Source organism: Leptodactylus fuscus, chromosome 3, assembly GCF_031893055.1.
Source record: "Leptodactylus fuscus isolate aLepFus1 chromosome 3, aLepFus1.hap2, whole genome shotgun sequence".
Lineage (NCBI taxonomy): Eukaryota > Metazoa > Chordata > Amphibia > Anura > Leptodactylidae > Leptodactylus > Leptodactylus fuscus.
Genome location: NC_134267.1, coordinates 239,691,986 through 239,809,663, shown reverse-complemented (window position 1 = coordinate 239,809,663; position 117,678 = coordinate 239,691,986). Strand labels below are relative to the sequence as shown.

Here is a 117,678-nt window from a genome sequence, read left to right as displayed (position 1 = left end):
GATATAAATTGGGAAGACCCCTACCACCATGACACGAGAGCTCCGTCATAGTAGAGAAGGCAATGCGAGGCCTCATTTGTTGCCAAATGAATGTGTTCATTTGTTTGTGCAGAGACTAAAAGATGGATGTGGGAATAGGAATTGATAAAGTTCTAAGAAAACGCGTGGGAGTATAAGCATTGTATAAAGGACAATTCTGCCCATCCGGGAATGCTCAAACTTGGCCAATCTGTTCAGTTCGGATTGGATGGGGAAAATTGGCTGCTACTAAGGGTTTTATCGATGGTGTTAATTCAATACTGGTGTTGAGCCGATCTTGAGATTTCAGGATTGAATTCAAAATCCGATTTCCAATCATTTTCCAGCCAATCCCGATTGTGAAATTTGCTCGATCGCCGATCGGGATCCGATCTTTTCCTATCCCCATCCACAAACCAAGTCAATCCTTCTCTATGGGAAAAGTCACTTGAGGGTTGAGCCGATCTTGAAATAATCTCCGACCTCGATCCCGTTGGAAAAAATCAGGTCGGAATTCCGATCGCGATTGTGAAATTTACTCGACCGCCGATTGGAATCCGATCTTTTCCGATCCCGATCGCTCAACCCTATTCAATACCTAAGTATGCTATCGAAGGATTGAGGTGGTCTTCCATTGAAAGGGAAAGTCTTTATTCAAGGTCAGTTGGGTCTGAGGGGAGATATGAATGCCCAAGATTTGGGATTTAGAATTATTGATCTTATAGTAAGAAATTTGACCGAAAGTATTCAGAACGTCTAAGGGCTCGTACACACGGTGGGCGGTGGGGCGGATTTTGACCATATTTTGACTCGGGGAGCCAAGTCAAAATATGGTCAAAACCCGCCTGCCACGATGTCGTGGTCGCGGCTTCCCCCACCCCGGAGTCGGCTCAAATGAATGGGCCGACCCTTGAGGCTGTGGCTGCCAGGCGGAAGCCGCAGCTCAGCGAGCCGCAGTATCCTCCTGAAGAAAGGGCAGCTCGCTTCTTTTTGAGCAATAGTGGTCTCCATAGACCACCATTGTAAAGGGGCGGATTATGACGTGGATTCCGCTGTCAAAATCCGCCCCTTTGGCCCCATGTGAACTAGCCCTAAGACTGCTGGGATTCAAGGGGCCACATCAATGTAAAAATCACATCAGCAAAGGTTCAGTTTGTGAGAGTTTTTCCCATCAAAGAGACTTTGCATCCTTTGATTTGTTCTAATACAGAGGTTCCACTAAGGGAGAAGGGGCAAACCCTGGCGAGTACCATTAGTTTTTGATACAGTCCTGAAAAGACACCAATGACCAAAATAGAAGCCAAGGGGACTGTATATAGGGCAGATATGGCTGAAAAAATGGGTCCAGAAAAACCAAACCTTTGGAGGGCCTCAAAAGCAATGCACCTGATCAGATGCCTTCTCGGCATCCAAAGATGATAGCAGAGAGGTTGTTCGCTGGGTTTCTGCAAAACACACCAGGGCACTTTTTCCCAATTCTACCCCATTCTGATTTTTTTCCAGCTTCCCATTACATTGGACAGAATGGTAACATGATGGGGAAAAACTTGTCCTGCAAATATTAAGACCTCCTAATGCTTCTAAGAGCGTAAAATTAAAAAAGTTATGGTGTTTAGGAATGGAGGGGGGAGTCAAAACCAAAAATTGAAAAATTCAAATTGAAAAATTCAAGTTCAAAAAAATTCAAAAATCCAGTAGGAAGGGGTTAACAGATAAAAAAAAAGTAGTAGTAAAGTAGTAAAATCAGAAACATTATCTGGTAAAAAAAAATAAAAAAATTACGAGAAAAACAAGAACAGAAACTAAAGCAGCAAACATGTCTTGAAAGAGGAAGTTCTCGGCCTTATAGTCGAATGTTTGTTTCCTTATTCTCCTGTTACCCCGTTCACTTTTGCTAAGGTAAGAGCGCATTCCGTAGGCTAATAATATGATACAATGTTGCAAATTTTGAAAATGTTTCTCTTTTTTTTTAGGATTCCAAGACCAAGAAACAAGAATATCATGGAAGAAACGACTTACAGTTCCGAATTAACGAGTCCGGAGTATTATACGGGACACGTCTCACCTTGTAACAAAGAAGACGTCTACGCCTTTGTCGCCCTCTTCACGACAATTCTCAATTCTTTTTTTTTCATATTCGGAATGGCCGGAAATTTCCTCGTCCTCTGGATCCTTCTCATCCACGAAGACATGGCGTCTCTTACCAACGTCTTTATATTCAATCTATCGGTCGCGGATCTGATTCTGACCGCCTGCTTGCCGTTCTTTGTCGTCTATCACAAACAAGGATGGGTTTTTGGACCGACGGCTTGCAAAATTTTTAACGTTCTTTTTTCCCTGGGATTTTACAGCGGAATCATCTTCCTGACCTGCCTGACGTATTATCGTTACGTTGCGGTCGTGAATCCGTTATCGGTTCTGAAAACCAAAAGTCATCTCATCGGAATCCTTATAACTTTGCTTTCCTGGTCACTTAGTATTTTTGCTTCGGTTCCCGTTCTGATTTTTCAAGTTCAACCTGATTCTGCCAGATGTGAATATGGCCGAGCGTACCCCGTGCTGTTTAGTCACTATCAACAAAACGTTTCTTTTTTTCTCGCCTTTTGTTTCATCGCGTTCTGTTATTTCAGGATCATCCGAACATTGAACAATTCGAGATCACACATGAATCACAAACCGGTTAAGTTCATCCTCCTTATCGTTACCTTCTACTTGGTCAGTTGGGCTCCTTACAACATTGTCATATTGTTGCAGTCGCTTCTTCACCAACAGTTTTTTATTAGCTGCGATCTAACGAAAAACCTCGAGTACGCCAAATACGTTACGGAGAAAATCGCATTCTCTCATTGTTGCTTGAATCCCGTTTTATATGTATTCGCTGGAATCAAATTTAAGAGACATTTTACAAAGATTATGAATTGTACCCAGCACAGTAACCGTAAGAAACAGAATGGGGCTAGAAATAGTTCTCAAGATCATTTTTAGGATGAGGTTATGGCTGAGGCACCACGTTGCCGAAACACAGTGTTAGGGTGCATGCACACTACGTAACGCCGGGCGGCATTACGGCAGACTGCCGAACACTTCCCATTCACTTCAATGGGAGCGCTCGTAACAGCGGCGTTTACGAGCGCTCCCATTGAAGTGAATGGGAAGTGTTCGGCAGCCCTGCTGTAACGCCGGCGTGTACGGCTCTCATACACGCCCGGCGTTACGTAGTGTGCATGCACCCTTAGACCTCCGGGCCGGAACCTCCGCTGCACCGCCTCTGCTGTGCCAGATTGACACTTCCGGTTCCTTGTGAAGGAGGGCCCGGACCTCCACATTAGTCTGTGGGGATTCCGGTCTCCTCCTGGAACTGGAACCGGAACTTCTGGGGTCGGGGGGTCAGTGGCGGGCCGGAGGCTATTTAGAGGTTTTTCAGGTTCACCTGGTGAGAGCTCCACCTGTACTTTTGTCTTGCTCCTGACCCTGAACCTCCTGTGCCTCCACTGTGTTCCCATTTTTTGACCTTGGCTTGCCTTCCAGACTACTTCTCCTTGACCTTCTGACTTGGATACCTCCTTACCTCCTGTAGATGACCTTGGCTTGTTTCCTGGCTACTCTGTGACCTCTTATGTAAGACCCGGCTCTCTTGACTACAGATTTTCTTCTCCCTCCTGCTACCTCGTAACCTCCTGTGTACCGACCCGGCTTGATTGACTTAGTCTTGGCTATCCATGAAACTTGCAAGACCTCCAGTGTACCGACTTGTGGCATTCCTCAGAACATCCCTCTCCTTGTTGACCAGCTCCTCCCGTTTCTTCATCTGCTGAGGTTAGTGTTTCTGGGTTTTCTGGGTCCTCTTATACTTGGGGTTCTCTGGGAGTGCGGCGCTCTCTGGGCAGTTGCGGTCCCAGAATTGACCAAGTCCAACTCCACCATCAGGAGCTCTGGCGAAGACCTCTGGGCCCTGGTTCCGCTCTGGTTAGGAGAGCGTTGTACACTCAGGACTGTTTTGGCCTCGGTGTTTGTGGATTCTGGTTGCCCAGTACTAACCTTATCGTTGCATCAGGTTCCTAACACACAGCTTTTTTGTTGCCGATTTTGTTGCGGTTTTTGAGCCAAATCCAAGTTTGGCTACAGAAGAAATGGGAAATATATAGGAAGCCCCTATACCTCTCCCTTCTGCTCAATCCACTCCTGGCTTTGGTTCAGAAAACCGCAGCAAAATCTGCAACAAAAAAATCTGCGTTTCCGCAACGTGGGGCTTTAGCCTATATCAATTTTTTAATCTAATTATGCTATTTAACATGGACGTAACTTCTTAGCTTGTGAAGATTAACCATATTACTGCTGGAGAATTGTTTAATTTAGATTTATTTTCCATATTATCCTTTTATTTAGGTAACAGAGGGGTGGAGCACAGGGGGGTGACTTACATATACCAATATTATCACTATAGGGTGAGTGGTAGATATCAGCTTACCAGTGATGTCTCTGATGGGGTTGAGCCGATCTTGAGATTTCAGGATCGTTTTTAAAATCCGATTTTCAATCATTTTCCAGCTGATCCCGATCGTGAAATTTGCTCGATCGCCGATCGGAATCCGATCTTTTTCGATCCCGATCGCTCAACCCTAATGTGAGCTTTTCCCATAATGATTGGTTAGTAGCCAAGCATTGTGGGAACTAACATCATACCTCAATCCCGCCTAAAAAGATCGGGATCGGAATTCCGATTGCGATCATGACATTTGCTCGATCGCTGATCGGAATCCGATCTTTTCCGATCCCGATCGCTCAACCCTAGTCTTTGACTAATCGGTCACATTTCCATTTCTCTTCTAAAAAAATTTGACACAAGTTGCTACAATTTCTGGTTGTTTGCATGTTGGATTATTCACTTTTTGCTTTGGAAAATCTGTTTATATTGATTTTTCCAAATGGCCAAATTAAAATTTTTGTGAGCCGAGTATTTTGTATAAGACTTGGTATCTTTTATTGATGTTATATTAGACTGTCCAATGCCACAGGATCTACTCCAAGTGTTTACACCTCAGTGACTTTCTCGCACGTTGTACTTACCGTTAACTTGTGTAACCTAGTCAGCCATTCATTGTTCCTGGAAGGGCAACAAAGTGTCAGAAAACGTCATCAAATATTAACATCTGGTGTAGGAGGAATGTCACAAATCTAATCTCAACGTGTGAATCCGTTCCTAATGATTCTAAATCTACTTCCTTATGGAGATTTCTGGCGTTGTGGGGAAAATTCTAGGAATATTTCTAAAATGAATTTATTTTCTCTGCGTCTTGTCCTCTCTTTTCTTGGGTGGAAATGGATTGGGATGAGGTTAAAAACCAGAGAGAGCTTCATAAGCATAAGCATAGGGAAAAAAGCCTCCCATTGATTTCAATGGGGAGCGCACGCGTGCCGGCTCCCATTCAAGTCAATGGGAGCTGCTTTTTACGCGCTCATTCTGAATGTGTTTTTACAATCAAAATGAGCGCAGCGTTACATCGTGTGAAGGCTCCCTCAATTGATAAATATAGAGAAGAGAAGAAATATAGAAGGCTCAGAGGATAGCGGACACCCTACCGCAGACCGTCACTGTCCTCTGTGCCTTCTATATCCTCAGAGTCCAATGAAAGCCCTAAGGCCAAAAATGTCATATTTTATCTGGATTAAGATTATTAAATCACCTTGCAATTTTTTGGAGTGTTGGAGTTATTTATTTATTTTTTTTAATGTAGATTGTACACAATGTACATTATTTCCTATCAGTATGTCTTTGGAATATGGGATGGAAATCCATGCAAACACGGGGAGAACATACAAACTCTTTGCAGATGGTTTTTTTGCCCTTGGCGGGATTTGAACATCAGGGCTCCAGTGCTGTGAGGTTGCTGTGCTAACCACTGAGCCACTGTGTGGCCCCTGTTGGAGTTATTTTATTCCAATATAATGGGTTGGGACTCTAAACAGCACCCAGGACTATATGTGCTATAAAAGGGAGCCACATACAATTGCTTTTACGATAAATATAGCAACCCAACAAAGCTCATAACAAATAGCACCAGAACCAAGGTCATTATATATATATATACTGCAAACAGAACTAAGATGACATAACATAAATACAGCACAAGAATGGAGCTCATGAAAGAAATGCAGAACAGGAACCAAGCTCATGAAATAAGTACACCACAAGTTCCTAGCTCATAATGAAAACATAGTAACAAAATCAGGTTCATAATATAGAGAGCACAAGAACCAAGCTCATAACATAAATGCAGCACCAGAACCAAGACAAGAACATAAATGCAGCACATGAACCAAGACAAGAACATAAATGCAGTACAAGAACCAAGCTCATAACATAAATTCAGCACCAGAACCAAGACAAGAACATAAATGCAGCACAAGAACCAAGACAAGAACATAAATGCAGTACAAGAACCATGCTCATAACATAAATGCAGCACCAGAACCAAGACAAGAACATAAATGCAGCACTAGAACCAAGACAAGAACATAAATGCAGCACAAGAACCAAGACAAGAACATAAATGCAGCACATGAACCAAGACAAGAACATAAATGCAGTACAAGAACCATGCTCATAACATAAATGCAGCACCAGAACCAAGACAAGAACATAAATGCAGCACTAGAACCAAGACAAGAACATAAATGCAGTACCAGAACCAAGCTTATAACATAAATGCAGCAACAGAACCAAGACAAGAACATAAATGCAGCACTAGAACCAAGACAAGAACATAAATGCAGTACAAGAACCATGCTCATAACATAAATGCAGCACAAGAACCATGCTCATAACATAAATGCAGCACAAGAACCATGCTCATAACATAAATGCAGCACAAGAACCATGCTCATAACATAAATGCAGCACCAGAACCAAGCTCATAACATAAATGCAGCACAAGAACCATGCTCATAACATAAATGCAGCACCAGAACCAAGACAAGAACATAAATGCAGCACCAGAACCAAGACAAGAACATAAATGCAGTACCAGAACCAAGCTTATAACATAAATGCAGCACCAGAACCAAGCTCATAACATAAATTCAGCACCAGAACCAAGCTCATAACATAAATGCAGCACAAGAACCAAGCTCATAATATATATACAGCACCAGAACCAAGACAAGAACATAGATAAGATAAATACAGCACTAGAACCCAGTTTATAACCTAATAGTAAGTAGGTTCAAGGTCTTATAATAAATATAGTACAAAAAGCAACCTCATAACATAATCCCATCCCTCTAACACCAAAACTAGGATCTTAATATAAAGACAGCACAAGAACTAAGCTCAGAACAGAACACTGCAGTTTTTTTTCCATTGATACCTCGTAAAAAAAAAAAAAAACCTAATACATTTTTATGTTGCTATGGCTATATGAAGGCTTATATTTGTGACATTTTCTATTGTGCCATTATGGGAGACAGATAACTTATTGATTAAACCTTATTGAGTATTTCTGATTATAATGGAAAAAAATCAACAACTTCCCTTTTTTTTAGATTGCACATTTTGTGTAGGGCACTTGGCAGAACATAGTCTAATAACTTATTTCTACAGTGCAATTACAGTTCTAACATACTTAGCGAGTGACAAACTCAGTAGGGTTGGGAAGTTACATAGTTACATAGTAGATGAGGTTGGATAAAGACATCAGTCCATCAAGTCCAACCTATAACCCTACAATCCCTACAGTGTTGATCCAGGGGAAGGCAAAAAACCCCATGAGGCTCATGCCAATTGCCCCATTTCAGGAGAAAAAATTACTTCCCGACTCCTGTATAAAGAGAAGGGGCAAAAAAGTAATATATGATGTTAAAATTGTTCGTGACATTCTGTCAGGGTTCTGAACACCCAACGCATCACAAGAGCTTATGTGACCCTGGACGTGACCTTCACTGTTGACTGGATGTGACTATGATGCCACTTTTACTTCTATGTTTACCTATCACATTAGGCACAAAGGAATGAAGCAACTTGAACATCCCTACAAATTGCTGCCATCACCTGATACTTATGGTAGACGAGACACCAATATACTCAGACCGGACAAACAAAAGGATAACAAAGTGGCAATGTTCAGAGCCAGGGATAATCTTATTAAATTTTACATTTAATATACACAAAGTACTGTGCGTATAGAAAGATGAGGACAAGTCCAGGCATACCATACAAAATAGAGGTTATTGTTGAGGTTATTGTCCCTTAACCATACTTCTGTATGCGGATGGTTATGAAACATGAATTATGATGACCATTCTTTTAATGGCAGATTTTTGCTTTGCTCCTTATAAAAAGTTTTGGCGCATCCTTCTAGGACATCTCACCTACGGCCTACACGAAGCCTTTTGCCCTCTTGGTATATAAACTGACAGATAGAATAGTTGTATTGTCACAATTCAGTTAACATCCAGGATTGGTGTAACTTTGTAGATTTGTATTTCTGACTTTCAGGCAGTTCCAAATCTGTAAAAGTGGTTAATCTATTTGGCAAAAATCAATATTTTTCTTAGACTCGTGACTTGGAGGCCATTCTTAACAAACAGGGGTCAAGTGTTTAGAAAGTTTAGAATTTCTCACGGTACAATGATTAAGTTTTATGCAAATAGATCCACTCACCAACATCTACTGACCAATCCGCTTCACTGACTGCTCGGGGTAAAGGTCGCACGTGGATATATAATAGAGAATCCTCGCATTGCGGATGCAGTCGGTGAATAGTCATACAGTAAGGTAAGATTTCTATTATATACCAGTTATCAGACAATGTATATGTATGAGGGGAGGGGGACAAAAACATGGTATAAATGGAGAAAGGATAATGCGGATTCCAATGTCGACTCCTAAATATAGTAAAGGCTCTGACGTATATAACGTGTCCTAGCACCATAACAAGCATAGGCGTATAACCAAACAGGGGAAGTGGCGCCCACAAGAAAGGAACAAAAACTGTACTGTATATACTAGGAGGAGACATGTCTCTATAATGGTTGTATCTCCTGCAGGATGAAGTTTCTGCTCCTCATTGTCCTCCTCTGGATTGTGTCTGATGGCGCCTCTACAGGTTCAGTAACTTCTCTCCTCTATATTTATTAGATCTGGTCTGGGGTCTGTAGTTATTGAGGGTCGGTCTAGGGATATGTTTTCATTTTGGGGTGCGCCGATGGGGATCACATTCACTGTTGAGTCCTGTATAAATGGACGTCTTCTGCTTTGCTTCTTGGAGTCTTCTTGATGTCACTTCTCTAATGTAGATGGATATGGGGGGGGTCTCAGATTATGGCGCAGCTCTGGCCGGACACCTGTAGAAATATATGGGGACCAAGGAAGTCACCTCGCTGGTGCAGCACTCCGGCCATTGTATTCTATAGGAGTGAAGAAGGGACAGGACATAAAGCTCTGTTGTATATCTATGGATGGGGCTGTTACTTTGCTTTTGTCCTTCAGTTCCAGGAAGTGTCATGGATTCTGAAGATTCTTCTCTGAACTTGGAAAACCCAGAACCTAAAGCCTCCTCACTTTCAAGAAGTAAACGTAAGTCACAAGTTTTCGAGAACATGGGGATGTTTCCACCAGTAATGCAGTATAGGCTGGAACACAATCGCTACATATCTGTCACATACCATGTAGCACAGAAGCGATTCTCCTGATGAGATCTGACTGTAGGACAATGCTGGAGATATCGGGAATGATGAATAATCTGTTCTTCCTGTTTGTGTTTTTCTAGGAAGCCATGAAGGTACATACAGCGAGAGACATCGATGTAAGTAGATAGGATGGATCACAGAATATTTCCCGTCTTGTGTACACTGATAGACTGTGATTGTGGCTGATCTTCAGGCCCCTCCCCCCGTATAAAGGCCCCTCCTTCTTATTCTAGGTGTGACTCTGACCTTATCGTCTTTATTTTCCATTTTCACACCCCTCCGAGGTGGTTCCCTTTCAAGCTTAAGTTAAACAGTTTTATGCAGAATAGAAAGGTCAGAGATGCGGCAAATTCATCAAATGTTAAAGAGGTTTTCCCAACTTGCCTGCTCACCAACTTGCAGGCTGTAGGATCTGGTCACTTCCTGATGAGAATCCCAAATTTATATACTACAGGACCAACAGTCATCTTGCAATAAACTCAGTTTTATGTCTGTGGTAACACACTCCCTATCTCAGCCCTTATCAGCAAAATTCAATTAGCCTGACCTAATAACTGGAAGAAGGAGATATACAGCTCAGAAATACAAGCTGCTCCCGAGCACTCAGCCCCCCTCCCCTCCTGAGAGCAGGGAGCTACGTCACTTGTCCTGGGTGGAGAGATAAGATCATCCCCAGGTCCTCGGTTATGGAAACGCTGTGTAAACAATGAAGTGAATAATCTCAGATAGCAGCCAAACAAAGCAGTTTTGTGGAAGCAATGTATTTAGGAAAAGTCTTAAATCCACATAAGATAGCAGTATAGATGGGATCCTTGAGATGGGACAACCCCTTTAAAAATGATAAGAATATGGCTCAGTATGGCTGAAAACTCCTAACCTCGTTTGGTGGTAAACCACTTTACAGTTCTTTGAGCTATACTTCACTTATATCTCCTCTTTCCTGTGATCCTCTTAAAGGGATTCTACCATTAAAACCCTTTTTTTGTGGATAAGACGTCGGAATAGCCTTTAGAAAGGCTATTCATCTCTTACCTTTAGATGTGATCTCCGCCGCGCCGTTCCTTAGAAATACCGTTTTTTACCGGTATGCAAATTAGTTCTCTCGCAGCAATGGGGGCGGGCCCCAGCACTTCAAATGCAATGGGGGCGTCCCCACTGCTGCTCGAAAACAGGCTCCAGTGACGCCTCTATCTTCGGCTGGATCCTCCCCTTCTTTCGTCGTCTTTCTTCGGCGTCACCTCCGACGCCTGCGCAGTTGTCTCTGCCAGTGAGACACTAGTACAGCTGACTGCGCATGCATGCAATTGTGGTCTTGGAACTATGGCATGCGCAGTCGGCTCTACTAGTGTCTCACTGGCAAAGACAACTGCGCAGGCGTCGGAGGTGACGCCGAAGAAAGACGACAAAAGAAGGGGAGGATCCAGCCGAAGATAGAGGCGTCGCCGGAGCTTGTTCTCGAGCAGCAGTGGGGACGCCCCCATTGCATTTCCAGCTCTGGGTCCCGCCTCCATCACTGCGAGCAAACTAATTTGCATACCGTTAAAAAACGGTATTTCTAAGAAATGGCGCGGCAGAGATCACATCTAAAGGTAAGAGACGAATAGCCTTTCTAAAGGCTATTCCGACGTCTTATCCACAAAAAAGGGTTTTAATGGTAGAATCCCTTTAATGACCTTCCCTGAGCCTGATGGGCGTTGGAACACCCTCGATGGTGAATGCATGACAGAGGTCTCAGGAGATAGGGACAATGTAATATCTCACAGTTTAGGTGAAAGACAGGAACTCAACAGCAATCTTCCATATAATTGATAAATAGGCCTTAGGAAATTTGCGAGTCTCGCTAGTTTCATTTTGTGAATAATATTTGCAAGGGTCACCCAGCGCCGTACCTCCCATGAGGCGACCTGAAGCGACCGCTTCAGGCGGCGCTATGTCAGGGCCCCAGGGAGGGAGGCATTTTTGATTACCTCAGCCAGTCCAGGACAAGCTGTCCTGGACTGGCTTAGCACCGAGCGGTGGATTGGGGAGGCCGCGGCCTCACGCTCAGGCAGAGAGCAGGTCCTCTCCGTGCCTGCTCTCTGCCTGTGAACGCCGCTAAGCCCCGCCCCCTTTTTGTCACCACGCCCCCTCCTCGGGGGGGGGGCTTTCTGTAGTTCGCCTCGGGCGTCGAAAGGGGCAGGTTCAGTTCAGCGCAAAATCAGAATCTCTATTATTAAACTCTCTAGTATTTAGACCCCAGGATATAATAAGTAGGCGCCCAGGGAAGGTGCATAAAAATAATAAACACTGACACCTTCCCTCAACTCTCCTGGGTTACCTTGTGTCATCTGGAGTGTGTTCCTTGACATCTTCTGGCCTCTTGAGGCCTCCTCTGGACTCTTCCGTGACCATATGGGCTGAAGACACTGGGAAAAATGCAATGGACACTGCAAAGGAACCCAGGAGAGGTGAGGGAGGTGAGATCTGTGTCTATTATTCACCACTTCACCACTGCTTATTATACTCAGGGGTCTGAAGAGATGTAGAGTATAATACTGGTTCATGGTAGCAAACCTAAAAATGTTGGGTTCAGCCAAATGCCAAATTCTTGGAAAATTTGTAATGAATTTGACTTGTTACAAACCGGTTCACTCACCACTATTAGAAAGCACAAGGCTGCAGTTGAGTGACCGTTCTCCCTCGGGTCACTTAGTGTCTCACTTGCAAGGGCAGACTTCTTCCAAAAAGTGTGTGCCCAGGTCTCTGAAAACTACAAAATGCCTGCAATGCGCAATGTGCGGTCATAAAAGGCGCCCTGGCATGAGGCTCAGCCGTGGTGCAAGCGGTGGATCATGATATCAGTAGCAGCTAGAGAAGCGGCATTGGCAGTGGTTCACTTGCAGCTTTCTCTAGACAATGATGGCGATTAGGCCCCGCCCCCTGTGCACTTGCAGGCTGATTTACTGATCCATCAAAAGCTTATCATCCCTGCATTACATCATCGGTGTGTGGCCACAGTAAGCTTCTGCTCCTAGTAATTCCTTCCTGCTAGCAGACTTTTTCACTTTTTCACTTTTTCGATTTTCATTTTTAACTCCCCGACTTCCAAACCCCATAACTTTTTTAGTTCTCGGCTCTCAGAGCCATATGAGGCTTAATGCTCGTGGGACAAATTGTTCCTCGTGATTACGCCATTTATTATTCCATACAATCTACTGGGAAGCTGGAAAAAAAATTCAGAATGGGGTGAAATTGGAGAAAAACTGCATTTTTATGACTTTCTTATGGGATTTGTTTTTACGGCATTTACTCTGTATTCTCTGTTTCGGTACAATCCAGGGATACCAAATGTATACGGTTTTATTTATATTATAACCCCTTAACACAAATCTAAAACTTTTCAGAAAGATTTTTTTTCTAAAAGTCACCATATATTGACACCTGTAACTTTTTGATATGTCCATATATGGGGATTCATAGGGCTTCTTTTTTGTGGGGTAAGGTGTAATTTTTAGATATACCATTTTAGGGAATATCTATTATTTTGATCACTTTTTGTTTACATTTTTATCAGAGGTGAAACAGAAAAAAAAAACAGAAGAGGAGCACTTTTGATTTTTTTTTTCCCGATATGGTGTTCACCGTATGAGAATTTTTTTTTATAGATTTGTAGAGTGGGGGTCTACGGACACCGGGATACCTAATGTGTATGTGTTTCATAGAAATGTTCTACTTTTATATGTATTCTAGGGAAAGGCGGTGATTTGGACTTTTAGTTTTTGGGCTTTTTTTTTATTTTTTTTAAACTTTTTTTAATTTTTTCACTATTTTATTAACCTTCTTAGGGGGCTTTAACCTGCATACAACTATATTGCAGTCTATGGGAGATTCGCTACCTAGCTATTAGCTATTGAGTCTGGTCATAGCCGCAAAGCAAGGGAAGATGAAAAAATTTCAGGGTTGGCTTGGGCCATTTTCATATGTTTTTTGTTTTTACATTGTTCCTTGTGCATGTGACCTATATTCTGAGGGCGGGTACCAGTTTGGAGATACCAAACTTATAGAGTCTTGTTATATTTTAATACCTTTACAAAAATTCTAAACTTTGAAAAAATTTTTTAAAACTTCTTATTATTTCATGCATGGAGCTGTCTTATTTTTTTGTAGGACAGCTGTAATATTTAGACTATCTGCAGGAATGTCTGATGTCTCTACAACTCTTATTTAAGTTTTTTGGGTGGCAAAGTGGCAATGTCGGGAAGAGGTTATGCGTTCGCTTCATTGGAACTAAGGGGCTTACCCTTGGTTCACCTCTGTGTTTTGTAATCCGTTCAGGGAGTTCGCATGGGGACCCCCCGAATGGACTACTGAATGCATTGGCAAGTGGTGAGACTATAATGGGGTCCGTATGCTTGCCTCGAGATCTCTGCACAAGTCATATGGGCAGGAAAGTAGACTTTCCTGTCCGCATGTTCCCCGTGGAGATCTCGCGGCAAGCACACGGACCCCATTATTGTCTATGGGGTCCATGTGCTTTCACTGCACACCGCTTGCCGAGGTGTTCAGTTGTCCGTTCGGGGGGTCCCCATGCGGAATCCCCGAACAGATTACCGAACACAGATTTGTTTCTTACACTACTGTTTGACCTATGTGTTTGCACTTCTCTCGATAGACAGGAACGTTGCACTTGGAGGTCGAGCTACTCAGTCTACTATTTTACGGGACAGCGTGAATCACATGGGCTATATGGCCATGGCAATGAATGCAATCGATGGAAACCAGGACTCTAATTATATTCATGGTTCCTGTACACACACACACCAGGAGTTGTCTCCTTGGTGGAGGGTGGACCTGCTGAGGTCTTATAGGATTAGTCACATCTCCATCACTAACAGAGGTGACTGCTGCGGAAACAGACTGAACGGTGCCGAAATCCTTGTAGGAGACTCCTTGGCCAACAATGGGAACAACAATCCGAGGTGAGTGTGAGCCCTACAAATAGTGATTTATCAATATATATCAGCAACAGTTGTGAGATGAAGTAAGTGAACCCTTTGTGGTCCAAACACAATCTAACGAAACTGATAACATACCAATTTTTGCACTGCCGTTTATGGAACATCCACAGGGCAAGGAGTATATAAACCATTGAAGATCCTTCCTTAGCTACAATCACTTCCCCCAGATGACTCCTGTAGCCCAAAATATACTATATTGAAGAGATCATTGTTACCACTTCACCCTGTAAATCTGTATCAGATCATCAGTATTTCTACCCAATATCTCGTCATCTAGAGGTCATGGATGGCCCATGGCTTCATTGTTCTTCCAATGCTTGCAAGATGTCCAGTCTCTGATAAAGCAAAGCTGAGCCAAACCCTGATCCTCCTTCCACCATATAACACAGCTGAATGGCATTTTGGTGTCTGTGAACAGCATTTACACTAAAAAGTTCAACTTTTGTGCCATCTTCCATAGAACATTTTCCCAGAAGCTCTGTAGAACATCAGGACTGGCAGCAGTATCCTGAAGTCTTCTGAAAGTGAATTGTTCACACTAATCGATATTCCATCAGAACAGATATGACAGTAACCACGCTGTGTGTGCCTTTATTTAATGGGCAAAGAACCCAAAACCTTTGTTCTCATCTAATTAACTGAAACATCTATCAATGAGCTCTTAGAGATGTCATCACCAAGGAAATTGACACTTAACATTGTAAGACTAGACCCTCCTCGTGTAGTCTCAAATACACCCTAGACCCTCCTCATATAATCTCAAATACTCCCCTAGACCTTCATCATATAGTCTCAAATACACCCCGAGACCCTCGTCATATAATCTCAAATACTCCCCTAGACCCTCGTCATATAATCTCAAATACTCCCTTAGACCCTCATCATATAGTCTCAAATACACCCCGAGACCCTCGTCATATAGTCTCAAATACACCCCGAGACCCTCCTCATATAATCTCAAATACTCCCCTAGACCTTCATCATATAGTCTCAAATACACCCCTAGACCCTTGTCATATAATCTCAAATACTCCCCTAGACCCTCGTCATATAATCTCAAATACTCCCTTAGACCCTCCTCATATAATCTCAAATACACCCCGAGACCCTCGTCATATAGTCTCAAATACACCCCGAGACCCTCCTCATATAATCTCAAATACTCCCCTAGACCTTCATCATATAGTCTCAAATACACCCCTAGACCCTTGTCATATAATCTCAAATACACCCCGAGACCCTCGTCATGTAGTCTCAAATACACCCCTAGACCCTTGTCATATAATCTCAAATACTCCCCTAGACCTTCAGCATATAATCTCAAATACTCCCCTAGACCCTCATCATATAATCTCAAATACACCCCTAGACCTTCATCATATAGTCTCAAATACACCCCTAGACCCTCGTCATATAATCTCAAATACTCCCCTAGACCCTCATCATATAGTCTCAAATACACCCCGAGACCCTCCTCATATAGTCTCAAATACTCCCCTAGACCTTCATCATATAATCTCAAATACACCCCGAGACCCTCGTCATATAGTCTCAAATACTCCCCTAGACCCTCGTCATATAATCTCAAATACTCCCTTAGACCCTCATCATATAGTCTCAAATACACCCCGAGACCCTCGTCATATAGTCTCAAATACACCCCGAGACCCTCCTCATATAATCTCAAATACTCCCCTAGACCTTCATCATATAGTCTCAAATACACCCCTAGACCCTTGTCATATAATCTCAAATACTCCCCTAGACCTTCAGCATATAATCTCAAATACTCCCCTAGACCCTCATCATATAATCTCAAATACTCCCCTAGACCCTCATCATATAGTCTCAAATACACCCCTAGACCCTCGTCATATAATCTCAAATACACCCCGAGACCCTCCTCATATAATCTCAAATATTCCCCTAGACCTTCATCATATAGTCTCAAATACACCCCTAGACCCTCATCATATAGTCTCAAATACTCCCCTAGATCCTCCTCATATAATCTCAAATACTCCCCTAGACCTTCATCATATAGTCTCAAATACTCCCCTAGACCCTCATCATATAGTCTCAAATACTCCCCTAGATCCTCCTCATATAATCTCAAACACACCCCTAGACTCTATTCATCTGGACAGCATTCACATTGAAAATTCCCATCGTAGGACTATAGTTTGTCATTTGGCATACAACTATCTCGGGTATCTATAACCCGGGCTACACTTAGACTTTTTGCAGGACCTCTAACTAAATTTACATTTCACTGTCTACCAATAAGTGTTCGGACACCTGTGGCACGAGCGGCAATTACAGCCTCAACCCTGCGGGGCTTTCCGCGAGTTCTTGTATGATGGCTAATGATATTTTATTCCATTGGCTTGGAGAGGACAGGTAAGTTCTTCCACCGATTTTGGTCGACTGCTACACCCCTTGGTTCAGCGATCCAACTCATCCCAGAAGTGCTCTATAGGGTTCAAGTCTGGGCGCTGGGCAGGCCAGTCCAGTTGGTTAACCTGATTGTCACTGTACCAAGCCATGGTAAGCCTCGCGTTGTCATCATTGGTCTGACCCATAGAACCGCCATAATGTAGGAAGTGCACTGTTATCTACAATAGGGCAATAGGCGTCGGCGTTCAGTTTACCATGCACTAGGACCAAGGGTCCCAGTCCATACCAAGAGAAACACCCCCAGACCATAACTCCACCTCTGCAGAGCTTTACTGGGTGTCCAAATACTTATTGGTAGACAGTGTACAAGTGCAGTACAAAGTCCTACATTGGGTTGTATGACCTCTTGTGAATTGCAGTTGTTGCTCAGTCATAGACATCAATCTGTAAGATACAAAAGCTCTCCATGTTGTCCAGTCCCGTTCTGTACACACTCGCGAAAGATGGGCTTCTAGTATTCTAGCTATCTATGGTGCTATGGATACCTTCCTCTATGCAAAATGATGCCCAATAGTGATAACAGTATGGGAGATTGCTCCGTGAGGAAGTGTGAGCACCTAGCGTAGAACTAGCTATAAAACTACCGTGTATAGTGTTACAGGGTTTGTCCGACCCACTTTATTTATTATATGGCTGCTTAAGGGGCCATAAACATGAAAAAAAAACCTTTGCTCACCTCTCCCAGGGCCTCCGTTCTCACCGTTGGCAGGTCCAGTCTTCAGTTTATGGATCCCTAGGCCTCGGCAATCACCTCTTCGCCTATCACAGTAGTCACCTTTGTGAAGAGGTCCTACAGTACAAACAGGTCCCCACTGGTGACGTCAGCTGGAACCTGCATACAAAAGATAAAACCTGGAAATGGAGACCCGGAGAGGTTGAGTCAAGATTTTCTTACGATTGTGGCCCCTTCGCCAGCAAAATGATGAGTAGGACAAACCCTTATAGGCAGGTCAATCCCGTAGACTCTCGGACCATACTTTGGTCATGTCAAAGCCGCCATAATTTAACCTATCGCTTCGTGTTACAGGTGTGCAGTGGTGACAACAATTCCAGATGGAGGGTCTCAGACGTTTCATTGTAACGATATGGTTGGGAGATACGTCAATGTCGTATTGACCGGAAAACAAGACTATCTTCATGTCTGTGAAGTTGAGGTCTTTGGAGCGGATCTGATGAATGAGAACTCGTGCTGATAATTGGGACGTGAAAATTAATAATGGATATCATGAAATAAAAGCATCATCGTAACTAATATTTGACGTGTCCTTCCTTCCTTCTTGGATGGTCTCCTTGTAGGGAGCAGCAGAGCAGGTGCCGGAGGTCTTATAAGCCAGGTAGAGGATATGCAGATTAGGTCACCTCCATAAGGAAGAAAGTTGTCTATGCCAACTATTGGAGGAAGTCACCCGAAATTCAGGGCCTAGCACTGGCCTTGCAACATGATGAGGGATATTGGCCAAACCAAGAGCCTTCTCCAAAGGTGGAAACCATTGAACTGTTGCATCTTACCCTCGACTGTACAGTACAAGGAGCTTGGACTGAAAAATAAACTTTATGGACATGATAGCAGAGGAAGAGCTCAAGCAACAGACCCAGCACAAGGATAATTGTTGCGGCATCTGCTCCCATAAAGGGATTTTTAGATAGCCAATTCCCTATTAAACCAGGCACATTGCCGATTTTGAGACTGGTGCAAGTCTTGGTTTTCACAAAGTGTCCTGTTTCAGTTTATATAGTGGCATTTTGCATGAAAGGGGCTCTATCACTAGATTTTCGTGTTTTTAGCTAAAGATATGCCTAAATAGCCTTTAAAAAGTCTATTCAGGTGTTGTTAATCGCTAGTAGAAAGATCCCCCCTTTTCTGTTAATTACCGTGGAAAACAATATGCAAATCAGCTCCAGGGTGCACAGTGGGCGTTCCGTGCACCCCCTTGCATCATACCTTCTGGACGCCCAACATTGCCTCCAAGTCCTCCAGCACCATCTCGCAATGTTCTCTATGGGAAAATGGCACTGGAGTGTGTGCAGTAGCGGTTTCTATTGAAATCACATGCGTGCGCAGTAGCGCTCCCTCCAGCGCACTACTGTACACACTCCTGGGCCATTTTCCCATAGAGAATATTGCGAGCTGGTGTTGGAGCATGCGCAGTAGCCACCGGACTTCAATAGAATCCGCCAACAATGGAGGCGTTGAATAAGCAGGAGGTGGAGAGCTTGGAGGCAGCGGTGGGCGTCCAGAAGGTATAACGCAAGGGAGTGCACGGAACGCCTAGCGTGCACCCTGGAGTTGATTTGCATATCGCTTTCAACGGTAATTAACAAAAAAGGGGGGTATTTCTACTAACGATAAACGGTGTAGCAGTGCTGGCCGTGTGCTGAGCTCAGCTGCATCTCCGGTATAGCCGAGCTGAGCGCATGGCCAGCTCTGCTTCATCTCTGGTGTAGCAGTGCTGGCTGTGCGCTCAGCTTGTCTGCATCTCCGGTGTAGCTGAGCGCACGGCTAGCTCTGCTTCATCTCCGGTGTAGCAGTGCTGGCCATGCGCTGAGCTCGACTGCATCTCCGGTATAGCCGAGCTGAGCGCACGGCTAGCTCTGTTTCATCTCCGGTGTAGCAGTGCTGGCTGTGCGCTTAGCTCGGCTGCATCTCCGGTGTAGGCGAGCTGAGCGCACAGCCAGCTCTTCTTCATCTCTGGTGTAGCAGTGCTGGCCATGCGCTGAGCTCAGCTGCATCTCCGGTATAGCCGAGCTGAGCGCACGGCTAGCTCTGTTTCATCTCCGGTGTAGCAGTGCTGGCTGTGCGCTTAGCTCGGCTGCATCTCCGGTGTAGGCGAGCTGAGCGCACAGCCAGCTCTTCTTCATCTCTGGTGTAGCAGTGCTGGCCATGCGCTGAGCTCAGCTGCATCTCCGGTGTAGTCAAGCTGAGCACACGGCCAGCTCTGCTTTATCTCCGGTATAGCAGTGCTGGCTGTACGCTCCACTCGGCTGCATCTCCGGTGTAGGTGAGCTGAGCACACGGCCAGCTCTGCTTCATCTCCGGTGTCGCAGTGCTGGCCATGCGCTGAGCTCGGCTGCATCTCCTATGTAGGTGAGCTGAGCGCACAGCCAGCTTTGCTACATCTTGGCATTGGAAAGCATTGACCAGCGTTGATTGGCCGAATGCCATACAGAGTACAGCATTCGGCCAATCAACGCTGGTTCTGCCGGAGGAGGCGGAGTATAAGATCAGTCCACAGCAGTCTCCATTCTGGTCCGATCTTAGACTCCGCCTCCTCAAAGACGAGCCTCCAGCAGAACCAGTGTTGATTGGCCGAATGCTGTACTCTGTATGGCATTCGGCCAATCAACGCTGGTCAATGCATTTCTATGGGAAAAAGTCAACTCGTGCATATCACAAGCTGACAGGGATCCCGACGTAATACCGTGACTTGGACTTGTTAGATGCCCCCAGACATGCTTCCCCTGCTGTCCCAGTTGCATTTCAGGGTGTTGGTATCATTTCCTGGGGTGTCATAGTGGACTTGGTGACTCTCCTGAGTCGAATGGTGGGATCCCCTGAAATGAGCATTTTTTCCCCATAGACTATAATGGGGTTCGATATTCGTTCAAATAGTCGAATATTGAGGGGCAATTCGAAACGAATATCGAATATTTTACTGTTTGCTCATCTCTACTCGTTATCTTCCATGACCTCTCTCTGGTTGTTCTCCTTATCCTCCACATCCTCTCTGGTTGTTGTTCTTCTTATCTTCCATGTCCTCACTCTGGTTATTCCTCTTATCTTCCATGTCCTCATCTGGTTTTTCTCCTTATCTTCCATGTCCTCTTTCTGGTTGTTCCTCTTATCTTCCATGTTCTCTCTCTGGTTATTGCTCTTATCCTCCATGTCCTCTTTCTGGATGTTCTTCTTATCTTCCATGTCTTATTTCTGGTTGTTCTTCTTATCTTCCATGTCCTCTCTCTGGTTATTCCTCTTATCTTCCATGTTCTCTTTCTGATTGTTCTCCTTATCTTCCATGTCCTCTCTCTGGTTATTCCTCTTATCTTCCATGTCTTCTTTCTGGTTATTCCTCTTATCTTCCATGTCCTCTTTCTGGTTATTCCTCTTATCTTCCATGTTCTCTTTCTGATTGTTCTCCTTATCTTCCATGTTCTCTTTCTGATTGTTCTTCTTATCTTCCATGTCCTCTCTCTGGTTATTCCTCTTATCTTCCATGTCCTCTTTCTGGTTATTCCTCTTATCTTCCATGTTCTCTCTCTGGTTATTCCTCTTATCTTCCATGTCCTCTCTCTGGTTATTCCTCTTATCTTCCATGTCCTCTTTCTGGTTATTCCTCTTATCTTCCATGTCCTCATCTGGTTTTTCTCCTTATCTTCCATGTCCTCTTTCTGGTTGTTCCTCTTATCTTCCATGTTCTCTCTCTGGTTATTGCTCTTATCCTCCATGTCCTCTTTCTGGATGTTCTTCTTATCTTCCATGTCTTATTTCTGGTTGTTCTTCTTATCTTCCATGTCCTCTCTCTGGTTATTCCTCTTATCCTCCATGTTCTCTTTCTGATTGTTCTCCTTATCTTCCATGTCCTCTCTCTGGTTATTCCTCTTATCTTCCATGTCTTCTTTCTGGTTATTCCTCTTATCTTCCATGTCCTCTTTCTGGTTATTCCTCTTATCTTCCATGTTCTCTTTCTGATTGTTCTCCTTATCTTCCATGTTCTCTTTCTGATTGTTCTTCTTATCTTCCATGTCCTCTCTCTGGTTATTCCTCTTATCTTCCATGTCCTCTTTCTGGTTATTCCTCTTATCTTCCATGTTCTCTCTCTGGTTATTCCTCTTATCTTCCATGTCCTCTCTCTGGTTATTCTTCTTATCTTCCATGTCCTCTTTCTGGTTATTCCTCTTATCTTCCATGTCCTCTCTCTGGTTATTCCTCTTATCATCCATGTTCTCTTTCTGATTGTTCTCCTTATCTTCCATGTCCTCTCTCTGGTTATTCCTCTTATCTTCCATGTCCTCTCTCTGGTTATTCCTCTTATCTTCCATGTCCTCTTTCTGGTTATTCCTCTTATCTTCCATGTCCTCTCTCTGGTTATTCCTCTTATCTTCCATGTCCTCTTTCTGGTTATTCCTCTTATCATCCATGTCCTCTCTCTGGTTATTCCTCTTATCTTCCATGTTCTCTCTCTGGTTATTCCTCTTATCTTCCATGTCCTCTCTCTGGTTATTCCTCTTATCTTCCATGTCCTCTTTCTGGTTATTCCTCTTATCTTCCATGTCCTCTCTCTGGTTATTCCTCTTATCATCCATGTCCTCTCTCTGGTTATTCCTCTTATCTTCCATGTTCTCTCTCTGGTTATTCCTCTTATCTTCCATGTCCTCTCTCTGGTTATTCCTCTTATCTTCCATGTCCTCTTTCTGGTTATTCCTCTTATCTTCCATGTCCTCTCTCTGGTTATTCCTCTTATCATCCATGTTCTCTTTCTGATTGTTCTCCTTATCTTCCATGTCCTCTCTCTGGTTATTCCTCTTATCTTCCATGTCCTCTCTCTGGTTATTCCTCTTATCATCCATGTCCTCTCTCTGGTTATTCCTCTTATCTTCCATGTTCTCTCTCTGGTTATTCCTCTTATCTTCCATGTCCTCTCTCTGGTTATTCCTCTTATCTTCCATGTCCTCTTTCTGGTTATTCCTCTTATCTTCCATGTCCTCTCTCTGGTTATTCCTCTTATCTTCCATGTCCTCTCTCTGGTTATTCCTCTTATCTTCCATGTCCTCTTTCTGGTTATTCCTCTTATCTTCCATGTCCTCTCTCTGGTTATTCCTCTTATCCTCCATCATGTCCTCTCTCTGGTTGTTCTCCTTATCTTCCATGTCCTCTCTCTGGTTATTCCTCTTATCCTCCATGTTCTCTTTCTGATTGTTCTCCTTATCTTCCATGTCCTCTCTCTGATTGTTCTCCTTATCCTCCATGTCCTCTTTCTGGTTATTCCTCTTATCTTCCATGTCCTCTCTCTGGTTATTCCTCTTATCTTCCATGTCCTCTCTCTGGTTATTCCTCTTATCTTCCATGTCCTCTCTCTGGTTATTCCTCTTATCTTCCATGTCCTCTTTCTGGTTATTCCTCTTATCTTCCATGTCCTCTCTCTGGTTATTCCTCTTATCATCCATGTTCTCTTTCTGATTGTTCTCCTTATCTTCCATGTCCTCTCTCTGGTTATTCCTCTTATCTTCCATGTCCTCTTTCTGGTTATTCCTCTTATCATCCATGTCCTCTCTCTGGTTATTCCTCTTATCTTCCATGTCCTCTTTCTGGTTATTCCTCTTATCTTCCATGTCCTCTTTCTGGTTATTCCTCTTATCTTCCATGTCCTCTTTCTGGTTATTCCTCTTATCTTCCATGTCCTCTTTCTGGTTATTCCTCTTATCTTCCATGTCCTCTCTCTGGTTATTCCTCTTATCCTCCATGTCCTCTCATCATGCTCTTACAGCCTCCACATTGCAGTCTCTGATCGTACGTTTCTCCTAGCAGTCATGTCCTGCTCATTCATCATCCAGCTTGGTGGTGTTGTCCTCAGCATAGGTCAAAACCATCTTAGCCTCCAAGTTCACTATTTTTATCCTTTGTCCCCATGACTCATCCTCTTCTAGTATTCTCTAAGATTTGGCCAGCAATCTAACTGACTTGGATCTTGGTGCTCTTCATGTCAAAGTCCCTCAAAAGCTTGTTTATCCAGTGCATTCACCCCCATCTTGAGGAATCTCAAGGAAGGATAAGCTCTCTTCTTTTTTAGGTATTTGGCCAGGTCTTCTAGGGTTTTGTAGCTGCTCTTGGGGCAGCCATCTGTTCCTTTCCCCATTCTTTAATAGGATTCACCATCTTGGGCATTGAAAGATGCGGTTTGTAGGGATTCTAGCAAGTATTCAGCGAGGAGCTCAGTTACCTTCAATGTTAGCGGCCAGACTCCATCCCCTGTAGATTTGCTTTCACAAGTTTCTGACATTTCCAAAAGTGACAAAGTGCGAGGTCATGGTGGTTTATTCAATTTGGCACAAATCAATCCCGATTTTTTTTATTTTTTGGTTGATGACACAGATGTCAGACAGTAAATACTGGCCAAAGTCGGTTACAATGTTCAGTAGTTTTATGTACATAAGGCCGGATGGCTCGCCAATATCCGCTGACCAATCCGCTCCACTGACTGCTCGGGGCGGGGGACACACAGGGATATATAATAGGGAATCCCCCCATTGGGGATACAGCTGGTGACCATTCATACAGTAAGGTAAGATCTCTATTACATATCAGATATCACACAATATACATAGTATGGGGGAGGGGGAGACATTGGAGCCACATTGTCTGGATGTAGCAGAGCCGGGCGCTGACATAGTCTGTATCTATAGATGTAGCAGTGTTATTAGTGTTATCTGTCATCTATTAGCCCAGCAACACTCATGAAATGGTTAACACCCCGTCCATCCTGAGCTTTCTGGTTAATGAGTAGAATGTCTCAGACTTTGTATCACCTTAGATGAGGTCTCTATAACTAAGCAGAAGATTCCTCATGAGTGACACGTGTCATATACATGACATTATATTGGCTGAGTTCGCTAATTTAGGCTTGTTATATAAAGTGTATGGGGGCCTGATGCCAAATGTCAGGACAGAAGGATCAGGCAGCTGGATATTCAACATGTCCAAGCCTTCCAGATTGTCATAGTATCCTTAAGTACAGCTGTAACAATGTACAACCTGACACACTGACAGACACAACCTCAGTAATGTATTGATTACGTCACATTGATAGCTTCTATATATGGCCCCAGAGATATACATGTGCCCTCAAATATACACTGTTCCACCATATGTGCCCCAGGGATATACAGTATATAGTTCTATTGTAATATATGACATACTGTACTGTATATACTAGGAGGGAACATGTCTCTATAATGGTTGTATCTCCTGCAGGATGAAGTTTCTGCTCCTCATTGTCCTCCTCTGGATTGTGTCTGATGGCGCTCCTGCAGGTTCAGTAACGTCTCTCCTCTCTATATTTATTTTGGAGGTCTGGGGTCTGTACTTATTGAGGTTCATTCTAGGGTCTGTCTTCATTTTGGGGTTCGCCGATGGGGATCACATTCATTGTTGAGTCTTGTATAAATGGACGTCTTCTGCTTTGCCTCTCGGGGTCTTCTTGATGTCACTTCTCTAATTTAGATCGATATGGTGTAACCTCAGCTTATGGCGCAACTCTGGCAGGACTGGTGACAGTAGAAATAAATGGGGACCAAGGGCTCCATTGTGTATCTATGGACGGGGCTGTTACCTAGAAGTCATGGTCTATAGGATTCCGTTTGACAAATAATCCTACTGTAGAAAAATTTGGTGATTTACTGTTTAAGAGCCAACAAGGTCTTGATCTCGTACTCACCAGGAGACCTGCAAGAAGGAATTGATGTAAGAAATGTTAGCGAGAGCAAGGGGGAGTCATTTCTGTTCATCAAGGGGATATCCGAGAACATCAAAAAAGCTGCAACGATGGGAAAGCAATTAAGTAAGTACCCCTTATTGGAAGGTAAAATTATCTGTAAAATAGACTTTTGGAAGGCAGTGATTGTCCTTGTAGAGATCGAGCACTTAGAGAGAGTTTACTGCATTGCCTCCTGGGAAAATGCAAAATATTAGACAAGAGGAATAGCTGACTCTCTAGTGCCACCTTCTGGAGGGATGCTATTTTGCTTACTGTGTTGCCAATGCTGTTGTCCATGCTGCTGATGCCTGATCCAGTCCTGTACAGAATTCTGGCTCTGCATTTCCATAGGAACATTGGGCGAGGTTTATCACTCCTCGTATGCCGCCTGTCATATATGAGGCTAACCATTCCCTGGTTCAGGGTATAGGAAGACTCACTGTTAGGGAAGTGCAAACAGCAGTTCCCCAGTGCGTAGATGAACCCTGGAGGAAGGGGCACAAGAGACAGCGAGCCCTAAGCTGAAGCCCCCACTGTCCCTTCCTCTTGCCTGGCCCTATCCTACGCAATAGGCAGCAACTTGGAGACGATCCCTACCTATATACATGGCACACAAAACGCAGACAAGACAATAACAACAAAGGGAGGTCAGCTAGCCAGGGGTCAGTAACAGTTGAGCAATGAAGTGTCAAAATCAGAATCTAAAAGAATAGCCAATAGGGAAAGCCCGAGGTCAGAAATCAGAATACAAGAAATAACAGCGAGAGAAAAAGCCAGCACGCACAAAGCAATAGCAAGCACCAAGACTAAATACAGTAGGGAGGAAGAATCCGCCCTGGACATAATGACAGGATGGCAGGTTGTTAATCACAGAGAAAGAATAAGTTTAACTAATGGAGGAGAAGAGAGAAACAAAGGTGAAGGAGATGGGTGTGGTGGGAAATCAATTACTAAGGTGAAGGAATAGGACAGTGTTCAGACAATGCAAAACAAACCCAAAAGAAGAAATCACAGCCGAATGCATCTCCTGCGCCGCAGCATGCGACCAGGTGATGACGCCAAAGCCCGGACGGCAAAGATTAGAGATGAGCGAACACCAAAATGTTCGAAGTTCGAAATCCGATTCGAACAGCCGCTCACTGTTCGACTGTTCGAACGGGTTTCGAACCCCATTATAGTCTATGGGGAACATATACTCGTCAAGGGGGAAACCCAAATCCGTGTCTGGAGGGTCACCAAGTCCACTATGACACCCCAGGAAATGATGCCAACACCTCTGGAATGACACTGGGACAGCAGGGGAAGCATGTCTGGGGGCATAAAAGTCACTTTATTACATGGAAATACCTGTCAGCTTGCGATTTTTGCAAGCTAACTTTTTCCAATAGGAATGCATTGGCCAGCGCTGATTGGCTAGTTTACAGAATTATGCCAATCAGCGCTGGCTCTGCCGGAGGAGGCGGAGTCTAAGATCGCTCCACACCAGTCTCCATTCAGGTCCGACCTTAGACTCCGCCTCCTCTGACAGAGCCAGCGTTGATTGGCCGAATTCTGCTAACTGGCCAATCAGCGCTGACCAATGCATTCTATTGGCGTGATGAAGCATTGCTGAGTGTGTGTGCTGAGCTCAACTACGCCGGTGGTGTAGCCGAGAGTTCAGTGCACGGCCAGCTCTCCTATGTCGGAGATTGAGCAGAGTTGGCCGTGCGCTCCGGTGGTGAAGCAGAGCCGAGGGTGCAGAAGGGTTCAAGTGGACTCCACAGCAGTCTCCATTGTAGTCCGATCTGAGATGTAGCAGTGTTGACCGCATCAGCACGGCTACATCTCCGGATGGAGTGTGCACTTAAACCCTTGTGCACACTCAGCTCTGCTACATCAGAGCCGAGTGTGCGCTTGAATCCTTCTGCACCCTCGGCTCTGCTACACCACCGGAGCGCACGACCAACTCTGCTCAATCTCCGACATAGGAGAGCTGGCCGTGCACTGAACTCTCGGCTACGCCACCGGCGTAGTTGAGCTCAGCACACACATTCAGCTCTGCTTCATCACGCCAATAGAATGCATTGGCCAGCGCTGATTGGCCAGTTAGCAGAATTCGGCCAATCAACGCTGGCTCTGTTGGAGGAGGCGGAGTCTAAGGTCGGACCTGAATGGAGACTGGTGTGGAGCGATCTTAGACTCCGCCTCCTCCAGCAGAGCCAGCGCTGATTGGTCGGGTTCCGTACTCTGGCCAATCAGCGCTGTCCAATGCATTCCTATGGGGAAAAGTTTATCTCACAAAAATCACAATTACACACCCGATAGAGCCCAAAAAAGTTATTTTTAATAACATTCCCCCCTAAATAAAGGTTATCCCTAGCTATCCCTGCCTGTACAGCTATCCCTGTCTCTTAGTCACAAAGTTCACATTCTCATATGACCCGGATCTGAAATCCACTATTCGTCTAAAATGGAGGTCACCTGATTTCGGCAGCCAATGACTTTTTTCCAATTTTTTTCAATGCCTCCAGTGTCGTAGTTCCTGTCCCACCTCCCCTGCGCTGTTATTGGTGCAAAAAAGGCGCCAGGGAAGGTGGGAGGGGAATCAAATTTTTTTGGAGTTTGCCACGTGGTGTCCGTATGGAATCGAACACATCGAACAGCCTGATATCCGATCGAACATGTGTTCAATAGAACACTGTTCGCTCATCTCTAGCAAAGATGTTACACTCACGTTTTCCTAAATCCCTCCAATACTCTAGACTCACACCTGCACTTGGATCCACTTGGGGACCCAAAAAATAGAAACAGAATCCCCTTAAAAAGCGGTTACTTGCTTGTAGGATTTTTCTCTTTGCATTTTTCAAGCGCATTCGGAGACGGAATCACCGAATGTAGAGCGAGTGCTGATGTGAATCCAGCCTTGGGCTCAATCTAAATCCCCATCCACATAGATGTCCATAGTGACAATAGTATAGGCATGTGCACAATGACTAGAGGGGGAACAAGGGTCTGCACACTGGGGGATTTAGCAAGCCTGACATTTAGTACGCTGGTCTTGAAAACTTTTGCGCCTGCAGAGGACAATTATTCAAGGCGCATTCTTTGATGAGGTCATGTGCCTTGTAACAAAATTATTCATTTACCTGACATGGGTGTTGGTAAACCCCCAGGTCTAATCCTACTTCAGGGTAGGGGCAAGTGCAGAAAAATAAAGTTGCAATTTTTTGCACACAACCCCAAACCCCACAAATAATTGCAACTTTTTCATGCTTTTATACGAGGAACAAGGCGTGATAAACCTCTCCCAGTATGTGTCTCCCCGGACAGAGCTCAGGACAGGGAGGGGATACCATCATGATGCTGGAGTAAAGGAGCTGGAGACATCACCGCGTGACTCCAGATTTGAAGAATGATGAATAATCTTTTCGTTATTTTGTTTTTTATAGGAAACTTTGAACATACTGATGACAGGAAACATATATGTAAGTAAATATGAGAGATGTCATGTGGTTCTGTGCTCAGTGAAGACGTCATCATGAGACTCAATAATAGGGTTGAGCGATCGGGATTGGAAAAGATTGGATTCCGAGCAGCGATTGAGTAAATTTCACGATCGCGATCGGAATTTCAATCCCGATCTTTTCTGGCGGGATCGAGGTTGGAGGTTATTTCAAGATCGGTTCAACCCCACTCATGTATATCTGATTAATAGGGTTGAGGGATCAGGATCAGGAAAGATCAGATCCCGATCGGCGATCGAGCAAATTTCACGATCGCGATCGGCTGGAAAATGATACAAAATCGGATTTTAAAATCAATCCTAAAATCTCAAGATCGGCTCAACCCTACTCAATAAGATGTACAGTATAAACTATGCAGAGGGTGAAAAAGCAGGGAATCCGGGACATCTCAGATGTATCCGACCCAACATCCTCTGGTGATTCCTCATGTAGAAAGCAGCTATGGCTTGGGGTTCAATTAAATGGGTTGTCCATCCCCAAAATGATATACAGGTTCCGTTATTAGTAAGTGATCTGTTGGGGTGCAGGCCGGCTCTCCTATTCAAGAAATAGTAGTGGCTCCCATCTTCGCCAGAGCCACCACTATAGAGTGGACGGGGCTGCCACACCGCTCCTAGATAGGATTGAGTGATCGGGATCGGAAAAGATCAGATTCCGATCAGCAATCGAGCAAATTTCACGATTGCGATCGGGATCAGGATTGGGATCGGCTGGAAAATGATCAGAAATCAGATTTTGAAATCTCAAGATCCTCCCAACCCTAAAAGTGATTTTACCCATAGAGAAGCATTGACTAGGGTTGAGTGATCGGGATTGGGAAAGATTGGATCCCAATCGGTGATCGAACAAATTTCACAATTGCGATCGGGGTCGGCTGGAAAATGATCAGAAATCTCAAGATCAGCTCAACCCGACTCCTAGACAAGTCTGTGTGGGCTCCGGGTGACAGGGAATCTCATACTGATGTCCTGTGTAGACTTTTTCAGTATGAAATATCATTTTGGGGTTAGACAACTCCTTTAAGATGCGCGTAATATTTTTTCTTCTCTTGATAGACAGGAATGTTGCACTTGGTGGTCGAGCTACTCAGTCTTCCATTTATAGGGACACCTTGAATCATCTGGGGTATTTGGCCTTGGCAATAAATGCAATAGATGGAAACCAGGACACGCAATTTGAACATGGCTCATGTTCACACACAAACAATGACTTATCTCCCTGGTGGAGGGTGGACCTGCTGAGGTCTTATAGGATTGGCCACATCTCCATCACTAACAGAGGTGACTGCTGCGGAAACAGACTGGACGGTGCTGAAGTCCTTGTAGGAGACTCCTTGGCCAACAATGGAAACAACAATCCAAGGTGAGTGTGAGCCCTACATACACTTATTTATTAATACATCCCAGGCAAGAAAAGTAAGTGAACCCTTTGGAATGACTTGGATATATAAGGCAACATTATAGAAAATCAGAATCACAAATATACAAAGAGTTATTCTGTTCATGGCTTTTATGCCCCCTGCACGCGGGGCAATCTGAACTGGAAAATCCATTCTGCATATTGACTGGATTCCCTGATCTGCACAGAGCCAAATGATGGATGATGTTGGGAGTCGCTGCCTCCTCGTGACTCTACTGTCTCAGAAGTCTCTGTCTCCTTCCTGTGCCATCCTGTATATAGTGTAGACAGTAAAGCCTCATGGTAGCAGACACTCCCAAGATCCGAGATCACTATGACGCAAGGAATACCCACTATGGTTTGGATCTTGAAATCCAGCTAATGTATGGAACAGATTTTCCAGTATGGATTGGTTCGTATGCATGGGACCTTGCTGAGCACAAGGTCTACAATGCAGGGAGAAAAAGTAAGTGAGTAAGTACTTTGGCTGTGTTTGCCTTACAAATTTAGAACTGGTAGGTCTAAACAAGTCCTGAAAGTATTCTACACTATGTATTATAGATAGGTTCCTAGGAGTCCTGACAGTGTTCTACACTATGTATTATAGATAGGTTCCTAGGAGCCCTAAGAGTATTCTACACTATGTTTTATAGATAGGTTCCTAGGAGCCCTGACAGTATTCTACACTATGTTTTATAGATAGGTTCCTAGGAGCCCTGACAGTATTCTACACTATGTATTATAGATAGGGTCCTAGGAGTCCTAAGAGTATTCTACACTATGTTTTATAGATAGGTTCCTAGGAGCCCTAAGAGTGTTCTACACTATGTATTATAGATAGGTTCCTAGGAGCCCTAAGAGTATTCTACACTATGTTTTATAGATAGGTTCCTAGGAGTCCTAACAGTATTCTACACTATGTTTTATAGATAGGTTCCTAGGAGCCCTAAGAGTATTCTACACTATGTTTTATAGATAGGTTCCTAGGAGCCCTAAGACTATTCTACACTATGTTTTATAGATAGGTTCCTAGGAGCCCTAAGAGTGTTCTACACTATGTATTATAGATAGATTCCTAGGAGTCCTAAGAGTGTTCTACACTATGTTTTATAGACAGGTTCCTAGGAGCCCTAAGAGTGTTCTACACTATGTATTATAGATAGGTTCCTAGGAGCCCTAAGAGTATTCTACACTATGTTTTATAGATAGGTTCCTAGGAGCCCTAAGACTATTCTACACTATGTTTTATAGATAGGTTCCTAGGAGCCCTAAGAGTGTTCTACACTATGTATTATAGATAGATTCCTAGGAGTCCTAAGAGTGTTCTACACTATGTTTTATAGATAGGTTCCTAGGAGTCCTAACAGTATTCTACACTATGTTTTATAGATAGGTTCCTAGGAGCCCTAAGAGTATTCTACACTATGTTTTATAGATAGGCTCCTAGGAGCCCTAAGAGTGTTCTACACTATGTATTATAGATAGATTCCTAGGAGCCCTAAGAGTATTCTACACTATGTTTTATAGATAGGTTCCTAGGAGCCCTAAGAGTATTCTACACTATGTTTTATAGATAGGTTCCTAGGAGTCCTAACAGTATTCTACACTATGTTTTATAGATAGGTTCCTAGGAGCCCTAAGAGTATTCTACACTATGTTTTATAGATAGGCTCCTAGGAGCCCCCTAAGACTATTCTACACTATGTTTTATAGATAGGTTCCTAGGAGCCCTAACAGTATTCTACACTATGTTTTATAGATAGGTTCCTAGGAGCCCCCTAAGACTATTCTACACTATGTTTTATAGATAGGTTCCTAGGAGTCCTAAGAGTATTCTACACTATGTTTTATAGATAGGTTCCTAGGAGTCCTGACAGTATTCTACACTATGTTTTATAGATAGGTTCCTAGAAGTCCTAAGAGTATTCTACACTATGTTTTATAGATAGGTTCCTAGGAGTCCTAACAGTATTCTACACTATGTTTTATAGATAGGTTCCTAGGAGCCCTAAGAGTATTCTACACTATGTTTTATAGATAGGTTCCTAGGAGCCCTAAGACTATTCTACACTATGTTTTATAGATAGGTTCCTAGGAGCCCTAAGAGTGTTCTACACTATGTATTATAGATAGATTCCTAGGAGTCCTAAGAGTGTTCTACACTATGTTTTATAGACAGGTTCCTAGGAGCCCTAAGAGTGTTCTACACTATGTATTATAGATAGGTTCCTAGGAGCCCTAAGAGTATTCTACACTATGTTTTATAGATAGGTTCCTAGGAGCCCTAAGACTATTCTACACTATGTTTTATAGATAGGTTCCTAGGAGCCCTAAGAGTGTTCTACACTATGTATTATAGATAGATTCCTAGGAGTCCTAAGAGTGTTCTACACTATGTTTTATAGACAGGTTCCTAGGAGCCCTAAGAGTATTCTACACTATGTTTTATAGATAGGTTCCTAGGAGCCCTAAGAGTATTCTACACTATGTTTTATAGATAGGTTCCTAGGAGTCCTAACAGTATTCTACACTATGTTTTATAGATAGGTTCCTAGGAGCCCTAAGAGTATTCTACACTATGTTTTATAGATAGGCTCCTAGGAGCCCCCTAAGACTATTCTACACTATGTTTTATAGATAGGTTCCTAGGAGCCCTAACAGTATTCTACACTATGTTTTATAGATAGGTTCCTAGGAGCCCCCTAAGACTATTCTACACTATGTTTTATAGATAGGTTCCTAGGAGTCCTAAGAGTATTCTACACTATGTTTTATAGATAGGTTCCTAGGAGTCCTGACAGTATTCTACACTATGTTTTATAGATAGGTTCCTAGAAGTCCTAAGAGTATTCTACACTATGTTTTATAGTTAAGTTCCTAGGAGCCCTGACTGTGCCATGAGTTGCTCCAAATCTTGGACAACCCCTTTAGAAGTGAGAACTGTTTTTTGCTTGCAGTTAGATCATCCTTTTATTCAAGATCTTCTGCTGAGAGAAGCAGCGGTCCTGCATTTTATCTTTTGTAGCCAATTTGTGTAACGATGGATTGATGTACTCCTAGGTCTTCAGCTATTGTAGCATTTCTCAGCCTCATTCATCTCTATAAGAAATGTACTGAAGTCTTCTAAAAGTTATTTGTCTCCAGTCATGGTGCACACCAACCAATCATTCTTCAGAACAGATTCGTCAGTAACCATACCTTGTATGCCTTTATTTAATAGGCAAAGTATCCATTAAACTCAAATTTTGACCTCATCTTTTCAATTGTGTGAGAAGGTTTGACGCTAGCACCCTGGAAGAAGTGTTGGAATAAATCCATAACTGACATAACTCAGACATCAATCCCCTTTACATCTGTTAAAATGGATCAGTTTATTCTATTGGGGGAAAACAGGGTCAGGAGGTTTAGCTGAAATCTCCTAGCGCTCGCTCCTCCACTATGGTAATTGGCGCATGCGCAGAACAGCTCTGGAACTTGCCATGCTGCGCCTGCACCCATTAACATAGCAGTAGAGCAAGAGCTCCTTTACCCTGTCCATCAGAGAAGGGGGAGAGGATTAGGATGGTCCCAAGTGGTCCCAGGTCCCACAGCTAGGCAATCTTATGCATCTGTCACAATAGTTAAACCAATCCGTAATGCTACGGAAGGTCTCCATGTTGTCCAGTCCTTTGTTGCACTACACTTGGCCAGCTCGTAGTTTGGAATAAGACAGTCCTCTCTTGTCTATCTCCATATAGATTTAGTGGAGGACACTAACCTATGGTTTCCTATTACAGGTGTGCGGTGGTGACATCAATTCAAGCAGGAGGGTCTCAGACCTTCCTATGTAACGATATCGTTGGTAGATACGTTAATATCGGTTTGCCTGGAAAATCGGAATATCTTCACTTCTGTGAAGTTGAGGTCTATGGACGGGATCTAGATCATGATCACACATGTGCATAGTCAAGACGTAAAAATAATAAAAATATGGTCATGATTCATGATAGTGATGTATAGAACTGCTATGATATCATGAAATAAAGACCTTATGATACATAATGTTTGCTGCGTAGTTCTCTTCTTTCAGGGAACTCTTTCTCCTTGTGGAGAGCACTAGAGTTGATGTAGAGGGTCTTATAAACCACAAAATGCACAATGGGAAAAAGATTAGGCAGATTAGTTCAATTCCAGATGAAAAAAGTTGTCTATGTGCTGCCACCTATTGGAAGAAGTCACCATAGAATCAGCACCTATACCACTTGCAACATCACTATGGCTAAGGCCCAAACCAAAAGCCTTCTCCGAAGGTAAAAAAAATCCAATTACAACCAGCCATAGTGAGGATCTTACCACTTGTCTGTACAGTGTAAGGTGTAAGGATGTCTACAGAGAGCGTGACAGAGTCTTAAACAATTCCCACCAGGACTAGAGATGAATGAACTCGCAACAAACCAGATTCAACCCAGATTCTAACGAGATCAAAACTAGAGAAATTTATCTTGGATGAACCTTTGTTTCACATCGTTTTGCAGGGTATTTATATGCAGCATTGATACTACTCAGGTATCAGGTTTGTTCTCAGATCTTATCTGGGTTTTGCTGAACTCTTGATTTCTCATTTTGGCTTACCTTTCTGGTTACCAGATCTCCTACTGCTTCAGCTTAATCTGTTATCTCCTGGATATGACCCTGGCTTGGACCTTGTTGTTCTTCTCCTATCAGTTTGGATATGCCTGTGCTGTCCTGGTTTTGACCTGGCTTGCATGTTACACTATGTCTTCTATAGGTTAGCTGGTCTGGTCTTTAGTCCCAAGTGTACGTATTTTGTGTACACCAGTATTAGCATGTAGCACTAGGCTCGCACTAGACTTTTATGGAGACTGTTCCAGATTCTGCTCAAAATTTTTAGTATAAAAACGTCTAAAACCAGGTGGACATCCAGCAGACCTCATTATAGTCTATAGGGCCTGAGGGTTTCTGCACGTGACCACTTTTTAAGCGGACGGGGTTTCTGTTTTTTGGGACTTGAAGGATGAAAACCCAAGTGTTAGTGGAGATGGTGAAATGCTCTTCGAGGTGTTGGGGGTGACTATAACTCCATGGCATGTTCGCCTCGTTGGACATACATTCATTGTTGGATACTATATATTTCCGGTGATTGGTGATTTTCATGGATGGGGGAGGGTAAATATTACATTTTGTTTTAGTGAATAATTCCTAATCCTACAGAAATCCAGTTTCATGTGAAATGTCCCCGACACAGCCTGAGAGAAGGCAAGGCACACAGATAAGAGGAACAGTGCAAATATGTAGTGAGTGAGCTGAGAGGGCAACAAAAACATCAGACTTCACTGGAACTTGAACGTCCTGATCATTGACCTTTCTTGTGTAACTGCTGCGAAAACTACACATAATGTTGGCGATACTATACCACGCAAGTCTCCCGGATTTACCAGAAGGTTCCCCCAAAAAAGGAGAGACCTTGCCAAAGTTGGTTGAAGCTCCTGTGATGAGGTCTTGAGGTGTCGGAGTTCAGCTTTGAAGAGCATTGGATGGCTAAAGTGTACGTTTTTTATCTAATATACAGGTAGATAAGATCAGAATGGATTTTTTTTTGCCAAATAAAACTATTATTATTAACATTAGATTATTCTATAATGTGGAGACATGTAGGGGTGCAGCGAGACGCTCCGTACTGTCAGGAGATGCCATCAAGACCGTAGACAACGTAACTCTGCTGTCCCTTCTATTCCCTGCTGCCATGCACATGTCTCTGCTCCTTCTGGTTCTTCTGCTCTGCTCCTTGTAGGGTGCACACATCCCCTTACACTCACCTTATTCTCTCCTAGCCATCCCTGACCATATAAGACTCCCACACATACAGGAAGGTGCCTGAGCAATATAGATTTCTAGCATGGAAGTTCTTTCTCATTCTCTTTGACCACCTGTTTATTGAATCAAGCTTGGTCATATCAACTACTTGATCTTCAACTTTCTTAGTACCTGTGTCTGACCCTGACTTGTTCCTGACCTCCAAACCTTTCCTAGCCCCTCTAACCTGTTGCCTTTTTTCCGACTCTGCACAAACTCAGCCAGCCCTGACCTCGGCCCATAGTGTATCTGACTACTCTCTTGTTCAACGTAAGCTTATATTTATTCAATACTTTACTCAATCTGGTTACATCAGACGTTTGCGTACATTGGTTTCTTCGGATGTAGCCAAATTCATAGAACTTAAAGTGCTTGTCTAGGATCTGAAGATATTTGTTAGTGATGGCCTATCCAACACCCAGAGGATGTCATATACTAAGTATATGCCTGGAAGCAGCTCTGCTCCCGTTCACGTGAATTGGGATGTGGCTTCGGTCTCAGGCACCACCGCTGTACTGACCGGAAGCTCCATACAGTGTAGCGATGGCGTCTAGAACTGGAGCCCCATTCCAATTCCGTTGACTAGGAGCAGAGCTCACCCAGCTGTATATTCAATATATGACCTCTAGTGGCCGCATCAGCTGATCAGAGCGGGGTTCGGTTCTCAGATCCCGACCCATCTGATACTGATAACCTATATTGTGGATACGTCATCAATATCAAATAGCATTGAGATCCTAAATTCACCAAAATCAATACAACATTCTTTCTCTTGATGTAAGAGACGCCGGACTTAGCAAACACTGGCCAAAGTTTAGTAGAAAGTTCAGAGTTTTTCACTGTATAATGATTACATTTTATGTACATACGGCCGGGCGGCTCACCAATATCCACTGACCAATCCGCTCCACTGACCGCTCGGGGTGGGGGACACACAGGGATATATAATAGAGAATCCCACCATTGGGGATACAGCTGGTGACCATTCATACAGTAAGGTAAGATCTCTATTACATATCAGATATCACACAATGTACATAGTATGGGGGAGGGGGAGACATTGGAGCCACATTGTTTGGATGTAGCAGAGCCGGGCGCTGACATAGTCTGTATCTATAGATGTAGCAGTGTTATTAGTGTTATTATCTGTCATCTATTAGCCCTGCAACACTCCACTGTCATGAAATGGTTAATAACACCCCGTCCATCCTGAGCTTCTACAGATCTACAGATGTAGCAATGTTCAATAAAGCTATAGCTTGTCTCTATATATATCTTCGAAGATATACCACGTCTCCATATATTGATCCCTAAGATTTAACATGCCTCTATATATGACCCCAGAGATATACCGTGCCTCTATGTTAGGAACCTGATGCAACAACAACGGAGAGTCAGTCCTGGGTAGGGTTGAGCCGATCTTGAGATTTCAGGATCGATTTTAAAATCCGATTTCCGATCATTTTCCAGCCGATCCCGATCGTGAAATTTGCTCAAGCGCCGATCGGGATCCAATCTTTGCCGATCGCTCAACCCTAATTGTATATTATATATACGATAGGGTTGAGCTGATCTTGAGATTTCAAAATCCTATTTTCGATTATTTCCAGCCGATACTGATCATGAAATTTGCTCGATCGCCAATCGGGATCTGATCTTTTCCAATCCGGATCGCTCAACCCTAGTCCTGGGCAACCAGGACCTCACACACCGAGGCCAAACAGCAACAAGTGTACAACGATCTCCTAAACCAAGCCGCAGATTTCTTCGTCAGAGCTCCTGATGTTGGAGTTGGACTTGGTAAATTCAGTGACCCACAACCGCAATCGCCCAGAGAGCGCAACACATTCAGCGCACCCCAAGTAGCAGAGGACCCAGAAAACCTGAAAACACTAACCTCAGCAGATGAAGAAACGGGAGGAGCAAGAAGAGTGATGTTCAGAGGAACGCCAGGCAATAATGGAAGAACTGCAGAAGATCGTGCAGGTCAAGTCGGTGCAGAGGAGGTCTACCATGTTCCAGGGAAAACTAAAATGAAGTCAACAAGCCAGGTCGGTGCACAGGAGGTCACAAGGTAGCAGGAGGACGAAGCAAAAGAGTAGTCAGGAGAGCTGGGTCATACACAAAGTAGCCAAGCGAAGGTTAAGTTGGAGCAATCTGGAAACAAGCCGAGGTCACCCACAGGAGGTCAGGAGGTATCCAAATCAGAAGATCAAGAAGGGGTAGTCTGGAAGGCAAACCAAGGTCAAATACAGAAGGCCAAGAACAGGAACATAGAAGGGAGGAGCAAGAGGAACGGAGTCAGGAGGAATCAGGAGCGCAGGGAGCTGTAGCCAGAAGAACTGAATAACCAGCGGTCAGGTTGGAGTCAAAATGAGGCCTAAATAGCCTCCAGCCTGCCACTGACCCCACTGACCTCAGAAATAAGTTTCTGGCCCCAGGAGGAGACCGGAATCTCCCGTAGACTATTGCGTAAGTTCTGGCCCTCCTCACTAGGGACCGGAAGCGCCAGCCCAGCACAGAAAACAGAGTGGGCCGGCAACCTCCATGCGCCACAGCGGAGGCTCCGGCCCGGAGCTCTAACACTCTATATATGACCTCAGAGGTATACCGTGCTGTTACATCAATAATATGTAACCTCAATATGTATGTATAACCTCAATAATACACCATGCCACCATATGTGCCCCAGGGATATATAGTATATATTTATATCACTTGTGTGTGATGTATGCCATTCTGTACTGTATATACAGAAGAAGAGGCCACTGTGGAGATCGCTGCCCAATACGTGTCCAGCTGTCACCAAACAAGAGGAAGATGAGACTCCATGGACTGTTATATTTATCCCAAAACGCCCTCCCCACCAACCCCCACCCCACCCCCACCTCCCCATATAGTAGTCACCAACGAAGAGGAAGATGAGACTCCATGGACTGTTATAACCGAACCCCCCCCCCCCATACCCACCACCCACCCAACCCAACTCCCCCCCCACCCACCCACTTTACTAGCTTTGGCAATGCCAAATACCTATTCGGACGTGCCAATAAAGCATTTTTTTGATTTGATTTTGATTTTGATATACTAGGAGGAGACATGTCTCTATAATGGTTGTATCTCCTGCAGGATGAAGTTTCTGTTCCTTATTGTCCTCCTTTGGATTGTGTCTGATGACGCTTCTGCAGGTTCAGTAGCTTCTCTCCTTATATCTTATAATAATGGATGATACGGTATTATATACCTCAGACCCCAGGAACAGCAGTTCTTTATTACATGAGCCTCACTTCTCTCCACAGTCCTCTACACACTTAAAGGGAAATGTTTTCAAACCCCCAAGTATAATCAGAGACCCAGGGGAGGTGAGGGACCATAATAAACAGTTTTACTCACCTCTCTGAGATCCGATGTTAATCCTAGCAGGCTTCGGGCCTGTATGGTAACAAGCTGCTACTGCTAGCACAGGCTTCGGGCCTGTATGATAATGTCCTAGACGTCTGGGGCATTATCATACAGGCCCAAAGCCTGTGCTAGCAGTAACAAGCTGTTACCATACAGGCCTGAAGCCTGTGCTAGCAGTAACAAGATATTACCATACAGGCGTGAAGCCTGTGCTACCAGCAACAGGCTGTTACTAACACAGGATTCAGGCCTGTATGGTACTGCTAGCACAGGCTTCAGGCATATATGGTAATGTCCCAGACCACGTAATGTCTGGGACATTACCATACATGCCCGAAGCCTGCTAGGATTAACACTGGATTAACACCTCTCTGGGATCCCCATTTATTATGTTCCCTCACCTTCCCTGCGGCTCCGATTATTATACTCGGGGGTCTGAAAAGACTTCTGAGTATAATAATTGCAGTAGTGGAATCGTGGCCTGGGCTTGGGTCTGCTCACTGCCGGCCTCCACACTCTATAGTACAAGGTGAAGTGGTGATGGTAGTGAGCAGGTCCAGGGAGGTTGGTAAATAGGCCGCTACTTGCTGGGGGATACTCCAGCAGGTAGCGGCCTATTATAAAACATACAAAAAAAAGTATTTAACTTACCAAGCTTGCCGCTGCACCTGGCGCTGCTGCCACTTCACTTCCACAGCAGTAAGATGACTGTGTATCAGCGCAGGAGGCATGATGACGCCACCTGCGCTAAGACGCAGAGGTCTAAATCAGCGCAGGAGAGGGGCTGCTCAGGTTGTTTCAAGAGCAGACCCTCTTCTACGCTAGTTTAGAAAAAAAAAAGTAAAAAAAAAAAAAAAAAAAGCTGGTTGCCGTGGCTGTCATCCCCTCCAGAGTGCCGCCTGAGGCCGCCATCTCACCTTTCCTCATTAGAGGTGCGGTTGTGCCGTTGGACAAAGGACCAATTCATAATAAAGCAATAGATCAATGATGACGTTTCGGTCACGTAGACCTTCATCAGATATGATCTCACAAGGCAGTGTAGGTACAGGGATGTCATATGCCCTGGACGGACATCCCTGTACCTACCTTGTGAGATCATATCTGATGAAGGTCTACATGACTGAAACGTCATCATTGATCTATTGCTTTATTGTGAATTGGTCCTTTGTCCAACGGAACAACGTTTGTACTCCAAACCATTTTTGTCAATAAATTGTTTTGCACCTTTCTCAAAAGCAACTTTTAGTGTGTGCGACAGTTTCCTTAAATCCTATAACAAGGCTGCACAGGGCAGGAAGGGTTGTCATCATGTCGCTGGGGTAAAGGACCTGGAGACGTCCCCCTGTGACTCCAGATATCAGGAATGATGAGTAACTTTTTTCTATCTTTGTGTTTTTCTAGGAAGTTATAAAACTACATCCGGGGAAAGAAGTCAATGTAAGTAAACTGGAGCACATTGCAAGTTCGTGTCCGAACATTATCGGTGCAAGTTTACAGTATTTACCCAAACTGGTGCAATATGGGATAAGCGGAGGCAACCAGAGCTTAGGATAAATATGACACGTTCAGTTCCATTGACTTAGATGGGAATGAGCGTGCAGTAACCTGTCTTGCCCATAAGTTCCCATTCACTGTGGCCACTTTTGATCGCTGGGGGCCCCGTTCACATCTCCATAAGAGTCTCCATTTGGAGAGTCCATTGTGAATTCATATGCTTTCATTGGAAACCCCAAGATTTTTCATTTTTCCACTTGAAATTGGATGGGTAAGCAGATTATTGGTGAGTGTGTCGAGCTGATGGTCACAAGATTTGCCAGCCAGAGTAGGCCTAGTTATTCGTAATATTTTGGAAGCCGTCGTCCACAGCAATTTTTTCTTCTTGCAGTGAATTGCCAGTTGTGCCGGTGGTCAGGCCCATTTATTACCAAATAAAGGGCCAGTGGAGGTGATCAGGTTATATATGGCTGCACTGTAGCAATGCATAAGATAGGAGCTGTACGCTGCAAGACTTTACTATCCTCAGTAAGGGTAAGTTCACAGTGAGTTTTTTTGGTCAGGATTTTGAGGCCGTATTCGCCTCAAAATCCTGACCAAAAAGACAGCTCCCATTGAAATCAATGGCTTGTGCAGGCTCCCGGAAAAAGAAGCAAGGTGCTCGCAATTCGGCCTGAAGACACTCCCTCCTCCGGCCTAGGCCCATTCATTAGGACTAATACAGAGCGGAGTGCACGGCTGGATGCTATGCAGTGCACCAGCTTTCAGTCGCAGCTACCAGCCTCAGGTTCCGATCCAAAAATAACCCATGTGAACTTACCCTAAGTATTTTCTGCTATGTGGACCTAGACTTAGAATCTGAGCCAGCAGGTTAGATTAGTGGCCCAGATTATTGTCTCCTCCAATGTCAGATTTTTCCTCTGATAAAATCTCTTGCTTTCCAATGCCAACATGTTGGTGCGACGTCTGCCCCCCAAAAAGGAAAATTTGTGGTGGCACTGGCACTGCATACCTCAGTCTATTAGTACATACCCTCATTATTTAACATCCAAAAATTATACCTGAGAAATTTAGGGGGGGGGAGGTCTTTGGAGCTCCATAAATCTGGCCGCCAATCTGCCCACCACACTCATTACCACCAACCACAAAGCACAAGCTCAGGGGCACCATTTCAATACAGATGGATGTTTAAACACTAAAAACCATTCCCCAGTGCACCACCCAGCAGGCGCCCAAAACCAGCCAGACCAAATAAAATAAGTACCAAACCCAATCAACCCTCTCTCCCTCCCGGGAATCTTCACCAGCTCCAACAACCACCAGCACGAAAAGCTGCCATGACAAATGGAAGACACCAAATACTCTCCAAAGAAAACAATTTCTTGTTCCAGCACTGTGCTCCAGTGCTTAAAACAAAGGCATGGCTGGAGGGTACCTGGTGTGGAAGAACTGGCTGGCCGAATCCCCATCCGACACTCAAGGGATGAGCTAGAACGGAGATGGTCAGCTTGACCCTCTCAATATCCTACATCAGGGTCTGCCCTTACAAATGCTCTTCTGGATGAATGGGCAAAAATTCCCATAGACACCTCCAAAATCTTGTAAACAAAAAAACCTTCCCAGAAGATCGGAAGACCTAGCGGTGGAATGTGTATGTGTCCCAACACTTTTGTCTATTGTCCAAATAAAATGTATATACTAGCAGTACCCGCGACTTCGTCCGCGGAACCCTGACCCCCTGCGCGACCCACCTGTAGCGCCGCGCAGGCTTCTTCCTTTGCCTTGTGTCCACAGCGGCTCCCTTTTCCTCATCTCCCCCCTGGCACCCGCCAACCCCTTTTTTTCTACCCACTCCCTCATGTGCTCGCTTCTTTCTCCTAGGCCGTGCCCCTTTTCCCCCCTAGCCCCGTGTCCTCTTCCCCCCCAACCTCATACCCCCTTCCCCCGTGTTACCTACCCCCTGCCCCCTTTTTCCCACCATCCCATGCCCCCTTCCCTGTCTTACCTACCCAGTGACCCCTCCCCCCCCAAGACCCTGTGTCACCTTTCCCCCCACCAACCTGTGCCCACGGCCTCACCAAACCCTGGGCTCCCCATGCACTGATGTTACAGGGGTGCCTATGAGGGCCCCCCTCCCGCGGCAAGCCATGTGCCTCCATTCCATCTGTGGGCGCTGTGGCGGCCCTGTCCCAGTCCCCCTTCAAGGCCCCCATTCCTGAGTCCCCCACTGGATCGGCAACCTCCTCACTCCCAACAGCCCATCCCTCTCCCTTCTCAAAGTCTCCTAACTCGCCTGTCGTCACAACCCTTCTGCTGTGGCCGAATGACACTGTAGATAGCCCTGAGCAGACATCGGCCACATCCCCGACGGACATGCAGAGTCCAGAGGCCGCAGCCGTCACGGGACAGCAGGCCGAACCGGCGTTCCAAACCGCGGCGCAGGCGACCCCCTGTCCGGCCGCGGCAGAGCACTGCAGTTCTGTGGTAAGCCCACACAGGCGGGGCAGCGTACGCACTTCTCGCTGCCCCAGAGTACAGGTGCTGGTTCAGGATGCTCTGGACCTCTGAGAGCCGCCATGTTCAGCGTCCCAGGTCCTGCAGCAAATTCAAAAGTGAAAAGCACCGGTCACGGGAGTGAATTGCGGTGGTGTACGGGAATTCCATGTAGCCTATTGTTCAATCCGGGACCCAAGGTATGTATGTGCGCAATTTCAGCAAAATCTGTTCGCCCGTCTAAGGTGTCATTATCCGTTTGCCCGTCTAAGGTGTCATTGCGTCCCCTTTCCAACCCTCCCCCCCCCCCAACCCCTTTGCACCCACCCCCGCAACCCCAGTCTCGGCCTCCTCCCCTGCCTGCCTGAAAATTTGAGCCAAATCGGTTGAGTGGTTTTTGCGTGACTGAGGAACAAACATCCAAACATCTAAACATCCAAACACACATAATCAAAGACGACAAAAAAATCCTATAACTGTGTAGACAGTGAACAAGCAGGGAATGCTAAGAAATTTCAGGGCTCAGGACTCAGATGGTTTGTATTACAATGGTGTTTGGTGGCTTACTAGATAAGACAAATTACTGGTGTTAACCTGTTTCACGTGTACTCTTCTCTTAACAGACAGGAACGTTGCACTTCAGGGTCGAGCTACTCAGTCTTCCATTTATAAGGATAGTCGGTATCATTACGGGTATCTGGGAATGCCAATAAATGCAATAGATGGAAACCAGGACACGGAATTTGACCATGGCTCATGTTCACACACACACCAGGAGTTGTCTCCCTGGTGGAGGGTGGACTTGCTGAGGTCTTATAGGATTGGCCACATCACCATCACCAACAGAGGGGACTGCTGCGGAAACAGACTGAACGGTGCCGAAATCCTTGTAGGAGACTCCTTGGCCAACAATGGGAACAACAATCCAAGGTGAGTGTGAGCCCTACAAATAGTGATTTATCAATACGTCTAAGGCCTCGTTCACATTTGCGTCAGTAATCTGTTCGGGGGAGTCCGCATGGGGACCCCCCCCAAAACGGATTACCGAACGCATTGGCAAGCGGTGTGCAGGATAGACAAGTAAGTGAACCCTTAAATTTAATAACAGGTTTATCCCTTTTTAGCAACAGTCACCAAATTTACCAAAAATTTTCCATGGCTACAAATAAGACTTACATAATGCTGAGATTACATTTTGGACCACTGACTCCACCCTGTAAATATGTGTCATCTATATTTCTGTGTTGTCTTACCACCAGTGTGTATCCCAGATTTTCATATAACATAACATATAATTTCTTGTCACAGGTGTGCGGTGGTGGGAACAATTCCAGCAGGAGGGTCTCAGACCTTTCAATGTAACGATATGGTTGGCAGATACGTCAGTGTTACATTGCCTGGAAAAGAAGAGTATCTTCATCTGTGTGAAGTTGAGGTCTTTGGAGCGGATCTACAGGAAGAACACTCATGCTCATAATTGGGATGTAATATTAATAATAACACTACATGATGATGTATGATAATTAAATATATAACGATTAAAGAGCATGACATAAAGGCATCATCATCAATTATTTTTGGCTTGCCATTTTTCCTTTATGGATCTTCTTGGAGGTATTGTTTCTCCTTGCAGAGAGCATCAAAGCAGACAGGCAATGATCCCTGGAAAAAAGGATATGCAGATTAGACAACTTCCAGAAGAAAGAAAGCTGTGTATGTGCTGCCACCTATTGGAGAAAATGATCCTACATTCAGCGTCCCTTGTAGCCTCCCCCCTACAACCAAGCACACCGCACTGTACATGCTGCACTCTGTCTGCAGTTACTGAAGGTTTTTCTTTTCCTTAGGAGAAGGCTGTTAGGAACTTGATGCAACAGATAACTCAGTAAGTCCTGGGCTACTAGAATTCACAATCACTGAGGCAAAAACAGACCTGGGTGTGCTACACTCTCCTAACCGGAGCAGAACCAGGCCCCGAGTTCTTCACCCGAGCTCCTGATGGTGGAGTTGGACTTGGTAATAGTCCGAGGCCCAGAACCGCAACTGCACAGAGAGCGACGCACACCCAGTGAACCTCAAGTAAGAGGACCCATAAGGACCCAGACATTAACCATGGAGTAGTAGATGAGCAGGAGGGTTATCCAGGGAATATACGCAGATACCCAAGGAGCAAATTTGTGGTCAAGAAAGCCGGGTCGATAACTGGAGGTCACGAGGTAGCAGAAGGCAGAGACAGAAGCGCAGTCAGGGAAGCCGGGTTATACACAAGAGGTCACAAAGTAGCCAAATCAGGATCCAAAAAGGAGGTCAGGAGGAAGCCAAAGGTCAGACACAGGAGGTCAGGAAGGTACTAAATCAGGATCACAGAGGAGAGGTCTGTAAGGCAAGCCGAGTAAAACAATCCAGGGAATCCAAGATCAGGGACAGAAGGCAGGAGACAGGTGACAGAAGTGGAGCAGGAGAGGCAACGTTAGGGAGCTGATACTGTGGAGTCATGAATAACCAGTGGCCAGGACCAGAATGAGACCTAAATAGCCTCAGGCCCACCACCCATCCCCCTGACCTGGAAGTGCTGGCTCCGGTGCCAGGGGAAAACTGGAACCTTCACAAACTCCAGCGGAGGCCTCCGGCCTATCCTGTGCCGGAGTCAGCAGCCATTCTGGTGCTGGACAGAGAGTGGGCCGGGAGCCTCTGTGCAGCACAGCGGAGACCCCGGCCTGACCTAACAAAGGCTCTCAGATTGGCTGAGATAGTCATGTTGTGTCCACCTACCAATAGTTAATGGTAGGTGGACACGTTACAGTGCTGATGTCATATACGCTATATAAGGTGCTGTTAGAGAGGAACACAAGGCATTTCTAGGATGGTGGAAGTAGGGGATAGATCTGTTATTCGCCCACTGCATGATGCAAAGCAATGACTCCATATTCTTCTTTAATACACAGCAATGACTACGGCAAAACCTGCAATACATCTAGATAATCATAGGAGTAGGAGAAGTAAAACCAATTTTAGTCAGATTAATCAATTACAGGTAGATTAGTAATAGAAATCATAGGGGTGAGGGAGGGAGAATATCTGCGCAGCCAAATAGCTACAGGGATACAGACACTGGACTTTTAACCATTGATCTCTTGTTATACATATTTTTACTGACATTACTTCTGGTTTTGGTGGCAATACCAGTATTCACATTATTGTTGTTATACCTCTTAAAAATTAAGAAGTTTTTGATTACTTAGCTCCATCATGTCATTCTGTGTTAAGGAATTGCTAGGACAGTAATTCCCCAGAAGCTGCTGGAAACCCTGGGGTGGGGCACAAGAGACAGTGAGCCCTAAGCTGAAGCCCCCCACTGTCCCTTCCTATTGCCAGGCCCTATCCTATGTAATAGGCGGCAACTCGAAGACGATCCCTTCCTATATATGTGATACACAAAACGCAGACAAGACAAACAACAACAAGGGAGGTCAGCTAGCCAGGGTTCGGTAACAGTAGAGCAATGCAGTGCCAAATCAGAGTCCAAAAGAATTGTCAGTAGGGAAGCCAGAGGTCAAGGATGAGAATACAGTAACAAAACAGCAAGAGAAAAGCCAGCACGCACAAGGCAATAACAGGCCCCAGTGTGAATGTGAGCCAAGACTAAATAGGGAGGAAGAACCCGCCCAGAACCTGATAGGAAGGCACACTGTCAATCACAGGGCAATGCAAAAATTAAACACTTAATGGACAGAGGCAACAAGGGCAGAAGACTGGTGTGGTGCAAATTCAATTACAGAACTAGAGCCTTGTTCACAAAGTGCAACTAAAAACTCTAAGCAAATTATGCAAACTGCACATGCCTCCTTCACCGCAGCACGCGAGCAGGGGGTGGCGCAGAGACCCGAACAGGCAGAAATGTTACAATATGGTCTTCAGTGTGGATTCTGTGTGTTCCTCCTTTAATGTTGTAACACATAATTTACCACAGGGACTTTCTGGACTGTCAAGCATGCCCTGGTAGTGATGTATCACCTGCTAATAAAGCTATTCCTCCTAGTCAGCGTAGTCTTCCTCCTCTTTTTGATGCGCTAGATTAGAACTGTCAGCATTTTTTGCAACTAATGAAAGCAGAGGTGGACGAGGAAGAATTGACTGTCCGTGGTAGAACTAATAGTGGCGGGGGAAGGGGAGTGATTCTACTACTACTAGTTGTCATTCTAGTAGGGACACTAGGGAGAAACATGGAGGCAGAAACAATGAGGGTGTGCAGAAATTGCATGGTTACAAGGAGTCGGAACAAAGTGGGGAAGATAATGACAATGTTGACTATTTTGCAAATTGAACTTGGCAACCAGGTCAGAGTGACATGGTGACATAAGAGGAAGATGGTGGTGGCAGTAGTGATAGTAACCATTCCAACCAGTGTGCAGCTCCAACATCCCAGGGAAGTCCTAACTCAAAAAAGCTAATGGGGTGGGATGGTAGCACTGGTAGGAGTTGTAGACACATTTCTTCTGCGGCGCAACAAGTACACACTGTCATCTCCGGTGTGGACATTTTTTTCTACATTGCCAAACAATAAAGCCATGGAAATATGTAAGTTGTGCAAGCAAGGAGCTTATGTAGGAACAATATCTCTGCGCGCTCTCATGAAAAAGCATCATTACTAGAGATGAGCGAGTAGTATTCAATCGAGTAGGTATTCCATCAAATACTACGGTATTCAAAATACTCATACTCGATCGAGTACCACTTGCTATTTGAATGGAAAAGTTCGATGCAGAACCAGCGTTGATTGGCCGAATTCTATACAGTCAGCCAATCAACACTGGTTCTTCTGCTACCTTTAGAAGTCTTCTCTGTGCAGCTTTCCGTGGCGTCTTCCGGCTCTGAATTCACTCTGCTAGGCATCAGGCCTGGGCAGAGCCGACTGCGCATGTCCGCTTGTAGTGCAGACCTCCTCCTCTTCCATGCTAGCACCAGTCATCCATAAGGGAATGTATATACAGGAAACAGTAATACAAACCGAGTCATCCAGCAGTTCTGTAACTTAACTCATACTTGGCCAAGCTGCTGGTGGTGCACTTACTGCCACTTAGTAGATTACACTGCATTCCAATGGCATGTACTCAACATTGATGGAGAATAGCCACCATTACTTCTATAGGAAAGCTGTCCATGCATCACTTGTGAGAGAATGCGGGCCTCTCCTTGGACATGTCATTCCGGGGAAAGGTGCATGCCATGGCAGGGGCAATAGCCCAGAAATGCAACAAGGGCAGGTGCTAGTTCCACCATGTGTGTAGGGCCTATTTGCAACAGCTTGCCGGTTCCATTTGACTCCTCTGGATCCTCCTCTCTGCCCCCATCTTCATCAGAACAAGGCATCTTTTCACTCCTTCTCTTTCATGTCATGGGTGTAATGTGAATCATTGAGAGGAGCCGTACAGATCTTCTCCATCACTCTTATCTATGATTTCTATCACTATCTGCCTGTACTTAATCAAATTTAGCTAAACTTTGTTCTACTTCTCCTACTCCTATGATTCTCTTGCTGCCCCGCAAGCTTTGCTGTACTTTGTGCTGTGTATTTCTGAAGAAAATGCAGCAATTGCTAAGAACTAAGGCTAAGAACAAACTGGAACCCTGTAAATATCTGTACTACAGAGGGAAGGTGTGAGTGATGGACGGGGCGGGGGGAGGTAACCGATACATTTTGTTCTTGTGACACTTCTAAATTCTGTAGAAATCCAGTTTACTATGAAATATATAATCTTCACTAGGAGACGCCAAGGTACACAGATAAGAGGAGCAGCGCAAACATGTGGTGACTGATCCCAGGGAACAAGCTACATCTCCGACTTCTGGGGAACTGTAATTTCCTGATTATTGACCTTTCTTATGTAAGCAGCGACTGCTGCAGAGAATGTTGGAGGTAACACCCAGTGATCACAGATCGCAACATATCTGCAAACTCTATGGGATTTTCTGAAAGGTTTCCAACAATTGGAGGAATTGCTTAGTGGAAGTGAGCGGTAGTGATAGTAAGGACTGGTTGAAGGACCTGCCATGAGGCCGAACATGCACAGAAATGGTTTTGTATGGAATACAATCAAGATGGCGGCTGGACATGCGCAGAGCCAATCAGAATAGAGTAAAGTTGGCCTGCGAACTTGTGTAGAAACGGTCTTGTATGGGATATAATCAAGATGACTATCGGACATGTGCAGAGCCGCTCGGAATAGAATCGAGATGGCCGATGGACATGCGCAGAGCCACTTGGGTAGGAATAGGATGAAGATGGCCAACACGACCGGCTCTGCGCATGTCCATCTTGATTGTATTCTGTGCGGCTTCCACCACCTCTTGAACAGACTGTCATAATTGTCAACTCTTCCAAAATATCCAGGAGGCTTGTAGCAGGCCGGAGAGAGATGTTGAACCTCATAGGCTGCTCTTATATCTTGCCAATTTGGTTAAAGAAGGGTGTCAAGGATACCGCCTTACCAAAGCCGCTTTGGCATACCTGGCGATCACCGTTCTTTCTTACTTTCCACTTGCACCCCGCGACTGTGCCCGGTTTTATAGGATAATATGTAACAAGCTTTATAAATTTAATTTATATATTTAATAAGCCGAGTGGGTCAGCACTAGGCACTAACACATCCTATTAATATTATAAATGTGAAAGTTTGTGTGTTTGGATGTTTGTGGGTTTGCGTGTTTGGATGTTTGTTCCTCAATCACAGCAAAACGGCTGAATGGATTTTTCGAAATTGCACATATACCTACAGATTGGCCAGGAAGGAAAAATAGGCTACTTGCATGTTGCTCTCTCCCCCCGACTCACCACCACGACCGCCTGCAGGACCTGACATGGCGGCAGCACAGCAATTCCTCTGGCTTAATCCAGTACGCGACGAACAACATGACGGCTGCCCGCAGCTCTGGACCGTCGCTGCCATGCCAGCCGGGTGAGTGGTGCCCGATGCCGGCGTAGTATGTGTCTACGCTACCACACGTGCGGGGCACAGATGGCCGTCCCCGCGTACTGTTCAGCATGCACAGCAGCTGGCTGCAGAAGTACCACTCATGCCGGCTGCTGTGGGTCCCGCGTCACGCATGCCTCCCCACCATCTGCCGGGGACTAGGGGGCAGCCACAGCAGTAATCAGCAATCTCGGTTGCACCTGCTGTAAGGCTCCAGCTGCTGCCTGCTCCGCTCCATGGCCTGTGCCAGAAAGTCTGGAAGGGAGCGCACATGCAGTCTTCGTGCAGTCGCACACAGTATCGCATGGCCAGCTTATGTAAGTAACCTGCGTGATTCGCCTTTTCAAACATTGCAGCCGGCTAGGGGTTTAGGGTTGGTGTGGACAGGGGTGCATGGGATGCTAGGGGGGCCGCGCAATAGGCTAAATTATGGGGGGGGGCACGGGATGCACGGAATGATGGGGCGCATGCAGGGGTGAACCATGGGTTTCTGCCACCTGAGACGGATGTCAGAGAGCCGCCCCACCCCCTCCGCTCTGCCCCCTCCTCCGGTGGGGCCATGCGGAGGGGGCGGGGTCGAGCGGAGCGAGCGTCTTTAGCAGGCAGAGAGCAGGTAGGGAGAGGACCTGCTCTCTGCCTGAGCGTGAGGGGCAGCCACTGGAGCAGCGCTGCTCCAGCGGCCTCCCCAATCCACCGCTCAGTGACGGTGACCCTAAGCCAGTCCAGGACAGCAAAAATGCCGCCCTCCCCCGGGCCCTGGCATAGCGCTGCCTGAAGCGGCCGCTTCAGGTCACCTCATGGGAGGTGCGGCGCTGGGCGCATGACAGGCAGATTTAGGGTGGATGGGGGGGGCTGAGGCATACAGTAGCAGGGGGTGACACGGCCGTGGGGTTGGAGGGAGCAAGGGACCTGTGGTGGCGAGGGGTGCACGGGACGGCGGACGCGCGATGCCCCTGTGCTGACACCGCACACCACGGCATACCTCCACCACCACGTGGCTGGCCGCGCAACATATTCGGTAATGACTGCATACATTTACGCGGGCCGACGCAAACACAAACCCGCAGATGAAGTCGCAGGTACCTGCTAGTACAGAAATATATATCAGTCGAAGATAGGCAAATACGTTGTTCACTGTTGTTCTCCCACTCCTTGTAAAAACCACCTTTCCACCCCAAACCAGCCTTGTCAGTAACTATCTCCTCATCTCTCCCTCTCTCCTACCCCACCATATAACTTTCTCTGCACAGCTCCTCACAAACCTGCAGACTTTCCGCCCCAGACACATACAACCCCCCCGCAGCCTCTCCTACCTACACCTGCTGTCCCTCTCCCTGCTCCTCCTTACTTCTGGTGACATATCTCCTAACCCTGGACCCCCACAGCAAATCTCCACTGTCAGCCGTTTCCCCACAACTGGCGCTAGAGCACGGAACCCCCGAAATCTCAAACCAATCTCACTCACTCCTACCCCTCCCCCTGCCCTCCCCGGTGCACTATGGAATGCCCTCTCTGTATGTAATAAACTTACCTACATCCACGACCTTTTCATTCTCAATGATCTTACATTTCTTGGTCTCACTGAAACATGGCTGACACCCTCAGACACAGCCTCCCCCGCCGCCCTCTCCTATGGAGGTCTGCAATTCTCACATACTCCCCGCCCCAACAACAAACCTGGCGGAGGCGTAGGCATCCTCCTGTCAGACAAGTGTTCATTTGCCCCTATCCAGGCGCTACCTGCCCTTAGCCCCCCTCCTTTGAAGTGCATTCTGTTCGTATCTTCTCACCCGCCAACCTCCGACTGGCCGTCATATACCGACCGCCAGGACCTACCGCTGCCTTTATCGACCACTTCACCACCTGGCTCACACACTTCCTATCTACAGACACCCCCACCATCATCATGGGGGATTTCAACATCCCCATTAACACAGACCACCCTTCCACCTCCAGTCTCTTGTCCCTCACCACCTCCTTTGGTCTCTCCCAATGGTCCTCTTCTGCCACCCACACAAAGGGGGGCACACTAGACCTAATATTCACCCGCCTCTGCTCCATATGCAGCCTCTCTAACTCTCCATCCACGCTCTCTGACCACAACCTGCTGACATTCTCTGCCCTCTCTTCTCCAATGGACCCCCCACTCTCTAAACCAACACGCTCCCGCAGGAACCTCAACCGCCTTGACACCTGCACCCTCTCAGACTCTCTCCTACCACTCGCTGACATATCCTCAATCCAGGACACAGATGCCGCTGCTGCCTTCTATAACAACACCATTACCTCAGCCCTTGATTCTGTAGCCCCCTACACAAACTCCAGAGCCCGAGCAACCAATAGACAACCCTGGCACACCGACCTGACTAAAAAACTGAGACGTGCCTCGCGGGTTGCAGAACGCCTCTGGAAGAAAAGCCACTCCCAGGAGGACTTCCTCAGGTACAAAGAGGCAGTTCTCACATTTAAGAACGCACTCACCGCCGCCAAGCAGGTCTACTTCACCACACTCATATCCGCACTCTCTCGCAACCCCAAACAACTATTCTCCACCTTCAACTCCCTCCTCCGTCCTCCTGCCCCCCTCCAACATCACTTATCTCAGCTGACGACTTTGCCTCCTACTTTAAAACTAAAATTGACACCATCAGAGACAGCCTCACCCTACTCCCCCGACAATCCATCCACCCAACTACTCGCTGCTCCCCATCCCTGACCTGTTTCACCTCCATCACTGATGAAAAACTCTCCTCCCTAATCTCCAAATCCCACCTCACCTCCTGTGCGCTCGACCCGATTCAATCACATCTCATCCCCAAGCTCACTGAGGTTATCACTCCAGCCCTACTCCATCTCTTCAATCTAACCCTAACCAATGGATCCTTCCCCTCAGCCTTCAAACACGCCACTGTCACTCCTATACTTAAGAAACCGTCCCTTGACCCGTCCTCTCCTGCCAACTATCATCCCATCTCTCTGCTCCCGTACGCCTCAAAATTTCTTGAGCAGCATGTCCACTCCGAACTCTCCTCCTATCTCTCATCCAACCTGCTCTTTGACAGACTTCAGTCAGGCTTCAGACCCCGGCACTCCACTGAAACTGCCCTAACAAAAGTCACTAACGCCCTGCTAACCGCCAAAGCCAAGCGCCATTACTCTGTCCTCCTCCTCCTCCTCGACCTCTCCTCTGCCTTTGACACAGTTGACCACTCCCTCCTGTTAGAAATTCTCTCATCCCTTGGTATCTCAGACTTGGCCCTTTCGTGGATCTCCTCATACCTCACCGACCGCACATTCAGTGTCTCCCACTCGCACACCACCTCCTCACCTCGCCCTCTCTCTGTAGGTGTCCCCCAAGGCTCCGTCCTAGGACCCCTCCTGTTCTCCATCTACACCCTCGGCCTGGGCCAACTCATAGAATCTCATGGCTTTCAGTACCATTGCTATGCCGACGACACCCAAATCTACATCTCTGGACCAGACATGACCTCCCTGCTGGCCAGAATTCCAGATTGTTTAGCGGCCATAGCCTCCTTCCTCTCCTCCCGCTTTCTCAAACTCAACATGGAGAAAACAGAGTTTATCATCTTCACCCCACCCCGTATGGCCCCTCCACCTGACCCATCTATCACAGTTAATGGAACCCCACTTACCCCTGTCCCACAGGCCCGATGCCTTGGGGTAACCCTGGACTCCAACTTATCCTTCAAACCACATATTCAAACCCTCAACACCTCTTGTCGCCTCCAGCTCAAGAACATCCACCGAATCCGCTCCTTCCTCACCCCAGAAACTACCAAGATGCTCATCCAGGCCCTCATAATCTCCCGCTTAGACTACTGCAACACCCTTCTGCCTGGACTCCCGGCTAACACCCTCGCCCCCCTCCAGTCCACCTTAAACTGCGCTGCTCGCTTAATTCACCTCACCCCCCGAACTTCATCAGCTGCTCCCCTCTGCCAGTCCCTCCACTGGTTACCCATAGCCCAGCGAATTGAGTTCAAGCTACTAACGCTAACATACAAAGCCATCCACAACCTGTCCCCTCCATATATCTCTGACCTCATCCACACCCTGTCCCCTCCATATATCTCTGACCTCATCTCCCGCTACCTGCCCACACGTAACCTCAGATCCTCCAATGACCTCCTACTCCGCTCTGACCTCATCCGCTCCTCACACAACCATCTCCAAGACTTCTCCCGTGCATCCCCCATACTCTGGAACTCCTTACCACGACACATAAGACTGACCCCCACAATCATAGGATTCAAGAAGGCCCTGAAGACTCCCCTATTCAGGAAGGCCTACAACCTCCAATAACACTATCACCACACCGCCATCTGTACAGTCTCCCCCTCTCCTTCTGTCTCTACCCCCCTTCCCTCATAGATTGTAAGCCCTTGCGGGCAGGGCCCTCTACCCCACTGTGCCAGCCGATCACTGTTAGTATGATATGTACCTGTATATTTTGTGTATTGTATGTAACCCCCAAATGTAAAGCACCATGGAATTAATGGTGCTATATAAATAAACAATAATAATAATACAGATAAAGTACAATACAATACAATACATAAAATAAAATGGGAATAAAAGATAGAAAGAAAACAATAACAACATGAGTCTCACTGAAGCGTTATTGCTAGGCTTCAGAGCACATGCTTGAGTCAGTCAAAGGAGCTCCAATCTGCTCACATGGCTTCCAGAATAAGAAAAACTGTTTCTCCTCAGAGGGGACAATATAACTCTCCCCCATATCCTCCCTGAGTGATGTAATTAGGGATAGAAGTCCCACTCTCCATCCTTGAAACCAAATAATTAAGAACAGTCAATTCCTCCCCAGAAGATCATAGGTCAGGCCAGTAGTATGATGAGTTTGTGGTGAGGTCCCCAAGACACCAAGGATAAGACCCCAATCCGCTTTGGGTTATGAGTTCAGTGTCTGAACCTTTCCCCTGCCCCCAATACTAGCGAGTTTAGACTTCAAGTGTTTGGGTCTGCCTGGCACACCCGAGGAATTTACGAGTGCAATTGTGGTGTGTCCTCCTAGGCAAATATTAACAGAAAACCATATTTCCTTTGAAGATGGGCTTGGAGACATCAGGTCTAGATTGTGTATGTTCAGAGGTATACTTTCAGTATACCACTCCAGAATGGCCCCCCGCTGGGATAATGAGGTTAGCACAGGTATGCTAATTGAGTCAGGCCTAGAACTACAAAGGGAATTGATTACTGGCATTGAACTGTCATCCCACATTCCTTAAGCTAAAATGGTTAACAGACACAAACGTCCCACTGTGAGTGAGATGCTCCATACTGTCAGTAAATGCCATCAATGTCTCTGCTCTCTCTGACTCTTCTGCTCTGGCCCCCTGTAGGGTGCACACATCTCCTTACCCACACCTTATTCTCTCCTAGCCATCCCTGACCATTTAAGACTTCTACACACACAGGAAAGTGCCTGAGCAATATAGATTTTTTGTATGATAGTTCTTTCTCATTCTGTCTGACTACCTGTGTATTGACTCTAGCTTGGTCTGACCCGGACTTGTTCCTGACCTCCAAACCTGTCCTAGTTCCTCTGACCTGTTGCCTTTTTACCAACTCAAACCAGCACAAACTCAGCCAGCCCTGACCTCGTCCCATATTCTATCTGACTACAAGCAAAAACTCAGCCAGCCCTGACCTCGTCCCATATTCTATCTGACTACCAGCACAAACTCAGCCAGCCCTGACCTTGTCCCATATTCTATCTGACTACCAGCACAAACTCAGCCAGCCCTGATCTCGTCCCATATTCTATCTGACTACCAGCACAAACTCAGCCAGCCCTGACCTCGTCCCATATTCTATCTGACTACCAGCACAAACTCAGCCAGCCCTGACCTCTTCCCATATTCTATCTGACTACCAGCACAAACTCAGCCAGCCCTGACCTCTTCCCATATTCTATCTGACTACCAGCACAAACTCAGCCAGCCCTGACCTCGTCCCTGACTACTCTCCTGCCTGTCCCTCAATATTCAGTATTTATTCAGTACAGTAGAAGATCTTAGGTTTTATAATTTTTGGGGAGATGCGCTATATTATTGATCTTTTGGTGTGTAACATTTGTGTATGTCGGGTTCTTCCACTATATAGCCAAATTCACAGAACTTAAAGGTCTTGTCCAGGATCTGAACATGCAAAACCCAGAATGAGACATCTCCTTGCACATTAGATCACAAAAACGGGCATGGCATACATTTCAATGCCAATGTCTCAAAAACGTCATGACGTTGGCGTGACCCATGCAAGTATAACCCTAGAGAGACCCCAGTGTATTGTCGTTTCAATTCCAAGTCGTGACAAACGTATTCGACCCAAAACAAATCATCCTAAACCAACATATAATGAGCGCCAATGTGACTTCTAAGGTCCTGTTGCGACCACTAACAGCAGTCTTCATAACCCCTGAGCCAGTCTGTGACCCTCGGGGTAATGTCCACCAGCTTGGACCTCTCATGTGCTCTCCATGTCAGAGTCTGTCTCCAGCTGGTCCATCCAGTACATTCACCACCATCTCAAGGAACCTCGAGAGAGAGGATAAGTTCTCTTCTTCTTCTTTAGGTATTTGGCCAGGTCTGCTCTTGGGGCAGCCATCTGTTCCTTGCCCGGTTCTTTAATAGAATTCACCATCTTGGGCAATGAAAGATGTTGCTTGTTGGGATTCTAGCAAGTATTCGGCGAGGAGCTCAGAAAACCTCCAATGTTAGCGGCCAAACTCTATCCCCTGTAGATTTACTTTCACGAGTAATGTTGGTTTATCAATTTGGCACAAATCAATCCAGCTTTTTTTTTTTTATTAGTCTGATAAAACAGATGTCAGACTTTAGTAAATATTGGCTAAAGTATATGACAATGCTCAATAGTTTTCATTGTACAATGATCAAGTATTAAGTACATAAGGCCGGGCGGCTTGCCGATGTCCACTGACCAATCCGCTCCACTGACTGCTCGGGGTGGGGGACACACAGGGATATATAATAGAGAATCCCACCATTGGGGATACAGCTGGTGAACATTCATACAGTAAGGTAAGATCTCTATTACATATCAGATATCACACAATATACATAGTATGGGGGAGGGGGAGACATTGGAACTACATTGTCTGGATGTAGCAGAGTTGGGCGCTGACATAGTCTGTATCTATAGATGTAGCAGTGTTATTAGTGTTATCATCTGTCATCTATTAGCCCTGCAACACTCCAATGTCATGAAATGGTTAATAACACCCCCGTCCATCCTGAGCTACCTGATTCTTAAGTATAATGTCTGACACTTTGTATCACTTTAGATGAGGTCTCTATAATTGAGCAGAAGATTCCTCAATCTGTGTGCTGTTACATGTGCCGTCAATACACTGTTCCATCATATGTGCCCCCAGGGATATACAGTATATACATATATATATATTACTATTGTGTAATGTATGCCATACTGTACTGTATATACCAGTATAATGGTTGTATCTCCTGCAGGATGAAGTTTCTGCTCCTCGTTGTCCTTGTCTGGATTGTGTCTGATAACGCTTTTACAGGTTCAGTAACTTCTCTCCTCTCTATATTTATTAGGAGATCTGGTCTGGGGTCTCTATTCACTGAGGGTCCGTCTAGGCTCTGTGTTCATTTTGGGTTGTACTGATAGGGGTCACATTCACTGAGGACTGACTTGGCTTCGCTTGGAGTCATGTCCTGTATAAATGGACATCTTCTGCTTTGCTTCTCGGGGTCTTCTTGATGTCACTTCTCTAACGTAGATCGATATGGTGGGATCTCAGCTTTGGCAGGACTGGTGATGGTCACACCAGTAGAAATAAATGGGGACTCCATTGTGTATCTATGGACGAGTTTGTTACCTAGAAGTCATGGTCTATAGGATTCCCTTTACCAAATAATCCTACTTTAGAAATATTTGGTGATGCCAAACAAGGTCTCGAGATCATACAATGGAGATCGCCAGGTGAAATGCGAGAGGGAGAAGGCATTAAAGGGGTTGCCCAAGAGTAACAAAAAAATCTGGCAATGACGGGAAAGCAAGTCAGTAAGTTTCCCTTAGGCGGAGGTAAAATTTTCTGTAAATTAGACTCCGACTTTGGCTCAATCCAAATCCCCATCCATACTGAAGTCCATATGTTAAGTCATGAGACTAGCGTAGATATGTGCAGAATGACTAAAGAGGGGATAAGGGTCTACACACTGGGGGGGAATTGGGGCAATTGGCATGAGTCTCATGGTATTTTTTTTTTTTTGCCTTCCCCTGAATCAACACTGTAGGGTTGGACTTGATGGACTGATGTCTTTATCCAACCTCATCTACTATGTAACTATGAATTATCAGGACTGGCATTTAGTACGGTGGTCCTGATAACTTCTGTGCCACTGGTGGACGATCATTCAAGGCACACATCTCGTTAGACATCAGACGCATCCTTTGGTGGGGTCATGCACCTGCACCGAAATCTTGACATGTCTGTTGACAATCCATCTCGTCTGGGCCCCATTTTGGGATAGTGGCAAGGGCAGGACAAAAAGTTGCATTTTTTGGCACACAACCTCAACTTACACAAACAATTGTTGCAACTTTTTCATGCCTTTTACACCAGGAACAAGGCGTGATAAACATCTCCCAATATGTGCAGAGCTCAGGATAGGGAGGGTTGCCATCATGTTGCTGGAGTAAAGGAGCTGGAGACATCACCGCGTGACTCCAGAGATCAGGAATCATGAATAATCTTTTCATTATGTTGTGGTTTTTTTTTTATAGGAAACTGTGAAAGTCCAAATGGGGAGAAACATAGATGTAAGTAACTATAAGCGATGTCATGTGGTTCTGTGCTCAGTAAAGATGTCTTCATAGGACTTAATATATATGCAGAGAGTGAACCAGCAGGGAATCCGGGACATCTCAGATGTATCCGACCCAACATCCTCTGTAGATTCCTCATGCAGAAAGTAGCTATGGCTTGGGATTCCATTGAATGGGTTGTCCGACCCCAAAAGGACAGGTTCCGTTATTAGTATGTGATCTGAAGGGGTATAAGCTGGCTCTCCTATTCAAGCAATAGTAGTGGCGCCCAACTTCACCGGAGCCACCACTATAGAGTGGACGGGGCTGCCACACCGCTCCGAGACAATCTGTGTTGGGTCCGGGTGTCAGGCAATCCCATACTGATGTTCTGTGGATACCTTCCAGTATGAAATATCACTTTGGGGTTGGACAACTCCTTTAAGACGTCCTTAATATTTGTTCTTCTCTTGATAGACAGGAACGTTGCACTTGGAGGTCGAGCTACTCAGTCTTCCACTTATCAGGATAGTTATGCTCATCTGGGCTATTTGGCCTTGGCAATAAATGCGGTAGATGGAAACACTGACTCTCATTACATGCATGGCTCGTGTTCTCACACACATGACGACTTATCTCCTTGGTGGAGGGTGGACCTGCTGAAGTCTTACAGAATTGGCCACATCTCCATCACTAACAGAGGTGACTGCTGCGGAAACAGACTGAACGGTGCCGAAATCCTTGTAGGAGACTCCTTGGCCAACAATGGGAACAACAATCGAAGGTGAGTGTGAGTCCTACATACACGTATTTATTAATACAGCTCAGAATTACCTGGATATATAAGGCAACATTATAGAAAATCACAAATATACATATAAATATGTCCTGTTCATGGCTTTTAAGCCCCATACACGCGGGGCAATCCGAACTGGAAAATCCATTCCGCACATTGACTGGAATTCCCGGTCTGAACATAGCTAAATGATGGATGATGTTGGGAGTCCCTGCTCCCTCATAACCCTACTGTCTCAGAGGTCTCTGTCTCCTTCCTGTGCCATCCTGTATATAGTGTAGACAGTAAAGCCTCATGGCAGCAGCAGTGGTGAACCTAGCCTCTCTGCTGCCTGAGGTGGACGATCAAAAGATGCATCCCCCCGGTATTGAGTCCGGGGCGGGGAAGGGGGTTGTTGTTCATCTTTTGATCGTCCGCCTCAGGCAGCAGGGGGTTGGAGGTGCTAGCAGTAACATTACAATAAGCACAATGCAGTAATATGTTGTGCAGTAATACTCACAGGAGACGTCTGCCCACATTTCCCGTCTCTTCCCTTTGGACCGCCATGACCACTTCTTCCAGCCGTGACTTGACTCTGTAAAGTTTGAAACACAGACATCTTTGACTCCTCACTTCTTCACTCAACCCTCACTTCTTCACCCAACTCCTATATATATATAGCTGCCCACCCAGCTATTATGCCCCACAGTTGCACACCCATGAACTATTATTATACTCAGGGGTCCTTTCAGATACCCGAGTATAATAATTGGAGCCCCAGGGGAGGGGAGGGAACATAATAAACACTGTTACTCACCCCTCCGGGATCCAATGTTAATTCTAGCAGGCTTTGGGCCTATATGGTAATGCCAAGACATCACGTGGTCTGGGATATTACCATATAGGCCCAAAGCCTGTGCTAGTAGTAACAGGCTATTACTACTAGCATAGGCTTCGGGCCTATATAGTAATATTCCAGACCACGTGACGTCTGGGACATTACCATATAGGCCCGAAGCCTGCTAGGAGTAACATCGGATCCCAGAGAGGTGAGTATCAGTGTTTATTATGTTCCCTCACCTCCCCTGGGGCTCTGATTATTATACTCGGGTATCTGAAAAGACCCCCAAGTATAATAATAGCAGCAGTGGGATCGCGGCCTGGGCCCGGGCCTACTCACTGACGGCCTCTGCGGCCTATAGTACAAGTTCTGACAGTGTTCTACACTATGTTTTATAGATAGGTTCCTAGGAGTCCTAAGAGTATTATACACTATGTTTTATAGATAGGTTCCTAGGAGTCCTAAGAGTATTATACACTATGTTTTATAGATAGGTTCCTAGGAGTCCTAAGAGTATTCTACACTATGTTTTATAGATAGGTTCCTAGGAGTCCTAAGAGTATTATACACTATGTTTTATAGATAGGTTCCTAGGAGTCCTAAGAGTATTCTACACTATGTTTTATAGATAGGTTCCTAGGAGTCCTAAGAGTATTCTACACTATGTTTTATAGATAGGTTCCTAGGAGTCCTAAGAGTGTTCTACACTATGTTTTATAGATAGGTTCCTAGGAGCCCTGACAGTATTCTACACTATGTTTTATAGATAGGTTCCTAGGAGCCCTAAGAGTATTCTACACTATGTTTTATAGATAGGTTCCTAGGAGCCCTAAGAGTATTCTACACTATGTTTTATAGATAGGTTCCTAGGAGCCCTAAGAGTATTATACACTATGTTTTATAGATCGGTTCCTAGGAGTCCTAAGAGTATTCTACACTATGTTTTATAGATAGGTTCCTAGGAGCCCTAAGAGTATTATACACTATGTTTTATAGATCGGTTCCTAGGAGTCCTAAGAGTATTCTACACTATGTTTTATAGATAGGTTCCTAGGAGCCCTAAGAGTATTCTACACTATGTTTTATAGATAGGTTCCTAGGAGCCCTGACCATAGCAGGAGTTTGTATGTAGATAATCTTTGGAGTGTTATCTTATTCAAGATCTTCTGCTTAGAAAAGCAACAGTCCTGAATTGTGTAGCCAGTTTGTGTCACCATGGATTGTTGTGCTCCTCGGTCTCTTAGCTCTCGCTCCACCTCTATGATAATCAGCACATGCGCAGAACAGCTCTGAAACTGACCTGTCATAATAGGTGCATGCGCAGCATGGCTGATTATCAGACTGGTGGAACAAGAGCTACAGACAATGTGAGATTTTAGCTAAGCTCCCTGATCCGTCTTCAGACAAGCGAAAGAGGGATAGAGGATGGTCCTGGGTGGTGGGCACTTGGCCAGCTTGTAGTTTTGAATAAGACAGTCCTCTCCTGTATATCTCCATATAGATGTTGTGTAGAACACTAACCTATCGTCTCCTGTTACAGGTGTGCGAAGGTGGCAACAATTCCAGGAGGAGGGACTCAGACCTTCCAATGTAACGATATGGTTGGCAGATACGTCAATGTCGTTTTGACCGGAAAAAAAGATTTTCTTCAACTGTGTGAAGTCGAGGTCTTTGCACGGGATCTAATTTATGATCACCCATGTACATAGTAAAGACGTAAAAATAATAAGAATATGGTCATGATTCATGATAGTGATGTATAGAACTGTCGAATATCATGAAATAAAGGCTGCATCATACATAATGTTTGCTGTGTCGTTCCCTACTTTCTGGACGGTCTCAGGGAACTCTTTCTCCTTGAGGAGAGGACCAGAGTAGGTGTAGAGGGTCTTATACACCATGGAGTGAACCATGGGAAAAATAATATTTGTACATTATCAGATCCTCAGCCAGTCATGAGTGACGGGTGCAGTATATGATATATTAGTATATAAGATACTAGCTGGAGGAGCCGGCTTCACACGGGTATATTACATTTTATGTTTGTATAGTGGTCCCATAAGAATTGTCCAATTTAGCACTGGTTTATTTTGTATGTCGTTTGTGTGTATGTCCATAAGTGTCATGTGATCATGTGTATCTCATTTTGGAGATCAGTGAAAAACCTGCGATTGTTATGGATACCTGGAGTAAAGCTGTGTGTATGTGACCTTGTATAACAGTGTCATCAACAGCGCCCTGCCCCTTTAAAGCTGACCTACAGCAGTGAAGAAAAATGGCTGGGTTGCTGTGGAAACTTGAAGTAAAGCTCTAATGTGTGTTACTCTGTGCTGAGATGCGTATCTAATCCTCCAGCTTGTGGTACTCTGTGCTGAGACGCGTATCTAATCCTCCAGCGTGTGGTACTGTGTGCAGAGTCACCTATCTAATCCTCCGGTGCGCGGTACTGTGTGCAGAGTCACCTATCTAATCCTCCGGTGCGCGGTACTGTGTGCAAAGGCGCGTATCTAATCCTCCAGCGTGTAGAACTGTTTGCAGACACGTGCATTTAATCCTCCAGCGTGTGGAATTGTGTGCAGATGCGCATATCTAATCCTCGTGTGGCGTGTGGTGCTGTGTGAAAAAACTTGAAGAAAACTGGCAACTCTCTGAAAAAATATATTAAAATGTAACTTTTAATTACAAATCATAAAACAAAGTATACAAAGAATGAAATAAGAAAAAACAAAAACAAAAATACCCCCTAAAAAACGCTAACGCGTTTCGGAATAAGACATTCCTTTCTCAAAGCGTATATTACAATGACTGGTTTGGTCATACAATCAGTATCCAGCACCGCAATGAGGCGAGGTGAGGCAGCCGCCTCGGGCGGCAGATCGGAGAGGGGGCGGCAGCCCGGGTAATTTTTTTTTTTTTACTTTTTTTTCTTTGAACCGGTGCGGGAGAGCTGATGTTCAGATGTCAAGTCAATGGGAGCGGGGTCTGTATAGTGTAATGATTGTGCCTGATACTGGAGCCCCATTCCATTTCACATGAACAGGAGCAGAGCTGCCTCCAGCTGTATACTTAGTATATGACTTCTAGCGGACACATCAGCTGCTCAGTTCGGGGTTTGGGGGTAATATACGCCAGCTTGTAGCTCTCCATGTTTGAGTTTCTCTCCAAAGCTTGTTCATCCAGTGCATTCACCGCCATTTTGAGGAACCTCGAGGGAGGATAAGCTCTCTTCTTCTTTTTTAGGTATTTGGCCAGGTCGGCTTTTGGGGCAGCCCTCTATTCCTTGCCCCATTCTTTAATAAGATTCCCCATCTTGGACAATGAAAGATGCCGCTTGTTGGGATTCAAGAAAGTTTTCATCGAAGAGCTCAGGAAACCTCCAATGTTGGTGGCCACGCTCCATCCCAGGTTCCCTGTCGTCCGTACCAGCGGCACAATGTGGGGTATTTCTGCCCCTGTGTACTGGTAGGACAGGCGGATATTTAATTAGCCAATAAAATGCGTGGCAGGCCCTATAAGAGGGCACAAGAGCCTCCCCTCTGCGTGTTTTTTTTTTGTCCTGTGTGGACAGAGGACAGGTGGGAGGACTTGTGTCCTCTTAGAGAAGCTCAGCAGGATCACTCACCTCCTGAGCGGTTGTTTTCTTCTTGTCACCTTCTGAGCCCTGCGGGGAGAAGGTGCTTGTTAGCCATGTGCGGCTACCCCCCTCCCCCCCTCTCCTCCGTTTCCCCCGCTCCTTGTGACTTACCTGACATTTTGGTGAGAGTCCGGGGACTCCGCATGCCGCCTCTGGTGGCCGTGCGGACTGCCGGTGGGTGGAACCACACTGTTGTGTATCCTGTTCCCCGCCGGCCGCTGTAAGCGCGCACTTCCGTTTTCGCCGGAAGTATCATGACGCCATGGCAACGGCCTGGCGCCGGCAGCTGCTCGCTCAGGGGAGATTCAGGCCTTATTAAAGGCCAGAAAAGACGGGGAGATGTGGGGGTAAGTGCCCGTGTTAAGGGCCTCTTGGTGGGGGGGAATGTATATCTTTGCTGACCCCTGATTACAGGGGTAGTTGTCTGGGCAGGTTGCCTCACCTGCTTTGATTGTGGCTCTGCCCACTTCCAGCCGGCCAGAATTAAGAGGTGTCAGAGACCTTCCTGCAGTATCTGCTGAAGGCGTGCGATTGTGGTGTTCATTGATCTTGAACTCTTTGCCAGTTTGCAAACTTTATTGGGATCCGTCACCTCGCTGTCCGGTCTACAGGACCTGGTAAGATTTACCCTTTTTTAAAGCTGGTATGATGTCATGGTGACAGTGTTGCATGGTCTATTATCTCTCTCTGTAGGATATGTCATCCTCTACTACCCCTCCTGGGGATGGTAGGAGGAAAACCTCTTCCAAGAGGAAACATCTTTCCTGCTTCGATTGCGACACACTGCTCCCTGATGGTAGGTAGCGGCTTGAAAGGTTGTGCCCTGCGGGGTACTACTGGTCCTATAACTTGCCTATTATTTTCAGGCTACGTGTGGGCCCGTTGTCGCGGGAGCAGAGGTCCTCCACCTGTGGAGCCCTCTCCCAGAGATATGATGGCCTGGGTCAAGGAGATGGTGAGTTTGGGCATCGCTTCGGTAAATAGTTTTTCCCTTGCTTGTACTCTCCTTTTTGTTTTGCAGGATGATTCCCTCAAGGGGATCCATTCCACCTTGTCTCAGCTCACCAGGAGACCATGCTCTGAGCTCCGTTCCTCGTCTCCCCCCCCCCTTGGAACACCTGCGGGTGGCAGAGGATGATTCCTCCGAGGACGACTCAGTCATTTCCAGCAGACCTGCGTTCCATTATGAACAAACGGGCAGGCTGCTGAAGTCCATCCGGTCTACAGTGGGCCGAGATGTTGACGGGGAAGCCTCCACGTCTGCCTCTGGGGGACATATTGCCTTCCATGCGGACGCCACGCTGACCGACCTTATGGCGCAGCAGTGGAAACAGCCAGAAAAAGGACATTCGCTTTCCAGGATTTTCAAGAGCTGTCCCGCAGAACCCTGGTGCCCTTGGAAGATGGTTCAAATCTTCAGGACCCTCTGGATCGTAGGGCGGACTCCATTCTGAAGAAGGTCTACTCAGCTTCCTCCGCACAAGCCTTTGTGGCCATAGCCTACTCTACGGTTGGTGACTTTTTGCGCAACCGCTTAGCCGCCTTGGAGCGGGATATAGACTCGGGCGTAGACAGAGATGAGATTCTGGCCTCTATGAAAAGAGTTCATAGGGCTGCAGATTACTTGGTGGAATCCTCCCGCCATCAATTAAAAATCTCCGCCAAATCTGGCGTTGTCTACTGCGGCCTGTAGACCCCTTTGGCTAAAGCCTTGGCGGGCAGATTTTGCGTGTAAAGCAGCTCTCTGCGCTCTCCCCTTTGAGCCGGGAAGGGTGTTTGGCCAAAGCTTAGACGCCATTATGGAGGGATTAGCTGAAGGTAGGGGAAGGTCCCTACCTCAAGCATCCAGGGGCAGACGTGCTCCCTCTAGTGGCAGAGGTTCTTCCTCTAGTTATAGATGCCCTTCCCAACAACGGCGTTCTAGATATCGCCCTAGGGGAGCTGGTCGTGGCGCTTCCAAGGAGGACACCAAGAGGAAGCCTGAGTTTTGACGTGGGGCAACTCCCTGTGGCCCCCCTTCCTGTGGGAGGACGTCTTTCCTCCTTTTCCAGAGCATGGTTCACCCATATCCAAGACCTATGGGTGTTGAAGATCATACAACATGGGTATCACATCGACTTTCATCTTCCACCTCCAGATCGGTTCGTTTCCACCCGAACTCTTCCACCTTCTCAGCAGGCCAGTCTAGAAGCCTCGGTCGCCGAATATGTTACCAAGGGCGCCCTGGAGAAGGTACCAGCCTCAGACCACGGTCTTGGAGTCTACTCCCCCGTCTTTCTGGTCCCCAAGGTCACCGGGGGCTGGAGGATGATAATAGATCTGAGGTACCTCAATTGGTTTATCAGAAAGAGGTCATTTCGAATGGAAACCGTGGATTCCGTGGCTGTGTTTCTTCAGCCAGGAGAGGTGATGGTTACCCTCGATTTGAAGGACGCCTATCTACATGTCCCCATTGCTCATTTCCACAGGAAGTTCGTCAGGATTGCACTCGGCAGGTAACCATCCGGACCGCCATGAGAGTCCTTGGCCTGATGTCATCCTCGGCCAGGGCGGTCCCTTGGGCTTTATGGCATTTGCGTTCCCTGCAGATGGAAATGTTGAGAACCTGGAACAGGTCTCCACGGGTATTGCACAAGAAGATCTGCCTTTCTCCCGCTACCCGTCTTTCCCTCAGATGGTGGATACACCTGTAAGACGGAAGGTCCACGGTCCCGACAGTGTGGACCCTGTTGACAACAGATGCATCCCAGTGGGGATGGAGAGCCCATTGTCAAGACAAAACTGTACAAGGACGATGGAGATGTCCGGAGATGGGGTCATCCAATCTCAAGGAGCTCAAAGCAGTGTACCTGGCCCTAGTACACTTTGCCCCAGAATTGAAAGGCAAGTCTGTCAAAATCCGGTCAGACAACATGACGGTGGTAGTCTATATAAACAAACAAGGGGGCACCAGGTCATCAACTTTGCTGAGAGATGAATCTCATATTTGCATGGGCAGAGAAGAATCTGGTCCAGTTATCCGCTGTTCACATAAAGGGCTCCCTGAACATAGTAGCGGATCAGCTGAGTCAGGGTATTACCGTATCAGGAGAATGGTCTCTCAATCCAGACGTATTTCAACAGATCGTCCAGAGATGGGGTCTCCTGGAGGTCGATCTTATGGCTACCCGACTCAACGCCAAGGTGGGGACCTTCTGCTCTCTGTACCAGGAGGACAATCCCTTGGCGGTGGATGCCCTGTCCATCTCATGGAGGTTCAGGCTGTTTTACATATTCCCTCCAATTCCAATCATACCAAAGGTATTGATAAAAATAAGACAGGACCAAGCCTCGGGAATAGCCATAATCCCGTTCTGGCCAAAAAGGGCTTGGTTTGTTCAGCTCATACAAATGAGTCAGGTCATATATTGGAGGCTTCCCCCTCTCCCAGACCTGGTAACCCAAGGAGAGCTGAGATGCCAGGATCTGAGGAGACTCAACCTGACAGCCTGGAGGTTGACCAGTCCCTATTGAGGAATAGAGGACTGTCACAAGCCGTCTTGAAGACCCTATCCAGCGCCAGAGCAGATTCGACTAACAGGAACTACCGTCGAAATGGTAACATCTTTAATGCCTGGTGTCTGCAGCATCAAGTGGACTCCACCGATCCCCCTACGGAGGCGATCCTGGACTTCCTTCAAGACGGACTAGACAGAGGTCTTGCTGCGGCCACACTCAAGGTACACGTAGCGGCCCTGTCCGCCTATCTGGGGAGGTGTTTGTCTCAGGATTCCTTAGTGAGCACCTTTATTAAAGGGGCAACTAGGCTGAGACTGGTGGTAAACACCCCTGTCCACCAATGGGACCTTATTCCGGTCCTGAACGCCCTATGTGGCCAGCCATTTGAACCTCTGGAAGAGGTCTCCCTCAAGTCGCTAACCGGCAAAATGGTGCTGCTATTGGCAGTCACAACTGTTAGTGTTAGTTAGTGTTAGTGTTAAATATTATATATTTACAATATTCTCTAGCAGACATGGGGTTAACACTCTACTGACATCATAGTCTTATATTTTGGGTGCATGGGTGCGGTTAGAGTAGACCATTTTAGAAATCTCCTTACATAGCTACAAGATGGAAGGTAACACCCACTCTCATGAATATAAATGAGTAAGAAATACACATGTCTGGGTCTGTCTTTGGGAAGACCAGGGGAAGACCAGGAGGTCTGTCTTTGGGAACACCAGGGTGGGTGGTCCAGGCAGATGGACATCCATGGACGTCGTAACCAGCCCAAGTCCACCAATCAGATGACAAGCATGAACCAAGCTGTAACTACAAGATATCCAGATGATTTAACTTCTCTGAAGATGTAAGCTATTGACAATTGACTGATATTTGTGTTATTTGGACATTTTCCCTGTTCCTGTGTTTTCCTTCAAGATATTAATAAACCTCTACACTGATTTATAACAAGCTGACTTCTTCCTATCGTGGACAAGGCCAGGTCCGGATATTTAACAGTGGACACAAGTCTCACCGGCGAATACAAGATATTTAACAGTGGCGAGCCAGCACGGTCGTTTTTTTTCCTGTTTTTCTCGTTCCGTTCACTTGCAATTAAGGGGGAAGAGAGGAGTATTTTGCAAGTTGTATGAATTGCAAGATTCAGGAAGACTTTGAAAAAGAACTTATATTGGTGAGATACAGATGACTGTTGCACGTGTTATATGATACGGAAGCCTGTGTGAGGAAAGCCAGTGAGGAAACACAGAAGGACCACAAGTGCCAGACGTACTGAGACGTTCTGATGACAGGGACCAACTGTTCCAAGGACAAGCTAAAGGTGAAGCTTTCTACAGTGGTGAGTAAAGATTTTACTTTTAAAGTATGGAAAAATTAGAGTCATTGTCTAAGAAATGTAACGTTGAGTTTAAAGTTGTGCCTAGTGACAGTTTAGAGAGTATATGGCAAGATTTATATACACAATGTGAGCAGGCAAATTCTAAGATTGAAAATAGAATTTGTTCTACAAAAGAGAAGCAGGTATTTAGGAATATAGCTTCTATGGTAAAGATTTTTAATGACGTGGTAACAGAGAAGAAATTAAGTAATAGTATGCATAAATCTGTTCAGACAGATAATGAGAAATCTCAATATGTTGACAAAGAGCACCACGTGGCAGTAATGGCCATAGATGGTGAGGAACAAATGATACAAGAAACTAAATTGAAATTAAAATCTCAGGAATATTTGATCAATCTGAGTAAAGCCATTCCCACATATGATGTAAAGATCCATGTGTGTAGAAACTCAGAAATTTTTGAAAGCCATGCAGAGAAATTTGATCTAAATATTGAACAGAGAAATAAACTGTTTAAATTATGGCTTCCTATTGATTTTACAGAACGTTTGTCTGCAAAAATGTCTTATGATAATGAGTCAAATGAATGGTTAAAAGACAGTGATGTGGAGAGATTAAAGAAACTAATCTGGTGCACTAGAGGTGACAGCATGCCAACACCTGACATACTGAATGAGATAAAGATTGGCAGAAAAGAATGTACATATGCATTCATGTCTAAATTTGAGAGAACATACAAAACTGTCATTCAAAAGGTGAACTCTTCATCTATGGTGAAAAGTTTTGTTAAAAAGTTCAAATTTTTGGATGCAGTCACCCTTGCCAGTGCCTCAGATAAGAAGACTTTATTTGAAGCTGCTAGTTTATTGGACATGGCCAGAAGACATCAGAAACATATGTCAAATGTAAATCGAGTATGTCCAAAGCAAAAAGCAAAGCCTATTAAGAGACATCTGTCAAATCATGTTAAAGTGTCCCCTATTTATAGGAGGGAAAGTGACAAAATCTATGAGAAACGTAGGAAATTACATGTTGCATATAAACCATATGCCATGCAAGAAAATCCACAAATTGAAATTCCATTATTAACTGAAATTAAAGAATTGCAGCCAGCCAAATCTATTGAGTATCTGCAAAAGAATGTATCTGGGAATGTACCAGTTGTCTCCAAAATGTCAGATCTTCCCAGTAACCAAGAGGAATTTGAGCTACCTAATATTTTTAGGAAAAGGGCAAGCTTGGCATTCTCTAATGACCTGGTGGAGTTATTGTGGGATGTGATTGACAGGAAGGTCAGGGGTCGAGTTTAAAAGTATCTCTGAAGGAATGACTGTCTATTGAGTATTTACTTATGTACTATTTGGCTATGTAAAGAGAAATCCCTTTTATATGAGGAGAAGTCCAATGATCAGGTATAATCCACATGATTATGTGATAATGTTTGTAAAATAATCCTAATTATGCTATTGTGAATAATACTATGGATCATATTATTATATATATACACACACATATAGGAGGAGAGCCTGATGTGTGGTGACAGATTTTTGTCATAGTCCACTCTCTGGATGCAGAGAGAGGAGGAACATGTTATGTACATTATATGAATATGATCAAATAGTACTAGGGATCCATAAAGTTATTAAATTTTCCATTGGTTAAAATCATTATTGTATTAATTTGGTTTTTGCTAAAGTTTATCTATTTTTTCTCATCAGATATAGATATATGGAAAAATGGATCAGTTCAATCAGTGATGTCCATTCATTCATCATTCTTTCCTTATAGCCAAAAGAATACATGGAGTGTCTAACTATTAATGAGTAAACTAATTTCACATGGTGTGACTAATAACAATGCATGATAAAGTGATAGAAGTTCTAACTTACCTCAAGCATGTTTTTCAATAGTTTCATGTAAAGTCCATGTTTTTAGGATTTTCAAGTTATAATCCATTATGTATGAAGGCATGCAACTAGGCATGGAGCTCTTACTTACTGTGAGAATAAGTGTTCGTTCATGTGGTCAGTTGATTGACAGCAACACACTGTGACCTGTGACCCTGATGGGCTGGTCAGTATAAGTGTTATGTGTGTTATGTGTCCACTGGTGTATACAACAGATCTGTGACATCACAAATAGGCCTAAGAAAATCAGGATGCATCCAACAAGGAAAAAAGGAAAATATATCCAACAAAGAGACGTCTATTTTCTTTCTATTTTCTATTTCTTTCTATTTTCTATTTCTATTTTCTTTTTCTATTTCTTTCTATTTTTTATCTTATATGATCCTCTATATTAAATTGGGAAATTAGCAAATATATGTGAAATCCATTGAAAGGAACCTCATATGTTTATACCTACAGGAAAACCAAGTGTTTAAGTCACATGAGCTGAGAGAAAAGGTGACAGCTGCACTACAAAGCAAGGTTATTTTAGGTGAACATTCTGTAGGAAAAAGTAGCTTTTGAGAAGATACAGATAATCTTCAATATATTTGTTCAAACCTGACAAATAATAAAGGTTTATTGTGGTAATTGGATCATGGGATAATAAATATATTAGTTATGGTGGGAAAATCTAGTTAGCTATAGCCAGTATTGCAGTATTGATTTATTGTATTATTATTCATTATGTATTCTTACATGTACACACACACTTGCATACACTTACACACATCAACATCTACAAACATTGGGAAAACAAACATTGGGAAAACAAACATTGGGAAAACATAAGTGTCTTATATGCAAATAAGATAAGCTAATCATCTTCATGAAAGGAGAAGCATAATATCATCAAAGGATATGGGATATCAAGAGAGATAGTCTCTGGTTTATTCTTCAAACTTCTGATTATAGGATGTGACATATTTTGAAAAGTTTATGTTTATATACTTATTTCATATATATGGTATTCACATACAGCCAGTACACAAGAATATATACAGTTAAGTTAAAGACAGTCAAGTATGTTAAGTCTTGTCTCTATTCTTGGTATTGGAGGTATCTGAAAGGTTAAAAAAGGACACAGGAGTCTGTGAAGAGACGAGGTGTTAAGAGGAAACTTTAGTCACATAAGTTTTTATGAATAAAGGGTTAATATTGTGTCTCAGATAAGGAACACAATGATAATTAATAAAGTAATGTTCAAAATAAAATTATTTCTTATTAAAAAGGATAATAAAGTGATTAAACTTTAGAAAATGTATGATAAGTATGATAACACACTCATATAGGAATATATGTTTAGTATAATTGGTGAAAAGTTCTAACTAAAGAATAAATATAGTGATTGTCTATAGAATGGTAATTAATAATCACATTATATTTCAGAGTTATGTTGCAATTTGTCATCACAAGTAAAGTACACATATATATTCATACATATAGATATAAAGATATATATGTTGATATATGATGTTTATATAGATTATTGTATCCAAAGTACTATTATCTGATAGTTTGATAAATGTATTGAATATCAATATTTTATAAGTCAAATATAAATATTGATACAATATAAAGAGAAGTATGATATATAAATGAGTGGTATGGTACACTGTGATATTATAGTTTAGTTAATTGCCTAGTTTGGCTTAGCTATTAGGGAAAGAAAACTTTTTTTCAATCAAGTCCAAGATTATGAGAAAGTTTGATATCAAATGTTAATAAAAAGACTTTAACAGTTACAAGAAGAAGATGTGCGGGAAAAGACAAAATCTGAAGGTATGATGCTATATGCTTAAGCTTATGCCAAGGACTGTGTTTAAAAATTATTACTGGAGGTTGGAACCTTTGATCAGCTGATGATTGGACAAATATAAAGACGTCCTCATCAATGTTTGGTGGAATCTTCTCTATTTCAAGACTTCAAGTTGTTTGGTGAGCAAAAGGGTTGTGAATGATAAAACCCGAACACAGATATTGTGTATCCAAGAGACTGAGATTCCAGGACTGAACCTTACTGACAAGCAGCAGGGATGATGTCAGAATTCACACTTGCCTTGCTTTTGCAGTATTGCTCCAGAAGTGTCACATGATTCTACAGTGACAGGTGGTCAAGGGAATTACCAAAGGAAACTCCTCTACAGTCTATGTCTTGGTAAAGTGAAACATAACATATGGACTTTGCTGTTATATCAATATCTTCACAATATGAACTTTAATGGACAATGTTATAATATCTGCACAACACGGAGGAAATCTAAAGGACTTTAAGTCAAGAACTACATTTGTGGTAATAAGCCTTCTATTATGACGGAAGAAGAGATGACCAGAAGACCAGACGATGAAAGAAGAGCCTTCATCAGGTGTAGGTTAGATAGTGGATCAAATTGTTTCCATCTTTGATCACAGTTTACCATAACATACCATAACGTTTACTAATGTCAAAATGTATCGCAAATTGATGAAATTATTATATGGACAATTAATGAAAATTAAGTTCCAGTATTCAGCAAAGAAGAAAGAAGATATAATCTAATTGAATGAATATTGTTGTATGGTATATCTTGAGAGTTCAAACAGATATTTCACTCTCAAAAGGGGGAAATGTTAAATATTATATATTTACAATATTCTCTAGCAGACATGGGGTTAACACTCTACTGACATCATAGTCTTATATTTTGGGTGCATGGGTGCGGTTAGAGTAGACCATTTTAGAAATCTCCTTACATAGCTACAAGATGGAAGGTAACACCCACTCTCATGAATATAAATGAGTAAGAAATACACATGTCTGGGTCTGTCTTTGGGAAGACCAGGGGAAGACCAGGAGGTCTGTCTTTGGGAACACCAGGGTGGGTGGTCCAGGCAGATGGACATCCATGGACGTCGTAACCAGCCCAAGTCCACCAACCAGATGACAAGCATGAACCAAGCTGTAACTACAAGATATCCAGATGATTTAACTTCTCTGAAGATGTAAGCTATTGACAATTGACTGATATTTGTGTTATTTGGACATTTTCCCTGTTCCTGTGTTTTCCTTCAAGATATTAATAAACCTCTACACTGATTTATAACAAGCTGACTTCTTCCTATCGTGGATAAGGCCTTCAACACGTGACACAAGTCTCACCGGCAAATACAAGATATTTAACAGTTAGTGAACTACAAGCTTTGTCTGCTGAGGAGCCATATACCACCTTTTTCTCTGACCATGTACAGCTTAGGTTCCTCCCTGGGTTTCGTCCCAAGGTGCCATCTGCTGTAAACAGGAACCAACTGATTTCCCTTCCAGTATTTTTTCCTTTCCCTTCTTCTGCTGAAGAAGAAAGATGGCACAAGCTGGATGTGGTTAGATGCCTGCAGATCTACTTGCAGCGCACTCGCCCCTTTAGGTGGACTGAAAACCTGTTGGTCAGCTACACGGGGAAAAACAAGGGCGCCAAAGCCGCCAAAGCTACAATATCCCGGTGGGTTACCGAGACTATTAGAGTCGCCTATACCGCCCAAGGGCTGTCGGCTCCATCTTTCCTTCATGCCCATTCAACCAGGGCAGTGTCCACTTCACGGGCAGAAAGAAGTGCTTTGTCTGTGGACCAAATATGCGCAGCTGCCTCCTGGGCATCTGAGTCCACCTTCATTCGGCATTATCGCCTGAAGGACCAAGTGGCAGATTCCACTGCCTTTGCCCAGACCGTTTTAAGTTCGGTCATGGGTTTGTCCCACCCATCTTGGGGACCTGCTTGCTATATCCCCACATTGTGCCGCTGTTGGGGACGACAGGGACCAAGTGATTATGAAGATAATCTTGTTTCCCTTAGTCCTAACAGTGGCACAAGATTTCCCACCCTGGGAATCAGATCTTATGTATATAACTGTATATAAATGTTATGGAGGTACTTTTGTATTTACACGCAGAGGGGAGGTTCTTGTGCAACGCATTTGATTGGCTAATTAAATATCCGCCTGTCCTACCAGCACACAGGGGCAGAAATACCCCACATTGTGCCGCTGTTAGGACTAAGGGAAACAAGATTATCTTCATAATCACTTGTTTGCTTTCACGAGTTATGTTGCTTTATCAATTTGGCACAAATCAATCCAGACTTTTTTTTTCTTAGGCTCATAAAACAGATGTCAGACTTAGCAAATATTAGCCAAAGTTTATTACAATGCTCAATAGTTTTCATTGTATAATGATTACAATTTATGTACATAAGGCCGGACGGCAGCCAAATATCCAATGACCAATCCGCTCCACTGACCGCTTGGGGTGGGGGACACACAGGGATATATAATAGAGAATCCCCCCATTGGAGATACAGCTGGTGACCATTCATACAGTAAGGTAAGATCTCTATTACATATCAGTTATCACACAATGTACATAGGGGGAGACATTGTACATAGGGGGAGACATTGTACATAGGGGGAGACATTGGAGCCACATTGTCTGGATGTAGCAGAGCCGGGCGCTGACATAGTCTGTATCTATAGATGTAGCAGTGTTATTAGTGTTATTATCTGTCATCTATTAGCCCTGCAACACTCCACTGTCATGAAATGGTTAATAACACGCCGTACATCCTGAGCTTTCAGGTTCATGAGTAGAATGTCTCAGACTTTGTATCACTTTAAATGAGGTCTTTATAATTGAGCAGAAGATTTCCCAATCTGTGTGCTGTTACATATGCCCTCAATAATACACCATATGTGCCCCAGGGATATACAGTATATGTGTGTAACATACAGTCCTATGAAAAAGTTTGGGCACCCCTATTAATCTTAATCATTTTTTTGTTCTAAATATTTTGGTGTTTGCAACAGCCATTTCAGTTTGATATATCTAATAACTGATGGACACAGTAATATTTCAGGATTGAAATGAGGTTTATTGTACTAACAGAAAATGTGCAATATGCATTAAACCAAAATTTGACCGGTGCAAAAGTATGGGCACCCTTATCATTTTATTGATTTGAATTCCCCTAACTACTTTTTACTGACTTACTGAAGCACAAAATTGGTTTTGTAACCTCAGTGAGCTTTGAACTTCATAGCCAGATGTATCCAATCATAAGAAAAGGTATTTAAGGTGGCCAATTGCAAGTTGATCTCCTATTTGAATCTCCTCTGAAGAGTGGCATCATGGGCTACTCAAAACAACTCTCAAATGATCTGAAAACAAAGATTGTTCAACATAGTTGTTCAGGGGAAGGATACAAAAAGTTGTCTCAGAGATTTAACCTGTCAGTTTCCACTGTGAGGAACATAGTAAGGAAATGGAAGACCACAGGGACAGTTCTTGTTAAGCCCAGAAGTGGCAGGCCAAGAAAAATATCAGAAAGGCAGAGAAGAAGAATGGTGAGAAGAGTCAAGGACAATCCACAGACCACCTCCAAAGAGCTGCAGCATCATCTTGCTGCAGATGGTGTCACTGTGCATCGGTCAACTATACAGCGCACTTTGCACAAATAGAAGCTGTATGGGAGAGTGATGAGAAAGAAGCCATTTCTGCACGTACGCCACAAATAGAGTTGCCTGAGGTATGAAAAAGCACATTTGGACAAGGCAGCTTCATTTTGGAAACAAAAATTGAGTTGTTTGGTTATAAAAAAAAGGCGTTATGCATGGCGTCCAAAAAGAAACAGCATTCCAAGAAAAACACATGCTACCCACTGTAAAATTTGGTGGAGGTTCCATCATGCTTTGGGGCTGTGTGGCCAATGCCGGCATCGGGAATCTTGTTAAAGTTGAGGGTCGCATGGATTCCACTCAGTATCAGCAGATTCTTGAGAATAATGTTCAAGAATCAGTGACGAAGTTGAAGTTACGCCGGGGATGGATATTTCAGCAAGACAATGATCCAAAACACTGCTCCAATCGACTCAGGCATTCATGCAGAGGAACAATTACAATGTTCTAGAATGGCCATCCCAGTCCCCAGACCTGAATATCATTGAACATCTGTGGGATGATTTGAAGCGGGCTGTCCATGCTCGGCGACCATCTAACTTAACTGAACTTGAATTGTTTGTCCAAAATACCTTTATCCAGGAACTGATTAAAAGCTACAGGAAGCGACTAGAGGCTGTTATCTTTGCAAAAGGAGGATCTACTAAATATTAATGTCACTTTTCTGTTGAGGTGCCCATACTTTTGCACCGGTCAGATTTTGGTTTAATGCATATTGCGCATTTTCTGTTAGTACAATAAACCTCATTTCAATCCTGAAATATTACTGTGTCCATCAGTTATTAGATATATCAAACTGAAATGGCTGTTGCAAATACCAAAATATTTAGAACTAAAAATGATTGAGATTAATAGGGGTGCCCAAACTTTTTCATAGGACTGTATGACATGCTGTACTGTATATACTAGGAGGAGACTTGTCTCTATAATGGTTGTATCTCCTGCAGGATGAAGTTTCTGCTCCTCGTTGTCCTCCTCTGGATTGTGTCTGATGGCGCCTCTACAGGTTCAGTAACTTCTCTCCTCTCTATATTTATTAGGAGATCTGGTCTGGGGTCTCTATTCACTGAGGGTCCGTCTAGGCTCTGTGTTCATTCAGGGGTCTCATTCACTGAGGACTGACATGCCTTAGCGTGGAGACATGTGCTGTATAAAGTCTTCTGCTTTGCTTCTCGGAGTCTTCTTGATGTCATTTCTCTAATGTAGATCAATATGGTGGCATCTCAGCTTTGGCAGGACTGGTGACAGCAGAAATAAATGGGGACCAAGGGCTCCATTGCGTATTTACCTAATAAGTCATGGCCTATAGGATTCCCTTTACGAAATAAACCTACAGTAGAAAAATTTGCATGCCAGCTTTCATAAATGCGGCCTATCATCCACTGGTTCAGGGTATACGAAGAACTACGCTGGTCTGATATCTTCTGTGCCACTGGAGGACCATTATTCAAGGCGCACGTTTCGTTATACATCAGGCGCATCCTTTGGTGAGGCCATGCGCCTGCACCGAAATCTTTCATGAATCTGACATGTCTGTTGACAATACCCCTCGTCTAGCGGCAAGGGCAGGAAAAAAAGTTGCAACTTTTTGCACACAACCCCAACTTACACAAACAATTGCAACTTTAGGAACAAGGCGTGATAAACTTCTCCCAGTATTTGTATCCCCGGACAGAGCGTAGGACAGGAAGGGTTGTCATCATGATGCTGGAGTAAAGGAGCTGGAGACATCACCGCGTGACGCCAGAGATCAGGAATGATGATGAATAATTTCTTCTTTATTTTGTTTTTTATACGAAACTGTCAAAGTCTAGATGGGGAGAAACATAAATGTAAGTAACTATGAGAGATGTCATGTGGTTCTGTGCTCAGCGAAGACGTCTTCATAGGGCTTAATAAGATGTATAAACTATGCAGAGGGTGAACAAGCAGGGAATCCGGGACATCTCAGGTGTATCTCACTCAACAACCTCTGGTGATTCCTCATGTAGAAAGTAGTTATGGCTTGGGATTCAATCAATTGGGTTGTCCGACCCCAAAATGATATACAGGATCTGTTACTAGTAGGGTTGAGCCGATCTTGACTTTTCAGGATCAATTTTAAAATCCGATTTCCGATCATTTTTTCATTCAAACCCGAGTCAATGAGAGCAAGTCAATGGGATTTTTTTACTAATCGGAGATCGGATTTTAAAAACAATCCTATTCACTATACAGCATGGAATCTAACAATTGAACGCTTTAATTGTTAGAATCCACGCTGTGTAGTGATTTTTTTTAAACACTAAGTAGCCCGAGGATTTTTTATTAATCCTCTGGCTACTTAGTCCCCCCTGGTGTCCACTTACCTGCAGAGATGGCTGGTCCGGTGCCCGGTGTTCTCGTTCTTCTTCGCCTCACTGCCCCCTGCCTCTCAGGTTAGGAGAGTGTGGGCGGGTACTGGGAGGGGAGACGTCATGTCTCCCCACCCTGTACCCGCCCACACTCTCCTAAGTCACAAGCCCTGCCTTCTTCCTAGCTCTTTAAACATTAACCCGGGAGGCGGGGCCAGCGAGGCGAAGAAGAACGAGAACACTGGGCACCGGACCAGCCATCTCTGCAGGTAAGTAGTTACTAGCTAGTCTCCCATTAGAATGAATGGACGCAGCTGGCACGCAGAGGGTTAAGGCTTTGTGCCGGCTGCTTCCATTCATTCCTATGGATTCGCAGTGGAGCCTTCACACTGAGTATACACTCTGCTCAGAATGAGCGGAGTATATACTCAGTGTGAAGGCTAACATTGTTAGCTTTTCCCACAATGCTTGGCCAGTAGCAAAGCATTGTGGGAAATAATCACCGATCTCAATCCCGCCTAAAAAGATTGTGTTTGGAATTCCGATGGCGATCGTGAAATTTTCTCGATCGCCGATCGGAATCCGATCTTTTCCGAACACGAGCGCTCAACCCTAGTTATTAGTATGTGATCTGTCGGGGTGCAGGCCAGCTCTCCTATTCAAGTATTAATAGTGGCAGTAGGGTTGAGCGATTGGGATCAGCTGGAAAATGATCGGAAATCGAATTTTAAAAACAATCCTGAAATCTCAAGATTGGCTCAACCCTAAGTGGCACCTAACTTCTCCGGGGCCACCACACCGCTCCTAGACAATCTGTGTGGGCTCCGGGTGTCAGGCAATCCCATACTGATGTCCTGTGGATACGTTTTCAGTATGAAATATCACTTTGGGGTTGGACAACTCCTTTAAGACGTCTGTAATATTTGCTCTTCTCTTGATAGACAGGAACGTTGCACTTGGAGGTCGAGCTACTCAGTCTTCCACTTATCAGGATAGTTATGCTCATCTGGGCTATTTGGCCTTGGCAATAAATGCGGTAGATGGAAACACTGACTCTCATTACATGCATGGCTCATGTTCACACACACACAACGACTTATCTCCTTGGTGGAGGGTGGACCTGCTGAGGTCTTATAGGATTAGTCACATCTCCATCACTAACAGAGGTGACTGCTGCGGAAACAGACTGGACGGTGCCGAAATCCTTGTAGGAGACTCCTTGGCCAACAATGGGAACAACAATCGAAGGTGAGTGTGAGTCCTACATACACTTATCCTATTAATATTATAAAGGTGAATGTTTGTGAGTTTGTGGGTTTGTGAGTTTGGATGTTTGTTCCTCAATCACAGTCAAACGGCTGAATGGATTTTCGGGAAATTTCACACACACCTACATATTTCCCACAAAAGTGCAATAGGCTACTTTAAATGTGGGTCACTCACCCCAAATCGCCACCGTCACCCTCCAAAGACCCCTCCGGGCTCGGCTGTACAAGCTGGCATTCTGCTCTGTCCACGCTCCTCCTATTGGTGCAGGGCAGGCTGTGGGCGCGCTATAGAGCCAGGACTGTGGCACCATAGGTTGGGGGCTCAATGTGGGCGTGCCAATTCACCAGGGACACAGTGAGGAAGATGGCGGCCGCCTACAGGGTCCCGGAGCTGCAGCTATACCTCGCTGCCTACACACATCGCAGAGGAGGCTGCTGCACCCCACACTACACATACAGGTCAGTGCAGCGGGGGAAGGGGGTGTCCTGGGGGGGATGTCCCAGGGGGGAGGAGGTGTCCCCATGTCGGTGTCCCCAGCTTCAGTTCCCCCTGCTGCTGTCTGTCTCCTGTATGAAGCACAGCGAGCTCCGGCGTCAGGTTGCTATGATGCCGGGCCTGCTCTGCTACATAAACGCCACAGGGAGCAGCACGAGAAGTGTGTGCAGGCAGCCAGCAGAGGGAGCAGAGGAGAGAGACAAAGGTGAGAGCTACTACACGGGGGACGATGTGGGGGGGGGGGGGGGGGCAGGGATGTGGGAACATGAGACTGGGGGGCAGAGATGGGGGGCAAGACACTGGGGGCACATGAAGTGAACTGGGGGCAGAGAAGGGGGGGGACAACATACTGGGGGCAGAGATGGGGGGACAAGATACTGGGGGCAGAGATGGGGGGACATGAATCTGGGGGCAGAGATGGAGGGACATGAAGCTGGGGGCAGAGATTGGCATTTTGACATTACTTTGGCTGTGTTGTCCTTATAGAAATGGCGTAGATAGGGCCATATGAGCCCTGACAGTATTCTACACTTTGTATTATGGATAGGTTCCTAGGAGCCCTAAGAGTATTCTACACTATCTCACAAATGCAAGTAAATGAAAAAAAGTTTAGATCTCACCATATGAATATGCTCCAAATCCCCTGGGTGCATGGCCTTTTGCCTCCGGACTGAATGAGGCAGTCTTCGTATCTGAATATTCCACCAAGAAAATAGCAGGTCCGCACTCCTTGGGTTTGGTAAAAAATAACTTTTAATAAGCCATTAAAACTCACAAAACATAAACCAAAACGTGAAAAGTTAGGCTATATAGCCTCGAAACGCGTTGGTGGTTTTAAGCACCATGTTTTGTTTTTTCTAACTTTTCATGTTTTGGTTTATGTTTTGTGAGTTTTAATGGCTTATTAAAAGTTATTTTTTACCAAACCCAAGGAGTGCGGACCTGCTATTTTCTTGGTGGAATATTCTACACTATGTTTTATAGATAGGTTCCTAGGAGTCCTGACAGTGTTCTACACTATGTTTCATAGATAGGTTCCTAGGAGTCCTGACAGTGTTCTACACTATGTTTCATAGATAGGTTCCTAGGAGTCCTGACAGTGTTCTACACTATGTTTCATAGATAGGTTCCTAGGAGTCCTAAGAGTATTCTACACTATGTTTTATAGATAGGTTCCTAGGAGTCCTGACAGTGTTCTACACTATGTTTCATAGATAGGTTCCTAGGATCCCTAAGAGTATTCTACACTATGTTTTATAGATAGGTTCCTAGGAGTCCTGACAGTATTCTACACTATGTTTTATAGATAGGTTCCTAGGAGCCCTAAGAGTATTCTACACTATGTTTTATAGATAGGTTCCTAGGAGCCCTAAGAGTATTCTACACTATGTTTTATAGATAGGTTCCTAGGAGCCCTGACCATAGCAGGAGTTGCTCTAAATCTTGGATAACCCCTTTTGGAGTGAGAACTGTTTGTTTGTATGTAGATAATCCTTGGAGTGTATCTTATTTAAGATCTTCTGCTTAGAAAATCAACAGTCCTGAATGTTGTAGCCAGTCTGTGTAACCATGGATTGTTGTACTCTTCTGTCTCTTAGCTCTTGCTTTACCACTATGATAATAGTAGCAAACAGTAGAGAGCCAAAAATGAATAAATCCCTGTCTATGCTATGACACACCATAAAAGATGGACTAGGATTCTGATAAAATATAGTGCATTAGTACAGAGTCGATATAGTCCAAAAGTGTTGTAAGCAAGGAGAGACACCTACTGCCCGGAAACCAGGATGCGCGTTTCGGCACACAGCCTTCGTCAGGGCTGCGTCCGGGTTTCTGGGCAGTAGGTGTCTCTCCCTGCTTAGTGCGCTTGTTACACCATTAACATGGGTAAGCTTTATTATATCCTATTTGGATGTTTACATGCTGATATTGGGTCCCCTTATCTGAGCATAGCTGTACTCCATGTTTTGTGTTGTTGAAACTGTTCCTGCACTCGTGCTTCCTATTACTTATATCCTTGAGGTACAGCACCTTGGACTATATCGACTCTGTACTAATGCACTATATTTTATTAGAATCATAATTAGGGTTGAGCCGATCTTGACTTTTCAGGATCGATTTTGAAATCCGATTTCCGATCATTTTTCATTCGAACCCGATCTCGATCCCAATTCCGATCCCAATGCAAGTCAATGGGATCTTTTTATTAATTGGAGATCGGATTTTAAAATCAATCCTATTCACTATACAGCATGCAATCTAACAACTGAACCCTTTAATTGTTAGAATCCACGCTGTGTAGTGATTTTTTTTTTAATCACTAAGTAGCCAGAGGATTTTTTTTAATCCTCTGGCTACTTAGTCCCTCCTGGTGTCTACTTACCTGCAGAGATGGCTGCTCCGGTGCCCGGTGTTCTCGTTCTTCTTCGTCTCGCTGCCCCTGCCTCCCAGGTTAGGAGAGTATGGGCGGGTTAGGAAAGTGTGGGCGGGGAGACGTGATGTTTCCCCTCCCAGTACCCGCCCACATTCTCCTAAGCCACAAGCCCTGCTTTCTTCTTAGCTCTTTAACACTAACCTGGGAGGCAGGGGCAACGAAGAAGACCGAGAACACCGGGCACCGGACCAGCCATCTCTGCAGGTAAGTAGCTAGTAGAGATTTTAGCTACTCTCCCATTAGAATGAATGGACGCAGCCGGCGCGCAGAGGGTTAAGGCTGTGTGCCGGCTGCTTCCATTCATTCCTATGGAACCGCAGCAGAGCCTTCACACTGAGTATACAGTCCGCTCAGAATGATTGGAGCGTATACTCAGTGTGAAGGCTAACATTGTTGGCCAGTAGCAAAGCATTGTGGGAAATTATCACCGATCTCAATCCCACCTAAAAAGATTGTGTTTGGAATTCCGATCGGGATCGTGAAATTTTCTCGATCACCGATCGGAATCCGATCTTTTCCGAACACGATCGCTCAACCCTACTCATAGTCCATCCTTTATGGTGTGTCATAGCATAGACAGGGATTTGTTCCATCTTGGCTCTCTACTGACCGGTGGTTACTGTGCATGTAATTCCCTTTCGTGTATGTCCCTTTATTTATATTACTAATGATGTTGATATATTAAATAAAACAATTTTTTGCAAAATTTCTACTACAGTCTAGTTTCTACTCTTTTTATCATTAAGTGTCATGCTAACCTTTTGTTTGTTTGCTACCGTGTTTCCCTGAATACCTTCCCCACCTCCCCTACACTACACTACCTACAACCGGCAGTCATGCTGACGCTCCGCCGCGGAAGTGCCGGCATGACTGCTGGTTGTAATAAAGATGTCCCCCGAAAATAAGACAGGTCCTATATTTAGGGCGACAATTTAATATAAAACACTGTCTTATTTTTGGGGAAACACGGTATGGTTCCTCATATGGTAAGGACACAAACTCTGTTAGGGCTTGTCCAGCTGATTAGGGGATGTTTTACATTTCATATCTATCCTCTGTTGTTTTTTTTTGTATGCTCTGTTTATTGCTTATTCCTCACTATGATAATCGGCGCATGCGCAGAACAGCTCTTACACTGACCTGTCATAATCAGCCATGCCGTCCATGCACCTATTATCAGAGTGGATGGAACAAGAGCTAAAGACAATGTGAGATTTTAGCTAAGCTCCCTGATCCGTCTTCAGACAAGGGAAAGAGGGATAGAGGATGGTCCTGGGTGGTGGGCACTTGACCAGCTGGTACTTTGAATAAGACAGTCCTCTCTTGTCTATCTCCATATAGATGTAGCGCAGGACTCTAACCTATGGTTTCCTGTTACAGGTGTGCGTTGGTGACAACAATTCCAGCAGGAGGGACTCTGACCTTCCAATGTAACGATATGGTTGGCAGATACATCAATGTCGTTTTGACCGGAAAACAAGATTTTCTTCAACTGTGTGAAGTCGAGGTCTTTGGACGGGATCTAATTTATGATCACCCATGTACATAGTCAAGACGTAAAAATAATAAGAATATGGTCATGATTCATGATAGTGATATATAGAACTGTAGAATATCATCCATTAAAGGCTGCATCATACATAATGTTTGCTGTGTCGTTCCCGTCTTTCTGGATGATCTCATGGAATTCGTTCTCCTTGTGGAGAGCTCCGGAGTAGGGTAAGAGGGTCTTATACACCCTGGAATGAACCATGGGAAAAATAATATTTGTACATTATCAGATTCTTAGCTCATCATGAGTGACGGGTGGAGACGTCAGAGTGATTATATCATATCAGCAGGGCCGGCGTCAGCACACGGCGTAGTCGGGTAAGTGCCAGGGCCCACAGAGCCTCTTGGGCCCCCCCGCACTTGCCCGCCCCAGCACTAGCCTGTCCCGATTTCAGCTCATCGGCCGATGAGCTGAATACATAGGCGATTAAAGCAGGAGCTGTGACAGCTCAGCTCCTGCTTTAACGCTGCGGCGTGTGTAGGCGCGATATGATGACGTTACATCGTGAATCACTATGTGAATGGCGTGAGAGCAGAGAGAGGAGCGGCGGGGGAGCGATGGAAGGTGAGTGTAAGTGTTTGTTTTTTGTGTTAAACATTAAGGTGAAACATAATGAAGGGGGCCCATGAAACTGGGGGGCAAATGAAGGGGAGGGGGGGAACGGCATGACACTGGGGCAATGAAGGGGGGGGACGGCATGACACTGGGGCAGATGAGGGGGGGAGAACAGCATGACACTGGGGCAATGAATGGGGAGAACGGCATGACACTAGGGCAGATGAAGGGGGAACGACATGACACTGGGGCAGATGAAGGGAGGGGAGAATTGCATGGCACTGGGGCAGATGAGGGGGGGAATGGCATGACACTGGGGCAGATGAGGAGGGGGAACGGCATGACATTGGGGCAGATGGGGGGGGAGAATGGCATGACACTGGGGCAGATGAAGGGGGGGAAAGGCATGACACTGGGGCAGATGAGGGGGGAATGGCATGACACTGGGGCAGATGAGGAGGGGGAACGGCATGACATTGGGGCAGATGAGGGGGGGGAATGGCATGACACTGGGGCAGATGAAGGGAGGGGAGAATGGCATGACACTGGGGCAGATGGGGGAGAGAACGGCATGACACTGGGGCAGATGAAGGGGGGAATGGCATGACACTGGGGCAGATGAGGGGGCGGGAGAATGGCATGACACTGGGGCAGTTGGGGGAGAGAACGGCATGACACTGGGGCAGATGAAGGGGGGACGGCATGACACTGGGGCAGAGACAGGGGGACATGACACTGGGGCAGATGAAGGGGGGAGAACGGCATGAAACTGGGGACAGAGATGGAGTGGGGACATGAAACTGGGGGCAGAGGAAGGGTGTATATGAAACTGGGGGAGAGATGGAGGAGGGCATATAATTTACGGGTGTCTGCAGGAGGATTATACTGTGTGGGAGCACACGAAAAATGAATGAAAATGGACGGAGTCAACATAAAAGTGGGCAGAGCTAAATTTGCTGCGGCTTTTCTTCAAAAGTTGGGAGGTATGGTGTTGGTGACGCCACACTCCTGCATGACGTCACTCACTTCATTTGCAACGTGCAGTGTCCCGACTCCCCCACCTCCTCCACAAAGGGTCCCACTGAGGCTGTGTCACCCAAGGGCCCATAAAAACCTGGAGCCATCCCTGCATATCAGTATATAATATATTTGTATATAATATACTAGCAGGAGGACCCGGCTTCACACGGGTATATTCTGTTTTTTGTTTGTGTAGTGGCCCCATAACAATTGTCCAGTTTTACACTGGTGTATTTTGTATATTTCCTGTGTGTATGTCCATAAGCATCATGCAATCATGTGTATCTCATTTCGGATATCAGTGAAAAACCTGCGATTGTTATGGAGACCTGGAGTAAAGCTGTGTGTATGTGACCTTGTGTAACAGTGTCATCCACAGCGCCCTGCCCCTTTAACTGACCTACAGCAATGAAGAAAAATGGCTGGGTTGCTATTTATTTGGGGTATTTTTTTCTCTTTGGGGATATTTCCTAATCTCATTGCTCCTATATACAATGAATAGGGGACCGGAGTGTGACTGCTGCATGCGATGTTGCCGGCTCCCTTTTCCAAGTGTCCACACTTGTATTCGCTATGTGGAAGAGGATGGTGACATCATGCAGTGTTGCAGCATGCATACATTTGTCATAGGCGAGTCGCTCAATTGTGCAGCCTTATATACCCTATTGTGTACAGTCATGGAAACCTGAAGACAGTGAACTGTTTTTCGAGGTGCACCAGGGGTGTATATACTGTGTTGGCCAAAAGTATTGGCCCCCCTGCAATTCTGTCAGATAATCCTCGGTGTCCCCCAGATAATGATTACAAGCACAAACTCTTTGGTAATATCTTCATTTATTTTGCTTGCAATGAAAAAACACAAAAGAAAATGAAAAAAAAGTCACATCATTGATCATTTTACACAAAACTCCAGAACTGGTGCGGACAGAAGTATTGGCGCCCTCAGCCTAATACTTGGTAGCACAACCTTTAGACACAATAACTGCGCACAACCGCTTCTGCTAACCAGCAATGAGTTTCTTACAAGGCTCTGCTGGAATCTTAGACCCTTCTTCTTTGGCAAACTGCTCGCGGTCCCCCCTGAGATGTGAAGGGGGCCTTCTCCAAACTGCCCCCAAGAGATCTCTCCCCCTCCCCCACAGGTGTTCTATGGGATTCAGGGCTGGACTCATTGCTGCCACTTTACAAGTCTCCAGGGCTTTCTCTCACCACCATTTTCTAGTGCTGACCTGAAGTGTGTTTTGGGTCCTTGTCCTGCTGGAAGACCCCTGACCTCTGAGGGAGACCCCGCTTTCTCACACTGGGCCCTACATGATGCTGCACAATGTGTTGGTCGTCTTCAGACTTCATAATGCCCTGCACACGGTCAAGCAGTCCAGTGCCAGAGGCAGCAAAGCAACCCCAAAACATCAGGGACCTCCGCCATGTCTGACTGTAGGGGGCGTCTTCTTTTCTTTGAAGGCCTCTTTTTCCCTGTAATCTCTATGTTGAGGCCTTTTCCTACTTTTGTCTCCTCTGACCAGAGAACATTCTTCCAGAACGGTTTTGGCTTTCTCAGGTAAGTTTTGGCAAACTCCAGCCTGGCTTTATGTCTGTGGGTAAGAAGTGGGGTCTTCCTGGGTCTCCTACCATACAGTCCCTTTTCATTCAGACGCTGACACTGGATAGTACGGGGTGACACTGTTGTACCCTCAGACTGCAGGGCAGCTTGAACTTGTTTGGATGTTAGTCGAGGTTCTTTATCCACCATCCGCACAATCTTGCGTTGAAATCTCTCGTCAATTTTTCTTTTCTGTCCACATCTAGGGAGGTTAGCCACAGTGCCATGGGCTTTACACTTCTTGATGACACTGTGCACGGTAGACACAGGAACATTCAGGTCTTTGGAGATGGACTTGTAGCCTTGAGATTGCTCATGCTTCCTCAGAATTTTGCTTCTCAAGTCCTCAGACAGTTCTTTGGTCTTCTTTCTTTTCTCCATGCTCAATGTGGTCACACAAGGACACAGGACAGAGGTGGAGTCAACTTTAATCCATTTCAACTGGCTGCAAGTGTGATTTAGTTATTGCCACCACCTGTTAGGTGCCTCAGGTAAGTAACAGGTGCTGTTAATTATACAAATTAGAGAAGCATCACATGATTTTTCATTCAGTGCCAACACTTTTGTCCACCCCCTTTTTATGTTTTGTGTGGAATTATAACCAGTTTGGCTTTTTGACAATTCTTTTTGTTGTTTTCCATTGAAGACAAATTAAATGAAGATAATACCAAAGAATTTGTGATTGCAATCATTTTCTGGAAGACACTGAGTATTATCTGAAAGAATTGCAGGGGTGCCAATACTTTTGGCCAACACTGTATGTTGTGCCCTCACTCACCATACATAAGCAAGGAATCTGGGGGATTCACACTGGACAAAAACCTGAAGCAAAGAAATGGTCCAGTAACAATGAAGAAGAGGGCCCCGACAGTCTCAAGACTTCAACTCAACACTTGTGGGTAGAGTTGAAGAAAAGGCTGTATTCGCACCCAAGTGAGTCAACTAGTATGCACATACTGTACATTGGAAACGTGTAGCAGAGACCTGGGATCAGATTTCTGTCGAGACATTCTTGAATCTTATCGAGAACCCAGAAGGATTCAGGCAGTGTTGAAAGTCAAATTAAAATTTAGATAGGAGCAAAACAGTAACAATGCAGTTACATGACATACATCTGGATAGCTAGACATATGCTAAAAAGTTGCAAGTCAAATTTATGTCTGAGATAGCCAAGATGGTTGTCTATATAATGATGGGAGTCTCACATTCCAAGCTGTATTGGATGGTGCGATATGGAGCCTGAAAGTCACAAGGTCAGAACATTGTTACCCTTTTCTCTTCCATGTAGTTCTTCATACTTCAGAGCTTCATCTATCTATAGTTACGCCCCTTACAAACTGCTAGGTAAAGACTAGAGATGGGGCAAACCTCTCAAGATTTATTTCATTTTAGGTTCAGGTCCAAGATTAGTTCCAGGTCAAACAAGTTAGGTACAATCCATAGTTTAAATTGTCTTAAAGCATAGTGTAGAATACTCTTAGGGCTCCTAGGAACCCATCTATAAAACAGTATAGAATACTCTTAGGCACCCTAGGACGCCATTTATATAATTTCTAGCTCTCTAAGGCAAATGCAGTTATGTCAAAATGAATATTACATTGTATGTCTATAGAAAACTGAATGGTGAGCAGAGGATACAAACTCAGTTTAACCATACCATGCACTGACACTCACCTTTACACTCCAAAAATTACCCTTTATTGGGGGAATAAGGCGTTTACCTGTAGTTTTTTTTAGACATTAATGGAGTATACAGTTATGAATATCACTGAATATTCCCTTCTTCCATCATCAATGAAATGCCTCATGTCCCAGCCCACAGCACCTTATATACTGTAAGTGACATCAGCCCTGTAATGTGTCCACCTACCACTGTCTATTGACAGTCAGTCTGAGATGAATCGCCATTGTTTCAGCATTGTTCAAAACCAAACAATTTGGAATATTCGGTTCGAACCAGGCTAAGAATGACGAGCAGTAAAGGTCCCGGGTGCAGCTTCTTTATAACATGTTCCTCACTTTTCCCCCCACATGAGCTAGAGAATGAGTACACGGAAGGGGCAACCATGTCCAAGTGGGCCCCGAACTTCGTTATATCACTATCACTATACAGTGACCGTAAAGTGGTAGAGAAGTGGCTTGCGGTTTACAAGATAGAATAAGTTTTAACTAGAATGATGTCTGCAGACACCAATCTAGTTAAAAGTAAAGCATTAATGGTGACACCCCCTCTTCAGAGTCAGAGGCCCCAGAGCAGCTGCCCCCTCACTAGCTACACCTCTACAGATAAGCTTTATTTATAATATACAGTATAGCCAGGACCCCAGGAGCTCCAGTTATTACCTTAGAGTACAGCAGGGGAGGCCCGAAGTGTGTCCGCTGTCTCCCTGCTGCCACGCCAACTCTGTCACAAGACGGACTCTGCGCTATACTATAAAATTGTAGTCAGAGTAGAGTCAGTCGTGTTATATACAGCAGCAGGGGAGACAATCGACAGACTGCTAGCACCCTGCTGCACAGGTAGTAATTGGGGCTCTGGAGGACTTGGCTATACAATAGAGGTTGCACTGGTGGGACTTCTTCATTTCTCCCTGCGTAAACTAATTCAGTCCCCAAACCAGAAACCCTAGACTAATACAGACCCTTGAAAAACTGGATTCCATAAGCTACTACAGTCCCCAAAAGTAATACACCTATATATAAATACAGACCCCAGACCAGATTAGCTTAAGACCCCCAGACCCCCTAAAATAAGACCCTAGATAACCTTAAGACCCCAGACCATCCAAATTAATATAGACACCAGTCCCCATAAAATAAGACACTAGACCTCAGACAAGTTATATGTGAGGACAAGTTTTAACCAATTTAATTTTTTTTTGTAAAGTTCAACACACCTCAAATCAAAACATTTCCTCACCCATGTGACAGAGGTCCAGGAAGCTGAGATATGAGAAGCTGTTGGGCAAGTGCCACCTACTGTAGCGTTTCTGTAATCTTTCTCGATCACTAATTCCATTTGATTCCTGACTCCGCTGAGCATTCGTGTGTTTTCAATAGGTAGAGAGGAATAAGCCACAGTCAGGAGCGTCTTATATCCCATGGAAACAGGACTGGACATGGTTAGAAGCATTCAAGTACTTGTTCTCCTGTTTGAAAATGAGCCTGTACGTGTTGTAATGTCACTTAATAACTTAGTGACAGCTTTTTGTGAAGTTATGTGCTTCCCTCTGGAGCACCGACCTCCCCTCTACTCCTCTGATCCACACAGCGTTTCACATTGAGGTTCCAATAGACGAGTTCGGGTTCTCTGTATGGACAGGATGGCAATATTCAGAGGAGAGGAGCTCAGTGCTAAGGCTGGGAGCACATAACTTCACAATAAGTTGTGAGAAAGTTATATAGTAACATTTACTACACGCTCATTTTCAGAGAGGGAGGGCTTCTATAAGATTCAACAGGCAAGATGTGCTGTGACCCAACATCTGTGGTGTGTGGAGAGTGGCAGAAACCCCCCATACATATTATATACCTGGCTGATACTACCACTATGGGTGGGTTTAGCCAGTGTGTACAGCTAGCAGTGTGAGGTCTCAAACAAACAGCACCTCATATCTCCGCTTCCAGAACCCCTGTGACTTTAGGATGATGAGCTATGAGAATTGGGATTCACTACAACCAAAGCTGAATTTTGAGGATTCGTATCTTAATCCTTGTAGGAATGTTTCTTCAGGTGTCATTGCTTCTTAGTCGGATTCCTTATTACTTTAGCAATGATGAGGATTGGCAGGAACGCCGAAGACCTGAACTTCACAGAAAGTGAGAAATTGCGTTTTTTCAGGCAAGAGGATGTTTACGTATCGCCCCTCCATTTCCGGGCAGAGAATGTCTTGTGTAGTGCCCAGAGGCATGGCTGAAAGTTTTGCACATCTGTGGAAAGGCAATATATGAGTTATTATGTGGGACAATGCAGAGGAACAAGATCGGCTGGTTCAGGAGGGCCGGTTGTGGGACAACATTAAAGTTCAAGAGTTTCTTGTTAAGACTTCGAGCTGGATGACGTTGTTGGGAAGTTCTATTCCATTATTGGTCCTAGACCACATGGCCTTCTCCATTGAAGCCCGTGTGTGGCTTATTGTAAAACATATAATGCCTTAGGGTGCATGCACACTGAGTAACGCCGGGCGTGTATCACAGCCGTACACGCCGGCATTACAGCAGACTGCCGAACACTTCCCATTCACTTCAATGGGAGCGCTCGTAACAGCGGCGTTTACGAGCGCTCCCATTGAAGTGAATGGGAAGTGTTCGGCAGCCCTGCTGTAACGCCGGCGTGTACGACTCTCATACACGCCCGGCGTTACGTAGTGTGCATGCACCCTTAGACTAAAACATCGAGCCCCATGCATGCTTGCCCAATAAGCTTTACAAATGGTAGATGACAACCCACTAGGTCTCCAAGGTAGTAGAGACCCTAGAGGATATGCCCTCCACTTTGTATCATCTATCTATATATAGTTAACAGAGTATCCGCTATAGCCCATTGGTGTGACGCAGTCTAGGACTGATGTTCCTTTAGCCCACCAGATAGTTATTCTGGGGGATGACCGTCCAACAAACTGTTGGAAAGGGACCATCAAATTTGAGTTTTTTTCCACCAGAGGATCCTCAGGAGTTCTGATGGACCAGTCTACACTGTTGATAGACAAGTACTTTGCCATGGCTCTTATGGACTGAAGAGAAAAGTTCACTGAGGTCAAAGTCATGGCTAGAGCTTCAATAGGTGGCTCATTTCAACATAATCTTTAGCCTTCTGAAATAATCTGATACGCATCAGGCCACCAGTTGATTCTTGGGTGCTCTGGACCAAGTCCAACAGTGGTCAGAGATGACTAAGCACCAGGTGACACAATCCTAGTCAATGGCCACAATCATGCCTGAGGTGGAAAGATGGAGTTCTACGAACACTCCAGGATTCAGCAGATTGACACATCTTTCAAATTTGACCCAAAATCTACAAATGATCACATCCAAAAATCATGAGCAGTAGAAGACCTGAACATTAAAATATGAGATATACCATATACCTTGGGTTGTTATTCCCATTATTGGCCAGCGAGTCTCCAATGAGAATTTCGGCTCCGTCGATGTACTCGTTGCAGCAATCCCCACGGTTGGTGATGGTTATTTGTGAAATTCTATAGGTTTCCAGTAAATCCACTCTCCACCAGGGGGAGTACTCATATTGAGAGGAAAAACATGATCCATGTTTATAGAGTGGGTCCGTATTTCCGTCTATAGCATGGATGCCGAAACTGAGCCCACCCATGTTTGTAGAATGTGTTGCCAGGCCGCGAAGTGCAGCATTTTGTACTGTAAGAAACAAAGACAAATTACCAATGAACTATTGTAATATTATATATGGGGGGGGTCTACTAGGGTTGAGATTTCAGGATTGATTTTAAAATCCGATTTCCGATCATTTTCCAGCTGATCCCAATCATGAAATTTGCTCGATTGCAGATCGGGATCCGATCGGGATCCGATCTGTGGTGATATCTAAGGTTAGGTGGAACGGAGTGTGGAGAGTAGGACGAGCCACCACATTACATAGTCATGGCTGACCCATAGTGATGGCACTTGGGCGACAATGGGTTGGCCAAGACTTGTAACAGAGTGGCCAAGAATGGGAATAACCATCATACTTAAGAGGTAGGCAAACCTCGTGAGAGTCACAGAATTTTTGTGGGTTCGTCTACCTCTAGTTTCAGCTCAAATGCTCCCAGTGGAGTTGTGAAAACCACTCACCTCTGCAGCACTCTATTTAGTCCTCTTTGGACCTCCTAGCTGAAGTCACATGCCCAAAAGAGCCCCTGAGGCCTGTGATTGGGCATCAATGGTCAGATTGGGCCACATGGACGTCATGATGCTTTAACACAAGTGTGGTGATATCTTAACATCCCACATGACTGCTGAGTCTCAATCAGTAGTCCACTGATGACCGGTGAGGTCACCCAGAAGACCACCAAGAAGGAGTCCAGAAGAGGTGTGGCAAGGTAAGTTTTTATTATGTTTTCGCACCTTCTTTGGGCTCCCACTAATTTGTGGGTGACAAACCTCAAGAAAGTCTTGACCTGAAACTTTTGGAAAATTCAGGTCAAATGTGATTTGATCCAAATTGGACTGGAGCGTCAACATTTTTTTGTAAGGGCAGGTTCACATCTGCGGCCCGGTCTCTGGTTTCCGTCTTCTGCTGACAGGAGACGGAAACCCGGCAGACAGTGTCCGCTCGTGAGTGTTTTGTGGTCTCTGCGGTGAAACTTTTTTTTAACCAGATACAAAGTCCTGCATGTCTACCTGTGTCCGGTTAAAAAAAACGGTTTTGCCGTGGAGACCACAAAACGCTCACTCACTTTGCAGGCCCATTCAAGTAAATGGGTTTGAAAAGTGACTGCCAATTTCCGCCTCCTGTCCAGATTCTTGGGCAGAAAATGGAAACCTGAAAGTAGAGACCGGGTGCAAGTATGAACCCACCCTCCATAATATAAAGACCGCCACCTGAACCATTCGGGGGCCTCCCTAAACCAAGTGGGACCACCAATAGAATCCTATTGGAAGAGAGCACTGACCCGTCTATCCACAACCGTTGGCATCTATTAACCAGGGAGTTGGGGAGCAATAGGATCTGGTTATAAGAAGTCTTATGGAAAAACCTACTGAATTTTGCTGGTCACATGGGCTAGTATTCTGTAGGTATCATGACACTCACATTTAGCCGAGCTGCACGACACGGAAATCCACAAGAGGATGAAGGTGACTAAGAACATGGCTATTCAGAAAGCTGCAAGACAAGGAAATTACTTAAAGATCAATAAAACAAGATGAACGTTTCGATCTCCCCTCTAGATAAATATTGACCCAACAGCACAATTTATCATCCTGTATAAGAATCATGGAGCTCTCCCACCGCCTGGCGCCGGCTCCTTATCGACAGTCTTAGACTTCATAACTTTATATAAGAAATCAATAAGACACCTAAAGAGCAATATAATAGACTTGTAACATAATAACACCCACGTAGTAACAGACATTGGTGGCGTTAGCGTCATGTTCTATGTCCTTGGCGTCTCACAGCCACCAGACTATCCATAATGAGGCCATGAGATATGGTCAAGGTTGAAACATGGAGGTTGGCCTGTGTGGTTGTAGGTTTCGGGCAAATGTATCTGTTGTGGTTTGTTCTATGGAGAGTGTCAACCCCGAGTGGATCTGGTGGGCGGCCAAATTTGTCAGTGGATGGAGCCATCTCAGCGAGTGGTGACCACTGGACTAGAAGACCGAGCTGTTGCAAGCAGGGGCTCCATGACGCCAGCTGGATGACTAAACACCCAATATCGCTGTGGAGTAACATGTCCAAGCTGTGCCGCCGCCATGTCCATGCGTGACCAACAAACTCAAACGTTCCTCCTGGACGATGAGACGTATTTACTAAGAGGGTCTAATTTTACACCTAATTTATTGGTCTATATTTTTTAGTACATTTACTTAGTGGTGCACTATATAGTATTTATCTTGTATTGTGTCCACACCAAAAAAAAAAAAAAAAGTCTTGAAATTTTTTTTTTAATTTTTCTTATATCAAAGTATCAAATTTGTGTTTGTTTCTTGAGTATTGGCAAGCTTGCATTAAAGGAAATATTTCTACTGTTACTTTGTGGCATGGTATGATTTTTTCATTTTTTATATTTTTTTTTATAAAACTAAGGCTATGTTCACAAAATTTGCAGGCTGGAAAAAAAAAAAAAAAAAAAGATTTTTTTTTTTGCTCCAGCACACTGTGTAGACCTGAAAACTTCAATACACAAGGAGTTTTTTTTTTATGCAGTTTTTTTGCAAACACTACATCAGGTAATAAAAATAAAAAAAATAAAAAATCCTAGAGGCCAACATGGACAGGAGAGTAAAATATCAGCCCCCATCTATTGCAATAGTCCAAAAGGTAGCAGCCGATTGGAAAGAATGTCGCCCCCTAGTCTATGCCATCAGGCACCACTGGCTACAAGGCACAAGATATGGCCCCCGGGCCTTGTGTTTGACATATGAGGTCTAAGCGGTCATGTCAGCCTCAGCTTTTGGCCCAGTAGTCCCAGCATGGGAGGGAAAGGAGACAGTACAACGGAGAAGTAAGGTTAGAGGAACAGGATTATACACCCAACTGCCCCTGTCCTTAATATAATTCCTGCACAACCCCTTTAAGGACATAAGCTTAGCTCTGCTGCATCTAAACATTAGTATATAGAAAGGACTTCTCCCACCTGTTTGGCTGGACCTTCCTTGCTTGCTTGGACCAAGTGAATGAGACTGGAGAAGGTGAAGGTGATTATATATGGAGGATCCAGGGGTCACCTGACCAATCACCTGACCAGTCCGGGCTCCTAGCTATACATCCCTATATGTGTAGCTATAAGGAATAGAAGCAGGACACAAACTGACAACAATGTCAACATTCAGGATTTGCAATAGCCGGTGGTGGAACTAGGACTATAGCATGCATAGTGGCTACTATGTGACCCGTGGCCTTAGGGGGTCCAGCAGATAATGGCCCCTATTTACCCACCAATCCTTGCTCCCCATTAAGTTCTCCAGGGGTCTCTTCTAGAGGCTGAAAGGAGATACAGAGGCGACCATGGGCAGAAGTGGGAATTTTTTAAGTAGGGCCATGGCACTTGGAGTATTTGTTGGGCAAACCTTGCAAGATTCATCTCATGGAGATTTTGTTCGAACCGAATATGTCCAAAGCAAAACTGCCTTTATTATAGTCTGGGGGCACATCCAACCCCAAAGTATAATGAACAGAAGCCTAGAAGAGGGGATCAAACATAAAAAAAAGCGTGTTACTCATCTCTCCTGGGCTGCGGTGCTGGTCTTTGGGCCTCTACAATGACATCACAAGCCTGTAATTGCGCCTCAGAGGTCTTGTGAGTCATGTTGGGGTCATTATTGGCCTCCATTCATTATACTCCGCAGTATGAAGACTCCCCAGAGTATAATAATAATTTGTGGGTGGTAGGCCACAAAAATTTAGGGGTTGGACAAGCTCCAAATTTTTGCAAATGTTGTTCCTGGCAGGATTCGAACCCAGGACTCCAGCGCTGCAAGGCTGCGGTGCTAACCACTGAGCCACCATGTTGCCCTAGCTCCTCCCTCTTTTCTGACTTTGGCAGCGCGTGCAATAGTTCCGGCACTGCTCTGTGCTGCGCAGTCGTGGGAGAAAAAGCGTATTTGTGCAAATTTCTTATGGTCTTCGTTTTTACGGCGTTAACTAGGCACCCAAAATGACATGTGACCGGTATTCTCTGTTTCGGTACGGTTCCAGGAATACCAAACTTATATAGTTTTATTTACATTTTAACCCCTTCACAAAAATCTAAAACTTTGCAAAAAATGTTTTTTTTTTCTAAAAATCGCCATATTTTACCACCCGTAACTATGTTATATTTCTGTGTACAGGGATTCAAAGGGCATCTGTTTTTTTGCAGGGATAGGTGTAATTTTTAATTATTCCACTTTGGGGGGATGTCTATCGCTTTTGATCATTTCTTATTCAATGGGAGGTTTTTTTTCCCGTGCGGATTCTGATGCAAATTCTTCATCAGAATCCATGCATGGAAACTCTGTGTGAATGGACCCTTAATATTTTGTTGCAGAACCTTTTGAGGCGATCGCTGCGATCAGACCATTCCTGTAACTGTCAATGTGACTTCTGCACCTCTCTGCAGGGATTTGGGCCACTTCTTATGAGCAAACTGCTCCGGTTGTCTCGGGTGTGAAGGGGCCTTGTCCAGACGCCATGTTTCAGCTCCTTCCAATAGGATTTAGGTGCGGGCTCACAGAAGGCCACTGCAGAATAGTCCGATGTTCTCCTCTTAGCCATTCTTGGGTGTTTTTAGCTGTGTGTTTGGGTCATTATCCTGCTGCAAAACCCATGACCTGCGACTGAGACCAAGCTTTCTGACACTGGGCAGCACATTTCTCTCTACAATCCCTTGATAGTCTTGAGATGTCATTGTACCCTGCACAGATACAAAACCCCCTGTGCCAGATGGAGCAAAGCAACCCCAGAACATAACAGAGCCTCCTCCATATGTCACAGTAGGGACAATAGAGATGAGCGAGTAGTGAAATATTCGAAAATTTGAAATTCGATTCGAGTAGGCCTCAATACTCCACTATTGAATCCCATTATAGTCTATGGGAAAAACATGCTCATTTCAGGGGAAACCAAAATTAGACCAATTGGAGTCACCAAATCCACTATGACACCTCAGGAAATGATGACAACACCTGTGCAATGCAACTAGGACAGCAGGGGAAGCATGTCTGGGGGCATCTAACATGCCCAAGTCCCAGTATTACCCCACTATCACAGCCTAACAACTACACACTCCAAACTCAATAGAACCTCTATGGAAAGTGGAAAAATACTTGGAAACCTTTTCCTCTACATTAGTATGGATAGAAAGACAAATTTTAAGCTAAAAAAACATTAGCATGCACCCCTTTACTATCACATTGCCCAGGAAAACCACTGATGGCATAGGCAAGGGGGAAATCAAACAGCCCATACCCTTAACTGTCATTGTATATGTGTGTGATGTAGTGAGACCTCCAAAAATTAATTTTCTGGCCCTTCATGTGAGCCCTTCCAAATTAAGTTACAGGCCCTTAAGCTGAACCATATAAAAATTACTTTTCAGACCCTTGGCGTGAGCCCTCCAAAACTTAGCTTCAGGCCCTTGGGGTGAGGTGAGCCTTGTAGCAGCAGAGTATTAGGCTCTTGGGATGAGTTGAGGATTGTAGGAGCATAATAGGAGGAGAAGGAGGAGGATGAACTGGTGAGCTGGAGCAGAAGCATGGAATTTCATGTTGGGGTGCTTTACAGTGGTGGAGATGCAAATCCTGGGTTAATCCATTGGCTGTTCATTTTGATCAGCATCAGCCGGTCAGCACTGTCAGCTGACAGACGGCTGCGCTTATGGGTGATGATGCCACCAGCTGCGCTGAAGACCCTTTCAGATAGCACGCTGGCGGCAGGATAGGAAAGGACCTCCAAAGAGTAAAGCGCCAGTTCCAGCCACAAATCCAACTTGGAGACCCAATAAGTATAGGCAAAGTGTTAGGGAATAGCCAGATGATAATTCCCCAGAAGCTGCTGGTGAACCCTGGAGGGAGGGGCACAAGGGACAGTGAGCCCTAAACTGAAGCCCCCCGCTTTCCCTTCCTATTGCCAGACCCTATCCTAGGTAATAGGCGACAACCACGAGGACAATCCCTCCCTGAATACGTGAAACACAAAACGCAGACAAGACGTACAAGAGGGAGGTCAGGTAGCCAGGGTTCGGTAACAAGAGAGCGATGCAGTGCCAAATCAGAGTCCAAAAGAATTGTCAGTAGGAAAGCCAGAGGTCAAGGATAAGCATACAAGTAAATAACAGCAAGCGATACCAGAAAGCAAGGGCAATAACCGGCACAGTGTGACTGTGAGCCAAGACTAAATAGGGAAGGAAGAACCCGCCCAGAACCTGACAGGAAGAAAAGCTGTCAATCACAGGCAAGACAGATTAACCACTTAATGAACAGAGGCAACCTTGGCAGAAGACGGGTGTGGTGCAAATCCAATTAAGGACTAGAGCCGTGTTCACACAGTGCAACTAAAAACCTTAAGCAGATTGTCAAACTGCACACGCCTCCGGCGCCGCAGCATGCGAGCAGAGGGCGGCGCAGAGGCCCGAACAGGCAGAGATGTTACACAAAGCGCGGAACTCAGGGCCCGCCTGATGTTATGGGACACGTGCTGGTGCAATGCGGGGACGGCACACTGGGAGAAGTAGTGACGGCTAAGGACAGCATAGCGAGGTGCCGCAGCTGCCATCAGGTCACAGAAGGCCTGAGTCTCCACAAGCCGGAACGGCAACATCTCCTGGGCCAGGAATTTGGAGATGTGGCCATTTAAGGCTTGGGCATGTGGGTGGCTTGCGCTGTAGTTCTGCCTGCAATCAAATGCCTGGGAGATGGAGAGGGTGAAGTCCCCAAACTGGCAGAGGCAAATGTGGAGGTGTCCTGGCTGGTGATCTGGACTGCAGCGCCAGCACTGGAAACAGTGGGAGAGGCAGTGGCGACAAAACCGGACGATTGTCCTGCATTTGCGCTCTGTGCTTGGCTTCCAAATGATGGCACATGCCTGAGGTGGTCAGGTTGCTCTTCTCAGAGCCCCTACTCAGTTTTGAGTTGCAGTGTGCAAACTGCACTCAGTTTGTCCTCCGCACATACGTTGAAAAATCTCCGCACCATCGAGGAACGTGGCCTTGATGGGGGAGTTTTTCTCGAGTGGCTAGTACAGGGAACATCTTGGGCCTTGCTGGCTCTGGCCTGGCTTCTGTGAAGCAGCTGACTTTGCCTTTGGACATGCCTCTGCCTCTAGCCACCTTTTTTGGTGCTGCGCTTGCCTCCTGATCTACACTGCTCTCCCCGCTAGACATCACCCCTGTCCAGGTCGGATCAGTGTCCTCGTCGTCCACCACGTCCTCTGCCAATTCCTCAGTCTGCTCCTCCTCCTGCACACTGCACTTGACAACAGCCTGCCCTGATGGCAACTGTGTCTCTTCATCATCACTGAGGACGGGAAATGCTTATTGCAGGTCCACAACCACAAAATCGACAGGAGATGGCGGATGCTCCAGTGTTTGGGCATCAGGACACACAAAGTTGTCTGGTAGCTCCTGGGCATCTCCATTTATTCAATATTGTTAAAAACCAAACAATTTGGAATATTCAGGTAAAACCAGACGAAGAATGAAACGGTTTGCCCATCAACATCCTGTTCAGGTCAGTACTATAGGGGGAACATACAAGTGATGGACATGATACGTTTCGTTCTTGTGAATAATCACATCTAAATTGTGTAGAAATCCAGTTTACTATAAACTAGGTGAAGCCAAGGTACACAAGTAAGACACAGAGCGCAAACACGGAACCTGCTTCATATCAAACTTCTTTGGAACTGTAATTTCCAGATCATCAATTTTACTAAGCAACTATATAACTATAAAAACTGCAGATAATGTTGGAGGTAACACACAGGGATCACCGATCGCAACATATTGCAAACTCTGCGGGATTTTCTGAAAGGCTTCCAACAACAGGTAGGGGCAAAGCAGTAAAGATAAGCACCGGCTGAAGGACCTCCCATGAGGACATGAGGTTTCGGAGCGCAGCTGTGGAGATCGTTTATTAGAAAGATTAGAGTTTTACACTGTATAATGATTCCATTTTATGTACATAAGGCCGGGCGGCTCACCAATATCCGCTGACCAATCCACTCCACTGACCGCTCGGGGCGGGGGACACACAGGGATATATAATAGAGAATCTCCCCATTGGGTATACAGCTGGTGACCATTCATACAGTAAGGTAAGATCTCTATTACATATCAGATATCACACAATGTACATAGTATGGGGGAGGGGAGACATTGGAGCCACATTGTCTGGATGTAGAAGAGCTAGGAGTCATGAAATGGTTAATAGCTCCTCTGTCCTTCCTGAGCTTTCTGGTTCATGACTGGGATGTTTCACACTTTGCATTATCTTAGATGAGGTCTCTATAATTGAGCAGACGATTCCTCGTGAGTGGGGTTGAGCCGATCTTGAGATTCCTTAACTTCCCACTTGGGTGCAACTTAGGAAAGGCTTGACCCTATAGCAAGCGTCCCAACCCCTAAATGGTATAACGCCCCTCTTTACTGACTCCAAAACGGTATATTGCCCCTTTTCCAAATTTGCTCGATCACTGATCGGGATCCGATCTTTCCTAATCCCAATCGCTCAACCCTAGTCAATGCTTCTCTATGGGAAAAGTCACTTTTAGGGTTGATTCCATCTTGAGATTTCAAAATCCGATTTCGGATAATTTTCCAGCCGATCTCGATCGTGAAATTTGCTCGATCACCGATCGGAATCTGATCTTCAACCCTAGTCAATGCTTCATTATGGGAAAAGTCACTTTTAGGGTTGAGCTGATCTTGAGATTACCTTCGATCTCGATCCTGCTGAAAAAGATCGGGTCGGAATTCCGATCGCGATCGTGAAATTTACTCGATCGCCGATCAGAATCCAATCCCGATCGCTCAACCCTACTCGTGAGCGACACGTGTCATATGCATTACATGATATTGTATCTGCTTTATATTGGCAACATCTTTTAATTGTCCTTTAATGTATTTTTTACGTTACGAGGCTTACAAGTGTAACAGCGATTTTCCAGATTTATAAGAAAATTTCCCATACTAATTTTTAGGGACTCCTTCAGTTCTGACAGAGATTATAAAGGTCTATATATTAGAAACTCCCATTTTTAAAACCGCGCCCATCACATCATTTAAAACGGTATTTGGGAAGTTTGTTAACTCTTTAAGCATGACACAGAAATTAAAACAATATGGAGGTGAGATTTAGACATTTCATTTTTTTTTTTTCAATAATACATTCATTTAGCCCTAAAATTATCACATTGACAAAGGGTTAAGGGAGAAAACACATCTGACAGTTTGTTGTGCAATTTCTCCCGAGCACAGAAATGCCCCACATGTAGGTGTAACCTGATTTTTGGGCTCACAGTAGCGCACGGAAGGGAAGGAGCGACACTGGGTGTTTGAAAAGCAGATTTTGCTACAATAGTTTTCAGGTTCCATTTGCAGAGCCCCTAAAGTACCAGTATAAAGGAAACCCCCCAAAACGGACCCCATTTTGGAAACTACACCCCTCACAGAATTCATCAAGGAGTATAGTGAGCATTTTGAACCAGCAGCCTTTTCACAGATTTGATTAACATTGGGATGTGTCAATGTAAAATTAATAGAATGGGCACGTTTTCACCAAATTTTTCATTTTCACAAGGGGTTAAACGAGAGAATGCCCCCCAAAGTTTGTTAAACAATTTCTCATGAACGTGGTAATACCCCATAGGTGGTTATAATGTACTCTATGGGTACATGGTGGGGCTTGGAATGGAAAGAGCGCTATTTGGCTTTTGGAGGGCAGATTTTGCTGGAATAGTTTTCAGGTGCCATGTCGCATTTGCAGAGCCCTTAAAGTATCAATACAATGGAAACCCCCCAAAAGTGACCCCATTTTAGAAACTACACCCCTCAAGGAATGTATCAAGGGGTATTATCATTTTGAGCCTAAGACTACATCCCAAAAATTTATGTAAGGCAAATTTTGTAAGGGAAATTTTAGAGTCTCTACAAATGTGACATGGTGTCCAAAATCCAACAATCTAAATCAGCTGTCCAAAAGCACATAGCGCTCCTTCACATCTGCGCCCTGCCGTGTGCCCAAGCGGCAGTTTATGCCCCCCATGTTTGACATGGGTGTACCCCAGATAAAGTAATTAATGCCATAAGTTGGTAGAAATGGTGGTTTGGGCACAGCCGGGTGCAGAAGGGAAGGAGCGCTATTTTGGATTTTGGAGCACAGATTTAGATGTTTGGTATCTGGACGCCATGTCATGTTTATACAGCCTCTAAGGTACCAGTAAAGTGGAATCCCTTAGAGAATGACCCCATTTTAAAAACTGCACCCCTCAAAGAACTTATCAAGGAGAACAGTGAGCATTGGTATCCTAGACATGACTGCACAGCGGATGATGAAGAGTGAATATATAAGCTGTGCGGAGGACATTGGGAACACCAAATTCGCTACTATATTCCCAGTAGCTCCTATTATTGGGGGGTCACTCTGGGGGCAGTTCTGGTTTATTTTCCCTCGTAAGCTCTAAATCTGGTTTGTCCCCCAATATCCGCTCGCACTGCTTATACATTCCCTTCTTGCTGTAGCCAGGTAGGTTCTAATGCTTTGGTGATTTGGGGGGGTTTTGTCTTCACATTGCACAAGCTATAATTTTTTAAATTTTTCTAGTGATGTCGCCAGGGCTTGTTGTTTGCAGTGTGGGATGTATTTTGTAATAACATTTTTGGGTGCTTATAACTTATTGACTAACTTTTATTAACTCTTTCTTGGTAGATTTGAAAAAAAAAAAAATCCTATTCAATTCTGGTATTGTGTTTTACCTTTAAAAAAAAATTCTGCACGGTGTACAGCATAAATAACATGTTACCTTTATTCTGTGGGTCGGTACGGTTACGGCGATACCTCATTTGTACTGGTTTTTATGTGTTACTAGTTTTGCAGAACAATGACAGTGTTGGTTGAGGGCTTATTTTTTGCAGGGCAACCTGTGCTTTGGATTGGTACTGTTTTGGGGTACATGAGACTTTTTGGTCACTTTTTATAGCATATTTTGTAAGGAGAGATGGTGAAAAATCATTACTTTCGACTGATTTTTTTTCCGGTTTCTTTTCCGCCGTTCATCGTGTAGGTGAAACAATGTTTAAGTTTTATTGTACAGGTTGTTACAGACGCGACAATACCAAATATGTATTGTTTTTATTAATATTTTGGTTTTTCTTTATATAATTCCTTTTATCTAAGAAAAGGTCATTTTTGGAGTTATTTTTTTTTCACATTTATTATTTGTCCTGTAAATCCTGTATTATTTGTCCTGTATAGGACCAGATCTCTGGTCCTATACTTATAGACTAACAATACAGTGTATTGCAGTCTATGGAAGAAGCCAGCCAATGCAGACGCATCATCTTCCTCATTACCCGGCAGGATCAACCAGGTATTGGGGGTCCTTGCAGCCTGGGGCCACTGGTCAGACCTCAGGCTGCAGAAGATACTTATGGGTACCCCCCGATCTCATCAAACATTGCGGGACCCCTTGGATGTGGCGGTGATGTTTCACTGCTACGTCCAAGGGGTTAAAAGCTCTGATTGGAGCTCAGCTCCGACTGGAGGATATAGAGCAGGGTGTTAGCTATCAGATATAGCTAACACCTGCTCCCGATGCCGCCCGTGGGATCATCTACCTGCGGGCGGCATCTAATGTCTGGGAAAGATTGTTACTGCAACAAACTTTCCCTGACATGGCCGTTATATGATCGGGACCTGAATCTATCAGGTTCCGATCATGTCTCCGTGGATCTCAGCAGCTAACAGCGCTGGATCCATGGAGCTCCCGACCCCTGGGGAGACCCGATCCCCATTTTAACAGGGTCAATTTATAAATGTCGGCGCAGCACTGAACCCAAGCGTGCCGACGTTTATATACCGCCAGCAATCGTGAACCGGTTAACATGACATTGTCCCACAGTGCAGTAAACACACTAAGGGTGCGTTCACACGATGTAAAGTGGAGCGTGATCTGGCATGTCTACGTGTGTCAGCAGTTTGCGCACTCAAAAAGATCCCATTGATTTCAAAGGGAGTTACGAGCGTATATGCCGCGTTATTTTGTGCCCATAATTTTGTGGCCGCAAAAATATACCATGCCTCTATACTGTATATGGCCCCAGACATATACCATACCTCTATATATAACCACACAGATATACCATGTCTTTTTATATGTCCCCAGAAATACACAATTACAAGTCTTTTGCAGCTCCCAGCAGGTTTTCTTCCAGGTTTGCCCTGTATTTAGCTCCCTCCATCTTCCCATCAACTCTGACCACCCAGCAGGATGCTGCCCCCTATGTGTCACAGTGGGGATGACGGTGTGTTCAGGGGGATGTGCAGGGTTACATTTCCACCACACATAGCACTTTGCATTTAGTCTCCTCTGACCAGAGCCCCTTCTTCCACATGTTTGCTGTGTCCTTATATGACTTGTGGCAACCTGCAAATGGCACTTCTTATGTTTTTCTTCCTGCCACTCTTCCATAAAGGACAGATTTGTGGAGTGCACGACTTATAGTTGTCTTGTGGACAGACTCTGCCACCTGAGCTGTGGATTTCTTCAGCAAATCCAGAGTGACCATGGGCCTCATGGCTGCTTCTCTGACCAGCGCTCTCCTTGCTCGATCCGTCAGTTTAGGTGCACAACCGTGTCTCCATAGGGTTGCAGTTGTTGAATACTTTTTTCCATATTTAGATGATGGAACAGTGCTCCTTGGATATGTTTTATAACCTAACCCTTCTTTATACTTTTCCACAACTTAATCTCTGACCTGTCTGGTGAGTTCCTTGGTCTTTATGATGCTGTTTGTTCACTAGATTTCTCTATCAAACACTGAGGTCTTCACAGAACAGCTGTATTTATATTGAAATTACATTACACGCAACCATACTTGATTAACTCATTAAGTCCCTTCTGAAGGCAACGGTGCTCACTGGATTTTGTTTAGGGGTCAGAGTACAGGGAGATGAAGACTTCTGCACGTCACACTTTTTAGATGTTTATTTGATTGAAATTGTGAAAACCTTGTATCATTTTCCTTCCACGTCACAATTATCTGCCATATCTCAACCTTGTGGTTGTAAGGTGACAAAATATGAAAAATGTCAATGGGTATAATTACTTTTGCAAGGCATTCTATGTATATTACTAGTGTGTGATGCTGTACTGTATATACTAGGAGGAGACATGTCTCTATAATGGTTGTATCTCCTGCAGGATGAAGTTTCTGCTCCTCATTGTCCTCCTCTGGATTGTATCTGACGACGCTTCTGCAGGTTCAGTAACTTCTCTTCTTATACCTTATAATAATGGAGGACACGGAACAAGGCCGGCAAGTTTTCCAGCTCAATTGTATTGATGATCTATTCTCAGAATAAATCATCAATAAGAGATCAGTGAGTCCCCGCTGATCAGCTGTATAAAGGGGCAATGGCGCCTGTTGATATCACACGCTGACCATAGTTATAGTCTTGTCACATAGACGTGTATAGGACCAGGCTGTAGTTACAGTACATGGCCACTAGGAGATGTATGACTCTATATAAACAGAGAAGGGGGTCACAGCACTTACACAGGTACCACAGTCCATTCAAACAGCTGATCTGGGGGTCTCGAGTATTGGAACCCCAATAATTTTACCTTTTAATTAGGAAACACCTGGGGCATTATGAATAACGGGCACAATTTAAAGGGATCCTATCATTTACACTTAATTTTTTGTAGATCACACGTCGGAATAGCCTTAAGAAAGGCTATTCTTCTCCTACCTTTAGATGTCTTCTCCGCGCCGCTGTTCTGTAGAAATCACAGTTTTCGCCGGTATGCAAATGAGTTCTCACACAGCACTGGGGGCGGGCCCCAGCGCTCAAACAGCACTGGGGGCGTCCCCAATGCTGCGAGAGAACTCTCCAGCACCACCTCTATCTTCTTCAGGAACATCCTCTTCATGCACCTTTTTCTGGCATCTTCTTCTGTGTCTTAGCGGCCATTTTTCTTGTGGCCGCGGGCATGTGCAGTCAACTCTTCCCAAGACCTACAAGTTTCACCGCCTGTGCTGGAAGAAGATGCATGAAGAGGATGTTCCTGAAGAAGATGGAGGCAGTGCTGGAGAGTTCTCTCGCAGCATTGGAGACGCCCCCAGTGTTGTTTGAGTGCTGGGGCCCGCCCCCAGTGCTGTGAGAGAACTCATTTGCATACTAGCAAAAACCGGTATTTCTACGGAACACCGGAGCTGAGAAAACATCTAAAGGTAGGAGAAGAATAGCCTTTCTTAAGGCTATTCCAACATGATAGGGACAAAAAATTAAGTTTAAATGATAGGATCCCTTTAAAGGGATACACAGGGAAGTTACTAAAGATGCACTTGGGGTTATTATTTATTATGGGGGGTTATAATATATATTTTATAATTGAGGGTAGCAGGATGGGTGTGCAGGTGAGGACAATGTGGGTCAGGTGCCTGGAAAAGTGAGGAGCCTAAAATGTCTGTGCTACAAACTTTACAGAGACTGGAAGAAGTGGTCATGACGGTCCAGATGGAGGAGATGGAAAAAGTGAACTATTAGTCAGAGACGGCACCTGTAAGTAACTAAATGTAACTGTTAAGTATTCTCCTAAATCATCTGTAGAGCCATGTGTAGAACCAATATCTACCACAATACAGCCACCATATAGTGATAATATGGGTATACCTAAGTTGGGGGTCCAACTTGAACATGTTAGCCCCCCCCGTGCTTAACCCGTATCTACACCTTTTGCCAGGTGGTTTGGTTCAGGCCTCTATGGAATTTTATGTTGTGTGGAGGAGCCACTTTAGGACTTTGATACTGAAGTCCCTGCGTTATTTTTATGCTGCCTATTGAGAGTCCAAAACTAAATATACCCAACAGACCTCTGGGCCAGTAGGATAGATCAGTAGCAGGAGCGGGATCACTCTGTCATGGCTTTATTGTCTTGTCCAGCCTTAAATCTTTCCTCTCATATGTTGTTGTTGTTGTGACTCCTCTAAATATGTTCCTAGGAGTCCTAAGAGTGTTCTACACTATGTTTTATAGATAGGTTCCTAGGAGTCCTGACAGTATTCTACACTATGTTTTATAGATAGGTTCCTAGGAGTCCTGACAGTATTCTACACTATGTTTTATAGATAGGTTCCTAGGAGTCCTAAGAGTAGTCTACACTGTGTTTTATAGTTCTACTGTGCCTGAATCAGGCGAACTGCCATAAACATCTCAAAAATTGTGAAAAAATGTTGTACTTTATTAAATTTAACACATTAACCCCTTCCCACCGATGGCATTTTTTGATTTTCGTTTTTCGTTTTTGACTCCCCTCCTTCTAAACCCCATAACTTTTTTATTTCTCCGCTCCCAGAGCCATATGAGGTCTTAATTTTTGCGGGACAATTTTTTCTTCATGATGCCACCATTAATTATTCTATATAATGTACTGGGAAGCAGGAAAAAAATTCAGAATGGGGTGGATTTGAAGAAAAAATGCATTTCTGCGACTTTCTTACGGGCTTTGGTTTTACGGCCTTCACTGTGCAGCCAAAATGACATGTCCCCTATATTCTGTGTTTCGGTACAGTTCCAGGGATACCAAATTTATATGGTTTTATTTACATTTTGACCGCTAAAAAAAATTCCAAAACGGTGTTAAAATTTTTTTTTTCTAAAAGTCGCCATATTCCGACGGCCGTAACTTTTTTATACATAGGTGTACGGGGATGCATAGGGCGTCTTTTTTTGCGGGACCGGGTGTACTTTTTAGTTCTACCATTTTCGGGAAATGTTATTGCTTTGATCACTTTTTATTCAAATTTTTATCAGAATTAAAACAGTGAAAAAACGGCGGTTTGGCACTTTTGACTATTTTTCCTGCTATGGCGTTTACCGAACAGGAAAAATATTTGTATAGCTTTGTAGAGCGGGCGATTTCGGATGCGGGGATACCTAACATGTATATGTTTCACAGTTTCTAACTACTTTTATATGTGTTCTAGGGAAAGGGGGGTGATTTGAACTTTTAATACTTTTTATATTTTTTTTATATTTTTTTTTTACTTTTTTTTTATATTTTATTTGCATTTATTAGACCCCCTAGGGGTGTTGAAGCCCAGGGGGTCTGATCACTAATGCAATGCATTACAATGCTAATGCATTGCAATGCATTGCAAAAAATCATCATCTCTTTTGCAGGCTGCATAGACCAGCCTGCAAAAGAGAGAATTTGCAGACCAGCTGGGAGCCTTTAACAAGACTCCCGGCTGTCATGGCAACGGGGGGTCGGCCCTGGAGCATGCTCCAGGAGCCGGCGATCCCTGCCAAAATGGCGGCGCCCATGCGCCGCCGGGAAAATGGCGCCTCCGGCGCCTTTGACAGCAGCGCCGGAGGGGTTAATGCCTCCGATCGGTCCGGGGACCGATCGGAGGCATTAGAGCCGGTTGTCTACTGCTCCCGGGCGGTCGCCATAGTTACAGACCCGACACGCGCCGTACTATTACGGCGCATGTCGGGAAGGGGTTAAAAATACACAATAATAAATGTACAGGGGATAGTACAAACCATATAATACATGGAGGTTAAGTTGTAATTCTGCATCAAAGGCTGTAGGTGTAACTCTTGTTACATACAGTCCTATGAAAAAGTTTGGGCACCCCTATTAATCTTAATCATTTTTAGTTCTAAATATTTTGGTGTTTGCAGCAGCCATTTCAGTTTGATATATCTAATAACTGATGGACACAGTAATATTTCAGGATTGAAATGAGGTTTATTGTACTAACAGAAAATGTGCAATATGCATTAAACCAAAATCTGACCGGTGCAAAAGTATGGGCACCCTTATCATTTTATTGATTTGAATTCCCCTAACTACTTTTTACTGACTTACTGAAGCACACAATTGGTTTTGTAACCTCAGTGAGCTTTGAACTTCATAGCCAGATGTATCCAATCATAAGAAAAGGTATTTAAGGTGGCCAATTGCAAGTTGTTCTACTATTTGAATCTCCTCTGAAGAGTGGCATCATGGGCTACTCAAAACAACTCTCAAATGATATGAAAACAAAGATTGTTCAACATAGTTGTTCAGCGGAAGGATACAAAACGTTGTCTCAGAGATTTAACCTGTCAGTTTCCACTGTGAGGAACATAGTAAGGAAATGGAAGACCACAGGGACAGTTCTTGTTAAGCCCAGAAGTGGCAGGCCAAGAAAAATATCAGAAAGGCAGAGAAGAAGAATGGTGAGAACAGTCAAGGACAATCCACAGACCACCTCCAAAGAGCTGCAGCATCATCTTGCTGCAGATGGTGTCACTGTGCATCGGTAACAATACAGCGCACTTTGCACAAGGAGAAGCTGTATGGGAGAGTGATGAGAAAGAAGCCGTTTCTGCACGTACGCCACAAATAGAGTTGCCTGAGGTATGAAAAAGCACATTTGGACAAGGCAGCTTCATTTTGGAAACAAAAATTGAGTTGTTTGGTTATAAAAAAAGGCGTTATGCATGGCGTCCAAAAAGAAACAGCATTCCAAGAAAAACACATGCTACCCACTGTAAAATTTGGTGGAGGTTCCATCATGCTTTGGGGCTGTGTGGCCAATGCCGGCATCAGGAATCTTGTTAAAGTTGAGGGTCGCATGGATTCCACTCAGTATCAGCAGATTCTTGAGAATAATGTTCAAGAATCAGTGACGAAGTTGAAGTTACGCCGGGGATGGATATTTCAGCAAGACAATGATCCAAAACACCGCTCCAAATCAACTCAGGCATTCATGCAGAGGAACAATTACAATGTTCTGGAATGGCCATCCCAGTCCCCAGACCTGAATATCATTGAACATCTGTGGGATGATTTGAAGCGGGCTGTCCATGCTCGGCGACCATCTAACTTAACTGAACTTGAATTGTTTGTCCAAAATACCTTTATCCAGGATCCAGGAACTGATTAAAAGCTACAGGAAGCGACTAGAGGCTGTTATCTTTGCAAAAGGAGGATCTACTAAATATTAATGTCATTTTTCTGTTGAGGTGCCCATACTTTTGCACCGGTCAAATTTTGGTTTAATGCATATTGCGCATTTTCTGTTAGTACAATAAACCTCATTTCAATCCTGAAATATTACTGTGTCCATCAGTTATTAGATATATCAAACTGAAATGGCTGTAGCAAATACCAAAATATTTAGAACTAAAAATGATTAAGATTAATAGGGGTGCCCAAACTTTTTCATAGGACTGTATATACACATAAACAGAATTAAGGTCGTGCAGGGTTACATTTACCTATAAGTAGACCTTCATGTACATGAACGCGCCCTGACGCGCGTTTCGCCACTACCGTGGCTTCGTCAGGCGGAAAAAAAGATGATCATATATATATAAATAAATATAAATATAGAAATATTCATATAGTTCTGCCCCTTTTTGCCCTAGTTTTTTGTGTATATTGACTATGTTTTATAGATAGGTTCCTAGGAGCCCTGACAGTGTTCTACACTATGTTTTATAGATAGGTTCCTAGGAGCCCTAAGCGTATTCTACACTATGTTTTATAGAGGAGGTTCCTAGGAGTCCTAAGCGTATTCTACACTATGTTTTATAGATAGGTTCCTAGGAGTCCTGACAGTATTCTACACTATGTTTTATAGATAGGTTCCTAGGAGCCCTAAGAGTGTTCTACACTATGTTTTATTGATAGGTACCTAGGAGCCCTAAGAGTGTTCTACACTATGTTTTATTGATAGGTACCTAGGAGCCCTAAGAGTGTTCTACACTATGTTTTATAGATAGGTTCCTAGAAGTCCTAAGAGTATTCTACACTATGTTTTATAGATAGGTTCCTAGGAGCCCTAAGCGTATTCTACACTATGTTTTATAGAGGAGGTTCCTAGGAGTCCTAAGCGTATTCTACACTATGTATTATAGATAGGTTCCTAGGAGCCCTGACAGTATTCTACACTATGTTTTATAGATAGGTTCCTAGGAGTCCTAAGCGTATTCTACACTATGTTTTATAGATAGGTTCCTAGGAGCCCTAAGAGTGTTCTACACTATGTTTTATTGATAGGTACCTAGGAGCCCTAAGAGTGTTCTACACTATGTTTTATAGATAGGTTCCTAGAAGTCCTAAGAGTATTCTACACTATGTTTTATAGATAGGTTCCTAGAAGTCCTAAGAGTATTCTACACTATGTATTATAGATAGGTTCCTAGGAGCCCTGACAGTGTTCTACACTATGTTTTATAGATAGGTTCCTAGGAGTTCTAAGAGTATTCTACACTATGTTTTATAGATAGGTTCCTAGGAGCCCTGACAGTATTCTACACTATGTTTTATAGATAGGTTCCTAGGAGTCCTAAGAGTGTTCTACACTATGTTTTATAGATAGGTTCCTAGGAGCCCTAAGAGTATTCTACACTATGTTTTATTGATAGGTTCCTAGGAGCCCTAAGAGTGTTCTACACTATGTTTTATAGATAGGTTCCTAAGAGCCCTGACAGTATTCTACACTATGTTTTATAGATAGGTTCCTAGGAGTCCTAAGAGTGTTCTACACTATGTTTTATAGATAGGTTCATAGGAGTCCTAAGAGTATTCTACACTATGTATTATAGATAGGTTCCTAGGAGCCCTGACAGTGTTCTACACTATGTTTTATAGATAGGTTCCTAGGAGCCCTGACCGTGTTCTACACTATGTTTTATAGATAGGTTCCTAGGAGCCCTAAGAATATTCTACACTATGTTTTATAGATAGGTTCCTAGGAGCCCTGACAGTATTCTACACTATGTATTATAGATAGGTTCCTAGGAGCCCTAAGAGTGTTCTACACTATGTTTTATAGATAGGTTCCTAGGAGCCCTGACAGTATTCTACACTATGTTTTATAGATAGGTTCCTAGGAGCCCTAAGAATATTCTACACTATGTTTTATAGATAGGTTCCTAGGAGCCCTGACAGTATTCTACACTATGTATTATAGATAGGTTCCTAGGAGCCCTAAGAGTGTTCTACACTATGTTTTATAGATAGGTTCCTAGGAGCCCTAAGAGTGTTCTACACTATGTTTTATTGATAGGTTCCTAGGAGCCCTAAGAGTGTTCTACACTATGTTTTATAGATAGGTTCCTAGGGGCTCTGACAGTGTTCTACACTATCTTTTATAGATAGGTTCCTAGGAGCCCTGACAGTGTTCTACACTATGTTTTATAGATAGGTTCCTAGGAGCCCTAAGCGTATTCTACACTATGTTTTATAGAGGAGGTTCCTAGGAGTCCTAAGCGTATTCTACACTATGTTTTATAGATAGGTTCCTAGGAGTCCTGACAGTATTCTACACTATGTTTTATAGATAGGTTCCTAGGAGCCCTAAGAGTGTTCTACACTATGTTTTATTGATAGGTACCTAGGAGCCCTAAGAGTGTTCTACACTATGTTTTATTGATAGGTACCTAGGAGCCCTAAGAGTGTTCTACACTATGTTTTATAGATAGGTTCCTAGAAGTCCTAAGAGTATTCTACACTATGTTTTATAGATAGGTTCCTAGGAGCCCTAAGCGTATTCTACACTATGTTTTATAGAGGAGGTTCCTAGGAGTCCTAAGCGTATTCTACACTATGTATTATAGATAGGTTCCTAGGAGCCCTGACAGTATTCTACACTATGTTTTATAGATAGGTTCCTAGGAGTCCTAAGCGTATTCTACACTATGTTTTATAGATAGGTTCCTAGGAGCCCTAAGAGTGTTCTACACTATGTTTTATTGATAGGTACCTAGGAGCCCTAAGAGTGTTCTACACTATGTTTTATAGATAGGTTCCTAGAAGTCCTAAGAGTATTCTACACTATGTTTTATAGATAGGTTCCTAGAAGTCCTAAGAGTATTCTACACTATGTATTATAGATAGGTTCCTAGGAGCCCTGACAGTGTTCTACACTATGTTTTATAGATAGGTTCCTAGGAGTTCTAAGAGTATTCTACACTATGTTTTATAGATAGGTTCCTAGGAGCCCTGACAGTATTCTACACTATGTTTTATAGATAGGTTCCTAGGAGTCCTAAGAGTGTTCTACACTATGTTTTATAGATAGGTTCCTAGGAGCCCTAAGAGTATTCTACACTATGTTTTATTGATAGGTTCCTAGGAGCCCTAAGAGTGTTCTACACTATGTTTTATAGATAGGTTCCTAAGAGCCCTGACAGTATTCTACACTATGTTTTATAGATAGGTTCCTAGGAGTCCTAAGAGTGTTCTACACTATGTTTTATAGATAGGTTCATAGGAGTCCTAAGAGTATTCTACACTATGTTTTATAGATAGGTTCCTAGGAGCCCTAAGAGTGTTCTACACTATGTTTTATTGATAGGTACCTAGGAGCCCTAAGAGTGTTCTACACTATGTTTTATAGATAGGTTCCTAGAAGTCCTAAGAGTATTCTACACTATGTTTTATAGATAGGTTCCTAGAAGTCCTAAGAGTATTCTACACTATGTATTATAGATAGGTTCCTAGGAGCCCTGACAGTGTTCTACACTATGTTTTATAGATAGGTTCCTAGGAGTTCTAAGAGTATTCTACACTATGTTTTATAGATAGGTTCCTAGGAGCCCTGACAGTATTCTACACTATGTTTTATAGATAGGTTCCTAGGAGTCCTAAGAGTGTTCTACACTATGTTTTATAGATAGGTTCCTAGGAGCCCTAAGAGTATTCTACACTATGTTTTATTGATAGGTTCCTAGGAGCCCTAAGAGTGTTCTACACTATGTTTTATAGATAGGTTCCTAAGAGCCCTGACAGTATTCTACACTATGTTTTATAGATAGGTTCCTAGGAGTCCTAAGAGTGTTCTACACTATGTTTTATAGATAGGTTCATAGGAGTCCTAAGAGTATTCTACACTATGTATTATAGATAGGTTCCTAGGAGCCCTGACAGTGTTCTACACTATGTTTTATAGATAGGTTCCTAGGAGCCCTGACCGTGTTCTACACTATGTTTTATAGATAGGTTCCTAGGAGCCCTAAGAATATTCTACACTATGTTTTATAGATAGGTTCCTAGGAGCCCTGACAGTATTCTACACTATGTATTATAGATAGGTTCCTAGGAGCCCTAAGAGTGTTCTACACTATGTTTTATAGATAGGTTCCTAGGAGCCCTGACAGTATTCTACACTATGTTTTATAGATAGGTTCCTAGGAGCCCTAAGAATATTCTACACTATGTTTTATAGATAGGTTCCTAGGAGCCCTGACAGTATTCTACACTATGTATTATAGATAGGTTCCTAGGAGCCCTAAGAGTGTTCTACACTATGTTTTATAGATAGGTTCCTAGGAGCCCTAAGAGTGTTCTACACTATGTTTTATTGATAGGTTCCTAGGAGCCCTAAGAGTGTTCTACACTATGTTTTATAGATAGGTTCCTAGGGGCTCTGACAGTGTTCTACACTATCTTTTATAGATAGGTTCCTAGGAGCCCTGACAGTGTTCTACACTATGTTTTATAGATAGGTTCCTAGGAGCCCTGACAGTATTCTACACTATGTATTATAGATAGGTTCCTAGGAGCCCTAAGAGTGTTCTACACTATGTTTTATAGATAGGTTCCTAGGAGCCCTAAGAGTGTTCTACACTATGTTTTATTGATAGGTTCCTAGGAGCCCTAAGAGTGTTCTACACTATGTTTTATAGATAGGTTCCTAGGGGCTCTGACAGTGTTCTACACTATCTTTTATAGATAGGTTCCTAGGAGCCCTGACAGTGTTCTACACTATGTTTTATAGATAGGTTCCTAGGAGCCCTAAGAATATTCTACACTATGTTTTATAGATAGGTTCCTAGGAGCCCTAAGAGTGTTCTACACTATGTTTTATAGATAGGTTCCTAGGAGCCCTGACAGTGTTCTACACTATGTTTTATAGATAGGTTCCTAGGAGTCCTAAGAGTATTCTACACTATGTTTTATAGATAGGTTCCTAGGAGCCCTGACAGTTTTCTACACTATGTTTTATAGATAGGTTCCTAGGAGTCCTAAGAGTATTCTACACTATGTTTTATAGATAGGTTCCTAGGAGTCCTAAGAGTATTCTACACTATGTTTTATAGATAGGTTCCTAGGAGTCCTAAGAGTATTCTACACTATGTTTTATAGATAGGTTCCTAGGAGAACTAACAGTGTTTAACCAAAACAAATCTATAAAGTATCTATCTATTTATGTACATATACATATAAATAAACAATTTCCCTTTAACCACTTCAGTACCGGGCCAATTTGTGGTCCAGGACCAGACACATTTTAGGTTTATTTTGTATGTGCGGTTTTGAGGTCTGTAAAATTTTTCTCGTATGTCTTAGTCAACTAATTTTTGCGTCTTTTTTCGGGGACACATAGGGCTTTATTTTTATGTTATTTTTATTTTCAAATGTGTTTTAATTTTTTTTATATCCAGGAAAATATAAACAAAATAGGAGGGAAATTGTGTCTGGTTTTCAATTTATAATTTTTTTTTTTTATTTAATAACACAAAGTGTCACTGAAAAACTTTATAATATAGTTTTTCCTCTCCGTTATGGTAATTTTTATTTTGTATGGTGTCGTCGGGCGTGGGGCTATAACCTTTAATAACGGCGTTTTATTAGCGTATTATTTATTTATTTTTTATTATTATTTTATTTACATTTTTTTAAAACTTTTTTATTATATTTGTATTTTATTTTTTTCCCAGATTGTGTCCCCATAAGGTGATAAGAGACCTTTGGGGACATCTGATCACTTTTTTTTTTTTGTACTTGAGGCTGATTTCTCCTATAACTGGGGCTGGTACATTTAACCTCAGTTACAGGAGAAATATAGCCTCCTGCACACTGTATATACAGTATACAGAGTTGATCTGAATCCTGTAGGACCCAGCAGCTCTGGCAGGACACTGCTCCCGGCAGATCACGTGTCTGC

The 117,678-nt window shown here is 44.4% G+C and overlaps 6 protein-coding genes across 6 annotated transcripts; 5 read left to right on the top strand and 1 right to left on the bottom strand.

The window, feature by feature from the left end:
• The first annotated feature begins 2,019 nt into the window (after positions 1-2,019).
• Positions 2,020-3,003, top strand: XCR1 (X-C motif chemokine receptor 1). The gene has a single exon (XM_075269685.1). The coding sequence runs from the start codon at positions 2,020-2,022 to the stop codon at positions 3,001-3,003; it is 984 nt and encodes a 327-aa protein (XP_075125786.1).
• A 6,061-nt stretch (positions 3,004-9,064) lies between these two features.
• LOC142198361 (fucolectin-like) lies at positions 9,065-18,352 on the top strand. Its single transcript, XM_075269353.1, has 3 exons — positions 9,065-9,122; positions 14,357-14,663; positions 18,187-18,352. Exons 1-3 carry the CDS (start codon positions 9,065-9,067, stop codon positions 18,350-18,352), a joined length of 531 nt encoding a protein of 176 aa, XP_075125454.1.
• Positions 18,353-25,126: 6,774 nt separating this feature from the next.
• On the top strand, positions 25,127-45,247 carry LOC142198356 (uncharacterized). Its single transcript, XM_075269348.1, has 7 exons — positions 25,127-25,222; positions 26,630-26,676; positions 30,190-30,492; positions 34,305-34,439; positions 43,476-43,496; positions 44,398-44,700; positions 45,079-45,247. Exons 1-7 carry the CDS (start codon positions 25,127-25,129, stop codon positions 45,245-45,247), a joined length of 1,074 nt encoding a protein of 357 aa, XP_075125449.1.
• LOC142198357 (fucolectin-4-like) lies at positions 37,370-62,973 on the top strand. Its single transcript, XM_075269349.1, has 5 exons — positions 37,370-37,379; positions 58,268-58,326; positions 59,553-59,588; positions 60,051-60,357; positions 62,730-62,973. The coding sequence occupies exons 2-5, from the start codon at positions 58,269-58,271 to the stop codon at positions 62,896-62,898; spliced, it is 570 nt and encodes a 189-aa protein (XP_075125450.1). The 5' UTR covers positions 37,370-37,379; position 58,268; the 3' UTR covers positions 62,899-62,973.
• A 15,065-nt stretch (positions 62,974-78,038) lies between these two features.
• On the top strand, positions 78,039-85,170 carry LOC142198655 (fucolectin-like). Its single transcript, XM_075269684.1, has 3 exons — positions 78,039-78,096; positions 80,365-80,671; positions 85,002-85,170. Exons 1-3 carry the CDS (start codon positions 78,039-78,041, stop codon positions 85,168-85,170), a joined length of 534 nt encoding a protein of 177 aa, XP_075125785.1.
• A 6,945-nt stretch (positions 85,171-92,115) lies between these two features.
• Positions 92,116-95,226, bottom strand: LOC142198654 (fucolectin-like). The gene is made up of 3 exons (XM_075269683.1): positions 95,118-95,226; positions 93,436-93,721; positions 92,116-92,278 (listed from the first exon to the last, which is right to left on the bottom strand). Exons 1-3 carry the CDS (start codon positions 95,173-95,175, stop codon positions 92,116-92,118), a joined length of 507 nt encoding a protein of 168 aa, XP_075125784.1. The 5' UTR covers positions 95,176-95,226.
• Positions 95,227-117,678: the final 22,452 nt, after the last annotated feature.

Coding starts and splice junctions, on each gene's coding strand:
- XCR1 (XM_075269685.1), top strand. CDS start 2,020: ATGGAAGAAACGACTTACAGTTCCGAATTAACGAGTCCGGAGTATTAT.
- LOC142198361 (XM_075269353.1), top strand. CDS start 9,065: ATGAAGTTTCTGCTCCTCATTGTCCTCCTCTGGATTGTGTCTGATGGC. Junction 9,123..14,356: donor GTCTGATGGCGCCTCTACAG/GTTCAGTAACTT, acceptor TTCTCTCGATAG/ACAGGAACGTTGCACTTGGA. Junction 14,664..18,186: donor AATGGGAACAACAATCCGAG/GTGAGTGTGAGC, acceptor TTCGTGTTACAG/GTGTGCAGTGGTGACAACAA.
- LOC142198356 (XM_075269348.1), top strand. CDS start 25,127: ATGAAGTTTCTGCTCCTCATTGTCCTCCTCTGGATTGTGTCTGATGGC. Junction 34,440..43,475: donor TGTGAAGTTGAGGTCTATGG/ACGGGATCTAGA, acceptor GTCCCAGTCCCC/CTTCAAGGCCCCCATTCCTG. Junction 43,497..44,397: donor TTCAAGGCCCCCATTCCTGA/GTCCCCCACTGG, acceptor CTTAACAGACAG/GAACGTTGCACTTCAGGGTC.
- LOC142198357 (XM_075269349.1), top strand. CDS start 58,269: ATGAAGTTTCTGCTCCTCGTTGTCCTTGTCTGGATTGTGTCTGATAAC. Junction 58,327..59,552: donor GTCTGATAACGCTTTTACAG/GTTCAGTAACTT, acceptor TTTTTTTTATAG/GAAACTGTGAAAGTCCAAAT. Junction 59,589..60,050: donor AAATGGGGAGAAACATAGAT/GTAAGTAACTAT, acceptor TTCTCTTGATAG/ACAGGAACGTTGCACTTGGA.
- LOC142198655 (XM_075269684.1), top strand. CDS start 78,039: ATGAAGTTTCTGCTCCTCGTTGTCCTCCTCTGGATTGTGTCTGATGGC. Junction 78,097..80,364: donor GTCTGATGGCGCCTCTACAG/GTTCAGTAACTT, acceptor TTCTCTTGATAG/ACAGGAACGTTGCACTTGGA. Junction 80,672..85,001: donor AATGGGAACAACAATCGAAG/GTGAGTGTGAGT, acceptor TTCCTGTTACAG/GTGTGCGTTGGTGACAACAA.
- LOC142198654 (XM_075269683.1), bottom strand. CDS start 95,175: ATGTTCTTAGTCACCTTCATCCTCTTGTGGATTTCCGTGTCGTGCAGC. Junction 93,722..95,117: donor GTCGTGCAGCTCGGCTAAAT/GTGAGTGTCATG, acceptor TGTTTCTTACAG/TACAAAATGCTGCACTTCGC. Junction 92,279..93,435: donor AATGGGAATAACAACCCAAG/GTATATGGTATA, acceptor GCCTTTCCACAG/ATGTGCAAAACTTTCAGCCA.